Source organism: Mastigoproctus giganteus, chromosome 10, assembly GCF_048544385.1.
Source record: "Mastigoproctus giganteus isolate SK-2022 chromosome 10, ASM4854438v1, whole genome shotgun sequence".
Lineage (NCBI taxonomy): Eukaryota > Metazoa > Arthropoda > Arachnida > Uropygi > Thelyphonidae > Mastigoproctus > Mastigoproctus giganteus.
Window position 1 is genome coordinate 177,616,643 of NC_143584.1, and position 144,179 is coordinate 177,760,821.

Here is a 144,179-nt window from a genome sequence, read left to right on the forward strand (position 1 = left end):
ACACATAAATATCAAAGAAAATATCAGTAGTGACACCACACCTACAAAATAAATCTATCAGTTTATTATATTTCGTTATTCAGCAAATAGACAAAAAGTAATACTAATTATAGGGTATTTTAGCGAAACATTCATTAAATAACATTACTGGCTGAAGATGAATTCAAGGCCAATATTACTACAGGCTATTTCCATTTTATCCTTTTCACTCTTCTTGATTGGTATTCAAAAGTTAAACAACAGTTCCAAAATACAATGCTGTCAGAGTATTTTGCTATTATCCCCTCACGGGGAACAGCGCTATGAGGGGGGTAACATAGGGTTACCCCCTGGTTACCTTTCTGGTTACTTTGCTACCAGGAACCAGCGAACACCAGGAAGGCTGCTTCCCAGTACCCGTCCACGCCACGAGGAGGCAGGCCACAACTATACTAAATGTATTATTACCAGTACCCAAAGGAAGAAGCGCAAGTCGTGTGGATGCAGTAGTCTCCTATAATCACGTACGGTGGCACAAAGAATCCCACATCCACTCGAGATAGTTTAATACCAGTCGATTCCAGCAGTTCCCGTGCCCAGAAAGTCCAAATCTGGGTATGAGCAGGTGAAAATCCCGGTTCTAATAAACTGGAGACCAGCGAATCCTGCCTCCGAAGAGGCTATGAAGAAACCACAAAGCATTTAACTCACCCTCGCGGTTGGAAGAGTGGTTACTGACAATTGAGCCGGAAAAGGTCTGAATTCGATTCTCGTCACTGACACCAGGACTTTTATTAACTTTTTCACAAATTGACTGAGTTAGCCGATCGGGCAAGAGTTACGTGGTTTTTTTTCTATCAGCTGATTGGTAGGCTAAAAAATTCGATTTCAACGAGTTGAAATTATGGATATTTAAATCGCAAAGGAATATTGATCCGCTGTTAGGAGCCAAATGAGATCATTGATTTGACTATTCACGATGTATTCACATAGCAATAAAATTATTATAACATTCGGAGAATACATGAATCATAGCGAATATATCGATTCTCCAACATAAGATTAGCCTAAATAGCTTTGAATTCTCGATAATTGCCGGACATCTTTCACTTGGAGTCAATTTTAATTTAAATGACAGTTACAGGAATGGTGACTGCACGTGAATATGGATTTTCTCTTTTTTTCCCTGTATGCCAAATCACTGGACCACTGATCAAAATCAATGTTGGCTGAGCTCAGTGTACCTATTATGCTGTTGGAAAAGTGCTGCTTGAAGGTCGAGAACTTCTGCAGGTTTGAACAAAGCACTGGAGGGTTTCTGAGAGCTCTACCCGGAATTTTCCAACCGACGAATTCCCAGATGTTGATGAAGTCGTGAACTACGGATCACAGATTGAGTGCCATTGTGAGCTTCCGGGCATATGCCATGTGCTGGGCTGGGGTGTAGCTTAAATTTTTACAGAGCTGTGATCTTGACGTCGTATAGGGAAGGTAAGCCCAATTGTTGGCCCACTTGAGGACCCAGAATTCTAGACCCCAAATCGTCTTTAGGCTGGACAAAGGAGCCGCAGACCAGACTTCAATTCCGTAACCGATTATTGAGCTGAAGTAGTAGAAGAGAAATTTCCTGACTGTTTCTTTATAATGCAATTTACAGAGGTCGAGTTTCATGCCCCAGAAGGCCCGTAGCGCTTTTGAGCGCAGTTGCTGGATTTGATCCTTATAGGTCAGATTTTCGTCCATTATCACCCCTAAGAATTTAACTGAATGAGCGGCAACGAGTAGATGCCCCCCAATTGCGGGCTTCAAAGAGACTGCTGGATTGAGGTTTGCTTGTGCTATCGGTGAGATTATGATGTACTTTGATTTTTCCGGGTTTAGTTTCGGCTCAAAAAAGGCGGCGTATTTACAAAAGGAGGACAGATATTTGTTCAGTATGACAGACTTCGATAGATTCTTTGCCGGGTCTGGTAAGGTAGAGTGTGTTTAGTGTCAAACGGCACCAGGGGTTTCCTCCATCTCCGCGTACTATATATTGTGGGTGTGAAACAGAACACCGTCAATGCCAGAGGTTTAAAAGTGTTTGGATTTTGTACATGTGTAGTGTCGTGTACCGTTGTTCTTCTGGTCATTTAGCCGCTGGGCCCCTAATAGGACCCAACGTTGTCCACACTCCGCCCCGTGGAGGCAGACCAGGTACACTACTATTATAGTTATTTACTCTGGCAGGTCCTGCCACCTAATTTCCTGAGCTTTCAGTGGCTAGGACCTAAAAAAAAAAAAAACCATTATGGATAGGGTCAGCCAAAAGGAGTACTATTTATGCCAATTGATGTTATTAAGTTTTGAGGTGTAGGGCTCAAGCAATTTAACAATGATTCGGACACTAGTAATTGTAAGTTAAAGAGAGGGATGGGGAGACTGAAGGCTGGGGGGAAATGATAGAGATAAGGGGTCCATAAAAAACATGACCCCCGAATCAGTTGAGCAGGCCCATCCCTACTAGAGAGAAAAGAGAGGCGGCGAGGGGGAAACCAGGAGTCACCTCCCCCCGCCAGGGGAGTGGAGGCAAAGGACCACGCAAGGGAGAGTGGCTAGGGAGGCCTAATGGCAGCATCTGAGCTGTGCTGATGGTTGTGCCACTCCTGGGACGAATCAAGAAAGGAGCTGTATGGCACTGTTCCTGCGGGGATTTACGGGTGAGGTAAAGTTCGCTGCCTGGCAAAAATGTCTTGGGCAAACTTGGAAAAGGCGCGGTAGTGTTTCTCGTGTTCCAGAAGATGGTTTTCTTGATCCTGTGAATGGTAATGAATCTCTGTAATGAGAATGCGTCGGAGATCTTCGTAGAGCGGGCAGTGGTAAATAAGGTGGTCCCAGGTTTCCTGAGATCCACAGTTACACAGAGGATTGCCTGTTATACGAAATAAGTCAGTTTTGCACGAAAGAAACCGTGCCCTGTGAGAAGGAAGGTGGTTTGTAGGCTTGGAGAGAACCATGTTGGGCATTTGGGATAAACGTTTTGGACTTCTGGAAGAAATGTTTTGGTTATGGCTCCCTTTGCAGACTCCGTCCACCTAGTCTGCCAGAACTGCGTTATGTCAGCAGGGTTTGGTAGGTAACATACGATATCTTCGGCATACGCCATAAATGCAGATATCTCATTCATTAGCGGTAAAAATATCGTCGAAAAAAGCACTGCCGAGATATCCACCTTGGGGTATGCCGACTTCCACCTGAGAAATCTCTTGGTGAGAAGACTTCTGAGGAGCTTAGCGACATTACCTGTGAAACCGTAGTAGTTCTCCAGGAGGAACATGAGAGAATTAACCTATATGGAGTCAAATGCAGCTTTCAGATTCAGGAAGACAGCATGAAGAACAGAGCCTTGTTCCTAGGCCTGAAGGGTTTTCAAGTTTAGAGCCTGTAGACATGTTATTGGTGATCTTTGTGAGGTGCAAAGTGTGTGTGCTGAGGTCAGAGGATCTGGTTGGCGATAGTTTTGAAAATGCCCTTCTCTAAGCATTTGAGAAGAGGTGAGGAAATAGAAATTGGCCTGTAGTCAGTAGTTGAGTTAGGGTTTTGCACTTTTGGAACTGGGACGACACCCTGTTGTATGATTCTGTTGTACAGCTCCGTCAGCTCCTCGCTGATGAAGTAGGAGGCGATTTTTAGACAAAAAGTGGGAATAGAGTCACTTTCTATCCTTTTTCTTATCGACCAGAGTGTTGATGGCCTTGATTAGCTCTTCTTTGTATAGCGACACTTCAGTGAGGTTAGTTGAGTCGTAATGGGTACTGTTCCAGAAGAAGTCTGCCGTTTCACTGTCTGTTTTGAGGAATCGACTTAGGTGATCACTCCATTCGGTCAGGTCTAACGATTGTGGTGACCCGATTTGATTGATCCACCAGGCTCGCTGTCCACAGACTATTCTCTTCTCCATGAACTTGTCAATTGCCTGCTTCTTGGATTTCTGGAAGGTTCTTCTGGCTAGTGAATAAGCTGAGTATGTTCTCTCTGAAAGTAGTCTTTTTAATTGAGCATGTATTCTTTGTTTTTCTTTAAAATGGTGCATAAGGGTGTTGGACCACCATGGCTTCGAGCGTGGGCAGATGACACATGCTCTTCACATGGCCACTCTTGCAATGAATGAAAGCCATCTCTGAATCCAAAACGCTGCTTTCTCAATATTAATTTCACTAATGGCTTTCCAGGGGTAGAGCCTAAAGAGGTCAACTGACGTTTCAATTTTTAAGTATTTTGATCATAGACAGTTTTTCTGATCTTTTGAATTGAGGGAGACTAAATACAGCATTCTTTTGCCACAAGAATCAGAGATGCTTCAATTGGCCTGTGGCTCGAGGTAAATTTCGAATTAGAGCTGATTAAAGCTTCTACACTATCATAGCCGGAAAGATTCTCTGTAATGTGGCTTATCTACGAGAGGGACGTACAAAGATGCTGTGGATATTGAGATTTCACAGATCCGAAATTAGCCTATCAAGGGGCTTCGATGCAGATGGGAGAAGCAGGTTGAAGTCTTCCTGAATTATCACTCTCTGGTTGCAATTGATTGAGGTTAGGAGCCAGGCAGAGAAGTTAATAATGCATTGATCTGTAATAGGTGGGGATGAGTAGACTGAGCATACTAGCAACTGGATTCCACAGACTAGGTAGTAGCCAAGGGGTTTTACATGGGGGAACAAAGAAGCAAGGGGGCAGCAGGGGCAGTTTGCAGCATGGGCCCGAACTTCCAGAGTTCTCGTACACATTGTATCATGGATTCTCTCTACTGGATTCAGATCTTCGGCTATCTTCTTACTGTGCTGCTTTGTTTAATACTAGCATTAACTGAATGAGGAAGTAGGCTCACGAATCCATTCTCGGTATACAGTAATAATAATAATCCGTTACTATTGAAAATATAACTGAATTCAAGTTTTAACAAGAGATACAGACACTGACAAAAGGATGTAAAAAACAATTAACAATAATGACAGTGCTGTTTATGAAAGTATGATAAGGAAGACAGTATTATGAATATTGTTTCGCTTGAAAAGTCCATCCTTTTATGTCAGTGATGAAAGAACGTGTATCTGTGAAATAATTTCTGTGGCACGTCAGAAAACTGCTCTCTGGAACTGTTTTGATAATCGATTATATGAAACTATTTTGCCATAATTTTGTTATGAATATTTCAATTTCAGCTTCATCGAATCAGTTATTATAAAGCCTTTTCGTATGACCGACGAGTTATTCTCTCTCTCAAGCTATATATACGCTAGAGAGAGAGAGAGACAACCGAGTTAGTCGCTCTCTAGCGTATATATACGTTTGCACATCACGAAACTCTGGTTTTTCCACCTGAGTTTCGTGATGTAAAAGACATATCATTATAAAATTTTAAAAACATGATTACTGACGCTTCATGACCTTTTTGCCTTTGCGCCTAGCGTAAGAAATCAAAAAACTCTAACGCTTTTATGCACCCACTGGCCAATAAATTAGAAACCTTTATTTAATATCTACTAGGGCCACCGTTTTAGCGCGGATTACAGGCAATACACATCGTGGCATAGATTCCATTAGATGTCCGAAGGAGTCTCGCATCGTATTTGACCATTCTTCCATAAGCACAAACAATTGAGTGCACACACTTCTTTATATCATCGCACAACTGCTAGACAACAGTAGCTTGGCCGAACCACAGCGCGTTTTGTTTCCTATAGTTCGCATTTTCTATAAGCCTTTCAAGGTCAATTCCCATATGTGATAACCTCTGAATTGAGTCCAAAGCCCTGGCTGGTATAAACCTATCGACCATCTTCAGTGTGTTGGCTTTCATCCTCAGGGATCTCGAGCCTCTTAACGCAGATGGCGGAATGTGCCACTCACATAGCTGACAGAAGAATGGTGGTGATATCACACCAGCCATCATCTTTATTGTCCTTATGAATCGCTTCCAGGCAATGATGTCTTGTAACCACTGTAGTTTAAGCTGTTCTGCAAGCTGTGTGGTCCTTAAATTATTGGGAAGATGGTGCTTATTGTTAGCTCACTTTAAAAGCCAGAAGCGAATTCAGTAGCATACACTGAGTGATCACTGAATTATGACCACCCCTATGAAAATTGAATGCGACCCGTTCTGAACTGGTGGGGAGTTCGAGAGCCGCCGTTGTTAAAGTGTACCAGGACTGGCTTCAAAATGGTCAAACAACGAACCGACGGCAAATCTGCAAATTTCAGCAAAAGGTTGATGTTAGAGGTACGCGCAGGGTCGGAAGACTCGTACAGTCGAATAGGCGCAACACTGTTGAAGAGTTGACTATCCAATACAACATGGGCCAACCCGGAACAATATCTGGCATGACCATGCGTCGAACGCTTGCACATTGAGCAATACCAGCAGACGACCCCTACGGCATCCTCTCCTAACCAAGGTTCATCGGCATAAAAGACTCACCTGGTGCAAAGAGCATGCAAGTTGGACGTTAGAAGACTGGAAGAAGGTGTGCTGGTCGGATGAGTCACGTTATTTACTCTACACCCTGGATGGTCATGTATGCTTTGGCTTTAACAACATGATCCATCATGCATGGTATCAAACGTGGAGGCCCGTGGAGGCGGTTGTATGGTGCGGAGGATGTTTCACTGGCAGGAACTTGGACCCCTGGTGCATGTGGAACAACGTCGTATCAGTGGTCTCCGCTATTGTCAACTGCTTGCTGACTGTGTACACCCCGCTATGTTACACTTTTTCCGGAATGGCGATGTTGTCTTCCAAGATGAAAATGCGCCGAGCCATCGGGCACTTGATGCGCAGGAATGGATTGTGGAACACAGTTCTGACTTCCAGCATATCGATTGGCCTCCGAACTCCGCCGATATCCATCCCATAGAGCACTTGTGGGACATTATGGAAAGGCATATCACGTGTCTCGATACACCAATCGCCTCCATACCTGCATTGCTGACTGGATTACACAAAGCCTGGTTGGCCATACCTCCAGAACGCTTCTACATCTTGTTGAATCAATGCCACGTCGGATAGCTGCTGTACTAAAGGTAACAGGAGGACCTACGCAGTATTAGTTAGGTGGTCATAATTCAGTGATCACTCAGCGTATATTATCCTAATGTGCGTAGGGGTAGTTGATCCCCACAATTCAGCACCATACAATATGACGGAATACACAGTGGTTCTTATATATCGGGCTATCGTTGGAGTTTGTTTCACGTGTTAGGAGGCTGTTTGGTTGCCCAATATAAATAGTTCATTCTCTTTACAAGCATGTCAATATGCGACTTGAACAAAGTTTAGTGTCAAATATTATTTCCAGATTTCTGTGAGTTTCAACAATTGGGATTATGCCATTTCGCTTTGGTTGTACGAGCTTAAGTGATCTTTTCAGAGCGAACACCATCATTACAGTCTTCTGTGGATTTACAACCAAGCCAAATCTATCTATGTACATGCATAACTTCAGAAGGTTTATGATTTATCTTGTCACATGATACAGTATTGGTCAGGGAGGGTTGTAATCTTAATATCGTCTGCATAAGTGCATACATCATTCCTACCGTTGAAGAACGGAATCATTATGGTGGTAAAGAGGAGTCCGGATAAGACTCCACCATTTGGAACTCCTGCATAGACTGGGAGTTGGGGTACCTGATTGTCCGTGTGCAAATAAATAGAATGACAGGTTAGGAGGGACTGCAGGAACTTCGGCATGTTACCTTTTATCTGGAATGCGTGTTGGAGCAGATGTAGCAGGGTATGTGTGTTCAGACCATCGAAGGCTGCTTTTATATCAGCATATATAATTGCAACTTCATTTCTGACTTGGAAAGTGGTCAGCATCGCAGTTTGAACTGCGATGCTGACCACTTTCTGAGGAGGTTAGTAATTGTTCTTCTATTAGTTATTGCATAATGAATTTGTTGGGGCTAACTGGCCAATATCTGATCCGTAAACTTTGGCAGTAGAGTTTTCTCCAGTATTTTTAAGAATGTAGATGCAGTAGATATAGGCCTATACTGCTGCATGACGTTAGACTTTGTCATTTTTGGCATTGAAAATCCAGCATAATTATTCCAGTTTTCAGTGAAAACTCGGTGCGCAAGGATAGAATTATAAATTGCTTGGAGTAGTTCAATTAGATATGGGCAGGACTTTTTACCATGAAGTGGGCGACCTGATGGACTCTAGATGTCTTAGTGCCCCTGACGGAGCTAATGCTTCGCTAGTGATAATAACAGACTCCAACTCATTATCAGCCAATGGAACCCGCTCGTACTCCATTACTTGGGACTCATGATGTACGTTGCAGAATATGTTGATGTGGTCCATCGAAGCTTCTTTGTCAAATCCCTGATATGCGTCAAGTTTATGCTTACATAGTGGTAGCTTTTCCCTGTCAAGAGAACTGTGAAACGGAACTGCCCTTTCCGATATATCTCACACATTTTCAATTGAAATCAGATTTGGAGATTTAGAGTAAATCTTGGGATCGTAGGAATGTTTCTCAAATCATTCAAATGCAAATTTTGCACAGTAGCTAGTTGCGTTGTCGTCATGAAAGACTCCACTGCAATTTGCGTAAAAATTAATCAATGGATTGATACGACAGAAGGATATTTACTGGAGTTAACACAACCTTCTACCCGTATGAGCGGACCGAATCCGTACCAACCGAACAAACCCCATACCATGATACAACCTATAGCCATTGAGTGCTGGACACGAGACAGTCTGGATGCATGGCTTCATCAGGATCACGCCACACTTTTACACTGCCTTTGGCACAAAAAAACGTAAATCGAGACTCGTCAGACCAGATGGTATTTTTCCGTTTTTCCAAATGGTGGGGGGAAGGGGAAAAAGATTATGTCATCTGACTGGAATGGTTCCTCCATTCTTGGCGTTGGAGATACCACTTCAGTGGAACCTTTTTAATAGTTTTTAATGAAATAGGCAGTGTACTCAGGAGTAGTTTTTTCTTTAAGAAAATTAAACCAATATTCTTCAAAATACAACCAGATATAATGGACATTCACATACACTAACAACACCTTGAAAATCAGGAAGATCACCTGTCCTTCCCATGATCTGATCGACTAAGAAACTCTAAGAAAGCATACATTATTTAGCTGATACCAAGAAACTTGAAGGCAAATTGCTGCTATGGATAAAGGGGTGGTTGAGGGGGAGAAGACAGAGAGTGGTAATCAATGGACACTGCTCATCGTGGACTGATGTTATTAGTGGAGTCCCTCAGGGCTCAGTGTTGGGTCCATTATTGTTTTCTGTATTTATAAATGATATTGATGATGGTATATCGGCCTTAATGTCCAAGTTTGCAGACGATACAAAGGTTGGCAGGGTTGTCAAGGACACTACTGACACTATGCTGCTGCAACAGGATCTGGAAAGGTTGAGCAGATGGGCTGAGAGGTGGCAAATGAAGTTTAACATTGACAAATGTAAAGTACTACACATGGGAAACAGCAACCCCAGAGCAACGTATCAACTCTGTGGTACTACACTGACAGTGGTAGAGAATGAAAGGGACCTGGGGGTGGTTGTGCAGGCAGATATGAAGTTCTCTGAGCAGTGCAGACGGGCTGCAAGAGTAGCTCATGGAGTATTGTCAATGATATACAGGAATTTTTCCAGCAGGGATAAGGAGGTGATTATTCCATTGTATAAGGCAATGGTCAGGCCACACCTAGAGTACTGTATACAGGTCTGGAGGCCTCATTTCAAGAAGGATGTAGAGCTGCTGGAACGAGTACAGAGAAGGGCAACAAGATTAGTGAATGGAACAAAGGGGTGCTCTTACGAAGAACGGCTTAAGTTTTGCAAATTACAGTGTCTGGAGACTAGGCACCAGCGAGGTGATCTGATAGAGGTGTATAAAGCCTTGAATGGTTTAAGCATGCTCAATGCTGATGGGATTCTTCCTCTTGCTCAGAATAATCACCTGAGAGGGCATAAATTCAAATTGAGGAAAGACAGATGTAGGATAGACGTGCGGAAATTTGCCTTTAGCCAGCGGGTGGTTGGTTGGTGGAACAGACTTCCATCCCTTGTGGTGGAGGTTGATAGCCTAAATAAGTTTAAGGCTCAGCTGGACAGGTATTTTGAACGAACAGAGGGGTGAAGTGGAAGTGGGTTTTTTTTTTTTTTTTTTTTTTTTGCTGATGCTGCATAAGCTTGCTTTCTTGCAGCAAATGCCTCTACTAATGCTAATGCTAATGCTAACTTGTAATCGTACCATGTCACCACTTTCATTTTAACCCAAAATAAAGTCGTAATTTTCTTCTTTATTAGATACAGTACTATATTAATTTTGTACACTTTTATTTTCATCAGCCGTTGAAAGAAGATAAACCCCATAACTAATCTTACTGGAAGCTAAGACAGGCGTTCTTAAACTTTGACCTACTAAACTGATAAATGAATTTGTTCAACCCGTCCTCCATTGAATAAAACTACTGATTTAAAGTGGGTTAGAGTTGGTCTAAAATATACTTTCTTTTTCATTTTTCACAGTTCACTACAATGGAAAAAAACTAGACTACACTAATTCTTCTTAAAACTTCCTCTGTTCCTGAATACGAGTAGACTGGCTTCTTTGCAATTAGATTTGGTCTCATCAGCGAATAGCGCTGAGTCAGAATGAAGATGTATGTTTAAGATAATCAACGTCTTATTTTCTGAGCAAGATTTCCAGGATATGAAACTTCGTGTTCCATGTCAGTAAATGCAATTATGTATTTGTTTTTATCTGTAAATAACTCAACAAAAAATAACTGAACCGGATTTCTTTGTTTGCTGTGAAAAAACATATTTGTATTTTTTGTCCTTTTTCGCGAAAATGCAATTCAGTCTTTCAGGATGTTGGCTGAGAAGGCCATTTGTTTCAAGGATTCTTACTTTCACAAAAGGTGACCAATCACCGTACAGGTTTGTACCTCAGGAGTCCAGTCACCTCTACAACTTGTTTTCAGAACGGAACCTCGGAGGCGATCATCCTACGGGACAGCACAGTGGCTTCGCCATTTTTTCCTCGTTTGGAGTGTCTGGGTTCAAATCACGTGGATGACTGGAGGAATTTCAGAAATATACCTCAATCGGGGTTGCAGTTAGACTATCTCAGAAGCAGAAAGTGATGTTGAACTTCTTTTGGGTTGTTCAGTCCACACAAGAAACCTGAACTCTGAACACACTCTTGTACAGACAATACACAATGGCGCAATATGATATATGTTCTAAATCCATGCGTTAAACCCAACTGCAATACGAGCGGATTCGAAACTTTGAAAATCAATCGCAATTTCATTTCGTTAATAGAACTGACAGCAACATCCCATTTTTAGCTCTATTTAACACTGTTGTTGTTGTTTTGGGGGGGGGGGGTTAGGGGCATCAGCCACTTATCGGATATTGCCCGCATATATGTATACACTGAGTGGTCACTGAATTATTACAACCCCTATGAAAACTGAATGAGACCCATTGACCACGTGAGGTACGAGAGTGTAGAATTAGTCGGCCTACGTAGCATAGATAAGGTGTCAGTGGTTCAGTAGGTAGTAAAATTCCGGGCGTGATGGGTAAAAGGAAGGATTTATCGGACTTTCATAAAGGACAGATTGTGGGTGCTCGATGAGCTGGTGCCTCGATTTCCCAAATGGCTGAACTGGTGGGGTTTCGAGAGCCGCCATAGTTAAAGTGTACCAGGACTGGCGTCAAAATGTCAAACAACGATCCGATGGCAAAACTGCAAATGTCAGCGAAAGGTTGATGTTAGAGGTAAGCGCCGGGTCCGACGACTCGTACAGGCGAACAGGCGCAGCACTGTTCAAGAGTTGATTACCCAATACAACATGGGCCAACCCGGAACAATATCTAGCATGACCATGCGTCGCACTCTCACACGTATGGGCTATACCAGCAGACGACCCCTACGGCATCCTCTCCTAACCAAGGTTCATCGGCGTAAAAGACCCGCCTGGTGCAAAGAGCATGCAAGTTGGACGTTAGAAGAATGGAAGAAGGTGTGCTGGTCGGATGAGTCACGTTCTTTACTCCACACCGTGAATGATCATGTAAGGATTTGGCGTCAACAACGTGAGGTTCTTGATCCATCATACATGGTATCAAAAGTGTAGGTTTGTGGAGGTGGCTGTATTGTGTGGGGCATGTTTCACTGGCAGGAACTTGGACCCTTGATACATGTGGAACAATGTATCAGTGATCTCCGCTATCGTCAACTGCTAGCTGACTGTGTACACCCCGCTATGTTACACTTTTACCCGAATGGCGATGGTGTCTTCCAAGATGACAATGCGCCGAGCTATCGGGCACTTGTTGTGCAGAAATCGTTTGAGGAACAGAGTTCTAAATTACAGCATAACGGTTGGCCTCCGAACTCCTTTGATATCAATCTCATAGAGCCCTTGTGGGACATTATAGAAAGGCATATCAGGCGTCTGGATACACCAACCACTTCCATACCTGCATTAGTGACCGCATTACACATAGCTTGGTTGGCCATACCTCCCCAAAGCTTCCGACATCTTGTTGAATCAATGCCCCGCCGCATAGCTGCTGTACTGAGGGCAAAAGGAGGACCTACGAAGTATTAGGTAGGTGGTCATAATTCAGTGATCACTCAGTGTATAATGCCTGTAAATTTCGTGTATTTTGTGGTCGATTCACTGTTTCCTGGATGAAAAACCTAACTATGCCACGTTGTAAAAAATTTCCATAAAAATCCCTCCGGTCATTAACTGTATTCAAACCCGGCCCTTTCCATCCCTAGGACGGTGTTTATACCAACTGTGCTGCCCACGAGGGCAGATAACAATCAATATACCATTCAATTTGCAAACATAATTGGAGTGCACGCTTTTTTTACCTTTTTGAAATTTAATTATTTGATTTTCATTTCTTTTTTTTTTTCCAATTTAAAAAAAAAATTGGAATAAATCGTTAAATCTTCTTAGGAGATCGAAATATAAAATTTCATGAAAATGTATTCATTGGAAATCGAATAATTACATGTGGATGGATGGATAGGCTGACTCTAATAGAGACTTATGTATTTGCGAAAGAACCCGTACATAAAAATTTACACAACCTGCATTCTTCAATCGCTTTAGAAATCCAAATTTTCATCTTCTCCTATTTGAAAAACTGCAATCTTTTATATTAATCAAAAATGGTGGTCTAACTAACAGAAATACATAATCATAAGCTACTAATTGTAAAATACAAAGGCAGACAACAGTCTTGAAGTCCTACGTAATTGGTGATGCAGTTTTATAGGAATATAAAAACATTCCAAACTCAGCCATCAAGACATTGCTTATCATTCGTAAAATATGATCTATAAAAGCCACAGTCTGACATCTCTTTCCTCAATTGCATAATATGACGTTGTGTAGGCGTGTTTGTAACAGCACCATCTACATTTTAGTGTTCATCGAAGCATTTCATTTTACATCTCTTGTATCCAGTTCGTCAACTTATAGCTAGAGGGGTATTCCCCTAATTATGTTGTAACTCGTTTTAAAAAAATGTTACGTTAATGCTTCTACTCTGCTCTTTAAATACCAGCAACAACTTCTATTCGTTCTCTTTTCCGAGAAATCTGAAGGCGAAGTAGGTCTTTTGAGGAGCGAAGTTGTGGGGCTGGTTTTGTACTGCTGTCTAATTGGTTAAAGTTTTAAATCTCAATTTTCCGCATCCACAGGTAAGTCCTTTCGTTCTGTAGAAATAAAATATTCTATAAATTTCCCTGAATTATTCTTTAAGGTCTGTGTTTGAAATTTAAGATTTGTCCATAACTATGCCCTTGTACTAAGCAGATAGTACACTTGCCAGCGTCTGGCTACCTTGACAACATCCTTCTTCCATTCAAGGATACCAGCAAGTTCCTTTATATAATGAAGCAGAAAAAAATATGGCTTTATTCAGTGAACACTTTTGAGAACCCTTCGTCACCGTATCTTAATAGCAAATGCATTTTCTTTACAGCTTCTGCTTCCTCAAGTCCTTTGGCCTTTCCAAGATAAGCAAACATGCATTCGAATCTCATCCTGGGAGTTTTGGACTACACCGTAATTGCTGTTATGTTGACCATCTCAGCTGGAATTGGTATTTTCTTTCGATTCTCCGGAGGGAAACAGAAGACAACAGATGAGTTCCTATTAGCTGGTAAAAAAATGAATGTCATCCCTTTATCTATGTCCTTGATGGTGAGTTTTCTGGCAGGCACATCGATGATAGGTGTTCCAGCAGAAGTGTACAGATTCGGTACCGACTTCATGTACATCGACTTTACATTTTTCATTGGCGTGTTCCTGTCGACTTATTTTATTTTGCCCGTGTTCTACGGGGTTACTGGATGCACCGTCAATCAGGTATGAATTTATTTGCATACAAATGAATGATTAAAATTCCTAACTAAGCAAAATTAAAACAAAAACCCAGGAAGTCCTTAAAAGAAGCCTAACTTCTTTCAAGAGCGTTCCATTGAATGAAATGCAATTTATTGTAAAATGTGCGGCAAATAACAGAATAAATTTCGCTTGTCAGGACCATATTGGAATGACTCCAATATTTGTTCACTTCATACTCTTGGTGAACCTTAGAGAAATAAATGAACCTTAGAGAACAGTGACTTTTATGGTTCATTTAATTCTCACACTCTATTCCTCTTGTATATTAAGGACCTTCCATTGACTTAATGATAGCACCTTGCATTCCACCTTCCGGTTTGAGAAACCTCACCCCGAACAAACAGCTTCAACTAATCAAACTTACACTTCCTTAAATGCTGATCTCCAGAAAATTTTCTAGCGGGGAAATGATAACTTAGTTGATTTCAATCCTTCTAAAACTCAGTCCAGTCTTATATCTCGCAAAAAAGAAAAAAAGGAATCTTGTGCTACTTTGCTTATCTTCGACGACAATCGGATTTCTAGAAACGATAACGAATTTGATAGTATGAATTAGAGTTCTAATGCTCAATACGTTCTACGTTGATATCATATTGAGGTAAACTTCTCTTATTCCTTTACAAATAGAAAAGATAACATATCTCTATTAGGAATTACCCTGACTTCTAATCTCTCTTGATATATTATCTTTTATCATATTTTATCGGATATCATCTTTTAAGGGCACAAAAGGTGATATAGTTGTACACGTTGGCACTAATGATATCAAGAGTAGGAGACCGGCGGAATTACTTAACAGGTACACGTCACTGTTGAAAAAAAAGCCATGAATTAGGGTTGAATTTCAAAGTGTTTGCAATTCTGCCCAGACACGATAGGAAGGAATATATGATGAGAGCCTTGTCGATCAATTCGGCCCTGGAAAGATTGCGCAAGGCTCAAGGGGTAGAATTTTTTTCAGCCTGGTCTGTACTTGTTAACAGGAGAGACTGCTTCTACAGGGATGGGATACACTTAAATAGACGGGATGAAAGAATATTTGCTGATGCTATCGAGGCAGTGTTAGGTGGGTCGGAAAACTGCTAGTTGGGGGGGGATACAAGGACTAATAGATTAACAGTAGCCACTGGCAGAGGTGAAAGTGATTCTTGCACTGCTTCTATTGGAATGAGCCGCAGCCTGGAAAATAAGATGCAGGATATTTCAGAGACTGCTGGGAATCATTGGGGTACAAATAAACACATAGGTTGTGTTAGGGTAGCTAAGAAAAAGAACAGGTGCATGTATACTTGCGTGTACACCAATGCTAGGAGTTTAGTAAATAAATTTGATGAATTTGAGGTATTGCTCAAAACATCAAAGGCAGATATTGTTGGGATTTCAGAGACGTGGTGTCACACAGATATAAGGAATGCAGAACTGGAATTTGGGGAGTACAATGTGTACAGAAGGGATAGACAGGATAGGAAGGGAGGAGGGGTTATGCTATTAGTTAAGAAACACATAAAATCCAAGGAAGTGAAGCCAGTCGACATTGCTGGACAGTGCAGTGTTGAGTCAGTTTGGTGTGACATAAGCATTGGGAGATCAAAATTGAGAGTAGGAGTGTGCTATAGGCTTAATGACTCTAATGAGTATAATAAGAAACTGTACAGGGAAATAGAGTGGGCCAGTAAATCAGAGAGTCTTATAATGGGGGATTTTAATTTCCCAGATGGGTCAACTGTAGATGATCATGCCCAGGTAGCTAACAAACTAAATGAATATTTTGCATCGACACTCACACATAAGGAGTTATTCATCGAGGGGAATGCCATAGATGTATCAAACTCTGGCAGTAAGCTAGAGAATCTTGTAATAACTGAGAGTAAAGTGGAGGAGAAATTGTTGAAGATAAACACAAGAAAGGCACCTGGGGCGGATGGGATCTATCCAGTTATATTAAAGGAGGCAGCAAAGGAAGTAAGCAAACACTTAGCCATAATTAGGAGAGCTTCCTTGAACTAACGGCAGGTACCCATAGACTGGAGATCTGCAAATGTGACCCCAATTCACAAAGGAGGATCAAAGGCTGACACAAGTAATTATAGACCTGTGAGTTTAACTTCTGTTCCAGGAAAATTAATGGAGGCACTGGTTAAAGAAGCACTGCAGGATCATCTAGACAAGACTTCAGTTATAGCTCGGACACAGCACGGTTTTGTTAAGGGAAAGTCTTCCCTGACCAATTTGATTGGATACTATGATGTAGTCACAAAAGAACTGGATGCAGGGAATAACTTTGATAGTGGTTATTTTTTATTTATTTTTATTTTTTTTTTTGGCTGATGCTCCATAAGCTTGCTTTCTTGCATCAAATGCCTCTACTAATGCTAATGCTAATGCTAATTACCCTGACTTCTAATCTCTCTTGGTCTAATCTCTCTAATACCATCAGTCCACGTTGAGCAGTGTCCATTGATTACCACTCTCTGTCTTCTCCCCCTCAACCATCCCTTTATCCATAGCAGCAATTTGCCTCCAATGCCACATGGAAGACTGCTGCACAAATTGGAGCAGTGTGGCACTGGAGGCAAATTGCTGCTATGGATAAAGGGGTGGTTGAGGGGGAGAAGACAGAGAGTGGTAATCAATGGACACTGCTCATCGTGGACTAATGTTATTAGTGGGTCCATCAGGGCTCAGTGTTGGGTCCATTATTGTTTTCTGTATTTATAAATGATATTGATGATGGTATATCAAGCTTAATGTCCAAGTTTGCAGACGATACAAAGGTTGGCAGGGTTGTCAAGGACACTACTGACACTATGCTGCTGCAACAGGATCTGGAAAAGTTGAACAGATGGGCTGAGAGGTGGCAAACGAAGTTTAACATTGACAAATGTACAGTACTACATATGGGAAACAGGAATCCCAGAGCAACATATCAACTCTGTGGTACTACACTGACAGTAGTAGAGAATGAAAGGGACCTGGGGATGGTTGTGCAGGCAGATATGAAGTTCTCTGAGCAGTATAGACGGGCTGCAAGAGTAGCTCATGGTGTGTTGTCAATGATATATAGGAATTTTTCTAGCAGGGATAAGGAGGTGATTATTCCCTTGTATAAGGCAATGGTCAGGCCACACCTAGAGTACTGTATACAGGTCTGGAGGCCTCATTTCAAGAAGGATGTAGAGCCTGGAACGAGTACAGCGAAGGGCAACAAGATCAGTGAATGGAACAAAGGGGTGCTCTTACGAAGAAAGGCTTAAGTTTTGCAAATTACAGTGTCTGGAGACTAGGCACCAGCGAGGTGATCAGATAGAGGTGTATAAAGCCTTGAATGGTTTGAGCATGCTCAATGCTGATGGGATTCTTCCTCTTGCTCAGAATAATCACCTGAGAGCGCATAAATTCAAACTGAGGAAAGACAGATGTAGGATAGACGTGCGGAAATTTGCCTTTAGCCAGCGGGTGGTTGGTTGGTGGAACAGACTTCCATCCCTTGTCGTGGAAGTTGATAGCCTAAATAAGTTTAAGGCTCAGCTGGACAAGTATTTCGAACGAACAGAGGGGTGAAGTGGAAGTGGTTATTTTTTATTTATTTTTATTTACTTTTTTTTTTTTTTTGGCTGATGCTGCATAAGCTTGCTTTCTTGCGTCAAATGCCTCTACTAATGCTAATGCTAATGCTAATTACCCTGACTTCTAATCTCTCTTGGTCTAATTTCTCTTCCTTTCCATCTAAAAAAACTAGGTTTTCTCTTTCGCTCTCGGAGTTACTTTTTTTTTTTTACTCACTCTGTACAAATCTCAGATCCGGCCCTATCATGGAATATCGTTTCCACATCTGGGGCGGTGTTCCCATAACCTCTCCCAAATTTGTAGACTCCATTCAAAAGAGTGTAGTCAGGTTAATTAATGACTCGTCCCTTCACTCTCTCTCACTCACACACAGACAATCAGTTTCTGCTGCATTCCTTTTCTATAGGTTCTTTCATGGTCACTGTTCTGTAATCCCCGCACTCTCTTCAAGGCCAATCAGAGAACACATGCATAAATTAGTCAGCATCCAATTCCAAATTCACAGAAGCAACTTTTTCTCTTTATCATTTATCAGTTTTACTTCTGTTTTCTGCAACAACCTTATTTCAGATGTATTCTGGAAATTACATTCTTCTAAAACTCAAGTCTAATGTCAACAAGTGTCTTCCATCTTCTCAATCTTCAACCCATACACGATTCTAAGTAATGCAGTTGCTAATATCTTCCGTGTTTGCGGTTTTCATTAAAATGTACTGTTGAAAGACTTCAATGCGGTCTACTCTCTTGTTTAACTAATGGTTGGAAACTCTGCTCATTTCAAAACATAGGTATGAACAGAAAGTACAAACATTCGTGATCCAATTTCTGCTTACATATGCACACTCATCTGAATTAGATCAAATAAATTCCTTGACTTCATCTGACCTAATGACAGTTGCAATAATCAATATCAAAGGAAACCCCTACTCCTAGAAGCGTCCATTACAATTTCATTACCACAATGCTCTTATTTTCAATCCAGGCAATATCGTATTATTAATATTTAATTGGCCAGCCTTTGTTTTGATGACCATTTTGAACCGATCTAACACTATAAATCAGCTTCTCCAATATTAAGGGACATAATACGAAACCAAACTTTAACAATTGATTCAGAAGCTCAGTTTTAGAATGTTGTTTATATTTCAATAACTCCTGACCAGTTTGTTTCACAAATTTTTAATTGGGAGAGTACAATGAGAAAACACATGATGATGTATAACTGTACATTATAACTAGCACACTCTTGCACATTTACTTCAAATGAATGCTTAGTAATAAGTAACTGACAAAATAAACATTTGTATATTTGGAAAATCGCTTCTTTTGGTCTGCAATGTTCACATTACAGATATTGCCCAAAAAGAGATACTACTGCATTAAAATCTAAAGTTAGTCACTCATTTGAAATATTATGTGATAATAATCTTATCAAAATTACTTACAGTATTTGGAAAAGCGGTTCGGTTCAACGATCAGGATGCTTTCTTCTTTTGCTTTCTTGGTTCAAATGGTAAGTATCGCAAAAAGGTTATTATCAGTTATAATTAGTGGTTGTGCTGAATTATCTTGCAATGGTACTTTCGTACCAGTTATAATTAACAGTTATGCTAAACTATTTTGGAATAATACCTTGCCGTTAAATGCTTCTAGAAAAATGTAGTGGCTCAACTGTAAAAACAGATTATGAGATTACGGTTCCCTTTAAATGATTGCATCTACCCTTACGTTTATTTTGTCTGTAAATTGCATGTATACTCTGGTCGATTTGCCTGTTTGCTGGACGTAAAAACCCCAGTTTCTGGGGTGGGAAAACCTTAATACCTTGCTATATACGCCTGAGACCGACTAACTCAGTCACTGAGTAAAAAAAGCCACTAAAGTTCTTCGCGTCTTAGACGGGATTCGAACCCGGGTCTTTTCCAGCCGGTGTGGGGTGGACGGTGACGATACCACTCTGCTACCCGCGCACACTGGCTCAACTGTAAGGAAGCTACAGGCATGGATTTCACAAAAGTCAGTGTTTGAAATTGAGAAAAATACTGAGATGAACTGATGACAAAAAGAATGACAGAATAGAGAGAGAAATCTTTCAGAATCAGCCACCTCAATTCCGCTATGCTGTTCCTGGCAGGTTGATGCTCACGAATCTGTTCATCTACGACTTTACTGATCCGTTGACCTTTGAAGATCATGCAGAGGTCCTCATGGGTAGCACAGTTGGTACAATCACCATCCTCTACCAGGTGGAAAAGACCTGAGTTCGAATCCCGTAAATAACGCGAGGATTTTTTATGGGCCTTTTAAACAACATGGCTGAGTAGGTCAGTCTCAGACGAGGGGAGCATTCCGAAAAACTCGGGTTTTTCGTCCAGCAAACTGCACATCGACCACAGGACACACTCAATTTACAGAGATGTTATATGCAGTACAATATTGCCTAAGTTGCTGATGCACCAAAAATTATATAACAACAAACCAACCTCCAGCAGCACGAGTGGTGGACTCAAGACTGTCCTCGTATGGTTCGCGTTACACTTTAACCCTACTATTGATGCAAAAAGAAATGTAAATAAGAAACTTCAGACTATATAATCTTCTTCTGTTGTTCCACAGTTTAGTCTTTGCGTTAGCGACACCCCTTCTATCGAATTTTTCATTTTTTTACAGAAAGAAGTCATTTTCGTGTGGGCAATTAATAGCCAAACTCAGATTTTTCGTCTCTGGCCTAATAGTCCGAGGAAAGCATATTGTACTTCTTATCAAGGAACTTATGACCATATCATGTGACAACTGATATTTGCAAAGAGTACGTTTACGTCAATTGCAAATGTTTTTTATTTATTTTTTTATTTTTAGGCCAATGGTAATCACGCGATGATTTACATTGTAGCCTCTTTGATAATAATCTTACTGCTAATTTATTTCTCCTTTTATACATGCTTTGCTATTCGGAAATTAGTATTTGGTATTAATATTAGTATTTGTATTCGCTATGTGGAGAAAGAAAGCCTAGGGCTTATGCTGCACCAGCCAAAAAGAAAAAAAAAAAGTAAAATAATTAATAAATAATAAAAGTAAAGGAAATAGACAACCTATGCATTTCCCTCTTCGCGTGGGCAACTATCCAGCCGACTTTTGAATTTCCTCAAACTGTCAGCCTCAACCACCCACGTAGGTAATTTATTCCAGTAATTTATAATTCACAGGCTAAAATAAAACTTCCTGCAATCCAGTCTACGCATCTCCCCGTAACTTGAATTTATGGCCCCTAGTTATAGAATCACTTATAACCGTGAACATTTCGTCCCCATTCATTTTACTGATGCCTCTCAGAGCCTTAAACACTTCAATCAAGTCTCCTCTTAGGTGTCTAGATCCCAAGCTGAGCAACCCACATATTCGAAATATTTCCTCATATGAACGTCCTTTTTGATAATCTCACCAAGCGAGTTACCGGTCTTTGGACCCTTTCAAGAAGAACAATGTCTTTCTTTAGAAGCGGTCTCCATACTTGAACACAGTATTCCAAGTATGGTCTAACAATAGCCTTATATAATGGAATTATGACGTCCTTATCTCTACTAGCAATTGCTGGATAAATCATCGATGGGACATCATAGGCCTTCCTTGCAACCAGTCTACAATGCTCGGAGAACTTCACGTCTGACGATATCGTAACTCCAAAGTCCCTTTCTTCCACTACTGACTTTAGTTCAACTCCAACAAGGGTATAAGTTGTTTTGGGGTTGCTGTTCCTCAGGTGTACAACCTTGAATTTTGTTGAATTAAACTATAGCTGCCACTTCTCTGAAGTCTATCTAGGTCACTCTGAAGAAGCTCAACTTGGCGGTGATCTTTAACTACTCTACCGATCTTTACATCTGCAAATTTAGACATCACGCCTTCTGTCCCTACATCGATGTCACTTAAGAAAATCAAAAACAACAGTAGTCCTAATACTAATCCTTAGGGAACCCCACTTCTTATATCAACTCAATCTGAAGAATAACCATTTACCACAATCCTCTGTCTCCTGCCCTTAAGATATCTTGCTATCTATTTGAGGATATCCGTTTATTATCCTTTTTTTTTCTGCTCAAGTAATCTGGCAACTTCTTTATTCATTATTCCGTTAATTTCGGATAAGAAAGGTAATACTGGAGTACCTAAATAATTGCTTAATTCTATATTTTACAGGAACTGTATATAGCTGCAGTGTTATATGCGCCGTCCCTCGCTTTGAGTGCAGTCACCGGAATACCCAACTGGGTATCTGTGGTAGCTGTTGGGATCGTTTGCACCTTTTATTGCTCTGTAGTAAGTAATCATTCTGTCAGCAATATAATGCTAATAATTAAGTCTTAGAATATTCTGCTTTTAAATTAATAAAAATTCTATAATTATTAAAAAAAGGTTACTTAAATATTTTGTTGGGGTGGGGAAGTTTTTGTTTTAAAAAATAAAGAGCAATTTGTCACATTCTAATACTTTAAATCTGAAGATCAGAGAAATTCGTGTTAAATAATTATTTTTTTATATGTCAAAAACAGTTCAAACCATCTTGATTCTTTACCCTTTCTTTTACAGGGAGGAATGAAAGCTGTGATTTGGACCGATGTCTTTCAGGCGTTCATTATGATCGCTACCATCTTTGCCATCATCATAAAGGGTTCAATTGATGTTGGAGGATACAGTAAAGTAATTGAAATGGGATACAAAGGGCAACGTGTAACATTTCCATCGTATGTATCTATTCTAATTCATTATAGAATACATCCTAATGATCTGAACTAATTGAACTTGAAATTAAAGCAGTGGACATCTTTACAAAAGAGAAAAGATAGGAAAGAATGTCAGTTTCTTTTGATTCTTATATTCTGTAGCCAAGAAGTGATGCAATTTTAAATGCTCTTACTCAATGAATAATTCCAGATAAGGTATTATTGACTTTGTGACGCCATAGCCATTTTACAAGGTTAACCATAAAGTTCGTACTCTTTTATACGGCAAGCACTTTTGGGATTACCTAAGCACTTTCGGGATTACCTAAGGGTATTCGAAAGATGTTTCAAGAAGACTCTTCCACTGGCTTGTATTTTACATCATGCAGGCTCCACCAACACACCAATGTTGGTGTAGGTTGTGCCAGTGACATCAGTTATAAATACAAAATAAACTCAAATAAATTCCACCCAACAATAAATAAAAAAAGCTATATTTTCTGCGGCAGTGTCATAGGAACAATATTTCATAGCCATTCTGAAGAATTATAGACATGGAAACAATCGATGAGTGAATAGGTGAATTTTCCTTGTAAAACAAAACACCAGCTTTTTGGGCTTCTTAAACTTGATTGTATCTCGTAATTCAGTTTCTAAATTATCATAGCATTGTGTGTTTATTGTTTGTCCTTTTGAAAGATAATCTACCATTGATACCCTTTTGAATCCCGGAAGATAGATGCCACAAATTTGCCTGCCAATGGGACGCATCACTGATGACTTGGTCTCCTTTGGAGTTGGGAATCAGCATGGTTTCCTTGTTTTGATTGTAGTTTTGAAACTAGCAGAGAAAGAAAATATTGGTAGTGATGAAGTCGTGTTTGCCATGTGTTCATTAACATCCTTCCTCAGTAACTCCTTCATTAAAGCTAAACTCGATGAACGTTTTTTTAAATTTATGCCCGCTTGAACTTCAGTAAAATAAAACACTGTTAATCATGAACTGTAACTTTGCATGCGTTGGATATGAAAATCTTCTGAAATTCTTAATAGACGGAGAAATTAAGGATCATAAACAAAGTTAGAGAAATTTAATGAATTTTATGAGATCAGTATTAATTAAATTAATATTTGTGATTATGGTAAATAACCTACAACATATTTGTACAGATAAAAGGTGCTTTATTTTCAGTACAATGTTTTATGCTATTTTCTACTATAATATTTAATATTATTCTGAATCGGTAATTAATTAACATGAAATCGCTAGTAACAGAATACAATCTTCATATGAACGAATCAAATTTCGTTTCAGATTCACACTAGATTTCACTACCAGGTACAATTTCTGGAACCTTCTCATCTGTGGTCTTATTATGGGTGTATCAATGTTTGGAACCAGCCAGATGCAGGTGCAGCGTATGTTGACAGCAAAATCTCTATCCGATGCTAGAATGTAAGTATAAACTGTGAATGTTAATGAACTCAGCTTGCATGAAATATAAATTTAGTTTTTCATCCCGACAGTTAAACTGACCATAAAATACACGCAACTAATAGACAAAAGCATATTTCGGAGTTTTCCAGTTTTCACAATGGCGAGAATTATTAAATATAAATAATAAATCATACATAAAGTACTGCGCATAAGTCAAACAGTGGCATTAATATTCAACTATATTAATTGGCATAATTTCATATTTTTTACCTTTCAGCGCACTTTTAATAGGTTTATCATTGAACATCCTGTTTCACTTAGCTTGTGGTCTAGTTGGGCTTGTTATGTACGCCAACTTTTATCAATGTGACCCAGTTCAACTTGAAGATAATAACGTATCCTCAGCAGACAAAGTAAGTATCGATTTTTTTGTCATTTTGACAACAGAAATGACCACTGTTAATGTCTAATATTAATTTTGTAGCGAGAAAACTGGTTGTAAAGTTAACCGCTAAATGATGGAATTAGTTCTCGTCTCTGATGGATTTAAATAAGTTATGATTTGGAAAAGATTGAAAAAAATAACTGTTCTGAATTTAGACACCGTACTTATCAGTTATGTCAATGAATATGCATTTCTCTGTTGGTTCTCAACCTTATAACTTATAATCTAGCCTCAGACCTTGAAAAGTATCATTCAGATTTCTGCCTGTATATCCTGTTGCATTTTATAAACATTAAATTCAACGAGCAGCTACACTTCTTTAAACCAAAAAGAAGCTTGAAATATTTTAGCAGTTATGCTATTGTCGTAGTTATTAATATTAGAATTAAATATTCAGGCTACCCAATACCCAAATCCACAATATCAGCTGGAAGTTTATTTCAAGAATTAATAATTCTCTAGCTTTGGCAAAAGAAGTACGAAGCAGGACAAAATTTGTCATCTATTGCAAGGGAATTAGGTCTCGCTGCTTCAACAGTGAATACTATTTTAAGGGACAGTGCTAGTTTAAAAGAACATGTCAAAGGATCAACGCACTTAAGATCAACAGTGATCACAAAGCAGCGTCCAGGTGCTATATCGAAGATGGAACAGCTGTTAATAATATGGATCGAAAATCAGATTCAGAAGCAAGTGCCCCTGAGTCCAATGACTATTCAAGCAAAAGCAACGAGTATTTATAAATATATTAAGGATAAGTACGGTGAACCCCAAGCCAAGTTCGTGGCAAGCAACGGGTGGTTTAATAGGTTCAAGCATCGCGCTGGTTTCCACAACGTTGAAGTATGCGGTCAAGTCGCCAGTGCCGATTCTGCAGCTGCAGAGAAATTCTGTGATGTGTTGGAAAAAATTAATGATGAAGATGGCTATTCGAAGCAGCAAATTTTTAACGTTGACGAGACGTATTGGAAAAAGGGCCGGAACGAACATACATTGCCAAAGAGAAAAATACAATGCCGGTTTTCAAGACATCAAAAGATAGGGCCACCCTCTTACTTGGGGCTAATGCAGCGGGAGATTACAGATTAATACCACTGCTTGTGTACCATTCTGGAAATCCCCGTGCATTAAGGCCGTCAATAAAGCCGCCCTACCCGTGCATTTCCGATCGAACCAGAGAGCATGGATAACAATATCTCTCTTTGAGGGTTGGTTTAAATGCTGCTTCATTCCCGAGATTGAAAATATCGTAAAGACAACTACGTTCCTTTCAAGATTTTGCTTCTATTAGATAATGCTCTTGGACATTCTACGCATCTAGATGATTTTAATTCGATCGTGAGAGTCATATTTCTACCGCCAAACACGACTTCCCTCATCCAACCTATGGATCAGGGTGTTATTTCGAATTTAAAAGCATACTATTCACGCATAACATTTTTCTCAGGCATTGTCTGCAGTAGACGGTGAGAAAAATTTTACGTTAAGAGACTTTTGGAAATCTTACAATATTTGCCACTCCATTATTAATAAGACCTGGGTGTAAATTACTAAAAGTTGTTTAAATGACGCATGGAAGAAAATATGCCCACGGTACGTAAAAGGCTACGGAGGATTTGAAAAAGACGAATCAAATGAAGAGGTTACAGATAAGATTGTAAAGGTTGCAGAACTTCTTCAGTTGGAGGTTGATGCCAAAGACGTGGAGGAGTTAATAGAGGAAGAAGAGAAAGAATTATCTAACGAAGAACTTATTGACTTGCAGGCGCTTGCAGTGAAATAAGAAAATGCTGACGAAGCTCAAGATGAACCAAATGAGCAGCCGAGACGCTTCATCGCCAGAGAGATGGCAATGGTATTCTGTGAAATTGCATCGGCAATGGCGAGGTTTGAGAAGATGGATCCTGACAGTGAACGATTCTTAAAAGTTAACAGAGAGGTGAATGATATGCTTGCTTGCTACAAAGAAACCTACGATGAAAAGAAAAAAGCCACCGTCCAGTCATCCATTAATATGTTCTTTCGTAAGCGATTGAGGACCGACCCCTTCTAAATCTCCACAGCCCTCAACCTCCGCAGCGGCATACTTATCATCTGAAGATGTCGATTCTGGCAAAGATGCTCGAGAGGTAAAACTTACTGACGTTATGCCTGTCTCCTCTCTTTTTTTGTAATTTTATAATTTTGAAATTTTTTTAAATTGCCCGCTTTTGTAATTTTTCTGCGCACGAGATAAAAAATTGAATAAATACAATAAATAATTCCATGTACGTGTTCTTCGAACATTTCTTTTTGATTCAATTAATTCAGTGAGCACAGTTGCGAGTGCTGTACAAGCATGGGGGAAATTCCCCCACTTACGTAGGGTTCTGCGAAACGCAACCCTTACGTAAGTCGAGGAGTTCCTGTACGTACATATTACATATACAGATAGTAATCAAACATGAAAACGTGGTTTGAATTTTTATCACTACGCTAATCTAATAAATTATATAAATTATATAATTTATTATATAAAATTAATTATATAAAATTATAATTATATAAAATAAATTTTATATAATTGTATTTATCTTTACAGCTCATCCCATATTTCCTGATGATTTCCTTTAGTGCATTTCCGGGACTTTGTGGCTTCTGTATTTCAGGAATTTTTAGCGCTTCATTAAGTACAATTTCTTCTGCAGTTAATTCTCTCACTGCTGTGACAATTGAAGATATTATAAAGCCTTTGTGTACATCGAAATGTGTTTGGAAACATTCTGCTTTCATAGCTAAAGTCATGGGTAAATATTTAGTGCAGAGGAGAGCTTCTGATCAGTATAATTTGGTTTAAATAAATTTTGTTGTAATATTAAACGTTCACATTATCTACATAGTTAAGTTTGCGGTTTCCTCTTGAGGATCAATCAAATTAAATCATTTAAAAGGAAAAGTTTTTGTAGTATTAAAAACATAAGACATCAAAATTATATTATTTAATTAATATCTTAAAAGTTAAGTTATAAATCCGTATAATTATTTAACTATTTTATTTTTAAATTTACATAAAGTAGAAAAGAATTCAAATAAAAAATCCCTTTATTTAAAATTTTATTTAAAGATTTTAATGTCAAATTTTAAATAATTTAAAATTTGTCATTTAAATCCTTTTCCTAATAAGTAATTATAATATTGTTTTTTTTTTTTTTTTTTAATCCCAATTAGCAATATTTTACGGAAGTTTATGCATAGCACTGACATTTCTGATTGGTTTGTTTGATGGGGTGGTCCAAGCAGCCCTTACTGTATTCGGAATAATGAGTGGACCGATGTTAGGCGTTTTCATGCTTGGAATGTTTACTGTCAGGACCAATGAAAAGGTAATTTGTTTCGTTTTACCCTTCACAAACAAACAAATAAACCTTTCTGGGATCATACAAGCTCTTATAATATATTTATTAATTTATTTCTCTAAGTTAACTTCTTGTTTCTATATTCACATTTAGGGCGCTACAATTGGACTAGTTCTGGGAGTTATACTTGCTGCTTGGATCGGATTCGGGTCGAGTTCAGCTAACAATTCAGCAGCAGTGCTACCGTTATCTACAGATCTATGCAATAACACTTTAAATGGAACAATGAATGAAATCCTTGCAATCAGTCCCACTGATAATACTACAATGCAAATAGGCGAAGAAATAATTAAGAAAGATGCGTAAGTATATAATTTTTTAAATTATTTCTAAGTGATCAAACCAGTTAATCTAAATACATCATACCAAAAATATTTAGCCCGCTTTTAAATACGATTTCTCGTATATACAACAGTACGTTTTCTGCATGGGACCGAAAGACCACATAATAACCAATCTTGTGGACTACTAGCATCACGTTGACATTGTTCAATATACAAGTAAGCTATCAAAACCTGGAGACTGCTTATATGAATATTGTTTCAAGATTCTTCACATGTAGAAATTAGCCAAAAGAAGCATTGAATAGAGGTGTGGTAAGAAGAGATCTACCAATCATCAATTCGGGAATTAGGCACAATGTGCTAGTAGGCCAGTTTTGCATCACCATCTGCAGCAGGCTGACTAGAAGGATGTATAAGTTCAATAATCAAGAAAGACCAGTACAGGAAATTTTAAAATTATTTATAAATTTGATTAAACCATCTTTTGTTAAGATAAGATTATGAAGTGGCTTCCTTTCTCATGGAGATTTGTTCTATAGTGGGAGGGTCTTTAATTTTTTTAATAAAAATGTATTTTAACATATTTTGCGTTATCTTGATACGATAGTGTTCTCTTTAAACTTTTTTAAATAAAATTATTATATATTTATTTATAGAATAACATACTATGAATATTTTGTTCCTAATTTTGGTTATTTATGTTTCAGCGACGTCTTCCCACTGTACAGGGTGGCATTTCTCTGGGTTTATTTCATCGGCTGGTTTATAACCTTTTCCCTTGGTTATTTAATAAGTATTTTAACAGGTAAACTATAATTAGTATTTAATAGTCCAGTAAATGTATATATTTAGCTTAACAACAGAAAATTTAATTATTTCTATTTTTTAATTATTTACAATTTAGCGTTATATCGTTTTTTACCCTTATAAAAAAAGAAAAGCGTCTTCTTAATTATTATAATGTAAAGTTCTAGACAGTATTTGTACGTTGTAAAATAAAACAGACATATGCATTGTCAAATAAATAAATAACATATTTATTTATTAATATACGCATTCACTGGTAGACATACTCGTATATTTTATTGTTGTCTAGCTGGCGCCATCTACTGGCCGAGTTTAAAAATGCTATTTGTAACGATCACATTCAATTTGTTTTTTTTTTTTTTTTATAAATCTGAAAGATAAAAAATAAATATATATATAAATAAATAAAGTGATTATAAAAGAGATGAATATAAATAAAGGTAAAATTTATTAAATTAAAAATAAGGATATGTTTTTGGGATTTTTAGTCTCTATTACAATTAATAATATTATTAATTGTAATAATATTATTAATTAATAATATAGTTAATAATAAATACCTATTAATTAATAATATAGTTAATAATAAATACTTATTAATTAATTAATATTTATTGATTAATAAATATTAATAATAATGTAATTTTATTAATAATAAAAATAAATAAATATAAACAGCGTTTTGATTAGTTTTTGATTTCCGTTTAGGTCCAAACAAAGAGATTCCTTCAGAACTTTTGAGTCCATTATTACGCAAGTGGTTCCCAACATTGCAAGAGGAACAGGAAATGAAGTAATTGTGCCTAATGTGGTTTATATTTTATTTTTTTTTCCCTATAGAAACTCGATAAAGTACGAAGTAGTAATGTATCACCATAATGCTGCTTAAACCGAAATGGATTGTATGATTGGTGTCAGAATATATATAATATGTAGATATTATGTACAGTTATTTCTGCTATAGATGTATATTTATTTGATTACATAAGTCTCCTAAAAGTGCTGTGTAATATTTAGTTTTTTCAACACTACTTATGAAATACGGTATCGATCACCAAATGTTACAAGACTATTTTATTTTATTTAAATTAAAATAAAATAGAAGCCAATATTCCAATTAAATCCCTTTAAGTGTCACTGGGGCTGCTGACACCCATATTTCTGCTCGTACACTACAGTAGTATAAACGTTATACGCATATAGATTCGATGAAAGTTGCAGCGGTTATGTGAAGCATTTGATGGCACTTCCTTCAACAGAAGAGGTTATGATGGCAGGACATTGCCTCAAGGAGGATATAGGTTGAACTGATTTTTTCGTGATTAATCTTTAAACAGAGCTGTGGAAAATAATTTTCAAATATGGGTTTTGATTTACTATGGATGACATGACAAACTCATCGTTGCTGGAATTGTTGGTAGCGGGGATTTTTATATTGTCAATGTATGTTACACACCAGATAGGACACTACCTGGACCGACCCCTGCCCTTATGATGATTCTGGATGGTTTTGTTCTGTCTTTTTCATCAGGTGGCTTCACAGAACCACAATAGGTTGCCAAGAAATTTGATCAGAGGACCAACACTGTCCAGGACCACAAGACAAGAGGTTCTAAAAGCAGCGAATGCTGCTTTTATAACCTCTTGTCTTATGATCCTAGTTATAATGGGACGCTGAGATGTCATAATATGCTGGGGAAGGATAGGAAACCTACCAGGTTCAATCTACTCTTATGTTTAAAGTGCCAAGTAGCTGACGAAAGCAGTGAGGCGTCTGATATAATGCCTGTGAATTGTGTGCATTCTATGGTAGGTTTGCCTGTTTTCGGAGGAAACATCAGAGTTTCCATGATAAAACTTAAACCCTCGCTCAAGACAACTAACAAAGCCGCGTTGTGAAAAATCCCATAAAATTTCCACTCATCTCGACGGAATTCGAACTAACCTAGACCATGCTCACACGTTATGAAAGGACGGTGATCGTAACCACTGCGATAGCCACGAAGGCTTGAATTTTTACGTGAGATGTTTCAGTGCAGATAAATATTCTCAAAAAACTTCTTAGCAGAGGTTTAAAGAGTAAATTTAGCGATTTCATATACACTGAATAGTCATAGTTAGAGTAACATATGCACATAATATGCACTAAGGAAATATTTAGTTTCAGGATAATTATGACAGCCATCATAGTATCGATGAATATTAAACCAATATGTAAAATAAGAAGTGCATTCAGAGATTTCCACAATTTAATAATTATCTCAATATTTTCTGTTACATTTTTTCACTTTTCTTTTCTACAAGTCAAGACGTTAATTTTTTCTTGTTACAGGTGAATAGAGATGGTTCGTTTTCTACAGCTAAGAAGAGGAGCAACTTAGACGTAACCATAAGTAACAGTGGATTGCGAAGATGCACACTGTATGATAACACGGACTAAGAATGAATTCATCGATTAAAGATGGTTGGAAATGAACCGAGGACAATCAAGAATGATCTCTACCATGCCCAAAAACGAGCAAATGTATCCATGCTGAATGATTATTGAGGGAAAAGTAAAGAAAGTTTTCCTTGGGATATATCATTCCCAAACACATGCAAGTGTCATATTTTGAAGTCATAGTTATTCTATGAAACTGGTCCATATTGAAACTAGTCCATATCTCACGCCATGGATCGTAGTAAAGTTTTAAAAAAGAAGCTACAGGCAGTTTCTTCTGCTGAATAGCTAATGGATCAAATTCAGTTACAAGGCTTCACAAATTAACTGAGATTACCATTAAAAAGAGGCAAGGTATAATTCTTATTTATGGGAAATGACAATGCTCTCCCCTTACCTGGGCGACCTTTTCGGTAGATATTACCATCTCATTTCTATCGAGAACCCCTTCACTGTTGCATCTGTAGCTCAGTTGCGATTTATTTCTGAGATAGTTTCTTTCCAATAAAAGACTGAATGATTTTAAATCAATCGCAAATAAAGCGGTTTCATTTGTGAATGGCCTGTCATTGTATAAATTGAATTGCATCAATGATTTAGTCACTGATTCCCTTACAGAGACACTGAAGACGAAATGAAATGTGTCTAATGGAACCACATTGATTCGTTGCCATCCAAAAAGTGTTATGAGATAGCTTCTGAGGATTCGAAAGGCATTTTAGGATGCATAGACAATCCTCACTGGCCTACCGTAGGCTTAAAGGCACGAGGATCATTATAGGAGAGATATGCAACTCTCCTGAACAAGAAACTATCGTTATTATTAAAAACGTTTTGCAGCAAAATAGACCAAAGCAGTATGATTTTTCATATCATTAACACATTTCGAAAACAAATAACCATCATTTTACAATAAGAGCTTTTCCAGATGCACCAGTTTTACAGCGAGCTAAAGATTCCCCAATATCCCATTCTCCAATATCGTCCAAAAGTGGTATAAAAGACGTGTCGACCAAGTATTAAGATAATACCAAGTAATGCCTTTTTTCATAATCTCCATACGCTTTTTATTTTAAAAAAAAGTTGAAATTTCTAAATGCACTTCGTGCAATGTCAAGATATTTCAAAAGTGGATGAAGACGTAGTTGAAGAAGTTGTACTACACAGTGCCCAAATGTAAAACCTTACCTATGTTACACATAAGCGATCAAATGATAAAATATGCACCTCGCAGGATAAATTCAACTGGATGGAATGGATTCCATCGCATCATGTCTGGTATATATTAGACTACTTTTGTATGAAATTACATTTCCGATATGGTCAAACATAAGAATTTACTTACTGGATACCAGCTTCAAGGACAACGCATAAATTAATTCTCTATGAAATGGAATCTCTCTGACTGCAGAGGTCACTGAAAATTCCTGAAGTTTTTTGGAACACAACCAGTGCATTGACTTAGATAACAAGAGTGTCATCCTAAACTTCTTCCTTCTTTGTCTAGAATAAACAGCAAATTGTCTCTCCACGATGCTGAAATAGTCTTTGCCACTTTGTTTGCTATTCAAAACAAGTAGTGGAACAATCCATGGCTTAATAACATCTTAATAAAAGTATAGATAAGTAAATACTGTAATTTTTGCTTTGAATTCAACTAATGTTGTTCCATTTCAGTTTTTTTGAATTCAAGAAAGTTAAAAGCTGAAATAATGGCTTCCTAATTAGACTACTCCCTGCGATTGACAGTGGTAAATCACTGGTAGTAAGGATGGAATTAGCCTAGCTATGCATTAGCATAACTCGCGCCAAATGATAACTATCGCAGCGTGTAGAAGGCGTAATGGAGTTTCTTCTTCCAGTTGGAACTTATATAAATTGAAAGCCCACAGGAGTAAATTTGTAAATGGAGAGAATCTTGTCATGATTAACCCGACACCTGCATGTTTTAAGAACCATTTTATTGATACCATATTTACTGACGTATCATCCCTACTTTGGAAAACGATGCATGTTGTATTCTTGTCGATAGACTCGAAATCATATTTTGGTAACTGGAAGGCATTAGTTTGGTCTACTCCTTCTTCAACACAATGGTCAATTCAGTTACTGATTTCCGCCGTATTCACTGGCTCGAAATCAACGTTCCGTTTCATCCCAAAGCTATAATGTAAGTACCCAGATACGTAATTTCAGATGAAGGAAACGATGCAAATGTCCGTCCCAGCATTGGATTTCTAAAAAAAACATTTGTGGTCAGACAGCTGGCTTTGTGAAATCTATGGATTTCTTGGGGCTTATAAGATAGTTTCCCATTCTGTTGGATGCAGTTCTTAGAGTTATTCAAACAGCAGGACACATAAAAAAAGCAAAATTTCCAGACATATATAATGGGCAGTAACAAGACCAACTGCAACCCCAGCTCAATTATTTATGATGCTAATTCAGTTACACTGATCGGCAAGGATTTTGAAACCAAAATGGAGGCAGAGAGGTTTTCTGTAATTTCTATATGCTGATTTAAAAATGGAGCAAAATATTGCCGGTTCTATATCTTTAGATATCATCGTGTTACCTTTTAAAATTAGAGTTTTCTAAAAATTCATAAGGACATATGCAATTCAGATTTCATTTTTAAAAGACTAGACTAAACATACTGCCTGCCCTACCATTAATATCCGGTCACCTGCCTTTAGACAAAAAAAGAGCTTTTATTGTGTTATTTAATATTTTGTGCTGAAACCTTTTGCTTTTATGACTGACTTCAATCTTTGCGGCATACTCTCAACCAGATTTTATAAATGGCAGGTGATACGTCCCTCCACTCGGTCTTTAACGCAGCCACCAGTTCGGCCTTGTTCTTTGGACGATCTCGACGTGCACGTACCTGACGATCCAATACATCCCATAGATGCTCGATAGGGCTCAGATCTTTTGGACTGGCCAATCCAACTTTTCCACACCCATGTCCTCAAACCACTCTCTTGCAACCCGAGAAGTGGCATGGCGCGTTGTCTTGTTGATACAGGTATGGGCCTTCTCCGAAGTATTGCCATAATGCTGGAAGTGCATAATTGTCCAGGTTGTCCTGGTATTGCACAGCATTCGTGGTTTTGTCGATGGCGACTAATGCGCCCAAGCCAAAACATGAAAAGCAGTCCCATACCATGACTCTGCCGCCATCAAACTTCATTGTTGGGAGGATACAATCAGGAAGAAACTGTCTCTTGGCATTTGCCACACCCAGGAACGGCCATCAGACTGGTAGACTGCGTTCCTCGACTCGTCTGTCCATAGGACTGTTTTCTACTGCTCTACAGTCCAGGATTCGCGCTCCTTACACCATGTTAATCGGGGGTCCAGCATTTATTGAGGTGATCAATTCTGTTGAACACTTGAGGTAATTCTGTTGAACGTGTCATCTTGCGTGATCACTTTTGAAATTGATCTAGAGCGAAGGTCACTTTTAAATATTTATGTCAATTTAACAGATATCGATAAATTAGGTAAGCTTGGTTTAACTCAGCAATGTAATCTATTCAGAAAGAGTAGGTGAAATTTTATATTGCTGGGAGAAAAAGAAAAGGATGCTAATGTCCAGCACTGGAAATCCGAATAAACACATTTACTGTTAGTCAACTCAATGACTTAGTAAAATCTATGGGTTTCGTTCGGTTTAGATGATAGCTTCCGATTTTCGGATTTCAAAAATTTGGCAAGTACGTATACAGGTGTATGTAAATGGGCATAACTGTGCTGAAAAAGCAGGTAAGACTTGATGCTTCGATATTCATTTATTTTTTCTTGTTAGCCATTGATATCGAATTTCTTGAGACATATTTTGCCTCTTTATATAATTCTATGGTTGCTTCGGATATCGTTCAAAACCTACAGTAGACAACCAAAGATTGTGTAGGTCATTTCCATCAATCCTTATTTCTAGATAGTGGTGCCAGTTAGAAGTGGTGCCAATCTTGACGGAATCAGTGCAATTTTTTCCTTACGGTATCTCCATTTTGGCCTCGTGCTTCACTCAAATCAAATAGTGTCCAATGAAATCTTTTGATCGATATTTTTGTCCTTACGGACTGATTCTCTCTGACGACTTCTCCTCTAACAATTTAGAAAAATTCGCTGCGTAGTCGGACGTATCCGGCTTCCAACTGCATTATGCTGATGTTTGTTCAGGTTTTGGTGTGGCCAGAGCAACATAAAGCTATCGACACATCATGAATAACCACAACCTATAAGTTGGTACAGGGAGTGTTTTGTTGGGAGTTCATAAGCACGTTTAAATCATGTGAGAAGTAAATAAACATCGGTACAGATAACGTTCATCTCATTTTGTTGAGTGCCTACCATTCTATTAGGATAATAAATGTGTACATTTTGCTTTCATCGCATCCAACTATTTGAGAAGTTTAATGGAGAATTCTCCCTCCTTCAAGTCCCTGCAGTTACGAAACCTAAATCGCATCGCACCATATTTGAGAGTATAATACCTCACTGGCAATTCAATGTGCAGGGTGTATTATGTCCCTTTCCTCCCCAAAGTTTCTGGAAGTTAATTGAGTCCGTGTCAAGATGAAATGCTGCTATATTGTGGACATAATGATTCTTCACGATATCAGAATATACGAATGTACGTAATAAATTTCGTATATCCATGGTGTGAAAAAAAGGTCATAAACGTTCTTGTAGTCTAGGCAGGACTCGAACTTTGGACCGTTTAAATACAGTGTGGAAAGCAGCAATTGTATCCACAAGCTAACTGTGAGGGCATTTTACTTCCATTATAGAGATACCTACTAAAGCAAGCATTGCGTGTATTACGCTATTCTTGGCTTTGAATTCACCATAAACTCAGTCTGGTGACAATTTTGTCTCTAATAACGAAAGTATAGCCTTTGGAAGTTATTCGTCGTTTAAGAATCAGAACAAAAAATAATAGGCATCCTTCGAAGATACCAGGCGAGTAAGGAGAATGCAGTTAGAGATTATATATAAAGTGGGTAGGAAATACTAGTGTATCAGTATTTACGAACATAAATCTCAATCAGAGTCAACGGAGTTCGAGAGAGCTATAATTTTCGGTTTTCATATAAATATTTGTCACTGTGTGTGTTACAACGGAGAGTTTGGAACTTTTGAATTGCGCATTGCCCAATACTGTGAAAGGATAAAAAACTGAAGGTGACAATATGATCTAGTATACCACAAATATTGATGGATGGAAGTAGGTGAACTCTGAAGAGAATGATTAAATCATCTCTGAAAATCTAGCTGCAAAAAATGACATTATCAGATATTAGTTCAAGAATACAAAAAGACAGAACAAATCTATCTAAAGAACAGAACAAAAAGAACAATCTAAAGAACAGAACAAAAAGTATGCCATATCGTTTGTGGAAGGTTTTAGCTTATGCGCCATCATGGTTAGCACAGTTGCTAGAACAGCCTTCCTCCCCACACCGGTAGAAATGACCTGAGTTCGAGACCCGTAGATGGGTCTGGAACTCAAGTTTTTCTAAATTTTATGGGTCTTCTTCACAACGTGGTTGAGTTAATCAGTTTCAGGCGAGAGGAACCATGTTTTTTTTCCCCCGAAAACTCAGGTTTCTCGTCCAGTACAGAGGAAATCGCCCATAGAACACAAGCAATTTACAGACATCATACATGGAGCAATATGGCCTTATCGCTGATGCTCCTAAATGCTATATGAGTATGGAGTAAAGTATGACATATGAGTTTCGGAAAAGTTTTAGCTTACGAGCTTCACGTAGCGTCAACTAAGGTAGGCATTGTGTGAAATATGTGAAGACCGTCCTTCGTGGACCTTGGAGTTACTCAACCTAATGATAAACCCTGGCGGTCAAATGTGAGTTCTGAGAATTGGTAGAGTACACTGCACACCGCAGTGTATTGACCAAACATTTAATTTCAAGAAAACTTAATGGTTCGGTCAATGCACTAGTAGGCGCCGGATGGATTCTGATCAGTCCTCTGAAATTTCCTGGTGATTGAAAGCACCACGAAACCTCAGAGGACTGATCGGAATCCGTGTGATAGGACTGCTTGGTCAGTTTGGCTACAGTGCAAGAGGAAGGACTGTACATGATTCCAGATGGCTAATATCTTGAATCAGTGAAAAGCCCTCCGCCAAGGACAGTTATTTTTATTAGGGCGAAATGCGGAACCAGCTTATTCTTTACTTCTGTATTAGTGGTGCATTCGTCTGCACTACTTCTTTTCAAATTAAATCACATTAGGCAAGATGTCTTACATTAGGTAAGACGTCTTGCCTAATGTGATTTAATTTGAAATGATACAGCGGCCCTCGTGGGCAGCACAGTTGGTGGGATTTCCATCCTTCCTACACAGTGTGTGAAAGACCTGGGTTCAAGACCCATCGATGACGGAAGGAATTTCTATGGGATTTCTTCCTGACGTGGCTGAATTAGTCGGTCTAAAGAGAGGGCAGCAAGGTTTTCCCTCTTGGAAACTCAAATTTTTCGTGCAGAAAACAGAAAATCGACCACAGGAGACACGAAATATAAGACAATACACATACACGGAGCAATATGGCCTTAGTCGCTGATGTTCCTAAAACCCTACAACAACAAAAATAACAAAGTGATGTAGCATAGATGAGTCCTCCGACCTTATCCTATCGATATATAAACAAAAATATATTTCAATTTTCAGTGAGGTCATGGATCTTCGGGGAAACAAGCAACAATTGACCATAGTGACGTCTATATCTCTGAGAGTGAACTTTTCTGCATTGTCTTCTTGTCTTTATGGCTAAGTGATCTGAATATACCAATTTTAAAATCCTCTTTTCGCTGTCGCATAATGCACCGCTGGACAATTGCCACCCCGATAGGTTTTAATTCAGAGCAGTCTGAGATTATCCTTCTTCATTCACGTGATGTTTCCATTTCCTCCTATATGCTATTTCGTACACAATTACGTCTATTTTCACTCCTTCCTTGGTGTCTCTTCTTAAGTCCTTGCCATTTAGGCTAAATATCTTTCTAAGTATTCTTATTCTCTTATTTATTGGGCTGATTTATTATTTATGATCAATTTACATGACGCCATCTTTGATTTTTCGCAAACCATTGGTTTTAATCTTGGTGCCCTTGCGAATAGCACAGTGGATATAATCACCGTCCTTCCCATACTGGTCAGTGACACAAGGAATTTTTATTGGCTATTTCCCAACGTGGCAAACAGGAAGGTCGACCAGAATACACGCATTTTACAGACACAGCATATTGACGCCTTATGGCCTTAATTGTTTTGATGTTTAATACAGAAACATACAAGGGAAAACTAGCTCCCTTTTTCCTGCAAATGTTATGCCAAATTATTTCGGGTTCAGTCCAGAATTAACCCTATTAAAAATGAGTTGAAGCAAAACATAATACCAAATTGCCAATATACCTGAACAACACCCATATTTGAATAAAAAAGAAGTAATAATTATTAATTGTAATTACTTTGTTGAATTGGCAGAAAGAAATCTCCAGTGTCCAGAGATTATCCTTCTGAGGAAGGATAATCTCTGGACACTGGACTTAATAGAGCAGAATACGGCGTCAAATTAGGGTTTATAAGTTAACACAGAAATACGATGATTGGTTGATTAAAAAAAAGAAACATTACAAGTTAATTATTGATTAGCAGAGAGCCGCAAGTTTTCTAATGGTCTCTTTCGTATTTCTTTCAGTAATATGAAAAAGGTCCCTCTCCTCGAAGACTCCAAGAAATCCATGACGAATTCTGTCCACGATGTCATAAGTTATCGAGATGAGTAAAACTTGATATACGCTAAAAATCAAGATCTCGTCAATGTACAGTACTTTAAAAAAATTACTTGTAAAGTTATGTCGAATAAAATACAAAAAACCGAATCCAATTTTTTTCGGATTACTGGGCATGACAGGTTACGCAAATCGGAAAACGTTTATTCGAATTAATAGAGCAAAATAACATAAAATTCGATAACTTATCATATGTTGTGAAACCCTCTTCAAGATCCCACCAATGTTTTTTTTTTTTAAACAGAATTGTCTATTAGGAAATCACCAAACTTCAAAGGATCCTGCCAAGCTCTCAGAAGATGGAGTTGTAGGTAGGCTGTAGAATTTAGAATCAACAGAAAAACTAACACAAGCGCATAGCTTTCTCTAATGGATGTCTCAAGACGTCCGTAGGGATCTGCAGGCATGCTGCCTGCAAGGCCTTCCACAATAAAGGTCGGTTACGTGTCAGGAGGCCTCTCTGGAACTTCTATAAGGCTCTCTGGTAGGTTTGTGGATTCAGGAGGACTGGAGGCTGACGGTAGAAAATGTTTTGAAGTGAACTTTGAAATGAAGCCTGACAAAGCCCTTTTGTTTAACTTTAATACTAATGGTTCAAATACAATTAGCCAGCTTGAGTATTTTTAAGCACTACATTTCTTTTAAATAGCTAACTCGTCATGGATTCTGAAATTATTACATGTTGGGCGTTTTCTTCGTTTGCTGTCACATGAGTATGGTACGTTGAACGTATCTGCAGCAATTTAGAGTATATGTGTGTGGTTTTCGGTACATGAATTCAAGGAGAAAAACCAAAAATATTACTTTATTGAAAAAGCAGACAAAAAATATCACAGACTGAAGAAACGCGAAGAAGACTTCGCTGATGTGGCAGTTTTAATGAGAGGAAGTCTCACTGGAGGCTGATAGTAGAAATCTTCATCTCCTAAGAAATCATAATAAAAATTAATTACATTTTTTGCAATTAAAGCAACAAAAGTAAAACACGCAGCTTACATAAACAGTGTACCTACTACACAATTAAATATACAGAATATGTTGTACAATAAATTTAATAAATTCAACAAAAATCAAAATTATGAAACCGCTACAAGTTTTATGAATAATAATTATTAACAAAACTCTCACACATAGTTGATTCTCACTCACTTGATTTCCTCCTTTTTCCTCCTTCGTGTGAAACCATTTCCTCACCACTGGACTTAAGAATTGCGAAGAAATATCTTGATTGCCTCCTTCAAGTAAAAAACAGAGCAGTGATCAATAAAAACGTACTACGGTATTCGAAAAGTATAATCAAATATACACTGCCTTATTAAAATATGCGATGACCGTGGCAATACTCTTTGACATTGGTTCTACAAGGTTTCCATCCCTCTAAGAGGTTTCCATCCCACATATCACACTCTTAGAGGGATGGAAAATGAAACTGATGTTAAAAAAAAAAATAATGGTCCCATGTATGAGCAAACTAACCTTGGTTCATTCAAAGTTATTTCCTCCCGCGTCCACACACTGCATGCAAAGAGCACGAAGTGACTGGAACAACTGGTGGATGACCATGACTGGTTCAATGTTTCCGTCACAGTTCCTTGAACGGTGTAGACGCCATGAAAATAACAGCCTTTCAGTGGTGCCTTGAGTTTCGGAACCAAAAAGAAGTTCTAGTTGGTGCAATAGTACCAGACTTTTTTGCTAGGCAAAATTTCCCGAACAATGAAGGCCCTGTGGCTTGTTGCACTGTCATGCAAGAGGATTCAACTGCCATCTATTCCATACTGAGGCTGCATACGATGAATTATCTGCAAGAAATTCAGGCTTGCTTGCTACCCAAGAGTCAAAATCCATATAGTAGGCAGCAGTAACACTTTGCCCATTGGACACGAACTTTTGTACACAGTTCCCTTGCTACTGTAGAAAGTTATAAGCATCGATTTGATTTTTGAATATTTCTTGGCAAACTTTACTGCGGTGCTCGAGGAACTATCACTATTCCGTTTTATGTTTACTTCTAGTAGATGAACTAGCACTCTTCTCATAACATCCGTCTCGTTTTCCATTTGCTGAACCGTGTATTTGTTTTATACTTAAAAATTATTTCAAAAAATTTATGGCTCGGTGCATGAACCTAAAATTTCAATAAGTTAAAGAAAGTCTATAATATCTACGGGAGATTGTTGTTGTTTGTTTAGTTTTTAGGAGCATTAGCAACTAAGGCCATATTGCTCCGAGATATGCGGTGGTCATTTCCTGACCTTTCCGCATCCTCTGTATTTGGTGGGTGGTGACGGGCTCGAACCCTGGTCTAATCAAGAAGCGTGTGCTACGCACTGCTGCTCCTTCCCACCTGGATACGGAGGCGCCCCTACGGGAGATGAGTTATATAGTGGCACAAACGACTTTCTGAACGAAGAAGAAAGTGTGCATGACGGTCCAGCGGTCCGATGACAGCAAAAACTGATTAAATTATTGAAAATGTGCAGTTGAAATAATAATGATCAGAATCACAGATCAAAATTTGTAGTATAAAGCGTATCTGTCAAACTCTAACCATCATCTTGAAAAGGTCTATGGGAAGATAGCACTAAAAAGACGATCCTTCAGAAAAAAAACATCCGAGAGAGAGAGAGAGAGATCAACTAGCCCTTGAGGCTCTCACAGACATTATCTCAGGTGTGCCAAGGCGTGCTTGTTACCCTGGAGTCTAAAACGTTGATGGAACTGGTATTCGGGTGATACCCAAGTCAAGTGGACCTAATTCCTATGAAGTACAATCGGTCTGTGACAGCCCAATTCTCTGTTTACACCTTCACGATTGTTATTTATTGTTGTTGTTGGGTTTTAGGAGCATTAGAAACTAAGGTCATTTTGCTCCGTGTATATATCTGTAAATTACGTGTGTTCTGTATTCGATTTGCTTGTTTACTAGATGAAAAATATGAGTTTCTGGGAGAAAAAGTGATGCTACCCTCGACTGAGACCAACTAACTCAGCCAAGTTGTGAAAAATGCCCATACAAATTCCTCACATCATCGACAAGATTCGAACTCAGGTCTTTTCCATCTTGTGTTGGGAAGACGCCGATTCTATTAACTGTGCTAACCGTGAGGACCCATATAAAGCGAAGAAATATTTATTCCATTTCTATTCGAAGTTCGTGTCTAATGTTTTGATACAGCAGTGTAATTAGTAGTAGTATTAAAACAGATAAAATGGTTAAATATAATTTCAATTAAATCAATTCAAATTTCCCTCCATTAATAAGCTTCTGGTTTCAGAAATAGAAGCGCATAAAACAACGAAACGCATTGAACTGTATAGCTTCAAGGAATTCTATACGATTATATTAATTTTGCATCAGTTCTTTGAAAGTTACTCGGAGCATTAAAAATACATTGAAAAAGGAAATTACCAGTTATTATACTTCCTAGATAGCCAAGAACAACGGTTACCAACCAGCTGAAAAAATATAACCAGATGAATGCTATCTTGTACAGAGGGAATACGTATCTGAAATAAAAATGAATAAACAGAAAATTAGCCCGAGATTACAAATTTCATGCAGTGTGCATGCAGGCCCATTCTTAAATTACATTTTAAATGTTAAATAAAATTATATTATTTTATTTACTACGAAATAAATTATAAACTATCCTCGAACTAAAACAACTGAATGACGTCATTGACGTCAGAGGAGAATATAACAATATAATGACAGGTGACCAAGCGACCAGAGAAAATTTTCATAAAACAAGATATAACTTTGCGATTTACAAGTACACTACCCTCCCAAAAGTATTTGCGTACCATTAATGAAAGTTACTTACTCTTCTATCGCTTCTGTCAGAGTTTGATTATTCTGGATGTATATAGATGAGGAATTATTCCAGATGGCGCTGGATTCCATTTTCGTGTTGTTGGATAAATCAGACTTGCAATTTTCTGTAGAGAGGGGTAGACCCAAAGGAGGATTCTTTACTGAGGTGATACCAAACCCGATCCAACTGGCGAACGCCACTCCACTCAACAGTCCAATAATCGCACCCTAAAAGCGTATATAAAAATCTAAAAAAATCTAATCCATATTAACTGCACATGGTACTTAAATTCAACGTCTTAATTCTTTAGTATTCAAAATATCTACTTTGTGAACAATTCTCGTTATCTAAAATACAAAAACGATATTAATGAGCTTAATTTTTAACGATTTATTTTTAAAATGTATGTTTTTACCTTTTGATTTCCTCTGACGGTAAGCAAACCAAGAAAGAAAATGCCCACCATGGGCCCGCATATGATCCCGAATACTGTAAGGGTTGCTTCCACGAGACCATTAAACATGGCAACCAGAAACGCCAGGCCGACACACAAACATCCATAAAATAATGCTAAACAGTTGGAAAAAGATCGATCTGCAATGCTATTAAATATAATTTAATGAATAAAACATAACAGCAATTACCTTTGTACGTAAGCCTAACGTTAATAATCTTAGTAAATTGTAATTCTGTGTTTAAATTTCAAATAAGATAAGGAAAGCCGAAGTGAATTGGATCACAGCGCCATTTGGATCAATATAAGTAATTTTTAAAAATAATCCAAAATAAAATAACAATTTTATTGTTCAACGAATGTGATTGTGTTGTCATAAACCCCATGTTTGCCAAGTACATTAAATCAAGTTTTTTTCTCTACTCTGAAGATGCTAATTCTTTTGGAAAGTTTGCAAGAAAACTGAAGCAATTTTTGTTATCGGAGTTCTTGTTATTGGGGTTTTAGGAGCATCGGCAACTAAGGCCATATTGTCCATGTATATTATCTGTGAATTGCGTGCGTGTTCTGAGGTAGATTTTCTGTTTGATGGACGTAAAACCAGAGTTTCTGGGAGAAAAAACCATGCTACCCTCGGCTGAGACCGAATACTTCAGCCACGTTGTGAAAAAGACCGATAAAAATTCCACCCGTCATCGAAGAAATTCGAACTCAGATCTTTTCCAACCGATGTGGGGAGGACGGCGATCCTACCAACTGTGCTACCAACGAGGGCGAATCGCAGTGCAGTTCCAAGTCACAAATATAGAGGCCTGAAGCCAAATCAAACTATTGAAGTGGAATGGGATGTCGCTAGTGTCGTTGTTAGTACGGTTGACGTTTTAGTATGCTGCATTTCATTTAATATCCTAATGTATTCATTGTGTTTTATTTAATTCAGTTGTTGTGCAGAAATTGTCAGTAAGTTTTTCCCTAACTGGATATAAATTTTAATAGATTTTGTAAATTGTTAATATTAGTTTATTACCTTTGTAATATTGTTAGGCCTAACTCAGGAATCGCTGACTGCCTCGTTTAACCCTAGTTAGTTGTTGGCGCATCGGCTTCTGTGGCTATAATACACCTCCCAAGGTTTTTGCAGTACTCTGATCCAAGCCCGAGGAGGGATTTGAGCCGCGACCTTTGGGTTGCCAGGCAGGCACTTTACTCACCTAGCCCAGTCGGCTATTTAAATTAGGGCGCTGATACTGGATGTGAACGGCTGATTTTGGCAATTTCGGCAGAAATTATAATTGTGCCACTTGATATAAATAATATTGCAAGCACTGGTGTAACTTAATACCATTATAATGACCATATGGATGTCATCCCAGGGCAAATAGCACGTGACTTAACAGCACGTAAATCCTATTGGTGGTAACTGTTCTTGTGTAGCACTTCTTAAGTTGATTCACCTACTAACTTGCAGTGGGTATCATCTGCACTCATTTTCTGAGCTCCTTCTGTGAGACTGTCTCGCCACTCGCTCATCCGGAGTGAACTCGCCAATTCGTATCTGCTCAAAATGGAGGGTAAATCGAGGAAATCGGCTGTAAACACAACCCTGCCAGTGACCGACAACCCTAAAATAGCAGAGCAACACGAAGAACATGAGGGATCTCAAACTGAACCCCCCATTAAGAACAAAAAATCAATCGGTACCAAATTTGATCGAAAAACCAGGTCAAAATCTCAAAACAGAGGGACCATGGAACCCCCCCTCTCCCAAACCGAGTACACAGATATGAGACAACCTGACCTCCCCCTTGACCCCAGCATGCCTGAGGGGACAGTTATCCAACAATCGCTACAACTCAAAGTAGCACTGGAGAACGTGCTCAAAGAGCCAACTAACAGAATTACAACACTTCTTAGGGCAGAAATCGTCACCCTATGGAATAAGCTAGAATCGCTGCTTATCCAGACTCACCTGGAAAGCGAAAAGGCAACTGCAAAATTGGAAGCCTACACTGACTGTGGAGTAAAACAAATGCGACAGCGCGACTCCACATATGCCCAGACGCTGAGGAAGTCACCACCGGACTTTATTCCCGAATCTCAGGAACTGAGCTACGAGACAAACAATTCAGGTACCAACCTACGGACTACACTGAAGAAAACGCTATCACCCAGACCTAACTTTGTGGTACTTAAACCCCTTACCAATGAAGGTCGTATGTCCAGTGAGGAGGTCAAGAAGACCATCATGGATTCCTTGACAGATGACTTAAAGAACACTAAAATCAAGTCAATTCGCAAAACGCGAAATACAGGAGTAATTATAGAAACAGCCACAAAAGAGGATGCTGAACTGATTGTTAAGAATCCTAAATTACCATCTCTGGGACTCCTGGCCGAGCCCCCTAGACAAAAGGGCCCTTGCATACTGGTACTAGATGTGGACAAGGATCTCCTTCCAGAGGAATTGCAAAGCGAAATTTTCCACAGAAACTTGAAACAGGAACTCCCAGATGAAGAACCAACTTCTCACATAATCCCTAAATTCCAAACAAAACCCAGAGCTGGGCACACCATTAACTGGGTCTTTGAGCTATCACCCAAGGCCTGGAAGATCCTCTCCCAACAAACAAGAATTTACATCAACTGGGGCAGCCACCGCTTTAGGGAGCATGTAGCCGTCCCCAAATGTTTCAGGTGCTGCCGTTTCGGCCACACCACGCACACGTGCAGGCAAAATCTTCCCACCTGTGGCCACTGTGCCGAAATGGGGCATGAATACGCTACATGTCCCAAAAAGTCTCAACCTCCCACATGTGCCAATTGCAAGGCCCTAAAAGTGCCAGCCAACCATTCGCTCCGTGACAGCAGTTGCCCAGTTTATCTCAAAGCCAGAAGTGCTCAACAATCAAGAATAGAATATGGGGAGTAACAGACCAAACCTAAATACCCACACTGTGAAAATAGCACAACATAACGCTCAGAGGGCCAAGGCTGTTGCTGCACAACTGGTCAAAAAGGCAGATGAAGAGAACTTAGATGTGCTGCTGCTTCAGGAGCCATACACTCATAACAAGGAGGTAAAAGGCTACCCCTTAAGATTTAAAGTGGTCCAGGTTGATGGTGACACACCCTGGGCCGCGATCGTCGTTCGCAATCCCGAACTGACTGTCACCAAAATCACTGATCTGTGTACTAGCTGGGCTGTGTGCGCCCATGTAATTTCACCACTGGGGCAATTCTACTTAGTTTCGATATACTGTCGACCGGGGGAAGATATTCTTCCTGCCACCCGATATCTACAGACCATCCAGCTACAAATGCCAAATGCTAAACTCATTATAGGGGCTGATGTTAACTGCAGGTCCCCAGCCTGGCACAGCCGAACTCAAAATCACAGAGGAAATAGAAATGGCCAACGTCTTGAGGACTACTTGTCTAACAGCAACCTGGTCATTCTAAACAAACCTAACTGCCTGCCAACTTTCTCCAGTACCCTGTGGGAAGCTACAATAGATATCACCTTAGCCTCAAGCTCCATTGCTCAGCACCTTGCTTCCTGGACAGTCCGTGAGGACTGGACCACCTCTGACCACAGGGTACTAACCTTCCAACTACACCGTTCACTAGTCACACAACCAACCAACCGAACTCAACAAAGAAGATATGCCCTGAATAAGGCTGACTGGAACCTTTTTAAGGAGGAATTGACCAGTGCAGCCAGCCGCTTCAATCCTAGCGGCCTCAGCCCAGACCAGCATCAATGTGCAATTACACAGCTCGTCAGTAATGCTGCAAACAAGGCTATCAAAAAGAAAAGATTCACACCTGGTGCTGTCCCCTGGTGGTCACCTGAACTCCAGGCTCTTAGACGCGAAGTCATTTACCGACGAAAACGCTATCAACGTGCAAGAAGAACATGGCCTCCAGAAGAAACAGAGGCTTTACTGCAGCAATATCGAGTGACCAGGAACCAGTATACCACAACAATAAAACAGCGCAAAAGGCGCTCATGGGAAGCCCTGGTAAGCACTGAAGGGAACGCCGATCCCTGGGGGATTGTGTACAAAGTGACCACTAACAAGCTTCCCAGAGGCGAGGTCGTATCAACCACAAAATTACAGAACGGACTGTATACCAGATCGTGGCAAGATACTATCAATAATATTTTAGACGCTACATTTCAGCAGCCTGCTGACCCACACACACCGGAACAGCTACAGCTCTGCATGGAAAATGAAACATATCACACAACTGCAATTGAAGAACCCTTCACCACAACCGAGCTCAACTTAGCTGCATCTAGAATCAGAAACAAGAAGGCTCCGGGCAGAGACATGCTCGATCCAGAAATCGTCCAGAAGGCCATTGAACTTATTCCCACTACAATACTCAACCTGTTAAACCACTGTCTCCACCAAGGATTCTTCCCCACACAATGGAGGACTGCAATCCTTAGACTTATATTGAAGAATGCAACCAAACCACATGATCTGCCACAATCTTACCGGCCCATTGCACTGCTGCCAGTCTTCAGCAAACTTCTCGAAAGGATGATCTCCCATAGAATAGAAGCCCACTACAATGACGCTGGTCTCTCCTCACCTAAGCAGTACGGTTTCCGGAAAGGACGCTCCACGATTGATGCACTGGAAACAATCATTGAAGCTGCTACCAACTGCAACTCCAAATACTTTCTACTAATCTCCTTTGACTTTGCTGGTGCCTTCGATTCCCTCTGGTGGCCCAGCGTCCTGGGCAGACTCCGAAGAGCGCATGTCCCAGAAAACTTATATAGATGCATCAAGACCTATCTCCAGGACCGGCGAGTTGTCGTGTCTGCTCCCCACTGCAGTGTCTCCAGACCAGTCTTCAAGGGATGCCCTCAGGGATCTGTCCTGGGGCCTCTCCTCTGGAATCTGGTGCTGGATGATTTCCTGAACACCAAACTCAACAATGTACAAACCCAGGCCTATGCAGATGACCTGGTCATGCTCTTTTCTGCCAATAACAGAACCCAACTAGAAGCAACTGCCAACCAGGCCATCTCCACCCTTCAAGCTTGGGCAGAGCATAACAACCTAAAGATCTCCCCAGAGAAAACCAATTCGATCCTACTAAAAGGCACCCTTGATTTGAGAAGACCACCCCAAATCAAGGTCAATGGTGTTACAGTAAAACTAAAAACAGAGCTTAAATATCTAGGTTTGATCTTAGACAAAAACCTTTCCTTCACTCCTCATCTAGACCAACTCAGGATTAAGATCAGGAAGTATGCTGCCCAAGTCTCAAGAGTTGCCCGGAAGGACTGGGGCTTAAAGAAGAGAACGCTGTCACTCTTCTATAAGGCAGTTTTCATCCCGGTTATCACCTATGCTTCTGGAGTCTGGTACAAGAAGGCCAATACCGTAGTAAACAGATCGCGCCTAGGAACTATCCAGCGCTCTCTTCTCCTTCTGTCCTCGCGTGCTTGTCGCACTGTCAGCACCCATGCGCTACAGGTCCTCACTGGATCTCTTCCACTGGACCTGGAGATTGTTCGTCATGGGTTGCTCTACCAAATAGCCAAAGGAAGAGCAGTTACTTGTGCAGGTTTCACCACTGACCCAGCAAATAATAGAAACGCTGAAAAGATGAGACTTAATGAACATCTAACAGACACCTGGCAAGAAAGATGGCAGACATCAACTAAAGGCGCTGTCACCAAAAGATTCCTCCCTGATGTCAGGGCCTTCTACCCCCTCACACCTGTCTGGTTTTCACCAGGACTCTATGCTACCTACCTCCTCACTGGACATGGCTCCTTCCAGAAAAAACTACATGACTTCAGAATTTCAGACTCACCCCGCTGCCACTGTGGAGAGGATCAGACGTGGGAGCACCTTGCCCACAGCTGTGAAATCTACGAGGACTTCAGGAGGATCCTAATAACAAAACTACGCTTCAACTACCAAAATCAAGAACACCTCACCCTACAGAATGAAGAAACTTACCGAGCTCTGACTCAATTTGCAATGGACTTATTTACCAGGCAGAAAGCACTACCACCACCTTAGTATCCGAATCAATAGGTCATAACAACCATGACTGCCAATTGTTGCTATTCATCATTGAGCCATGAATGCTAATGCCTTGGACCAACTTGCACAAGACTTGACCAGCAGTGCAATCAAAGACAGGGTCCACACATACTTTGACAAATTCCTCATCATTGATTCCTGGACAAACTTTTCTCGACCAGACGTGACACATCTCATCAAGAAGAGGCCTAGCATCGATCCCTGGACTTGACCATTAATCTTGGACTCCCGGTTTTGACCACCCCCACTGTTCGTTCTGATGGACTACTGGACCAGCCTTCAGTCTGGATGCGACAAAGACTCACCAAATGGAGTCCCAATGACGACACCTGAACTAGACCTTACTGAACATGACCCATCCACCATAGCAGCACTCACACTGCTGGATTTCCAGCAAGTTGTCGGCTGCAACTGACTGGCCGTGCTAGCTGTACCTACCTTGAACTTGCGGGGTATATCTCTCTCTCATTTTTTTTTTTTTTTTTTTTTTTCCGGCTTTCTTCTGTTTCCTGCCATCCGTTCTTTACTCCCCCCCCCCTATTTTTCTCTTACAGAATGATTTTTTTTTTTTTTTATTTATTATTATTATTTTTTATTTTTATTTATTTTTTTTTTTTGTGGGGAGATGGTTTTCGTCCACCCGCCACCCCACTCTTCTCTCTGGTGAGGCGTTGGGCATGCCACACTGTCATCAGGGGCCATCTTCTCTATTGGCCCCTTTCTTCTGTTTCCTACCCTCCAGTCTTTTTGCCTTCCTCCCTTACTTTTCTCTTGCACAACGTTTTTTTTTTTTTTTTTTTTTAGTTTATATATATATATATATTTGTGTGTGGGTGTGTGTGTATATATATTTTTATATACACACACACTCATGCCCCCACAGGTCTAAATCTAAAAGCATCAAAATTACTGCCCGACCTATTTGGCCCTAGAACAAGTTATCAGCGAACAACCCTACGCTCTGTTAAAATTACAACCGTTGCTCAAGAAACAGCGATCATCTCATTCTTAAATCTGGTCCTAGCCACTGAAATCCCAGGAAAGTAGGTGGCAGGACCCGCCAGAGTACTCTAGCTACAGTGGTACACCCGGTCAGCCTCCCCGTGGCATGGTGTGGTAACGTCGGGTCCCACTAGGGGCTCGGCGGCTAATAGACCGGAGGAACAAAGGGCACAACACAATACACAGCACATGACCCCCACACACTTCAAATCTCTGGCCCCGATACAATGTACACCGCGGAGATGGGAGAAATCCAGGAGCCGTTAGACACTAACATACCTTATACCTTATATTGAAGTGGAATTAGTCGGTCTCAGGCGTAGATAGCAAGATTTTTTCCCTAGAAACTGGGGTTTTTCGTCCAGCAAACAGACAAATCGACCATAGAACACACGAAATTAGCAGAAGACACAACACGGCAGATGAATTTAATTATTCGGGTGGCCTAAATATACTAGTTTGTTTTTTTTTTAGTTTTTATTGAAGTGGAACAGTCTGCGCGCACAATGGTATCGTCACCGTCCTCCCCACACCGGGTGGAAAAAGCTCGGGTTCGAATCCCGTCAATGACGCGAGGAACTTTAATGGGCTTTTTTCATTCCGTGGCTGAGTTAGTCAGTCTCAAGCGTAGATGGCAAGGTTTCCCCCCAGAAACTGGGATTTTTTCTTTCAGCAAACAGGCAAATCGACCAGAGAACACACGCAATTTACAGACAAAATAAATATATGGGTAGATGTAATCATTTACGGTTGACCCTAATATCATTTTTTTTTATTGAAGTGGAATCTTGGGGCCACCTGATGTACTATTGTCACCTGTACGTGGACATCCGGACACAACTTGAAATTGTGACTGGCTGTTATACCCAAGATGAAGCACCGGAATTAATTGCAACTCAGGCTAACTATGCGAACTTCTGTAGGTTTGCTAATGCCCTCTTCAAGCGTAGTGCAACTATTACCCAAGAACAGCGCCAAAGACATCCTGACATGTAAACTCTAACAAGATCAGATTGTAACCAATCCTTCGACTGTGACTTACCTAACTTCAACCATAGTGATATCCTCTGATGGACACTTCACCTTGGCCTATACAACCACACCTTGGCAGAAAACACAGTAGACCCTGATGGTAATCCTAGGTAGTATCCACCCTGCTGACCCCCTGCCTGTGGGTAGGATTTTTGTTGCTGATCCCACCGGGGGTGGGATTCCTGGACCTACTGTCCAGCGCTCTACTCTATCATTTTAACTAACAACTCCTTCCTACTTCTATACGGATGCCTCTAAATATCATCTCCATCTTTCTATCACTATATTCCCTCACAGTCCCCCTTCACCATCTTCTTCTTGCTATACATCAACTCTCCTATATTTCCACGGGCTTCCCCAGACTATCGGTTTTGTGGACACCCAGCAGGAGCTAATATATGAATCTGGCGTGCCTCTGCGCAGCTAGAGAGGAGAGACAGGAAGACAATCAAACTCGTGTTTGTCACCACCCTGGTTGCTAAATCGCCTGATGCCGGCCACTCAATCCAACACAACACCGCACCTTCACATATTCCAACACTATACACAAACGGCCGGCCATGGCGCTTACCTCATCACAAGATGACAAAGCGGCGAATGGGGGGAACCCTAGAATCCGCAGAGAAAACCACTAATAATAATAATAACGAAGTGGTGTCCTGGACAAGTAAACCTAGCCCAAAATGATGTAAATACTCCAAACAAATCTCGAGCTAAAAAAATACAATTTTGTTTGAAAATCTGTGATTCGATTCGCCTCGGTCAACCCAACTAACAAATGAATCCTGAATATGGCCTATGTATTAATCAATTTATCATTATAAATTACTTACCCAAGAGTTTGATAATGAAACCTTCATGCTTCCGAATACAGACTGAAGAGAAATTAGGCTTAATGAGATCTTCCATCGTCACTGCAGTTAATGAGTTAACACAAGAGGAAACCGTGCTCAGTGAGGCACTAAAAATTCCAGACACGCACAAACCAGGAAGTCCAGGGAATGATGAGAAGGAATTCATCACAAAATATGGGAAGAGCTGCGGTCCACAAGTATAAATTAACGTAAAATTATTATTTAGAAAACTGCTTAAAAAATTTGATTTTTAAACGTAATATTAAAATTTTGAACGTGATATTAGCAAAATTCAAGAAACTATTTCGATATTCTACAATAAACTATAAATTACCAACAATAAATTTTATAAATCGATATATAATTTTTAGAAGCGTACAGCAATAAAGTGAAGAACAACAGAAAAATTATCTCACTTTATCTGCTGACGTCACTCCAGTTTCAGGAATTCCAAGAGGATCACACTTATAGAAATTGGCGTACAGGACAAGTCCAATTAAACAGCAAAGAGCATGAAAGATAAACGCTAGCAAACATCCAAGAACAATTGCCCTACGAGACACAGAGAGAATGCACTTCCAGTAAAAGAATTTGGTATATTAAACAGCAAAAAATTTTACTTTATTTTAAGATTAACAATTAGAACGTCTAAGACTTAATTTTAGATGATTTTCATCTTAAAATGTTTGATTGTTTTTCTTTAAATTTAAAAAAATAAACAAACAAATTCTTTTTTATTTTCAAATCACAATGAAATTAGATTCTTTCTCTTACCACCTTGCCGAATACGCGGACTTCGTACTCAATAGTCTCTGGATTTGCATCTGATTCACTCCATATATCGATATGCCAAGAATTGTGCCACCCAAAATCGTATTCCAGAAAGTGTATCTGGTAGTGAGGTCGGCTGAAAAACTGCAAAAGCATCGTATCTTAAAAGTTTATTCTTTTATAAAAACACCCACCATTCTTACAGGGTATTTCAATCAAAATTTACAAATCATAAAACAAATTGAAATGAAGAAATGGAAAACACCTAAAATAGTCCTTCAAAGTGACCTACATTTTGTTCAATAGCTTCAACCAAACGAGTCCACGATTCGGTGGCATGTCTTATCGTTGGATGGGGAAAACATGTTGTAAGGACACGTCCTTACATTAATTAATAAAATTTGTTAAATATTATGAGAATTTAACTGTAATACGAATAGTGGTTTTCTGGTAAAAACAACATGAGTTAAGTAGCACTGGAATTCAAAAATACCTTCCAGTCACTCCCCGTTTAGTTGTAGCTTGTTTGTATGGAAGTTCCTTGACGAGTCAGTAAAAGTAATATACCATGACAAATCCCCATTAAGACAGAAGCAGATGCACCATAGTAAGGGCCAAGAGTGTTTAAGCTGGCCCTCTTAAAGATTTCACGGTGAAACGCTATTAGAGGTAGGCGACGTCACCAGGTGTGCGCGCGTGAGGTCACGGGAGGAGCTGTGACGCTTCTCAGTTGACCTGAACTTCCACTTCTCCTTCTGGATTGTTCTCGTATGTTCGAGGTCCACGGAAGTTGGGACACAAAGAGTAAAGAAGACCCGCCCACGGAAGAGGAGAGGAGACAAATGAGAACACAGGAAAAAGGATGTGCAGATCTCCTATTGGCCAGGAAGAAAGTAGAGGGAATTTTGAGAGGGAGATTCTGAAGAAGTTTGGAATTTTCTGGAAAAGTTTTCGTGGCATTCGGAAGAAGTTTTCGGAGGAGGCTGAAGAAGTTCACAGAGCGGTCTGGAGAATGAATTGAAGGAGTTGGAGAACGATACTAAGCAGAGCAGTAGTCTAATTTGGGTGATAGCTGCAGACCTGAGATAGATGGAAGCAGTGATAGAAATTCTGCATATCCCGACAGCCCGTAGGAATGTTCACCTGTAAACATGGAAGCCGTAGTGAGGAAGAAGGAAGAATCACACCCTGAGAATTATATAGGCAAAGCCAGTCGAATGAGTGGTCGAACCATTGACCTACTCGAAAACCCCTCTATCCACGGAAGAAGAAATGATGACCGGTAAAGAGTACGCGACACTGATTGATTCCAGCCGTGCAGTACCCGGTAGGGAAACACCATGATCACCGAGGTCCCCAAATGAGCGCCTCCGCATTCCAGTACCTGAATGACCGGTATGAAAGGAAGCCGAGCAGAGAGGGAAGTTCCAGGCCAAACACGTAAGTGCTAGAGAGTTTACCGAAATAGGTGTACTTAATTTATTAAGGAGAGGACTTTAGGAGAAATATGTATATACATAGTTAAAGAGGGAGATTTAAGTAATGAATATATGTATAAAAGTGTAGTGTATTTACGACGGACATAGCCCATAATTTGAAGTGAAGCTCCTCATATAAATGCTTGCTGGAAGGAGAGGGTATAATAGATAACTGAGAATTGTTTAAAGTTGGGAAAGGTTTTTATAATATGTATAAAATTGAAGGTTGAAATTTCAATTTATTATGAGTTGATTTGTGGAGAGTATTTCTGATTTGAGTAGGGGCTAATTAATAAGTTATATATAAAGGTATAGAGGATTAACTGTTCTGAAGGGTAATGTTAAATTGAATTGATTAATATTTCCTGTTGACCTGATTGCAGAAAGGGTGTCTGATTGAATAAATGCAATTTTCCTACAAATTGAGACACGAACTCTGAAGGTTTTTGTGAGCCAGTTCATTGGCTGGTAGTTGTTGGTTTATTATACAGACTGTTCAGAAGAAGAGTGGGAAGAATCTATGTAAAGTGTATGACACGACCTATTGAAGTCCCTGTAAAGAACATGAAGAGACACCATGACCTAATGAATAATAATGTGTATTAGAGTAGAATATCTGACGATGAACCAATTGAGTTTGAACAAGATATTTACACATATAAAGGTTAATGAATTAACAAGTCACCAGCCAAATATAGTTTGACCAAATACTATTGCTAATTTCTGTATGATATGTTAATAAACATTGTTTTATTTTTCATTCATGTGTTGGAGTCTGTCATTCCGAAACTCAGCCAATCTGGTAGAAAAATACCTAAAATAATTGGGGTCCCCTTTGGGTCTGGTAATCTTCTGAGAACAAACAAGTCAGATGCTAAGTGGGAGGATTGGACTACGGGGATATACATATAAAAAAAGGGGATAAATTACAATGATTAAAATATAAAGAAAATTAGGGCAACCAAGAAAAACAATAATACCCACACCCCCACAATAAAGGCAGAAACCACCCCCACAATGTCCTATACATGAACACCAGGCTGAAAGGAGCTGAGTTCGAATTCCGTCGATTACGTGGGGAATTTTTATGGGCCCTTTCATAACGTGGTGAGTTAGAATGTCTCAGGCGGGGTACCATGGTTTTTCCTCCTGGAAACTGAGGTTTTTCGTCCAGTAAACAGCAAATCGACTACAGAACACGCGCAATTTACAGACATATATATACGGAGAAATATGGCCAATGTCCTTTTTGTTTTTGAATAAAGTTTCTATCTGACCAAGCAATGTAATAATATACTCAATAAATAAGTAACTTCCTAATAATGCATCTTAGAAAATAAATTGGGAAAAAGACACCACAAACTTCTTTATACCATTGTATCTGTTCTATTACGTGTATATGCCTTACCTGGGGATAGTAATACGTTCTCCTTTCTTTGCGAATGCAAAAACATTTGCAATTCCTCCCACATCAACCGATCCTTTGCCCATGACCGCAAACACAGCTATAAACATTAAAATGGCCTGAAACACGTCAGTCCATATAACAGCTTTCATACCACCCTGCAAGAAGACGATACACATCAACAAAGATAAATATTGCTTAATCTTTAAAATATAAGAAAGTAATCGAAGTTTTGGGGGACAAACATAATGGAAACAATCGCTTACCAATGTACAGTAGAAAGTGCACACGAGGCCAACTGCTACTATCGAGACCCAGTTCGGAATCCCTGTAACCGCACTTAGGGCTAAGGACGGTGCGTACAACGCTACTGACATATACAACACCTGAAAAGTTTGACTTTTCATCAATTTTTCTATTTTTTGGATAAAGTTTATAATGCAATGATTTAATCTAGTTTATTAAGTGAATAAATTCAACTTAAAGTTCTTGGGATGGGGTATTTTCTTTAACTCTACATAAGTGGGAAAAATTGTAGAAATATCAGAGTTCTAGAACACATTTTTCTATACAAGACACACCATGGAGAACAAGGAAAATAACACACGCATTCATGCATAAAGAACCATCCGTATACTCCACAAGAATAATAGTGGAACAGTCTTTCTACATGTCATTAAACAAGTTTACTGCCAATATCTCCAACTAAAGAACGAAAAACGCTACAAGCTTCAAGGTTACTTTTTTTCATGCACTGTAGGCGTAGATGTTATCTCCAGCTCGTAGTGGTGAGGAAGTTGTGCTCTTAAGGATATTTAAGAATATTAATTAATTCCCGTTAACTAAAATTACAGTGATCAACTCTCAGTGGTTTAGATTCATTTATAATTCGGCAATAACCTTCCACTCTTCGGAATTCGTTCGGATATTACATCTCAAGAGGACTTGGGCAATCTTAAACGCGTTTCTTGAAAAGGCATCGATAATTTAAAATATAATTTCTCTTTTATCACCCTTTACAACGTCCCCAGGGCAGCCTGTCGTACATTACTCTGACATTTGAGTCAGGACAAGCTCTGATTAAAAACCAGTGAAGTTTCGGATTGAATATACTCGTATACCCTTTGGTTATACTTTTCTTATAACTATAGTTTGTACTAAAACACAAAATCTCTTTTTCTGTAAGGGCATTCACCTCCAGATATCTGTTTTAGAAAATGAAGTAGACGAACTATTTATCGAGTATTTTCCAGAGTATTTACTAAATACGCTTTTCTTCAAAACAAAGAATAATAAATTGTTACAGCTACAAACTGGTAAGAGCAAAATATTCTCAGTCTCACGTATTACCTTCAAACTGCAATGTCATTCCCAACCAGTTGGGGCTATCAAAATGACAACAAAACAATAAAAAATGAGTTGCAAATATAGACGATTCCATCCATGAATATTTCTGTTTCATATCTTACACTTCATTATCGTCAAGTTCCTTTCAAAGGTTTTTATTTTTTACTTGTCGAAAAAGCCAAAAATCAGAAAGAGCCAAATCAGCGCAATATTAATCTTACTGTTGAGAGGGACGACGATGTTTGTGAGTATTCCAACGAAGAAGCCACTATTGGGAGGAGTACACGCGCATGATGTTGGTGGGGCTGCAAACACCCAAATTTCTAAAGCATATAACACGGCAGTGTATGCAGAAGTATACACGTACCGACGAATCACAATCAGATCCCTAACTAAGTAGTTATTGATTGGTAGTCCAGCGCATTGGTAGTCCAGAGCAATTCGAGGTCATATGATAGTAGATGCAGCTCTTAGTACTTTACTGGTCACACAAGTTTTCCCTCGCAATGAAGATAGAACCCCTCATGGCCTCGTTAAGGAAGCTTGTGATCTGCTCGACAATGTTACGGCCGCCAAACAAACAGTTAAGGATGTGCAATTGTCTAATCCATTGTCTCCGATTGGAACTGCTTTGGAGGAGAACAGAACTCACCTACAATCTTCTTCTTCGATAACAATTAAACACTGGTTAGAATATCAGAGAATAATCAACGTTGCACGCACTTTGATAACAGCAGATAGGACCAGCTCGTGGGATTTGCACTTGCAAGCTATGCTGGAGATCCTCCCCATAATTGCAGCAGCCGGACATCATAATTACCTCAAGTCGCTATACCTGTGCTTGCAGAAAATGTCCATTTTGTCTTTTGAAAATCCAACCGTGAACAAAATGTTCCTGGAAGATAAGTTTCTTGTAAGAAGAAGCGACAGATTATGGGCCGGACTCGGATCAGACCTGGTAATAGAACAAGTACTAATGCGTTCCCTGAAAAAGCAGAGGAGGACTGACACGAGACAGTGAATTTACAGAAATCCAGGGCAACGTGGCTGTTTTCTATGCCCCTGTGTTCCACTTATAACTTAGCAATGCAGGAATATACCAGAGTTTTGTTGGAAAGTAGTGAACAACACAAAGAAATGAGGGAAAGCAGACAAATGAGGGACAGTAATGACATTAAGAAAGTACTCGAACGACTAGAATCCATATCCACATTCAATTTTGACTCGGATCTCTGCAACATTATGACAGGGGTAACTGCTGGTTCTGGAGTTAACGTTGATGAATTGCACTCCATAGGTATGGGCATCGTCGTCAAAATGATAGGAAAAGAAGTATTCACATATTCTGCCAAAAGGTCAGACAAAGTGAAAACCATAGGATCTGCTGTTGCCGTTGCGAGCGCTGTCGATGTCGATGTACCAGTAGATCCTGCACTCCTCTTTCAGAGAATGACGACTGTTCCCACTGGCGGTGACATGAATCTTGAAGATGTCATGTATTACGACTTTTTGCGTACCTCCTGCATTATTCGAATCACGAATATGTTGAGGAAAGCCGACAAGACTCAGTTAGCTCATGCATATTGAAATACACTGACAATTTACGCATGGAAGGAGCTGAAGAAATTCAGTGTACAGACCATTATGTATTGGATAGTGGGTCTCTGCTACTTCCATGGAGTAACAATGAAACTTTTGAAAAAATTGCAATCACCTATGCCGATTTCACTCTGAAAACCTATGGAAAAGCTATCATTGTTTTTGATGGCTACGGCGGCTCTCCTACGATCAAGGACACGGCCCACAGAAGACGTCGCACCAAGACAAGTAGAAATTTTAACTTCAGTCCAGGCATAGTTTGTCGGCAAGAAGCAACGCTTCTTGACTAATGAAAACAACAAGCAAGCAATGATTTCCCTTGTAGGTGAGATGTTGAAAAAAGCATGGGTATACTGTTCACAATGCAGATGGAGATGCTGATGTGGACATCGTTCGTGCTGCAGTCTCATCATCAGAAAATGCAAATACAACAGTTATAGGGGAAGACATCGACTTGCTGATTCTGCTTTTGTACCGTGCCAAGACAAGTAGTTTCAAGTTGTACTATCGCAGTGACATAAGACGGGGGCCATTTTACAATCCTGCGTATGATATTCTCAGCATTTAATCATTGTTGGGTAGCGATATCTGCAAGTTGCTCCTGTCTGTGCATGTTTTCACGGGCTATGATACCACATCCAGAATTTTTTCGATTGGGAAGACCTCAGCATTCGACAAACTGATGAAGGTGGCTGAACTCTGTTCAGTTGCAAATATATTTTGTTCTGATTGTTGCCAACACCCAGATATTGAAGCCGCTGGAAGAAAGGCAATGCTTCTGTTGTATGGCTGCTAAACATTGGAATCCACAAACGCACTGCGTCATCGAATGTCAGTTGAAAAGGTAGCTTCAGCTACATCATTTGTTACACCCGAGCGTTTGCCACCTACCGATTCGTCCACAAATTACCACAGCTTTCGCACATACTTTCAAATAAGACTCTGGAAGTCTACAGAAGAGAGGATCAATTCAGAAGAGTGGGGTTGGTATGTAAAGAATAATTCCTACTACCCTATACTCTGCGACATGCCACCAGCTCCGGATTATCTACTCAATATGATCCGCTGCAAATGTGGTACTTCACGATGTGGATGCAAGCGTAAAGGATTGTCCTGTTCAACTGCTTGTGGCGAGTGCCAAATCAGTGGTTGCGGTAACAACCACCCCACTGCCAATAATGAATATGATGACACTGATGAAGACGTTTAAGTTTGTCTTTGACTAAGTTGACTTCTGTAATGAACAGAACATGAAACAGATTTTGAAATAATCGGTTTCTTGATTTTAAATTCTGTAAAATACTTTTAATATCAAAATTTCATAACAAAAAATGTTGTGTGGTATATTTTTGAAAGTTATTTTTATTTGAAACATTTTTAACTGTAAATAAAAGCATTATTTCTCTCTACAAAGCGTAAATTAGTTTCTTTTTGCATTTATTAGGACACAGCCAATCAGCCATTTTGAAATCCATTTTTAGGGGTGTTCCCGGGGTCCGATTTTGTCGGATTTTGGATATGTTATTCAGCAATGATTCCTCAGTTGGAAACTGTTTATAAAGCTTCTGAAGCAATTTTTCCCAGGTCTAAATGCAAATTGCCTGGACTATCTCTCTCTCTCTCTCTCTCTCTCTCTCTCTCTCTCTCTCTCTCTCTCTCTCTTGCACAAATGGAATAATGACTGCAGTAAATAATGTCCAGAGTGGACTCCACCTAGGAAACCTCTTGCAGGGATCTTTCTCGAGATTATATCTTGATCCGTTCTAAGAAAAAGAGTTCTATCAGAAACAGGGTTGTAATAAACTTAAATATGTCACCTTTTATGTGGAGGTGATTTTCTAGGAGGTGAACAAACGAGCGGATGCTAATCGAGTCGAATGCCGGTTCCAGGTGGACGTACATGACGGCAAGCTCTACTTTAGCTTCTAGTGCTCTGAGAATGGTGCTGGTTATGTATGCAAAATTGGCGACTATAGATCTTCCGGGAATGGCAAAGTGAATTTGTGGGGGTTTGTAAGATATGATTTAATTGGTGATGGTTAAGAATAATGTCTTCTTCATGAGTTTCAACTGGCTGGAAGAGCGAGAGATTGAAATTGCAGACGATTTCTGGCAGTTGAACATTGCCCGGACTCTGGCGAAGGCAATCTGATCTTGTACAGTGCTTGACTCTTTCCATCTCTTATGCAGATTCTGTTTGTCTTGAAAGCTGATGTTCATTGAGGCTGTCCACCAAGCTTTCGAACGGGAAGTGTTGCGGGCAGTCTTTGTCACACCATAACTTGCGATGGTTCGAATCCATCTGGTCATGACGTCTACAGTTAGCTCGAGATCGCAATTATTGGGAGCCTTTTCATGGGACAGCTGCTGAAATGAAAAGCGAATATCCTGTCCATCTCATTGTTTTTATTCACTAAAAACAGTGATCTTATTGGCTGGAGGTAGGATTTCATGAAGAAAGGTAGCTAGGTAAATTTTGAGTTCTGAGCTGGAAGCTCAGACCTCAAATGGAAACTTTTTTTTTGTCTTAAAACGCGTTATTAATTTTATTATTTTTTGAACAACAGTTATACTTTTTACATAATATTTTTAATATATACTCACCATCTGGAAAAGAAATGCCACGGACGATAAAATCCTGAGCTGTTTTCCAAATCTTCTTTCCAGATACTGGAAATAATAATGTAAAATAATATTGTGACAACTTATAAAACAACCAGAAGAAAACAAGAAAAAGACAAAGTTCTTCGAAGAGAAGATGATAAGAATAAACAAATGCATCCGAACGTATATTACGTAAATAATGTACAGGTCAGAACACATGTTATGTCATGTACAGACTTGTTGATCTATCTATTCTACGTCCAAATAAGCACAGATTTTTTAGAAACTAATAAAACTTTAAAAACATTTATTTAAAAGTCATTACAACAATTTTTACATTGTGGATAGTTGCCTTATCGTCTTCAAAGACTCCATCGCAATTTGAATAAAAATGAAGCATTGTAGAGTGAAATAAGTCGATACGAAGAAAATGGTATGAGCAGTCCCATCCGCTCACACCTTTAGGATCTTACCAGTAACTGCAACTTCTTCCAGTTTACATAGCAGCCTTCCATGATGGGAAGGTGTCGAAAGCTTTACTAAAGTCTTCGTATATAACCTCAAAACTTTTACTTGCATCCAACCCTTTAATTATTACATCATAGTAATTTACTAGATTGCTCAGGGATCCCTTGAACCCATGCTTAGATCTACTCAAGGTACCATTCTTGTCGAGATGTTGCTGAATCGCATCGTGGATGATCGTGCATAATTTAAATATTATTAGCATGGATTCGAATAGATGTTTCCATAGTCAAGATCTCTTCGAATCCATGCTAATAATACTTCCATGATTATAAATTAATACTATTTCAATTATTTTAATAAATAATAAAATATGAAAGATATTGGTGGTCTGAGTAAAATTTATTTAACTGAAAGGTGGGCTGTAGTGTTAAAAATAAAAAGGATCAACGAAGTCTAACCAACCTTTTGATTGTCGTGTTTTCAAGCAATATGAACATACAATATTCATCCATTTATAACCAGAAGAAGAGACAAAATTACAGATTTTTCGTTCGTAATCAAATAAACTTATTTTTGTATAGTATGTTTGGATAGTCTTAGTTTAGGAAAAATTGCAGGTTTTGTAATAATGAGGGCTGCTAAAAATATCAAATTTTTTTTGGTATATCTTTTAGGTAACTAAAAGATATACCAAATTCTGGACCAGGGATTATAAATAATGCCTTGATCCAGTTGTTGCATAAATTAGTGGTATCGTCAAGTATGGTCTTCACCTTCAGCGTTCAAGCAGAACGATTAAGGTGAAGACAACTTGACTGAAAACTTTTGATTGCAAGCCAAGCACTTCTACTGGCCTCATAATCCCATGGACGTTAGACTACTACTTTAAATCATCTTGACTTGGAAAATTTTCCAATCACCAGTGGATTCAGTTTTGCTCTACCATCTGCTATACAAGAACAGAATATTGATCCTTTCTTTACTTAATTTGTCAGTTGCAAGACTCTCTTGGAACGGATAATGATTCGTTTGGGAATAATTTAAACTCGTTAATTAAGACTGTATAAAGCTTGATTGTTCACACTAAATAACATAATTTATTTCTCGTGAAACAAAAACGACCTTTGTAACATATAGTAACCGAATTTTGTAATAAACGAATATATTATGTATACAATACTATTCTTTAGCAGGAGGAATGACATGTGCTTTGTATAAACAAGACATTTGTATAAACCGAGTTTGTGGTAACGAGACTATGAATAAACTTTCCATTGGGAAATTTATCAGGTTTTTGAAATATCATTGTTTCTTTTAAGTTTGATTCACGATGCAATTCAGTTTTTGTAAACTTAAACTTAGACCAAGAGATTGGCAAACAAAATATCGTTCTGTTTTCCTTGACACAGAAATGATTAAGAAATGCTGATGTAAAATCATTTACTAAAGTTCTTCCGGTCCTTGAAATTAAATAAATAAACAGCTAAGTTCAAAGTCTAAACCTTCCAAGTAGACAGCTCTATTCCCATCAACTCCTATCTGACCTCATCGATATACCAGCGTCAATAGTCCGTCCATATTTTATGTCAGCCTATAGATCTGAACTCTCAGATTGGATATATACAGGCAACTCTAGAATAACAAAATAAATCGTGAAATAACGAGGATGTCCAACGCCTCCTTTACTAGTGTGTATTGGACACATTCTAGAGTTCCACAAATAGTACATCCCACGTGTCAACTAAAAAGAACCGGAGTTCCATCACATATTTTCTAAACAGATCGAATAATGTGTATGAAATAACATTAAGATGATAAATGTGCACGTGTATGTGTACTTTATGGACAGAGTACAGTAGGAAGTATAGATAATCTAAAATTCATAATCCATAGATAATGATAATCATAATATTTTGTCAACTATGTGAACCATGAAGCCAACAAAAAGCAAGTAATCATTGTAATTTGTTTTGTATATTGCCTTTGTAATCATTAATATGCATGTGAGTATCTATTGCACAATGCTTTACCAAAATGTTAAGAGTTCCTACCTGATTGACAGTAATGCTGCTAAATCCGAAGAAAACTGGTATTATGATCCACGCAGAGATGATCGCACCGCATGTAGCACCCACGTTGATCAGCACAAAGTCTGTGCCAAATCTGTATATCTCTGCTGGGGCTCCAATTATGGTGGTAGCTGCTAGGATGCTGGCCATTAAAGAAAAGGCTGCAGGACCCACGTTCATAGTCCTACCTGCTAGCAGAAACTCTTCAGTTGTCTTCTGCCTTCCACCGGAAAACCGAAAGTAGATGCCAATAGAAGCGGAAATGATCAGCATCGCTCCAATTATAACATAATCAGCAACACCTAAAGCTGGAGATTCCATTTTTGGTTTTTCACTAAATTCGCAAATAAATGAGAATATAAAACAGTGTCCATTAATAATTTCCGCGCTTCAAAAAAGTATTTGAAATAATAATTACAATGGTATACATTTTTTTTTATACTGTTTTGGCTTTTTAATGCGAATAGATGAACTCGTGATTTTTTAGGCACCGACTACAAACTCTAATTCACTTTTCTCCATCACGTCAATTTTTTGGTTGAGCAAACTGACAAACCAATCGATCAATACACTTCATTACAGACATGATATGGCAATAACGCCTCGTGGTCTTTGCTGCCTTGGATTTGAACTGACCTCCACCAATTCCTATATCGCGTTTTTAAAGTATCTTAGTCCTTTCAACATGGATTCGGTTTTGGTGACCAAAAAGTAGTCCGGGGAAGATAAAATCAAAAAAATAAAAGGAGAGTGGGTTAGCTCAACTACGCTTTTCCAAAAAAGAAAAGCTTCTTTCTAATCAGCGTAAAAATGGCTAACAGTTGACGTGCAACAGGGACAACACGAAAACTGTGATTTTTGGTAACCCATCAGGTAGAGAATAAAACAATGTTCATAGTTTTCAATCTCCAAAAATCATCTACACCAGTGTTACCATTTGCAATTTAATGTCATAAAATCTAAAATAAATAAATCGTAAATTTATTTGAAAAATTGAAAAGCAAAAACAAATCAAATCAAATTAAATCAAAAAATCTAAAATCAAAGACATTTGAAAGGAAATCGAATCAGAAAAAATCAGTTGACAATTAAATTTATTGAACTAATAAATTAATAAATAAATCAACGAATCGCGAATAACTCAATCAGTGATAAATTAAATAAATTGTAATTAATAAACAAATAAATAAATTGTAATGAATGAAACAATCCAAGCAGGTAAATAAATTAATCATGGATTGATAATCGATAAATTACTTATTTACCATATTTAAAAATCGTTAAATTATTTATTTATAATTTTGAAAATTGTTTAAATGTTCAATAATAAGCAGTAAATGGGACAATGTCTAAAAAACATTAATAATAAATTGCACGCCTTCACATTGCGACAATAATCATGAACAACCGAGCATCGAAGCCCTGACCACATGATCAAACAGCGTTACTTCTCTACTTGTACACTTTCTAGCTATGATTTTAATTAAAATAAAGACAAAAAACTAGAAATTTGAGTTTCGTACTCTTTAAAATCTTAGTATTGCCAGAAAATAAATGAAATTAAATTAACTTTATTTTTAAACAACTGTACCAAACATACTCACCACGTATCGAAGAACAGTTATACACTGAAGAACAGAGCGCCTTACAAGAAGCTAGATGCTTCACGAATAACGACTGTAATGACAGGCGCGCTGATAAAAATACGATACAGCAAAGTAAACTACAAAAAGATTAACACAAAGTGGAACAAGTAAAGAAAAAAAAAATAAAATAATAGAAAGGAAAGGTCATGAAGCGTCAAAACATGATGCATTTATTAGGTCTTACTTTTCACGTAACACTGATAATATTTTGAGCAAAGATTAATAATTATATTCGATACCAGATGGCGCTAATCGAAAATAAATACTAATTTACTATAAGTTATGTCATAAACAAGTCTTTACAATTACAATATTGTGTTATGTAATGCGTTTCTATGACAACATGCCTTAATGAAAAAATTAACTCTAAAAATTATTAAATAAATATGAGTTTAACATATAAACAGTTGCCAATCAAAAGAAATCTTTGAATTTGAATACTAAAAAAATGAAACGACATAATTACATAAATTAAAAATGCGTGAATAATTTCAAAAAACCGAATTTAAATTTTTTTCAGAGCTTAATCTGAATCTGTAACAGCAAAGGATAGACGATTAAACGAACAAGCAAACATACAGCAATAGAAGTGAAGAGAAAATAGGCATTAGTAGGTAGTTATATAACGCATTGGGCTATCACACATCGTATTCGAGAGGAAGCTTCATGACGTAATTTATTGGATCATTCACAGGAAGAAGGCTATAGAATATTATGATCTTAATACTCTCATCCCTCTTGCCGAGCGAACTCATCAGCATGTAGTTCGTTTCTTCGATTGCTTTATGCTATCTCTATGATTAGGGGGTAAAGAAATCAATGGTAAGAGGTGATTTTTTTATTATTAATTAATAATATTAATTTTATTTTCATCTAGATTTTAAATATTTTTTTCTTTTAATGTTGTTGTAGTAGACTTATCATTTACTCCTACGAGTGTAATGTTCAAAGTCTGAAAATGAATACGAATTACAAAGCCCAGTACATACAGTATATGAAATTATATATTATATTGGATTGTTCGAGTTTCCAATTCTTAGATGGGATTAGTACATTATTTCGCTACGAGATGGCGCAGTGCTAAGAGATTAAAAACCATTGATGTAAACTTAAAATACGTGTTCGCAGTTTTAAAAAAAAAAAGTATAAATAGAATTTTATAATTAAAATTGTATTCTAAAAGAAGTGATACAAAACTTTTAGTCACTAAAAATATTGTTGTATATCGAGAACACCAAACACCATTAATCCTGTGATATCATAGTCGTTATTGAAAAATTATTTAAATCTAATTAGATAATTAGATTCAAATTTAATTATTTAAATCTAGTTTAAATAAATAATTATAAATTATTTAAATCTCATACAAAGATCAAAGTAATCGTTAAGTGTGCTTTGTCCCGATAGTGTTAGTGCCTATTTAGCCTGAATTAGTTTGTAACATATATTATAAATGTGAAATGAACGAATTAATTACTCAAAATTGTTGTTAATTAGTCGGAAAAATTCTATTTAAAGAAACCATTTATCACAAATGGGGTGACTGGGGCACATTTGTGTCTAATATTTCTCGGGGGTATTTTCTAGGCCATTTTGTCCCAAATAAGGGGCAATTTCAAATCCCACGGGTCATTTTAGAAAGAGGATAATAAAGTCTTTGTAGTAATTATTATTTTTATTATTATTTTTTTTTTTTCGTAGAGTCCTATAAAACAGTATTGGAAATCCACCTTTTTAGTTTTTGCCCATTTTATTAAGTGAAATTCAGCAGAGTAAATATATTTTATGTTAGATAAGACCACTGATAATTAGATCTCTGGTTCCTAAAGAACACTAGAAGAAAGATCAGATGATTTAAGCAGCAAAGAACACTGGAAACATTAGAAATATTTAATAACTATTTTAAGTAATCAGGTACAGTGAAGAAATTTGATATTTTTGCTTTAACTAGATGAACTTTAAATATCTATTTTAGAATCTGCATGTTCAACCTTTTGATGCTCGATTTTGATAATACGATTATTAAGAAGGGGAACCAAAGAAAAGAACGCTTTTCTTAGGGGTAGGAAGATGCTCCCAGTTAAGGGATTTAATTTCTGAATAAAAAATTTAAAAATAACAACTAAAAATTGAAAACAATTTCAATTTCAGAAAGGATTTCATTTTCAGGAATACACACTCAGTACCTTATAGTTCAAAGCGTATGAACCAGGGCTCCCACTCCTGGGTTTTTCCACCCAGATCTGGGTTTTTTGATTGTCATCTGGGTTGATAGGTTTTTTTCATAAAAATATCTCATTATCTGGGTTTTTTCGGTAATTTTTAATTTGAAGTCAAAATTTATTTTTATTTCTTGTAAATACAATAAAATTTAATACATTTAATAACAGTTTACAATTTTCTTAATTTTATATTCTAACAATACTGATCATAATTTGTAATATCTCAAGTGCTTGTACAAAATACTACAAATGTAAAAGGATTTCAAAGTTTTCGCAGGGTACTACACTATGAAATTACACTTACATGTTCATACATGTAAGCATACATGTTCGTGTTACTAACATGTATGCGCAGCCTATTGAGCAGGCAGAAGGCAGTCTTCACTGCACAGTCTTTTGCGATCGTTCGTGGTATTATTGCATTATTTGGTGTGATTTTTACATTTATGCGTGTACTACATACAGTGATATAATAAATTTAAATTGTAGTGACTACAGTATTTCTATTTTATGTTAATGGATTAGTGATTTATTTTTATTTTATAGAACATTTTAAATAAGATAACTGCTAATTAGCCATACCCACAAATTGCCCACAATGTCTGAAACTTGTTCCCCACGGATAAAGATGAATAAACGGTGGTATACTCAAAATTTTAGAAATGAATGGTTAGAAGATCCGGAATTAAAGGATTGGTTGAAAGAAGACAGTAATGAAAAAGGTGCATCTTACTGTATTTGTTGTGACATGAAATTAAAGAATGCCTACTATATAGATCGATGTTACTAGCACATAAAAATACAGTTAAACATAAAAAAAGTACAAATATTGCTAAGACAAGTTCAACGTTAGACACGTTCTTCACAAAACGTAAACCTATGGAGAATGAAGAAGTAGCAAAGGCAGAGTTAACAATTGCTGCACTCATTTCTGAGCATAATATTCCATTTGCGCAATGTGTTCACCTTATAGAAGCATGTAAGAAAGCATTTCATGATAGCAATATTGTAAAACAAGTTCAGATGAAGGCTCTTATCTTATACAAGATGGCATAGCCTATCATGAAAAAATATACATTTCTAACATATGCAGAAACAAAAAGTTTTCAATGATAATAGATGAAAGTACAGATTTATCTTTATCGCAAGTTCTAGCTGTTGTTGTTGTTGTTAGATATTTTGCTATTCAAAAACTTGATGTTGTAGATGTGTTACTTGACACTGTTTGTGTCGAAAATGGTACTTCAGAAGGGCTTTATCAAGATGTAAAAGATCTTTTCATAGAAAAAAACATTCAAATAAGTAATCTCGTTGGCTTTGAAAGTGATAATTGTGCCACTATGATGGGTTCTAAGAGTGGGTTCCAGTCATTGCTAAAAAAGGATGTACCATCAGTATTTATAATGGGATGTGTTTGCCATTCTTTTGCATTATGTGCTAGTCATTCAGTCAAGGTACTACCCATCATATCTAGAAATATTTATAAAAGATATCTCTTGTTATTTTTCCCATAGTAGCAAAAGATTAAACGAGTTCAAAATGATTCAAGATGTTGTAGATACTGCTAAGCATAAAATCCCCAAATTAGCACAAACACGTTGGTTATCCTGTGGCAATGTAATAAAAATTATTATTGAACATTGGGATGCGTTAGTTCTTTATTTTCAGTCTCAATCAAAAATTGACAAAATCGATGGTGCAGGAAATATTTACAATACTATGATCACCAAAGGAACTAAGCATATGTTTTTGTTTTTAGGATATGTACTGGAGAAAATAAACTGCCTGAATATTGAATTTCAATCTGAGCATTTCAGATTGCACTTACTTCATTCAATAGTTTCAATTGAGTATAAAAATATTCTTAGTTTTTTCATAAAAGAAGAAGTCATTACTTCGTGCAAGCTGGTTGGAATTGATCCAAGCAATGCAATAAATCGTAAGCCTCTGAATAAAATATATTTGGGAGGCCATTGTATGGCCTTATTAAATTCAACACCACTTGGTGACAGTGAAAGCAGGTTTAAAAATGATGGTTTAAAATTTCTTGTTGAACTTTGTATGGAAATCAGAAAAAGATTTCCTCTAAATGATGATGGAATTATCGCCAGTCTCAATGTTCTTGACCCAGCAGTGATACATGATCGTGCCAATTCGCCATCCTCAATTTTCCATTTAGCAATGCAGTTCCCTCACCTTGTTTCTGAAGACAAACTAGATCTTCTAGATGATGAATGGAGATCATTTCTTTTAAATCAAGATTTAGATTTCTCTTACAAAACCATCCCTGAGTTTTGGTATCTGTTACGTAATGTAAAAGATGGCTTTAATAATTCTAAATATGAGATTTTATCTAACTTTATGACCAGTCTAGCTATTTTACCTCACTCTTCGGCAAGCGTAGAAAGAATCTTCTCCCAAGTAAACCATATAAAAACAAAAGCCACAAACTCCCTTAAACCAGAAACTGTGAAAAATTGACTAATGGCAAAACAGGCGATAAATAGATCTAATCAAAATTGCTATACATGGAAACCTAATTCAGAATTGGTAAAAGAAGTCGTACAAGGAACATGTCATAAAAGATACGAAGAACGTTTGAAAAAAATGAAAGAACTTCAAAAAATAAATGTGGAGGGAACTGAATGGGATGAAAATTCTGATTACAATTAAATAAAAGATATTTTTGCATGGTAAGTTTTATCTTATTTGTGTTGCTATACTATATGATGAAAACTAGGTTTTTTTTGGGTTTATTTAAGTTGCAATCTAAGTTTTTTTAAAATTTGTGAGTGGGAGCCCTGGTATGAACTATAAGGTACTGAGTGTGTTTTAAGAATGGAAGAAAAAGATTGCCTTCGCATATGAGGGCAATTAAAAGTGGTATAAGTCGAGTTTTTTTAATACTGAACTTGAATCACGTACCTTATAATGTAATCTTTCTTTCATCATACGAAAACGGTTTTATTTCTGAAGATATCCACTAGCTGAGAGCAGAAAATCGAGGTACATTTAAGTAACACTGGCGCAAATCAAATAGCAAGATAACAGTGCTCATAGATAGTTTATTGCAGTGGCTAGTTCGGCATGTCTATATAATAATTTGCTTATATCCCTCCGTCTCTCTGTCTGGAACGCGCTTTAAACTTGAATAACTCAAATACTAAACAATATTTTGACCTGATTCCTTTTACAATAGGTTTTATTTAGCAGTAAAACTGAGAGAGAAAAATTCTAATAAATTTTCTGGCCGATTTTTAAAGTTATGAAAATTGATTTAGCTGCCAGAAAAACTAACTTGCAGTGAACTTTGAAGAGAAGCCAATTCCTTAGCTTTTGTCATTACAATCAACAAATCTCGGGGTCAGACTTTTAATGCAGTTCGCGGTCTTGCTTATGGACAACTTTTCACAGCAGTTTCCAGGTCCAGATAATTTTGTGCAATAATTGTAATTTTTTTAAAGGACGATACATTCATACGTGTAAAAATTATCAAACTGCATTTTTACTCGACTCCGGCCCACTGACACCTTAGCTAGGAAAGTTATTATATTAGCATTACCCGTATTTCTGTCTGTAAATTGCGTGGTTCTCTGGTCGATTTTCCTGTTTTGCTGGGCAAAAAAAAAAAAAAACAACCCTGTTTCTGGGGTTAAAAACATTGTTATCTACCCTTGAGATCGACTAATTCAGGCACGGAGTGAAAAAAGCCCATTAAAACTGCATCGTGCCGTCGACCGGATTCGAACCCTGGCCTTTTTCCAGCCGGTGTGGGTACGACACTACTGTGCTACTCGCGCAGACCACCTTAGACAGCAGCCAACGGAGCCTTAGGAAAGGTTTTTGTAATTAATTTGATATTAATCTTTTCTTCTTCTCTGCAACAGTTTGGCGAAATATTCCCAACGGGTATTCTAGTTGCGGTCTGTAAATTTGAATCTGGATGTTCAACCTTTTGATGCCGCCGACGATCTGCCCCTTAACTTTTGATAACTATTATCACATTCGGATCACCCGGAAAGTTAATTCATATACCCGTGTGTATTGTGTCCGTAAATTACGTGTGTTCTATAGTTGATTTGCCTACTTTGTTAGACGAAAAACCACAATTTCAGGGTGGGTGGTAACCTTGCTATCTACGCCTGAGCCCGACTAACTCAGCCACGGAAGGAAAACAGCCCATAAAAGTTTCTCGCGTCATCAATGGGATTCAAATTTGGCCCTTTCGACCAGTATGGGGAGGACGATGACGATACCACTGTGCTACCGCGCAGACAATAGATTTTGATAAGATAAACTGTACATTTCATTAAAAAATGAAATGAATAATGAAACATGGCGACAGCTAGAAAAACGCTTCCATATGGAAGCGTCTTTCCAGCTATCGCCACGCCTAGATTCTTTTAGAAATTGAAACAGCGTATATCGTGATTCATTACTCCAGAAAAACTCATTCCTCTTTCTTCAATTTTTCGCCAGTGTGACCATCAGCCAGAATTAAGTTTTGTGATAATGCATTTGAGCCCGATACCTGGATCATTAAGTGGTCTGTAGGAATATTCAGAGCCCATGAAATCCGTCAAACACTAAGGTGTACAATGGGGCAAGCAACTTCGTATCCACATTCGACCTCGCTAATCTTCCGCAGACGCATTTTGCAATTCAATTTTCATTCGTCATTGAAATGCCCACCACATCGTTTACCATTGTCGATATTTTACATAACACCTGACTGTCCTACAATGCCTCAAAATTCCGATAACACGGCCTACATTGTAAAACTTGATCATTAAAATGTTGATTCAGTGGTAAGTTAGCCTGCGGTAGCGGTCAATGACAACAGTTACGCCCACTTCAAGAACTGAGAGAAAGAGAGAAGGAAAACAGTTAAGATATTTCGAAATGCCACTCCAAGAGTTACTGCACACTCTTGAGGAAATGAAGAAAGCAATTTCTGTAGAATTTTACCAATTCGTGAGAGACAGCAGTGCAAAAATATTGTACACGCAATCCATTTCGCGAAACTTTCCTTCGATTCTATGAAGCAGAATGAATTACGCAGTTTCATCTTAAAATCTTATTTGTATTGTGGCATTTAAAATAAGTGGATTAATATCATATTTCCATGGACGTCCGGGTTGAGAATAAAGGCCAGTTCATTCCTCAGCATTTTGATTTCGATGTTTATCCAGAAACTCTTCTTGATATTAGGCTTATGTGTCTTGCCATCCCTTGAAGAAATGAGGCTTATTTTGATCACTTTTTTTAAAATTGTATTAATAATTGTTTAATTAATTATCATTTAATAATTTTTATCTTTTAACTAATTTTTAAATTAGATAATTAAATAAAGTAAATATTTCAAATTGTTCTAGTTGGTAATTAATATAATTATGATAAAATAAAATAGCTAAAGCCTGTCCAAGTTTCAAAGAAAAGATGTTGCTTTTCGTTATAATTTAAAATTATAATAGTACAATGGAATTTATACTTTAAAATTAGTGAATAAAATATACAAAATATACTCAAAACAAATACGTGAATCATATTAGATTACAAATTAAAAATGTATACACTAAAGGAAACCGATAGAAATTATGATAATCATAAGAACGTTGTACTTGAACAAAACTCTCTGGAAGTACAGGTTTTTGTGAACGGTAAATGAACTCAGTTGAGCCTGTTGATACAGGATACTATAAACATTTAAAACCAGTACATTCAACAGATAGCAGTCGCAGAGAGAGGACAGTCCTCTTTATTTATGTGGATAACTAATGATATTAAGCACACATGAACTGGAGATTTGTTGGATTGATATAGGAAACTGCTGAAAAAAGCCACAAAGTTAGAATCTGCACTTCTGTCACACCATAGGAGAGATGATATACTGAAAGCCTTGTGGATTAACCCAAGATTTCGGGTATTCTGCAAAGCACTGTTGAGAAATTGAAACTTATCGGCGAGGGGTGACACTTGTAGGTTGAAGAAACCTAATTTCAGCAGTGACTGTAGGCAGTGGAAGAGCGAGGCTCATTTTAGTGGCTCAGCGAAAGGAATTAACATCAGGTGTCTGGTAGATATAATTTTAATTTAAAATTTATTTAAATTTTATTCACTAGGATTAAGTTTCGGTATACAGTTTAATTCCTATAATGTTTTGTTAATTAATTTAAATTCTGTAATTCATTGTAAATTTCAAATTTTTAATCTTTCTTAATTTCAGATATTCCCTAAATAATGATTGTTAGCAGACCACTTGCAGTACAAAGGTTTAAATGGTTAGAGATTGAGAGAGAGCCACTGATGCGCTGAATGTAGGAAATACAGTGCTCGACAAAATTAATAGAACACGTACAAAATGTAGTGTAACTCGTGCAGCTTGCGATGATGCGGGACAAAATTTGGTATCGTGGTGTGCCATAAAATAACGAAGAAATGAGGACACAGCGAGAAACTTTGGACAGGTATAAATGACATTTAGAGGGGTTGCATTTCGAAAATATGGTCACATGACATCAGTACGGCGTATGATCCCCTCTAACGGCTAAACAGCCTGACAGCGGTGAACCATGCTCGATATCAGCATCGTTTATAAGATTATGTGACAAAAAATCCCATTCTTCCACCAGGTAGACCTTAGCTCACCACGTGACCGAGGAGTTGGCGATCGGCGTGCAATGCGACGCCCAAGGGCGTCCCACACATGTTCGACTGGATTTAAGTCTGGCGATCGCACTGGCCACGGCTGTTGTTGGATATCTTCAGTTTTAAGATATTTCTCCACCACTTGAGCTCCGTGTGCAGTGGCGTTTTGTGCACGAAAAGAAAATTTCGGCCAACTGCACAGCTAAAAAGTCGCACATAGGGTTCGAGGATCTGTTCTTGGTACCTCTGCGCAGTTATGGTACCCCAATCGAAAACATGAAGAGGGGTGAAGCCGCTGATCATTATTCCGCCCCAGACAAGGGCGTCGCCTCCAACGTCAGTGTTCCTTTCTCTGATGTTTGAGAGACGGTACCCCATTCCTCATTGTCTCCATGAAATAACGTCTAGAACCTGCTTATATGCTAAAACGGGATTCATCAGAGAACAGAACTGTAACCCATTTGTCAGGGCTCCACGTCACATGCATGGCACCAGTTTGGACAAGCTCTGTCGTGGTTTAGCGTTAATGGGATTCTATTTCAATTCCATTTAAAGTACCTTTGACAGGCACTTCCCAGACAGAAGTCCATCCGTGGATATCTCAAAACTTTGTTAGGCCAAACGAGAAGTCTTCGCTATTAAAATAAAATAAATAATTAAATGAAAAATTATCTCAATTAAATCTTAATCAAGACCAGAGGATAAGACCATTGGTTCTGATATGAAAAGATTCAGCCTTGAAATTATTTCTCCACTCATCCCAATGAATCAGGTTTCCATTCCTGGGAGTCAGAGCTCTACTACCTAGTTCTTAATAATATCCTCCACTTGAAAACATTATGAACGAAATTATTAAAATATGTAACACATTTTTTATCAACAAACATCAACCACAAAGTTTCGCGATCCAAACTTCCAAGTGAAAACTCTAACTGTAATCTTAAATCAGCATACTGAGGAAAATCAAGCATCAAATACCAATACCAGTCCATGACCAGTTAGGAAATAGGAAAGCTGCATACATAGCAAACTGAAGCCACGGTCTTTTCTTTACATCAATAAAATATACCCTAGGAAAAAAGATATAGGTTTGCCTCCCCTTAATACTTTCTTCCCATCTTTGTTGCCATAAAGCATATAATTCAGTTAATATCCTTTTCTTCTCTATCTTTAATTCATTTCTTGTGTACAATCGACTTGTATCAGGACAAGATGTTATTCCTAATACAGTAACAGATATATTTTTCTTCGTTAAATACATCACACCGGAAAGGAAAATTAACAAATCCACCTGCAAGCACCTGTAGCGCTTCTGTTGACACTGTCCTAAAATATCTGGTTGTACCCAGAAGAACCAATCTCTGCACTTGATTAAATGATTTTAAATAATACTCTTATCTACTCTATGCAGCCAAGTTCCAGAGCAATCATATAGAAAACTTATTGATCTTCCCTTTATATGCCAGTCAACCTTTATAATTCATCTCAGTTTAGCATACAATGATCTTATTTTATTTTTAAGAAACTTAATATGTTCAGTAAAACAACATGTGCCTTTCTGGTACAGACCCAAGTACCTAACAACCTTAACATAACCGTGGGAGAGTCCCTGTGTTCTAACTACTGGATTCCTATTCATATTCAGCGGTCCTCAAACTTGACATATTTCAAGCTTATACATCCTACTTCAGTCTATTACATTTTCTAACATGTCACTGGTACGCAATTCTATTTCAGACCTTGAATTTCCATAGACCAAAACAGTCAGATCACCAGCATAGGCTTGGGATAATGGGATACAAGCCACTGGCTTCCTTTCGTAGAGTCCACTTGAATTGAGCCCTTTTAACACAGTGCGATTGGAAATGTTTTCACCTGTGGTCACAGCAACCTCTAAAGACATTTGAGGACAGGACATCGTAGGTTTTCGCTTTGCTTTAGAGACAAATAGCGGTCTGTTTTAGTTGACGCAGCCCTCTAGTAACCTTGGTCAGCTCTTCGTGTAATGGTTCCTGTGTCCTGAAACTTCTTCCATAGTGCCGAAACAACTATGCCACTATGCCACTGTGCCGAAATGGCACTGCTTGACACATTAAGACAACGTGTCACCTCCACAGTGTGTGGCTCTGAAAGGTGGTAGATCGATATCTATTGGATCCTTGGAACTTTCACGTCAGGATGCCTATTTTATCAAAAAATTCGCCTTCGACAACACTGTTCACCATACAATATTCATGAAAAACATTTTGTTTTATTAATTTTGCCCAGCAATGTAATTTTGACATTGTTTATTTGGATTTAGCAGAGTATCTGGCTTAGGGGGCTTAGAGGAGAACAGGCATTCAGTGTGTTATCAGATACTCAGTCTAAAACACTGAGGGATCCAATATCTTTCTATTTCAGAAGATTTAGGAAAAGTCCGGTTGCCCTGCCTCCCTAAAATCCACTCATGCACACTTTCTCGATGGTAAGCCCTGTTACAATTAACGTGTAGAGTCTCTTTATGACGTCTCTTCAAGACGCCTGGTCAGCTTGAAGAGGAAAAGATCAAACCCTCCAGCACATGATAGCACAACGAAAGAAATGGCCCTCAGTGCCCAGCGGCTTTCACTCCCCCTCTAACGTAAGATCGCTCATCGGTGAAAATAGGATATTAGAGCTGGAAAAGGAATTATAACATGTAAATTGGAACATCATCGGTTTGGCTGAAAAAACAAGAAGAAATGAAACACTTATAAGTTTATCAAGTGAAAATCTGCTGTACACCAATGAAAACGATGAAAGGAGCGAAGGTGGAGTTGGCTTTCTGGTCCATAAAGATAAAAAAACAACATTTTGGATTTCAAAAGTACATCACAAAGGGTGTCAAGAATAATACTCAGGATTTCTAAGAGGTATAAGCTAAAGGTTATAATGATTTATTCACCAAAATCGAGCCATGATGATGAAGAGGTTGAAGAAATGTACACCGAAATTGTGTCTTCCAGATGAGCAGAAAACCCACTACACTATTATTATGGGGGACTTCAAAGCTAAGGTTGGAAAAAGACAAAACAGTGCAGAAAATATAACTGTGGGAAATTTTGGAAGTGGTGAAAGAAATGAAAGAGGTGAAAGACTTGTGGAATTTGCAGAATCTTGAAGATCGTCAGTAATGAACACTTTTTACAAGAAAAGGGTGAACAGAAAGTGGACATGGAAGAGTCCAAATGGATTAATAACTAATGAAATCAACTTCATCCTCACTAACAGAAGATATATTGTGAATGATGTTACAGTCCTGAACAAGGTAAATGTTGGAAGTGATCACAGAATAGTAAGATGCACACTTGATATAGATATAAGAAAAGAAAGGAAAAAACTGACTCGAGTAAATAATACAAAGGTCTTTGCGATAACAGAAGATGAGAAAAGGCAGTATGTACTGGAAATTAAGAACAGGTTTGAGCTTCTGCAGACTGTTCAGGACCAAGATATCGACGAGGAATACTACAACTTTGTGAAAGTGATAATGCCCAAGAAACCTATAGGTAAAAAGCAATCCAAAGAGTTAAAAATTAGTCAAAAAACACTTGTCATGATGAATCGAAGACGACAAATGAAGAGCAAGATAAACACTGACAAGGAGAAAATTGAGTATGCTGAGTTATGCAAAGCCATTAGAAAGAGACTCAGAGAGGATATAAGAAGATTTAACACAAGAAAAGTAAAACAAGAATTAAGGGAAAACAAACGGCTTAAATCAGCAGCCATGAGCAGTAATACAGAAAGACAAATGATACTGAAACTGAAGAACAGCGATGGTGTACTTATAAGTATCAGAAAAGGCATAATTCAAATAGCAGAAGAGTACTTTAGAGAATTATACATGGAGCGAGGGAATGATGCCAGCAGTGGGGAAGATGGATCGCAAATTAGTAACACATACAACATACCCGATATCGTTCCTGATGAGGTAGAACATGCGATGAAGAAAATGAAGATTCAGAAAGCCCTGGGAGAAGATGAAGTTACTGTAGAGTTGTTAAAATGGGAGGAAGAGACATGACACAAAAACTGACAAGACTCTTCACAAAATGCATTAGAAACGGTATGACGCCTAAGGAGTAGAATAATGCAATCATAGTTTTGCTGCATAAGAAAGGAGATAAGTCAGAGATTGGAAATTACAGACCAATTATCTTGTTATCCCACATCTACACGTTGTTCACAAGGGTCATTACTAACAGATTAGAAAGAATACTTGATGAGAATCAACCGAAAGAGCAAGCTGGCTTTAGGACAGGATTCTCAACTATGGATCACCTTCACGTAATATCACAGCTAATGAATATAAAACACCATCATGCATTTGTGGATTATGAAAAGGCATTTGACTTCATACAGCAGAAGACAATGTTTCGGGAACTGCAAAGACAAGGCATAGATACTCCATATATGAAGAAGATTTTGAAGAAAATATATGCGAGTGCTACCTCCTTTATTAGACTAGACAAAGACAGTAGGAAATTTAAAATCGAGAAAGGAGTTCGACAAGGAGACAGAATATCTCCGAAGCTGTTTACTGCTGCCCTTGAGGAAGCTTTCAGAAGATTAGAATGTTCACAGAAAAGAGTCAATGTGAATGGAAAGTACCTAAACCATTTACGATTTGCAGATGACATTGTGGTCATAAGCCACGATCCCAAAGAATTAGAGGAAAATCTTAATCAGTTATGGAGCGTTAGTAAGAATTTTGGACTAAAGATGACATAAATATGGCTAAAACAAAAATAATGATGAACAATTATGCCACAGAAAGGGATATAATCATCGAAGGAGCAGTAATTGAAAAGGTGAATTCATATACTTATCCGGGAAAAGTTATCATCTGTAATAATGATAAATTGCTGGAAGTCAAGAAAAGAATAAATTTTGGATGGATAGCATTCAGGAAATATAGTCACGTACTGAAGAGCAATATCCCAGTTTGTCTGAAACGTAAAATAATGAACCAATGTATACTACTCATCGTGACTTATGGAAGTAAAACTTGGGCACTCACCAAAAGAATGGAAAAGAAGCTAAGAATTACACAGCGAAGAACAGAATGAATTTTATTAGGAATCAGACTGTTTGACAAGAAGAGAAACACGTGGATTAGAAATCTTTATTGCAATAATAATAATAATAGTAATACAATGGATACATTGCAATAAGCCCTTCACGGCCACAAGGCCAGGGGTTAACAGTGATATTACAATATGTAAGAAAGGAAATTAATAAATGAAATATAAAATACATATATGAATGAATCAAAAGTAAATAAAGCTCAACATTGAAAGTATAACACAATCATAAACATCACAATGTACAAAGAATATACAGGTGGAAAACTACAAGGTTGGTTGGTAGGCCATCTTCATGTCGCATTGCTGGATTGCGGCGTTAAGGCGAGCTTCAAGGAGCAGAATCAGGGACGGGGAAGTACAATTTAAGGATGCGGCGTCTATACTCCTTATCACTAGAAAACTTATTAAGGTCAGCATCCAAAGACTGGGCACATGGAAGTAGCTGATATGGCAGAAACCTATCGGATAGGTGGAGACGGCTGAGATGTGGGCATAGAGTTGGAGTCGCTCTGAGGGAAGGCTGAGGGACTCTCCAAGAGCACAGGTCCCAGAATGATGGTGCCGATATCATTCCAGAGGCAGAAAACTCAAGTAAAGGACATTCTTATCAAAATTAAAGAACTAAAATGGTCTTGGGCAGGACACAGCTCGAAGACATGATGACAGATGGATTAAGAAAACAACAGAATGGTACCCAAGAGGAGTTAGAAGAAAACCTGGAAGACAACGACGGAGATGGACAGATGAAATTCACGAGTTTGTGGGTAGTAAATGGATGGCCATTGCATAAAACAAAAGGAATTAGAAAGTTGCTGGAGAGGCCTTCATCCTGCAGTGGATCGAAAATGGCTGCTGCTGATGATGATGATGATTTGACTCAGCCCCACACGAGAGGGTACTGTATAAGGTAAAACATGTTGGCAATCACAGGGAAGATCTTTAGATGGATCCGAACATCAATGAAGGGCAGGAAGTAGAAGGTTGTGATTAATGGCTACTCTTTTGATTGGGCTAATGTAAGAAGTGGAGTCCCTTAAGGTTTATTACTCAAGATTTTCAGACGATGTCAATATCGGGAAAGTAGTAAATGTTTAGCGCCAACTTACATAAGCTTTAGGGATTGTCAGATAAGTGGTAGCTATATTTTAATGAAGCAAAATTCAAGTCCTTCCCTAAGGAAACAGCATCCCCAAAATAGTATACACTTGGTTACGCTCAATTAAAACAGTTATATAAAGAAAGGAATATGACGATTACAATACTGGAGGAAACGTTGTTCTCCGAGCGGTTTAGACAGGCGGCAAGGAAGGCCATGGTATCTTCTCGATGATTTATCAAACATTTGCTTGTAGAAATAGGGAAGTCGTAATCCCACTTTATAAGACATTTGTGAGCCCACATTTGGAATATTGTGTTCAACCGAAGAGTTGAACCTCCTTAATATCCGTAAAAGTTTTAAATAAAACAACTTTCAGTGCCTAACAGTGCGGATTTTAATGATTTAATTTCATATAATTTGTGCGTACTTATAATTACATATAATTTGTGCGTATATAATTCGTCCTTTGGGATTTTTGCAGTGTGACTGAAACCCAGTATCTGCCATATGAGACAGACTTTTTTTGATAATTTTGTGCGAATAATCCAGAGTAGTACAAGATGGCCGACTTCCAACAGATATTGTTTGCAAGCCATCGGAGACAGACGTACCTAGATTTTAAATATTAATATCGACATTAATATGTCACTATAATGAAATATAAGGGATTCAGAGATGTTCAAAAATGAACCAGATTGATAGGGGTCGTTGTTGTTTTGTTGGCAAAAGGTTCCGTGTTGCATATCCTCACTGCGCATGCCTAGGAAAGCATAAAAGTAGAGGACGTCACAAAGCAAAATAAAAGAGCTCGTGCAACTCAGGTTTTATGATTATAATGTAAAGGTTACTTTATCTGTAAAACTGAAAGGATGGAATTTTTCAAACCATAATTCTGAGTACCAATTAATGTTCTGCTTGAAGAAGTTTCTTCTCGCAGTAAAAGAACAATTCTTTGCGTATTTCGACACAGTTTTTGTTAACTGTGTCGAAACACGCAGACGTGGTTAACAAAACCAAAAATGCGCAGCGCGTTTCATGTTGCACGAGGTACATAAGTTTGCCACTGTGTACACGGAAACATCCACTAGCTATTGGTGCCGCAAGGCCTTTGACAATTCATAAATAGAGAAGTTATGCGATAGTTTTTCAGCTGTTTTTTTTCTTTTTTTTTTTTTCCTATACTGTATTATTAACATTTATATACACACTAATGATGTAGTGGTAGGCTTCCAAAGCACGCGCCTGCGTTGAACAGGTTCCAGCGCTCTTCTGATAGTTACACCGAGAGATATCCTTCACAATTATTAATGTCCGGTGTTCATAAAGGTAAGAGAAATCATCTTGTTCACTTTATTTCGTCTTATCTTTTCCTGTCTGCGTGTAGGTAAAACTCTGTGACCTAAATTATGTTTCAAATTTAAGTTACAACAGTTTCTCAGTTTTTTATTTGAACAAATACGATAGCTTTTACAGTTATATTTTTAATTTAAGTTGTAAGAGGTGTTATTTTTGTTATCCGTAAATATACGTTCATACTAACATCAACATTGGCGTTTCTATCTATCGCTTATACTCCAGACTTAAAATATTTCTTTAGCATCACACAGAATAACTAAAATCAAAAGATAAAGCCACGAAGAAACCATATTCGCACATTTATGCAAGAATACATAAGGAAGCACGCGGATTGATTATAAATTTTCTGAATTATTTCCTGCAGACCTCTACCGTTTGAATAAGGAACTAATGAATAAATCGCGAGATAATTTTTTTTCGGAAATATAGTCATACTTATTACAGAAAATATTATATTTATAATTGTCTGTTTGTGAATCTACGTTTTCGATAAGTATCACTGATGACACAATTTCATTTGGCTTTGATTATTTTTGAGTTTTAAATAACAATAACATAAATTCATAAGCAGGAAAAACTACTTATTTCGAAACCTCCAGCATTCCACGAATATGTAAAAGACGCTGGTATCCTTGATGATAGATATTTATGATAAATATCTATCATCAAGAATGTTAGTCTTTAAACTCCATTCTGGCTTGTTCATAATACTGTATCATTTTAATTTGTTTATTAAATGAGGGTTGTTCGAAAAGTAGTGGAAACGTGGTAAAAAAAAAAAAGGTTATTTATAGGGTTACATTCCTTCAAACTAATCTTCGACCTCATGTAGAATTCAATCCCAAACATATAGGAGTCGTCTGATGCCATCAGCAGTCTTAAGTTCTTGAGGACTAGAGAGGAGGTTATTGTTGTTGCTTTCTTTGCTTAAAGCATCTAAAGTTATGGTGTCAGTGTATTATGTCTATAAATTTCGTGTATTCCCTTATCGGTTTTCCTGCTTTTAAAAATCATGAATGAAATAAAAACACTTGTAACCACTTGAACTCAAGGAATGATAACTGGACTCGTAAATTCAAATGTATACACTGGTATAGTGTATAGAAATGTATACACAGTTCTGCCAACGTAATGAATATTTCTCATAGGCTGGTTGTCTTTTTTTGAACAGTTAAAATATACACCGAATTAATTTTTACAAAAATTTATTCATGCACCATCTAGATGGTGCATGAATGCATCCATAAAGGCCAGGTGGGTGCGCTTCCTGGACAGAGAAGACCTGTAGGACACAGCTTATGAGCATAGTATACACCGTGCCAACAAAGTCGCTGATGAGGAAATAGAAGGCATTAACTTTATTCAAGTTTACTTAATCGAAGTGATGGCCGAAACATAGATTGGTGCTATCTAGTGTCATTCTCAATAACTACCACCCATCGCCGAACATAAAAGAGTCTATCTGCATAGTCAAATGAAGATGTCGAATATACGCATTGAACATAATGCATCGAGTGTGGCGCAGGATAAAGTCACCCTTCTTCAGCCAGTTCGATTAGAAAAGTCGGAACAGTCTCCAGAGGAAGACAGTGGGCCAAGGAGCGCTGTCTCCCTTACGGCTACCACAGGGGAAGGGCAAGACCATCTATCCAACCAACTGGAAGGTCTAAGGAAGAAAATGCCAACCATGCAGTGGAGCAGCCAAATGAATACGTTCATCAGGCGACTACACTACGAAGTACCCAAGCTAGAGACCGATATAACAACGTACAGGATGAAACTACACACCTAGTGGTCAGGCCCGTTCCCAACTATTTAGGTCACAGAACAGTCAATAGCAGACTATAGATGGAGCATCATCATGAAGAACTTGATAGATCCTGCAATTTCGGAAAAAATCAAGCAAAATGTGAGCGACCAACTACAAATAATATGGATGCAACCGAAGCAGAGCAACGAGTAAAAGTACAACCCAGGGTAGCCGAAGTGGAAATAGACGAGGTCCCGATATCCATAATAGAAGAATAGTGGAAGAAGGCCCTAGCACAGTTCCAGGTAATAGACCGCATAAAGACTCACATCGTACCGAAGCACAGACCCAACAGAATCCTGTGGCAAATCACAGACCATCTCAATCAGTGAATAATACTAGATTATCTCAACTACAACAGAAAACAAAACACCCCACGGCGATCCACATGACCTCCATCATTGATGTTCGCCATCCAAGACCAAGTAATCAATACCAGGAAATAAATCGCCAATGACCCCAGAGTGGCAGATGATACATGTCGATGATGCTACCTAGTCCCAAAAACAAACCAGCCGATCACCACAGGATGCATGGCGATCATCCAGACGGAGTGCATTTACAGATACGATCAGGTGACCAAGATAATACATCAGCAGCTGGTACAAAAATACCATTTAATCAAAGAAAGTGTATTGTATTACAAACGTAAACCTGAAGCCGTACTAGAAGCTTCTACTCACAAACTATATCAGGACCGTGCCATAATAAAGTACAAGCCGATTGGGCACAACAGATCAAACACAATCCTCATCAATTAGAAGCAATAGGCTACCTACCTGATCAAAATAGCGGTCCCCAACACCAACAACCTCCAGAAGACCAACGAGGATGCACACAGACCTAAGACAGGAAGTCAAAGATATGTGGCATATGGAACAAGTAATGACCATCTGATCATCTCATCAACCACCCGCATGGCGTCAAAGAGCTTCCATAAGAACTTAGCAGCAATAGGCCTCCCAGAGAACACTTACATGGTACTCCAGGAAGCGCAATCCTGAACACCTCTAGGACGATCACAGAGTGACTCAACCCACAGTAATAACAATAATAATAACCAACCACTACATGGACTTAGTACCAGTACCCTACGCGGGTTAAAAAAATCCCATAAGGAGAAGAAATCTCAATAATCATAATAACAATCATTATTCTGTCTATCACAACACGGCGCTTCATTTTTCGCTTCCTTGGAGCAGAAATATTTTTAAACCATTCCTTTTAATTGAAGTTTATGCGACCGATATCTTTTTAGTATTCCGAAAGAAGGGTTTTTAAATATTTAAAAGTACAGACTGAAATGCTTTTAGCTTTCTGTTTTGTATATACAATAAACATTAAATATACACCGAGTGGAAACTTTATTAGGTACATCAAAGCTTCTTATAAAACAGGTGGGTGTATCGAGATTGTTTCAATGATATCTGAGAAGTAGGATCAAAGGAAAGAGAGAGAAAGCGGGAGAGAAAAGCTGTTGATAGTAATAATTCTATATAATTATCACCAGAGGGAGCTGGTGTTAAATTGATGACAGTTTACAACCCAAATGTTGATACTATATATCGTGACACCTCCCACACTCGGCTCGGCAATTTTCCACACACTGCTAGCCAACCCAAAAACTGTAGATGCATCCAGCCAGCCTTCTGCGATAATTGGTAAGGAAAGAGTATTTGTCTTTCCAGAGAATGAATGTTTTCTCTTTAGATACAACACGCGTGAAGGATTTCGCTTTTAGCTTCACTTTACTTGAGGTAAGATATTTTTTAACTTTGAACTAAGTAAAACAATCTCTATTTCAAATAAGAATGGAATTAAGGTTAATGCAAAATGTTCTCCTATATTTCATTTTAATACAAGTATATGCAGTTGACTTCTTACTGCACCTAAAATTCGATCCGAGTTCAATAGGAATAGAAAAACTCCCGTGTCTACATCAACTGTAAAACTTCATCTGAGGACTTTGTAAGATGTAGTTCTTACAAATTAAAATAGAAATATTTGTTTTGCTAAAAATAAATCCAGGAAGGGCGATGGAAAGTGAGAATTGACAGTAATCCCCAAGTATTAAGTTAAAGATAGTAAATATTAAGATTGGATATTTAGTTTTAATGTAAATAAGATTAATGAAGAAACACTGGATTTAGGGATGGACAGTTTTAGACGTGTGAATTAAAATAGCAGCTAAAGGTAAGCAAGTAATTTAAATAGTACAAGAGAACAAACAGAGACAGACAGGATTAGGTAGAGGGTGCCATTTGAGAACAGACGTGAAAGGGTTGGTGAGGGCAAGAACAATAGGACTGTAAAACAGGATTTACTAAGAGTCTCTTTTGATTTAAGCCACCGTTAGAAAGTAAACAGGAAATTAGTGGACCTCCAGTGTTCGCGTCAAAAGAAAACGACGTCAGGGTGACTGGATTTTGGATAAGTTGGCCATATAAGAAACTTCTAGAGAAAGGTTGGTTTGTGCGCTAGGGAGACAGCTGGGGTGAGTTGTTTTAGCAAATAGGAAGGAATGAAAAATTAAGCAGTATTGGGATTGGTTGAAATCCTTGGGGGAGGCGTTCCAAACTTGAGGGAAAGAGTAAAGTTCGGGGGGAGTAATTTGAGAAAGTGTCCACTCTGTATCTGACTTCTCTGTGGTCAAAAGGGTTGAAGTAGAAGTAGATTTTTTGGTGGTCTGAGTTGACATCTCGTGGTAGCAGGATGAAAAAGAAAAAGCAGAAAAAACGTGCAAGAAAGAAAGCCTGGTCCGGCATCAGAAGGCAGTGTGCCCAAAAAATGGGAGAAAGCCTGTCTGCCACGAAGGAAGCCTGAACGCAAGGAAATTGGAAGTACCGGCCATTCCGGAACGTAAGTCTGTTCCTGTTTTTTCCTTGAATCCTGAACTCAAGGACTTATAATCTAGCTGTGTAAGGAATTGAGTGATAGTCCTTTAAAAAAAAAGAACATTACTGTTGTATTAGGCAAGTTAGTTGCTAGGGTTGAGATAGTTTGTTATGAATGTAAATGATTATGATATCATTAAATTAGGCCAAGTTCCAACACAAGATAACATCCAGCTGAGGTGTAAAGAGAAAGAAATTTTATTAATAGAGAAACCTCTTGAGTAAAGAGGGATGGCTAAGATGATAACTAGGTAGTAATTAAGGTAGAATGAGTGATTTGTAGTGAATATTTTTGATGTAAGAGGATACCAGTTGTAATAAATTTCATGGGTTAAAAGCTAAGAGATTTATTATGAAATTAAGAGATATTGGAATGAGTTTATTGATTTCAGTGATAAAAATTGGTAATGGAAGAGAATGATTGAGTAATCATCGAGGATTCGTATTAAGTAAGATACAACTGATGTTAATAATTTGTAACTTGAGAATAGTTGATGAGAGAGAGATAGTGTAGTGTACTGTAGTATGGTTCAAATATATAGAAATTGTATGCATGGATATATGTAGTTTGTTTCTTTTATGTTAATGCTGTATATAATGTTCATTAATGGTTTGTAAATTTATTGAAAAAATGTGTCTTTAATGTTTTGCTAACACCCGCTTTACACCCTAGAATCTAGAATTTTCTGTGAATTTCAGTTAGATTTGCGTTTGTGGGATGGGATTGCGACTTCAGTAGGGCGGAGGTCTAAGAAAAAGGGAAGCAAAAACAACCCCCCACAATTCTGTGAATTGCAGTTAATAAAATAAATCAAACAAAATAGAACCCACCCACAACTTCATGGTCGTGTAGCGGTCCGAAAACCCTTATTAAAACCGGATAATCGAAAGAAACGGTTGGCTTGGACCAAGAGCCATCAACATTGGACAACTGAACAGTGGATAATGGTACTATGGACTTATGTGGGACGATCAACTGAATTACAAATGTTACCACATCGTTTAGTACGTACATTCGAGCACTGTGGCGGTTCCATCCTGATCTGGGTTGTTTTTTCTGAAGTGGATGACTTCTCCAAAATTGAAGGAATTTTAAAAAAGAAAGCATAAAACGTTTTTAAATATAATGCAATATCCACTGGACTTCGACTTTGTGGAAGAAATTTTATATTATAACAAGACAATGACCAGAAGCACAGCTCTAAACTGTGCAGGGACTTTCTAACGACTAAACAACAGGAGGGGTATTGAGCATTAGGCCACCCTAATTGTCTGGTTTAAACCCCATAGAGCTTTTATGGGATCTAGACCGTGAAGTCAGTGAAGTCTTCCCATCTTCCCAAATTTTATGGGAAAACCTTGCAGGTCTCTTGGAATAATGTGAATCAAGACACTGGTATAAAATTAATCACCAGATTTCAATGTCTATGTAAAGCAATGATAAAATCTTGTGGAGGATATTTTGTACATTAAATCTTACATTGCCATAGCTAATTTCAAAAAATAATAAAATAATAACTAAAATTGCTGTCATACGTTGTGATTCCAAACTTTTAGGAGGGCGTATACATTCTATAAATAGATGGAATATATTTGGAAACAGTCAGAACTAAAGGTCGTAATATGAAATGTAGTGGGGAACAAATGCTTATATAAATAACAGCGCACCTTGTAAAATGTTTAATTCAAAAGTGTAATTATTTAAATTCTTGTCACCATTTCTTCTTAAACAGTTAATTTCTGTTCTAGCAGAAACGACTCGGACTTAGTGGAATTGATAAGGTGGAGCCATGGAACAGACCCTCACTCTTGGAGTTGTGGACTACGTGGTCATTGGCGTTGTGTTGGTTATTTCGACAGGAATTGGAGTCTTTTTCCGGTTCTCTGGAGGCAGGCAGAAGACAACAGAGGAATTTCTTTTAGCCGAGAAGAACATGGCCGTGATACCTATAGCCTTTTCCCTCATGGCGAGTTTCTTGTCATCGAATTCCATGCTAGGATCCCCATCAGAAGTGTACAAATACGGAACTGACATCGCAGCTCTTAATATTGGCAAGATCATTGGGGTGACGCTTTCCGCTTACATCATTCTTCCTGTATTTTATAACTTGCGTGGATATAGCGTGAACGAGGTGAGTTGTCCTTTGTACGACAGGAAACATTGAATATTTTTATTATGCTGCTTTATTTTCAGTTTGGTTCCTTTTAAAGACATGTTCTACTCGTACCTTCCGGAAGTATTGAGTATGAACTGCCATTGGTTCTTATAAGTGGTACCTCATAGGATAGGATGCAACGAGAAAATCACAGAAATGCAGGAAACAAATGTGCAATGAATGGATTGCACAAGTAAACAAGTGATTGATTGTTCTATCAAATAATCGTATTTATAATTGTAAATACACCATGTATTTTTTCAAAGAAATTAATAGGATATTGGCCTGCCTTTGGTACGAAGATTTTCCACTAGTTTCTGTTAGAAAGCTGGTGGTATTATCTTTCAACTCTCTTCTAAAGCTAACGAAGTGGACTGCTTAGATATTGCCCCAAATTCCGAGTTCCATCTCAAAGGTGTTAAAATTGGTTTGAGAACTGTGCAATTCTTGTGGTGGTTGATGATGTATGTTATGCCCCAAAGACTAAGGTTCTGAGGATTCAGCGTGTTGTATAGCATTTATTTTCTGTCGGTTTATCTGCTTTCTGGATGAAAAACTTCGTAGTTTTTTCGGTGTGCCTTGAAAATGCTTACAACCACATTATCACCTACAATTTCCTGTAATTGAAGGGGTGTGCGAAGACTTTTGCTAAGATAGCGAACGTCGTATACTTCTATCAGTAACTTCTAAGGTCATTCTCGGTCCGATGAAGAACTGAGTCTGTGATTCGAAACGTGCGTGAATAAAGGTGTGTAATTAGTTTAATTTCTATTATTACAAACGGGTTTTGAAATATAAATCTAAGCTGACAAAAGTTGTTTAGTGGTTGTATGTGATTTTCATCTCTTAGAAGCTGTTCTGAAAATATTAAATGAACTTCCAAGTTTCAAAAAAATATATAATTTTGACTATAACTAGTTTTAAACATCCTATTCAGATATCCCGAATGAATGAGGTAAAAGAAGCTTTATTTTTATATTTTTATTAACGTATAAGATTTGCTAATGTTTATATCTGTTAAGTATCTTGTAAATAGTTTTTAAATTCGAGTAAAATGTTTTTTCCCTAATAAAAGCAACCATAGATGGTGTTTAGTCCAAAGTGTAGATTAAAAATATGGAATAGTTAATTGGTATAAATTAGTGCCTCTTTGAGCTGTCCAAAAAATAAAATAGAAACTTAGAGCCAAGTAAGGAGAATAAGGATGGTGTAGTAGTACTGGGTGTTGATGACCACAACTACTTTGTCTGAAATCAGAACTTTATGAACTTTGTCTGAAATCACATAACTGCAAATATGGCTATTATAAATAGATTTATCAAATTTGCGCAGTATTAAAGAAATAAACGGCGCCTATATTTTTGAGGAAAAAAATCCAGTGGATAAAAAGAAGCAAAGAAATTACTAACCTTGTATTTATTTATTAGACTGCAGAAAGATGAACAAAAAATGTATAGGAGTACTTACACTTTGGAGGCCTGCGTCAGAACCACGCATAATGTTCCGGTGCTCATACACTATTTTTTGTAATAACTTTCACATTCTCTTACCTGAATATCCACAAAAATCCTTAATTTATTCTTAACAAAGCGCAGCTTCTGAACGTGCCAAACTACAAAAACGTTTGGAAATCTGATCTCTTTGCATACTGCTGTTTGATTGAAAATGGCTGACATTGCTGAAAAACAGCATCATTTTCTTGTTCTTTACCCAAAAGATTCCATATTCTCATTGCACGAAACCAGGAACAAGCACGTAGTTGGTGCTATTTATAATATTTATAAGTGATCCGAAGAAACTCCATACCTCTTTATAATTAAGATTAATTCTGAAAACTTGAACTATAACTTGTAGTAAGTTTTTATCATATTTCGTATTGGCAGAGTTAGTTTTGATAAATCTTCTTCATTTATTGTTTACTACGCAACGAATCAATTGCCGACACATTATAACAACCCGCTAAATCGAATCCCGATTTTCCGAAATCCCGGGACTTTGGAATTTAGAAAAGAAGTATATTAACAAACCTACCTTAGACCTTCATTAATTCTGCCTGCCTGGGAGGATTTATTGTACTAAGAAATTAATAAATTAACTAAAATGGTCCTGGGAAGGATGGACTTCGACAGGTTGTGAAGGGCTTCAGTTTGATGAGTAAATCTTGGTTACCATGAGGTCCAGAACACTTCGTTCGGTTGCGAAAGCGTTTTGTTCCTCTCATCTTGAAGGTTCTAGGTTCTGAGGGCCCTCCCCGAAAGAAATTAATAGAATTAAGTGTAATCTCAATGAATTTTTGAAATGGATATCAGACACTAGATGGGATTATAGGAGAATGTAAGTGGCATGCAGTATATACCATTAAATATTATTTTATGGAATAAATTTGTGATATTATAACTTAAAATGTGGTAATAAAGAGATTTCAGTGAACCTAATCTCAATACTCTTTCCAGTACCTCCATCAACGGTTTGGGACAGTCGTCAGACTACTTGCATCAGTTACCTTTCTCATTCAAATGGTAAGTCAAAGTTTAATGTTACTGGTGTAGTCTTTGGGAATACATTCGGTAAAGAAAATTAATTTAACTGTAGGCTGAGGTCTCTCAATCGCACTTTGAATTACCGCTGTTAGGCAGATAAACAATAGATCTTTAGACATAGCTAAGTACATAAAGTTATTAGTCATACTGGATCTGAAGTCATATTTTTACCCTTTTGGGATTATTCTCCTGCTCAAACAGGCAAACAGAACATCGAAGGTTACCTCATTGTGGGTGGCATTAGTCTCCTGGGCTCAAGTTCTACTCAGTGCAACCCAACTTGGTTATCTTCCTGACATCAGAAGATGAATTCAGCGAGTTAGACTTTAATGCCATCTGGCGCTGCTAATCTGAAAGTTCAGATTTGTTAGATTAGGCGTTTATGCTCCCAGAAGAGATCGCTTTCGCTCGCCCTAATTTGAAACGTCAAAAATGTAGGACGAATTTTTCGTACATGTCTCATTATATCAAAGATAAACAGCAAAACATGTAGTAAGATGACAAACAGTGCTCATCGGGTCATATTTACTTATCCTACTCCAATTCACTTTAATCCTCTGTTGCCTCACTGAGATCTACACTTAAAATGATAACTCCATTTGTACAACTTGTGGTACGAAGTTGCTAGAATGTTGTTAGAATATTCGGAGACTATTATTCCTTGCGTGTTTAACGTTTATTGGCTTTAAGAAACAGGTCTTAACACCATAGAGTCCGCTGAAACGATGCTTACCTGTACATGATTTATGAACACGATTTCAGTTAGATTTGCAAAGGGTAAGTTTACAAATTCGGCTATACCTTAACTCTTTTCGCCAGTGTCAAAAATACACAATTCTCGGTTTCCTCTGTCTGGTTTCTGAGATCAGAGTGGCATATGTGCACCATTACTTGATTATACGCTGTTAAAGTGATATTTATATCATTCTTTTAATTTTACATTTCAATAAGGTGTTTCATCAGTTCTTTTAGACTAGTGAACTTAAACTTTTGCACTTAACATACTTATTCCCAGATATCGTAACATTTTCATTAAAAAAAAAAAACTATCCTGAAAGTTTCAAATAACATGTACACTCAGGAGCCAAAATATAATGACTACCCCTGTCTCCACGAGCGGACGCATCCCACAGCACCTAGGAGAGACGTCACCGATTAGCACAGCATGTATAGTGACGGCACGGTTGTGACTGCCAGTTGGTCAGTACGAAGTTCGTGAAATGTGGAAATGGAACGATCTGACCTGACGGAGTTTGAATGGGGAATGTTTTGCGGCGCTAGAAAGGTGGTGGGCCTGCATCTGAGTGTGAAATAGTTGGAAGCATAGTATAACGAGAGTGGGAGTAATCTACAGGCCAGGTCATTGTCCAGATTACGATGAGAGCCTCTACATGCAAATGGAATGGGCAACTAAGCCTCAATGTCTTATTGTGAATGATTTTAATTTGCCTCTAATTCATTAAAGCAAATGGGAGGAAAACTCCACATGGAGGACAATTTTTAAATCAACTAGACGATTGTTATTTGTATCAACTTGTCAGGGAAAGTACCAGGGAAAAGAATACTCTAGACCTCATCATCACCCATGAACCAGATGACATAATAGGGCTGACAGTAGAGGAACCAGTAGCAGGAAGTGATCACGGAGTTCTACGGTGAAGAGAGAGAGAGGTCGCAGTAGTAAAAGACAAAGGAATGGGTTATAACTTCAGGAAAGGAAATTACGACGATTTAAGGTGCTACATGGCCTCTATTAAATGGGTAGATATCTCACAGAGAGCGAATACAATTGAATTATGGTATACCTTTAAAACATTAATCACAGAAGCCTTGAATGCGTATATACCATTTAAAATTACTCCACGAGGAGGATTCCAAGTTGGATGAAAAACTAAGTTGCCAGATTATTTGAGCAGAAAAAGACGGCATGGAAAGGTTACAGAGCAATAAAAAGTACTGAAGCCTATAACAGCTACAAATGGATCTGTAATAGAGCCACAGAAAAGGTTAAGCTGGCAAAGGCAGATTATGAGAAATCGCTGGCAAAGAGAGCAAAGAGTGGTAAGATGGAATTCCTCACATATATAAATGCAAGAAGAGAAGGACAAACCAGATCGGACCCTTATGTAATGGACGTGGGAGAGTATTAGATACCCCCAGCTGAAGTTCCGGATGAACTCAACAGTTACCTTGCATCGATATTTATAGAAGAAAAGCCTTTTGTGTCAATGGGAAATTGTGGGAGTGAAGTTGAAAAATATGTAATTAATGATGCTGAAATTTCACACGTTTATTTAATAAAAAAAACTTTCGAGCCTACAGGCCAGTAAGGCTCCTGGGGTTGATAGCATTTACCCTATAATCTTAAGGTAGGCGGCAAGTGAGTCATTGAACTATTGAGGCTAATTATGCGAGCATCACTGAACTCGGGAATGATTCCGTTGTATTGGAAAAGTGCCAATGTATCTCCCATACATGAGCGCGAATTGGGAAATTACCAGGTGGTTAGTCTAACTTCAGTAGTAGGGAAAATTATGGAGGCAATGATCAAGGGTGGAATTCAGTATCATTTAGATAGAAATGGAATTCTGAAGGATTCTCAGCATGGTTTTAATCTAATCTAGTTAGCTATTTTGACAGGGTCACTCAAGAGTTGGACTTTGGAAATTATTTCGACGTTGTTTATTTGGATTTCAGTGAAGCATTTGACTCAGTCCCACATGAGCGATTCCAAGCTGGAACAAGTTGGAATCACAAGGAAAATCCTTAGATGGATAGCTGGATAGCTTCAGAGAAGGAGACAGAGGGTTGTGATAAATGGTTATTACTCAGGTTGGGTTGATGTAAGAAGTGGGGTTTCCCAAGGATCAGTATTAGGACCACTGTTGTTTTTAATTTTCATAAACGACATTGATGAAGGGATAGAGGGCGTGATGTCTAAATTTGCAGATGATGTAAAGGTTGGTAGAGTAGTTAATGATCGCCGCCAAGCAGAGCTTCTTCAGAATGACCTAGATAGATTTCATGAATGGTCAGAAAAATGGCAGCTGTGTTTTAATCGAGCAAAGTGTAAGGTATTGCACCTGGGGAACAGTAACCCCAAGATAACTTATACACTTGGTGGAGTTGAACTAAAGCCAATAGTGGAGGAAAGGGACTTGGGTGTTACTATACGGTCAGATATGAAGTTCTCTGAGAATAGAAATATGTTGAAAAGAAAGCCCATGGTGTCCTATCGATAATTTATCGAACATTTGCTAGTAGAGATAAGGACCTCATAATCCCATTGTATAAGGCTACTGTTAGACCACACTTGGAATACTGTGTTCAAGTATGGAGACCGCAACTAAAGAAAGACATTGTGCTTCTTGAAAGGCTCCAAAGATGGGTAACTCGCCTAGTGAGATCGGCAAAAGGGCGTCCATATGAGGAAAGACTTCGAATATGTGGGTTGCAAAGCTTGGAAACTACACACCTTAGAGGAGACTTGGTTGAGGTGGGTAAACTCTGAGAGGCAAAAACAAAATGAATAAGGACTAAATTTTCACGGTTATAAATGATTCTAGAACAAGTAGTAATAATTTCAAGTTATGGGGGAGATGCTTAGACTGGATTGCAGGAAGTTTTATTTTAGACAGCTAGTTAAAAATTACTGGAATAAGTTACATACATGGGTGGTAGAGGCTGACAGTCTGGGGAAATTCAAAGGTCAGCTGGATAATTAACTATGGGAGGAGGGAAATGCATAGGTTGTCCATTTCCTTTTCTCATATTAATTTTTAATACATATTTTTAAATTTTCTTCTTATTATTCTACTTTATGTATTTTTTGTTATTTTATTTTATTATTATTATTTTTTTTTTATGTTCATTTATTTATTATTATTTTTATTATTTTTTGAATGGTGCAGCATAAGCCATAGGCTTCCTTGCACTGTGAGGCCATTACTAATACTAAGAGATATACACAACGATCCAACGTGCCGGGACGAGAAGACCACAATTGGTTGACAGTTGAGGGTGAACTTTGGCTGGCCTGTACGGGACAAAAGAAGGTCCAGACCAGTCAAGATGATAACATCCAGCACCACAAGGAGATGCTTAGATGATAATAACTTTTCTCCTTCCAGATGTTAGAAATCATGATATTTAAGGGTAAGCAACCCACCATAAATAGGAATGGTACCGCACATCCTATGCCTACCCTAATCAATTAAGGCTTCCGCTCCCACAGCTAGAGACCAACCTCTACATATTCTCTCATTGACCTTCAAAGGTGTTCTTAACGTAATGAGACTATGTCAGTTATTCTTCTCTAGCTTAACCATATTGGGTCTTCTTTAATTGCAGAAATATACGTCTTCTTCGAAAAACCCCCAAAGAAAAGGATTGAAACGCTAAAAATGTTTCCTTTGTTGCAAGAAGGCATTCGTCACATCCTGCCATCAACAACTGAAGATGAGGCACAATCCACTAATTCTTCTTTCAGGTCTTGATACTCGTGGCTACTAAACAAGACATGTTTCCTAACTTGGACGTAGTTATTCTTGCCAACATACCGACAGATGGCAATGGACTCTTTCAACAAGACAAAGTCCATTTGGCACCAGACCCGCATTGTGTAGGAATATCTTAATAGATGTTACTTTAGCCGAAATCTGTTTAAAAATAATATCTTTTTTATTTTGCTTTTTCAGTTGACCGTGGTTCTACCTCACGTGACTGCTAAACACGATGATGCTCTTATATTCGCTATGTTCTAAACACTTTGGAAAGTAAATAAATAATTTTTATTTATTTATTTACTTTCATTTAGATAATATTTATTTTATGTACATGTTGTATTTCAGATCTTGTACATGTCTGTGGTTTTGTACGGACCAGCCATCTCTTTGAGTGCCGTTACAGGGATATCAACTTGGATATCGATAGTGTCAGTTGGACTTGTGTGTACCTTCTATTGCACATTAGTAAGTTAAACCCAGAAGATTTTAAAAATTTTAAATCTATACGGAATTCACTTGAACTTTTCTGAAATCACTTTAACTTTAGTAAATACTTAAGTAGTGAATATTTCTTTCTCGCTGGGATGTAGGGAGGAATGAAGGCTGTGATTTGGACCGATGTATTCCAGGCTATCTTGATGTTCATAGCAAATTTTGCGATTTTGATAAAAGGATCGATGGATGTCGGTGGCATTGAAAAAGTCATTGAAATTTCCAAAACTGGTGGCCGCCTAACCTTCCCACGGTAGGCATTTTATCACTTCTATTCTTTTAAAGATATATACTGTATATAATTTATTGTTGGATTTATTTTGTTATTGGTATCGGTTTCTTTTATTTGTTTTATCATCAGCAAGAGAGCATCACAAGAGTCACTGAAGAAGTGGTACAGGAAGTACCAATAAATGTCTGAGAACAATCTACGATTCTTTAAGAAATTAAAGGTAAATTACACTCATGCAGGTTGAAGTGCTCATTATTTCACCAATCTCCAGTTATTGATATACCTGAGCACCATGCCTCTAAAATAATATTTAAGATCAATAAACTTATTTTATGATGAAATTTTGCCCAGTATGGTCTTATGAGGCAATTTTAAAGATAAAGGGCCTGTTAACTGACAGTTGTCTTTATTGAGCCACTGAGAACTTTAGTAGCTAATGTAAAAGGAAATTAAATTCTTCAGGTGATTTATGAGCAGAAATTTTTCTGAGGGGATTGTTGGACCACTTTGCTAAAACAGAAATATTACTTCAGACAAATCACTGCTATAAAATTTTTATTATTCTCAATCGGATGTGATTCATTCCGTGTGAGCATTTCTTCTGAAATGCTCTGAGCTTTTTTCAGAATCTCTTCTTACGAGTTTCCTGTCACACCCCTTGGAAACGCAATTTTTAAGGATTATTCCATCAGTGTCCCAGAAAAAAGCTTCGTTCTTGCAAGCTACTCATTAATTCACCAATTTTCAGTTCTTGATATTTCCACATCCATAACTGTCAGAATAAGCTTCAGATATTGATGACTGAAGACCGCCATTTTAAGTATTACAAACATACTACGCTGTTTGGGTCGCTAAAATTGATGTGCGATGATTCTGCCATCTTTTGACAACTTCTAAACTTACTTCCTACGACTTTTAATTTTTTAATTGATATAAATACTGTATATGGAAATAATTATGTAATGAGAAATAATTATTTAATAGGATTTTTTCTTTTTGAAAGGAAAATTGTATTTGCTTTGCAGATTTACATCTGACTTGACTACTCGTTATACTTTCTGGAATGTTTTGACCACTGGCATTATCATGGGTATATGTACCTACGGTACTAGTCAAGTACAAGTGCAGCGCCTACTGACGGCAAATTCCTTAACAAAAGCTAAACAGTAAGCTATTAGTCAATATGGTATTTATGTTTATTTAAGAGTTTTTAAAAATAAATTACATAAAAAATTTAAAAATAAAAAAAATATTAAAAACAAAATATAATAATATAAATTAAATATATTAATTAAATATATTAAATATTAAATATATTAAATATAAAAATATTAAATAGTAAATATTAATTAAATAAATTAAATATAAATTTTAAAATTTTATATCTTAAATTTTAATTTTTAAGTTTTTATCCTTTTATAAGCGTTTTAATTAATTTTAAAGTTTAATAAAGGATAACAGCAAGCACAAAAAATAAAAGAAATATTAAGAATTTTAAATATAATAATTAAGAATCGTTAATTAAAAGAAATTATTATTAATTAAACGCATACAAAATACTAAAATTCATTGCCTTCCAAATGAAAAACTTTGGTTTTAAAGGTAATACAAAGAATTTAGCAAATTAAGTGAATAAATGAACTTCTGGAAGCTGACCTCTCACTTCACCAGTAAGATCTTAGAATGACTTAATAGGAAATCTTAGATATTTTCGAAATTCATATCTATATCAAAACTGTTTGTGTCTCACCCAGGGCTATTTTCATAGGAATGCCAATGGGGATTGTGTTCCATCTTATCTGCTGTTTAATAGGATTGATTATTTATGCAACTTTCCGAGGGTGCGACCCCGTACAGTCAACCAGTATAGTTACATCTGCTGACCAGGTAAGAGAATCGCATTCATGTTAACTGCCGTTGACCCAACGTTCTAAATATAAACATCAAGTAAGGTTGCGTTGCACCGTAACGTCTGAAGGTGATACCTGACGTCCTTGAAATTAAATTAGCTATGACCCTTACAAAAAATTAATGCTTCTAAAAAATACCCTTCGGCAAACTATAAATAAAAAGTTGTTTAATTAAAATCAATTTATAATTCTCAATCAATCAGCATAGTTATATCTGCTGAACAGGTAACTTTAACTCTAGCTGCCTTCTTACTGAGGTTCTAAAGATAAACATCAAGTAACATTGCACCATAACGTCTGAAGGTGATACCTCACGTCCTTGAAATTAAATCAGTTACGACCCTTATAAAAAAAGAATGCTTCTAGGAAAATATCCTTCATGAAGGACATTTTGTCAACCCAAAATGGCGTCACACAGAAAAAAGACTTTATATTGTTTAATTCTAAAATGTTAACATTTGAGAGACAAAGAGCGCTGGGATTTAATGGATTTTTTTAAATCCAGAATGTACAGAAATTGTCCATGATCCACTGAAGGTCTGAGCTATCCATTATCACCAAATTATTTCTGAAAAAAAAGAAAACTTGGGTTGGACAATACTTTTCCCACAAGCGTTTCGATGAAGCAATTGAACCGTAAATAATTAACATCTTTTTGAACTTCAATGAACATCTTAAAACATGGTGTAATAGCGTATTTATTTGAAATAGCAAGAAAATAAAAGTAAAGTAAAGTAATTTTATCTTTTAACTTATCTGAGTAAGTTAAAATTTAGAATAACCATAAAAGTTACCATTAAAGTAACTTTTAGATAGACACCTAATTAAAATAATATATTGCCAAAAGTAACCGGATAATATTGGCTAATTTCAAATAAACTTTTGTTGGTACTACAAAATTAGAGTCCTTGTTGTACCGCTGCGAAACAATTTTTGATGAAAGAAAGATACTATTTTGGTCCATTCCTCCTTCAACACATTGTTAATTGAAGGTGTGTTGACCTAACCTGAAGACTTTCCCGTTCATCACTAAGGTATTCATGGGATTAAGGCCGGAACTCTGGGTAGGCAAATGAAGCTTTTACACTCCCATGATTTAAAACCAGGTCACCATGGGCTGTGCAGCATGATATGATACATTTTCATACTGAAACAGAAAAGGGACACTCCCATTCTGCTACCACAATGCTGGAAGAGCGTAAATGTCCACAGTGTACCTCGTGTGATTCAGTATTCCAGTAACAGCCATCGTTGATGCAAGTCCAAACCACGACAAACAACCGCAGACGGTGACAACGCCTCCAACACCAGAGTATGTCATCATACTCCACAGTTAGCTCAACAAACCCTAGTAAATAACTTTCTCGGGCATCCGCCAGATCTAAAAACTTCCATTAAATCGGCAAACCATGTACGGTGCTTTGTCTCCAAAATCCCTACGTTTCCAGCGACCAATTACATTAAGTTGTGCACCAAGGAATTCGATATTGTGCGTTGCCTACTTGATGTTTGCATATATGGTTATAGTTAATTTTCCCCCGTAATCCTAGGAAAGTCTGAATATTTTTGGCAATGTTTTTTAATGTAGTTAAAGATCTACGCATGATCAATCTGATTTTTCCATTGCTTGCAGCTGTTTCCTTATTTCATCATGATCTCATTCAACTCCGTTGTTGGACTCCCTGGTTTATGCATTTCTGGCATATTTAGTGCATCACTGAGCACCGTGTCTTCAGTCGTTAACTCTCTAACAGCGGTTACCATGGAAGACTTCATTCGCCCTCACTTTCCGAAGAAGATAACGGATCACACTGCAGTCCTTGCAAAAATATTAGGTAAACATCAACAGTAATATTTTCTGGACCTATGAACCGATTATTGAACAAATTATTGTCGAAACAAATAGCGCTCTTGGATATAATAATCCCAAAATGCAGCTGCTAAGGTATGATATAACATTTACACCCATGAGTCGCCTTAATTGTGATATAGCGTGTATTGAAACCAATTATGAAGTTATTTACCTTTCAGGAATCTCGATTCCAAAAAAGACCATGACATTTCTTTTTTAAGGGCGCTTGTTTTGCTTGGAAGTACATAACTCTAATTACCTCAAAGGATAATTAACAAAATAAGTACAGTCATTAGCGAAATATACTACTTTGTGTAGAAGTTTCTCCATGTTTCTGTCATATGATTATTGGCTTATTTTAATAATTATTTCCTAACCTATTTTTCACTTTTCTTAATGTTGTTGTTTTTGTAATGAATATCGATGGTGTTTGGCATTTATCAACTGATATGCTGTTTTTTATGTTCAAGCTTTCTTATTTGGGTGTCTGTGCATTGGACTGTCTTTCTTGGTAGCAACTTTAAGGGGTATTGTGGAAGCGACCCTCCTGTTTTTCGGCATCTTGAGTGGGCCTGTAATGGCAATATTCACCCTTGGAATGTTCACAGTCAGGACCAATGGAAAGGTAATGAAATTTTATATATATTAGTGAAAATTTCAATATTATATAAAGTGCGTATCGTGTGAAGGTACATGGTTGTTACTTAACTTCTTTACACCACTGTATATGCAGTAGTTTGCATAATATATTGTGGAAAATAATGAAATCACTAAAATTACCATATGCTTTATTTATGATAGGGTGCTGCTTTTGGCCTGATTATTGGAGTTGCATTGAATACCTGGATTGGATTTGGGTCTAGAACAATCCCTAATCAAACATCCCCTTTACCTCTGTCTATTGAAATGTGTGCAAATCAAACCTTGGTAAACAGTACAGAATCTATTTCGTCAACTCCCATATGGACTGGACTTCCTGATATCACTACTACATCATCAACTCCGAGTCCTGTCGAGAAGTGAGTACTTGGGAAGAAATCTGTTAGCTTTCCGAGATCAGAATTCATTTCAGTCAAATATGTGTCCGTTAGGTATTTTCTTATTTAAAAAAAAAAGAATTTGTTGATTGGTTACAAAATTAGGAGGCCGAGGTCAGATCTGACTCCACTTGTAAGTATAGATTATAAATTCTGTGAGGCAAACGAAACATGTGTTATTATTTTCTTAAGTAGCCTGAAACGTATTTACAATTTCTTTAGACTGTTAAATTGTCCCTTTTACAATTTGTTTGATGAAGAATTGATTCCGGTCCAGTAACTCATTTTGAAGCAGACCGCAGGTATTGTAGAAATGGGCGAAAAATATAAGAAACTCGGTGATTCAGATCTCGAAAATCTTCCTACTAGTGTCTATGAAGATGCTGAATTACCTACTGATAGTGAAGATGACTACTTCAATGCCCTCCAGGTTATGACAGTTGCTAAAATCACCATCCTTCCCACACCCCGTAGAAAAGATCTCAGTTCGAATACCGTCGATAACACGCGGAAATTTTATGGGTCTTTTTCAAAACTTGGCTGAGTTAATTGGTCTTAGGCAAGGATTGAATTTTCTCTTCTCCTGGAAACTTGACCACGGAACACAAAACTTACAAACTTAATAAATACGGTGAAACATGTCCTAACACGTCTTCAATAAAACTTTCATCTCCATTGTCACTAAGATCGGTTGGTTGGTTGGTTGTTGTAGGGTTTTAGGAATATCAACAACTTAAAACATATTCCACCGTATATAGCATATATATGAGTTGCGTGCGTTCTGTGGCCGATTTGCTGTTTGCTGGAAGAAAAACCAAACTTTCCGAGAGAAAAAACCATGCTACCCTCGCCGGAGACCGACTAACTTATCTAAGTTGGGAAAAAAGACCCATAAAATTTCCTTGCGTCATTAACAGGATTCGAACTCAGATCCTTTCCACCCCATGTGGGGAGAATGCTGATTATTCCAACTGTGCTAAGACATTGAAATCGGGAAACCCAAAAGGAGTTGAATAATGTCGAAGTTGCTTTTCTTTGCCTTCGCGAATACCTGTTGTGGTCCAATAAGGGTACCACTTCTTTCGAGATTGTCCTGTATGGCTCCCACTGTACAGCTGGCGCATGTGCTCATCTGATTTCTTGTCACTGTTTCCTCGTGGTTCTAATAATCTTTCAACTGTAAAAGTCGTTGCAAAATATTCAACTCATCTGCCACTTCCGTTCGGCTCTTAAATAAGCTAGTATTCACAACAATTAAATTGTTCATCACCTATCTCTGGATGGCACCACGTCCCCTACTATGATTGACTCAATCAAAAGCTCAAATTCATTTAATTCGTTTATAATACTCCTGAAATTACAAAGTAAAATTAATTTTTACTTTATTTTATTTATTTTTACAACCCTGTATATCCACTGTTCATTTTGACAATTTGATAAATGACTAATAATATTTATTTATATGTAGGTATGAATTTCCATTGTATAAATTGTCATTCATGTGGTTATACTCTCTCGGATGGATTACGACTACAGTATTAGGATACTTAGCCAGCATCATAACAGGTACGTTTCCTTGTAACTTCGGACAGTATCGAACATTCCTGTTTAGAATGATCAATTAATATACTATTGACAGTGTTTGTTTTAATATTTGGGTTCTTCTCTCACTGCAGAACCCACAATTTCTGGTGAATATTTCACCAGATGCAGTGAATGCATCCTTCTTCAAGGATGACCTTGAAGAAGCTTTCAATTTCTACTAAACTTAAAATCATATGTGACAGTTATCCCCATCCTTTTGTAAATCATTCCCCATTAACTTAACCTCACAGAACTGGGTAAGGCAGGTTTGTTTGATGTGACCTCAAGTATATTGCTGCTAATTCTCGTCTCGTGTCATTTCATGCATTACTAAAACGGTTATTAGCAAAATTCTGAGTTGTGCAGTGAGAGTATCACCTTGGATTAACCTTAGGGTGTAAGTAGTCCCAGGATTATGAGCATCAGCCAAAAAACGTACTGATCCAGCTGACCTTTGAATTGTCCTAGTCATTAACTACCCATGATGGTAATTATTCCATTTGTTAACAACTTGCTGACTAAAAGAAAGCCCCCAACGATTCAGTAAGAAGTTTTTCTATCTATGCATGCGTAATGTACGGTGTCCAGTTACAGTATTTTATGAAAATTTCACCTTCATTCTTTTGATATTCCCTCTTACAGTGGACAGCAAAAGAATGAATTCTATTCGTAACTAGGTATCTTGGAGGAGATCTAACTGATGTGTATAAGCTCCTCAAAGGTTATTTGGTAACCACCCACCCTGAAGTCATCCTAGGATCCATCTAAGAATCTTATCCCTGATATGTTCAAGATTATACAATAACCTGTTGTACACTACTAAGTAAAATGTTTGCTAAATTCTAAATAAACAATGTCGAAATTATTTCCAAAATCCATCTCATGAACACCCGAGCGAAACCAGATTATTTAAATATTATTTGTCTTTAAAACACCACGCTTTACTTCAGAATACCTTATCAATCTATACGCCCCTGTATTGCCTTTTTAATCTAGGGCATATAGTAGATAGAGATGACTACTTATATCTTTGATTTAGCTGCCAATTCCATTTTTAATCATCTTTATTAAAAATGGGGGAAAAAGTTCCATTGTATACGCATTGCAGTATTTCATTTTTAACTCCATAATGCCGCTCGTATAGCATATGATCGATGCAGTTGAAGGATTTTGTTGATGGCCACAAAGCTCCTCAGGGAACTATGCAACTGGAAGAAGATTCACGATGAGTTAGTCGGTGTCAGGCGAGGATGGCATGGTTTTTTCTCCCGGAAACTTGGATTTTTCACTCATCAAACAGGCAAATCCACCACAGAACACACACGCAGTTTACAGACATATACAGTGACGCAATATGGTCTAAATCATTCATGTCCCTAGAATCCTACAACAATAACAACAACTCTCCAGATATAAATTGCTTTCTTTCGTTTTGGTTTTTCAGGTCCGAATAAATCCGTCGATCCTAAACTGCTTAGTCCCCTCGTTCGAAACTGGTTTACGCCCAACTCAACTGAACCCAATAAGGTAGGTCGAACAATCAATATTTGAAATTTTGCTATCGAAAAAAATTTTAGATTGAAACCTACTTTTGATTGGCAATTAGAAACCAAGAACGTTTGAAAAACTTTATTTTTATTTTTATTTGCAGAACCAGATGGAGATATTTGCTGTTAAAAACCTTGGATTTACTTACACACCGGAGAAAGCAGCCGCATCTGGAAATACATAAGTCGGAATAATAGACGAAACATGATGGATATTCACCCATTGTATATAAATAATTGTCAACGCAATATCCTTATTAAAAGACCTTTAAAGTCCTTTTGCTGCTGTACTATGATTAGATGATATTTATTTATATTCATGAGACATCATCTCCAACTGGAATTTTCTATTCCAGACCCTGTTGTCAAGAACGACTTTAAAAGTACGTATACAGGAATCTTTCACTCAAGTGATAGATGAAAATTCCTTTAAAAGGGCTGAGTAACCCAAATGCTGGTAGCATCTTTACTGTTTCTTGGATTGACGTACACAAAGGTCATAAATTTAAATTGAAAAAGAATGGTTATAGGATAGATGCAGTAATTTTCTTTCAATTAGACAGTAACCTGTTTTTCACTGATAATAATTCTTCCGGTTAAGAACAGTAGTTTAGTTACCCAGATTAAGAAACTACTGGGCCCTCAAGGAAGACTTTAAAAGGAAATCCTTTGGAAATACCTTCCTGTGACCCTTAAAAATAGAGCAGACTTTATGATCTAAGTACACCTATTGTAACCTCCTTTTCGACAGCAAAGAAAGGTCTTTGCCGCTGTTAGTTTTGTACTTCAGTATGGTCACCTGGACATCATCTGGCGTGGCCTAATTTCTCCTTTCATAAAAATGAAGGTAAAACTCAAAATATACAGTCAAATCTTATATACTATCGAAGAATTAAAGGTGATTGAAAATGACTTAGGAACAAACAGAAAATGTATATTAAAGAAAACAATGTAAAATTCTACTTTTTCTTGGTTTTTCAGACAATAGGTGGTCTTAAGTTTTAACTCGGACATTTAATTTAAAAGTTGTTTGATGACCATAAATATTTGCATTTTACAAAATACAATAATTCAACCCCTAGCATTTTGCTGTCCAGGAGTGAGGTGCGTGGACGTTTCCATCAAGTCCTGAAAGCTTTCTTGAAGAAGTCATAACGGCTGAGTTTACCCGATATGAGCTAGGATCCTATAGATATACAGCTGTCCCAGAAGAAGGGAGAGGAAACGAAACCAGTCAGGAGTTTCATTGTTAAGACGGCTGTCCTTTGTTCAATAATTCACAGGAGCCTCGGATCGTTTTGGTGTTAAGATTATATTTGTTATGTTTAAGTTGTCAGATGCAGTGCAATATAATACTGTCTGGTAACTGCTTTGATGAAAGGGGTTAATATAAGCGAGGATGTCGCAAATAAAATAGAATCACCCTTGTCGTGAGAGCTAAGCTAAGAACCAATTTTGAACAAGGGTCTTCTGACGCAGTGTCTAATGGTGTTATGAGAGAGACTCCTTTACAATGTAGTTTGTTTAAATACGAGTTATTATTAGATTTTCTATTGAGAAGTTTCGGAAATCTTAATTATCTTAAGAAGTCTTTTGGTGTAAACAAATCTTATTAACACTAGACATTAACTCGTATGTCATATCTGAATTGAGCAAAGAGGAGCAAAGAAATCTGTGCAGAATTACTGATATAGAAACACTGAAATAAAATTAAAAGCAAGGTAATACACTTCCATCATTTCTACTACCCAGGTAGAAATGATGGAAGTGCATTGCCCATGCATAAACAACCTTTTTCAAGTTTCTAAATGATTTAGAGAACAGGAAAACATTTTTACTAGACTGCAAGATGTATTCGTTTTATAATGCAATTCTCTCATTCTTATAGTTGTCTTTTTCTAACCCTCGTGAAAAAAAAAAACAAATTCCATGTGAATCACACCGTGTTTGACGAAAACTATGATCAGCATCGTCTTGTTCCTAGAGTTCTAAGTTCTGTTTTGGGCCTTGGTGATGATTTTGAAGTCCACTGCATGCTCTGGCGCTTTGACCCTAGATCATACTGAAACAACCAACACTCATTCGTGGAGTTCGGCGGCACAAACTTTGCAAAGACCTTCCTTTTCCTTAAATCTTCGCGCAGAAGTTGAAGAATCGTCTCCTTATTCATATCCAATGCATCAGCCATCATTCTGAGCGTCACGCAACGATCTCTTGTCACAATTTCCCACGAACTTTTGCAACTCTATCATCATTTCGTAAGGCTGACGAATGCCCATTCCTTAGGTCATCGCGAACATCCTCACGTCCGTCTTTGAACCGCTTATACCATTCAAATACACTGGTATGACTTAAAAGTTTTATCAACATAAACAGTTTATAATATTTCATGGCTTTGTGTTGCAGATTTTCCCAGTTTAAAGCAAAATTTGATATTCGTTCATTCTTCCATTGCAGAATCGTGACATGGAGCGTTAACGCTTCTAACCAAACTGGTTGTTACGTGCAACCTGTCACCCTACTGGCCAAATCTCTGTACCATCATCTGTTGAAGGAATTAGGAATTAATTCCTGACTTAAAATATACTATTGAACGAATTTGAAGAGCTCTTTCCACCCCGTCCCACAGGAACTCACTGGATTGAGATCTGATGCCTGTGGAGGCCACTACAATAGGCTGTATTTGCTCTCATTATCCTGTTAGAAGAATCCATCTGCGTAGTGCGTGTGTATATTGTTATGTATTTCGAAACACAGAGCATCCATAAGTAAGGATGCTCAATCTTTGCAATTTTATTATTTTTTTAACTCCAGCCTTCAGCATATTACATCTGTAATATTATATTCTATGGTTGGTTTGCTTTTTTTTTATGAATGAAAGGGTGTAATACTCTCAGAGACTGATTAAGTCGGCTGCGTTGCGAAAATAACCCAATAAATTCCGTCCGTCTTGAAGGAATTCGAATAAATGTCAGGTTCCCGGTGATATGGGTGGGTTCCACGCACGAGACGTCCTTGAAAGTATTTGGCCACGACATGAAACCGAGCAAGCTCGGTGAATGAACCGGAATTTTCATAAATTACAGAATAAACACAACAAATCTTGTGGCAAGATTCGTTTTATATTACGATGTTACAGTTTATTTACGTACAGCCTTTGAATGATCTTTATTATGCACTAAAAGGAGGACAGGAACTTAGTATTAATATCAGTAACAGTGATGTGCCAGGAGCTTATAGAAGGAGATACACAAAAGAGCACACAGGATCTTAATTAAATTGTTGGTACACTTAGAAAATCTAATATAGTGAAGAGATAAGTTGTAATGTATGCTGATGGCTGTAAAATGTTCTTGAAAGCGGATCCTACAGGAGATGTTCACATTTAATTGAATACAAATTGAAATTATAATGTCAGAAAGCCAGGAAACTATATCAACATTGAAGTCTTACCCATCTTGTTATCAACAGTTTGAAAAAATATACAGAAGAACTCATTTCGTCTTCTGTTGCGCTCAAGAAAGCATTCCCTGAGAGTGGAAAACAAAATTCAGTGGTGTCAAAACTTGTCCTACGCTGATGGCCTTGGGTCGGAGTGGTCCATCAGAAATTTGTGCATGAAACAGCACGCATAGGCGTTGATCTTCCAGAATGTCAATTCCTGCACTTTTGACGTTATCCAGGACGACAAAGCCAGGCCAAAGGGCAAGGAACCAGCTGAATCTTTAAGGATGTCCGGTCAATCATTGTGGATACTTGGAAGCCTTCGTAGTATCTTGCTTCTGTAGAGGGAGTACTGCACGAACGTATGAAAATCACAATCGAGAGACTGGATCGGAGGATTCATTTGAGTCGGGATAAATCTGCTTGAGAGAGAATTTGTTGTTGAAACTTAGACCTGAATGAGCGTATGTATTGTGTTTGCAAACTGCGTGTGTTCTGTGGTCAATTTGCCTGTTTAAAGGACCAAAAACCCGAGTTGTCGGGCGAAAAACAGCCTTCACTTGAGACCCACTAACTCAGCAACGTTGTGGAAAAGGCACATAAAAATTCCTCGCATCATCGACGGGATTCGAATTCATGTCTTTTCCATCCAGTGTGGAGTTGGCGATTCTACCAGGGTGAGAATGATGCGTGGTAAAAACATTCTGATTCAAAGAGATCATTGGGAAATCCTCCAGAAGCACACATCCCTCGATCTTCTTGTTGCCAGTTTTGTCTCATAATAACAACACTGAAGGCCTTAGACAGTGTCTACATCGATACTTGAGTTAACTCCGCCACTGAAAGAGCACCCACAATAGTGTCTTTCTTTAGGTCGCTGATGTCAATTGTCTATTCAAGGTTCCAGCCTCAACATTACAGCTTTTTTACAACGTGACCAAGCACATCACGGACTACTTCTGTCCGAATGAGTGCCGATATCAGAATGATTGATCCTCTAATAAACTGGAAGGGCAGTGTATAAACATAAAGATTTCCATAAAATCAATATCACAATGACATCACTGCGCAAACGATCAAATTTAGAATACAAGTCATGCAAAGTTCTTTCGCTTTTTGTGGTTTAATGATTCCCATACGCCAGTTACATACCGTGAACTCAATGCTAGTGATGAAGCAATAGTGAAGAGTGCTAATCCACAGGAGTGACCTGCTGATTACATTAAAAGGTATTTATCGACATTTTCGTGCAGAAGAATACTAACAGGCTTAGGTCGACTACCTCGTGGTACCACCCACCCCAACATCTACTGCAAATACGCGTGAGTGGAGGGAGAATTGTTATTTATAAAGATGCTGACATAGCAATGAGTAAAAACAATAATAACAGGTTACTCCCTTTTGTCTGATCACTTTAATTAAACAGTTGGATTGCTGTCTGTCTTATTTCATGGTCTACTCCTACTCCTGTCTCTGACACCGATATACAGGGTGTTTCAATTAAAAAGTCACCGGTGTTTATCTCGCTTATTTTTAAGTTTTGGCTATGTGCCTTCTGGACCTTTTATGTCATAAAAGGTCCAGAACTCTTCAGTACTCGCGTTTAGTTCGTAGAACTGGCTTGTGATGAGGGCACTTTGCCTCATTCTAGAACTGTTTCTTTTATTATTATCATTCATACAAACATTTTCAAACCATCTCCCCTGGCGGCGATTCTTAGAACTAATTTTCCTATTGGTTTAATTATCTACTGCCGCCCCCGAAGAACGCACCTGTCAAATTTAATTGCATTTCCTGCATTAGATCGCGCTCCAGACCACTAAAAATAGGGACACTCTTAATTGTGGCCACCCGGTATTTTCCTCGTGGCCTCACTGTGGCAAAATACAATCAGCACCGCCACTGCCCACAGGCAAAGTGTGAGACCTCAGCTGTCCAAAATGGCTACTGCGAGAACTTCCTGCTTTTCGCTCGTCAGTCCGGTCTTTGGACCGCTTTCACGAAACGCGGGCAAATAAACAAATAAATCGTCCGTTAATAATCAGACCCAACGCGTTAAGGTCGGAGGAATTCACTATATAGATAGAGTGCATGTACATCACCGTAATTAGCAGTCACGCGGCTTGGACAGCGCGGTTATCGAAAAGCGTAGAACAATGGCGACCTTTCTGAAGCTTTTACGAGAAAGGAGAGAAATTTAGGAAAGCCGAAAAGCCATATAAATAAATATAATCCGGTAATATTCAAGTTTTGGCTCTACGCATGGTGTAGCTGTAATATCCCTGTCCACTGAGACACTTTTGAGGATAAGGAAGAGTTTTTTTTTCGGGTATTTTAGACGAATTTTATAACGTAGGTGAAGATTTGGTTCAGTAGAACAACTTTAACGAACAGCTGCCCATTTTCTGGCAACTTTGACACATTTAATTCTTTTTGTTCTCTTTCGCAACATAAGCTATCCATCTCTTCCAATACAGGTTCATTCGTTTCAACATAATACGTAGTCACGTGCGTACGTAATCGCTGGAGGAGCCTAGCGGTCTTCCTGTACGTAGAAAACAGGATATTTTTCCCAGAAGGAACGCTTCTTTAAGCACGTGACACGCTTTATTTTTATTTTTATTTTTTTTTTGGTTTGTTTGTTTGTTTGTTATTTTTTTTTTCTTTTTCCCCTCTCTGGTAGCTGTTGCTCATTTATACTTTGCTTCATTCTGATAGGTACCTTTGCGCATGCGTCCTGGTGGTACGTAAAGCCGTGTACCATTGGAACTACCAATAGAAATGTCAAGGTGAATGGCCGTGTGCGTATACTTATTTACTTTAGTGAATATTGTGTTCAGAATAGCAGCGAGTTAGGACAATAACGGATTGTGCAGCTATTGTCATAAACAAGACTCGATGGTAAGTTCCATCTATTGTTTAATTTAAGAAATACATGATTGTTGATATTTGAAAAGCTTTCGAATCATGCCATGACAAAATACACGTGGCATACCTTTCTTTTTTATTAGTTTAGTGATAGTATTTATCGTGAGAACTTGGCGCATGCGTTTAGATCGCGTTTCCGCAAATATCTGAGCATTTCTTTTTTTATTTAGGGTACATTAACTGAGTTGATTTTAAAATTTGATATTAAGAATGGTGGTAATTTTATTCGCACACCTTTTTCTAAAGTGATCCCTCGTTAAGATAAAAGGAATAACATCGCGTGTCATTTGACCACGTGGTTGATTGTTCGATGTATAATCGTAATAATGAAGGACAGGGGCCCAGACCCTTATCGATCGCGAAGCAAGGATTTTTAAAATCTCTTCTCGTTCCACCAGTTCATCGCGATCGTTGAGTATTCCTTCAATAACTGCTCGTTCTTATTATGAACACTTAAAATTATTTTTCCTAATCCTTGACACCATTTCAATCTTACTGCAAAATTTGCTAGCTCATCTTCTGTTACCCTCATCTTGTCGAGTTCCAGATCTCGAAGCTGATATTGTAAAATATACTCAAAGAACGACATTGAAAATACACCGAATCTGATGACACAAAAGAAACTTATGCAAAGAATGTGGGAAGTTTAAAGACACCAAAAAGGTTGGCCTCATTATAACGGACGAAATTCCATGGAAATCGTGTGACAGCTATAATTATTATGGCTCATAGTTATCATTAAGTCCAATAAGACTTTGAGAAGTCAGAGATTAAGGAATGTAAACATATTTATGTCTTTCCGGTTGTGTGATATTTTTCGTGGAAAGAAAAGTGGCTCATTTCCGGTTACCAACACTCTTTTAATCTACAGCTATTAACGAGCAATGTTGTAATTTTCTGTATAAAAATATATCTGCCCAATTACTTCGATGAATTACGTAACTGACTTTTTTCTCTTCGTTTTTTTCATCTTTCGTGTGAAATATTCCAAATTTGAAGATTTCTGTTGGAGAATTTTACTGAAAATGGTACGTACCGATCGAGTTCCATAATGCGATTAACTGAAACAACGCTATAAAAATTTGCCGATTGAATTACTAATAGAATAAGCATTTCTCAATTTTTATCATCACCATAATGATAGCTGCGTGATGACATCATTGCTGATAACGTGTCCATGACGTGTCATTGTTTACCAACATACGATCGGAATCCTCTGAGGCAATGGTGCGGAAAGGGAGCAGCGAAAGGATTTGTGTGCCAGTACAGTTGAAAACAAAATGTCCATCAACTTCTTGAACCTCCCCCTAACACAAACGGCCCCTTCCCCATCTTACGAAATACTGCAATTCATGTCGCGTTGCTTATTGTCACCGTTAATTTTCCATATCAAGAAGTTTCGTTTAAAATTGACTGTTTTAATGTACACTACTCCCTTACCATTAATGTCCGGACATCTGCATATCTACAAATAACCTTCATTTACGGGAAAACGAAGACTTCGACTTGCATGACGGTCTTCATGATGACCTTAGAAGTAGAATGACTTCTCGTATTGGTTATTAAACTTGCATAAGCATTTGTGGATGGGAGGATTTAAGATCTTACATGCCGGTTCATATTCTTGTATGCTTATAAGAATTCTGAAAGATTTCTTTCCGGTATACAGCATCTTCGCAGAGCTTTTCTGCGTCTATCTGCAGGAAGCAATCATGTCCCGAGAAGAATTTTCAAACTGCCAAGATTGTTGACTGTTGTGCGAAATGATGGACTTGTTCTACCACTTCGGTGGAGTAGAGAATGGCGCTTGAAACAGTGATGGGTTGACCAGCTATTCTATAAAGCCATCTCAAGATCTAATATTCAATTCCAAGGCGATATCAGAGTGGAGAACCAAATTTGAGGGACATACTGTTTGTTGGATGAAAAACCCGGTTTCCCGGAGAGAAAACAATGCTACCCTTGCCTGAGACCAATTTGTTCCTGGGAGGTCTTTTCTGCTAGCTGTGCATATGACTGTGATCTACCAACTGTGCTACCCATGATGGCACAAGTTCTTGTCTAGTAGCCAATAAAGCAGCACGTTTTCATCTTCATATGAGCGAAGTTCTAAGCAAAATGAGTTGTCGTCTCACTTCAGAGTACCCCTTTTTGCCACACTGAATCCGCTCACATAGATCGAGATACCATTCTTTCTCTGTTTATGAGTTCTGGTCATTTAGCTGACTTTTATACATTAACACGAAGCCCAATACCGTCTGAATAGTTCTAAACTTCTCGAATTTTACTGTTTTCCAGATGGAAAATCTTCGACTGATTCATGGTATTGGAATGTAATTGAGAAGTTCACATCGTCAACATACGTTATAAACTTACCGTTCCAAGCAAAACACGTCTCCAGGAAAGATGGAAACAGGGTGACCGAAAGAACTCCTCTGTCTTCAGGAATGCCATTATCTACATTTGTTGGTAATGGATAGTTTCGTTTGATTTTGGTTTTGGTTTTTCATGGCGCACGAGCGACTAAAGTCGTAATGCGTCGAGTCCAGTTGATAATGGATATATGTTGCATATATGTCTACATTGGATATACTGTATGTTGTTAGGTTTTAGAAGCATCGGCGAGTCATACCATATTGCGCTGTATATATATTACATCTGTTGATTGTGCTCAGTGGTCAATCTTCTATTTTCTATAAGAAAAAACCCGAGTTTCCGGGAGAAGAAACCATTCTACCCTCGCCTGAGACCGACTAACTAAGTTATTTTCTGAAAAAGGCCCGAAGTTCCTCGCATCATTGTTAAAATTCCTCTCATCATTGACGGGATTCGAACTCAGGTGGTTTCCACCCGGTGTGGAGAAAACGGTAATTATACCAACGGTGCTACCCACGAGAACAAAATAACATCCATCTGGATCCTCCACGCCGGAGGATCCAGATGGATGTTATTCTTTAGTTTTAGAATACGTCTAAAACATCAAAATACAAGAGGTCGGGTGTGGAAGGTCAACATCTATGAAAAACAAGCCCAAAAACCAAGAAGAAAGCTATTCTAGCGGCAGCGCATCTGATGGAAATCCATCCATTCAATTCATATAAGCCATTCCATCGAAACTAACCGTCTATATGTAAAGGAGTGGACTGAATTTGGAAGAGAAGGATCATTGATTATTTTTTTTTTAATACAGACAAGGATCATTAAAGTTAATTTGGTGAAACCTTCTTCCTATATGGGTACACAGTTCCATAGTAGATCAGATTCTGGATTTAGATCAAAATTAAATAAAACATTGAATCAGATGAAAATTAACGTGAAGAGTAGAGAACAAGTTCTAAGGACACGAGACTATGGGTGTTTACAAAGACCAAGTCAATAAATATTTGAAAAAAAATATCTTCGAAAGTAAGAACCTGAAAGCAACTTTCTACACTTTTTTTGTCAAGGCAACGTGAAGGCGCTGTAACATTTCCCTTGTATTTTTGTCTTAATTTTCCTGTTATTCTGTCCCGAGAACCTCCTTTACCTGAAGTCATACAACCTATTTAAACCTCAATTTTCTATAGCTCGCAGACTGTCCTATTTATTGAATAGACATAAGTTGTAAAATCAGAAAAGGAGGCTGGCAGTTCATACCTAGAAGTTGTCCTTTATATGTTTTTATGACATACATCTGTCGAAGCTTTTTGAATCAGTTTCATTTATGTTTGTGAAAAAAATCGACATTTTGTATTACTTTCCTTTCGTTTTTATTTGGGGTTACTATGTGTCAATTAAACCACTGTTCATAAGGTGGAAAGCCAGGAGAGACTATTCTGGAAATTTAAATTCTTTTCAAGGCTCTACTTATAGTTTGTATTACAGAAAAGAGTATCAAATTTTGTGCGAAGTTTAGGAAAATCCGAAAGTGAGACAGTTAATGAAGGAATTTTTAAGGAAAGGGATTTCGAGGAGCGCAAAGGGTAAGATGTCCATGACGTTTCACGACTCAATCTTCCAGTCAAAACCAATATTAAAACAAAATAAAGAAACATCAATGTTAAAAACCGTTTGAAGTGATGAAACATTAAGTCGTACCTGCGGGTTTTAATGGTATGAGGTTCAAAGATTGACATGACGATGATCAAACAGTGGGCGTAGGTCAACATCTCGAAATAAGCACAGAGTTCCAAAAGTTCGGGAAATTGTGGCAAGAGATCGGCGTTTGACCCTCAGAATGATGGCTGAAGAGTTGGATATGAATAAGGAGACGATTCGTCAAACTCTGCGTGAAGATTTAGGGAAAAGGAAGGTCGGAGCAAAATTTGTGCCGCACAGCCTCACGGATGAGCAGAAGCAACGAAGAGTGTCATCATGCGAAGACTTCATCCAGAATTGTCAAGACAATCCTAATTTCCTCGACTCCATTGTCACCGTAGATGAATGTTGAGTGTTTCAATATGACCCAGAGATGAAGCGTCAGAGCATGGGGTGATGCTCCAAATCATCATTAAGGCGCAAAAAGTTTTATTTACAGAAGTACAGGAACAAGCAGGGTTTAGTTCACTACGGATTTAATTGCTTGGCAATCCCTAGTGATTTAATTGCTTAACTGCCTAGCATTTGATTGCTGCCAAGGGGTGGATGTAACTTTTCTTTACTTAATTAAATAAATAACTATTGACGAGCATTTCCGGGTGAGGCCACGATTTCGAGTTAAAGGCTACTAGTTCTGATTGCATAAGCAATGTCTCTGCCCATTCTACACTTGTTGTAAATATATTTCTGACGAAACATGGCATTGAATAGATCAACTTTCCAATCTTCTCTCCCGATTTAGCACCAGTGGACTTCTTCCTCTTTCCTAAGGTGAAAACTTCCTTAAAAGGAAAGAGATTTCAGGATGTTGAGGGCATAAAGAAAAACGTAACCGGCGAAGTCAACATCATCTCTTTAAACGCTTTCGCTGACTCTTTTCAGAAACTTTCAGAAAGATATAATAATCATGTGGTGATTACTTTGAATAAAAATGAAACCATTTTAGAGCTCCTTCATTTTGTGTTCTTTTTATCGCACCCGTACGAGAACTTTATTGCCACACCTGGTATATGTTTCTGCTGAGCAAAACAAGTTTTAATAAAAATAGTAACCAGTCATGAAATATGGTGTTTCCGGTGCAACCTGGAAAACAAAGCGTCAGCCAACATTGGAAAACTTCAACTTTGCCGAGACTCATGAAAGCGCTCATATCAAGGTCACCGTATAGACAACGTTTAATTTTTCTCTGACATCAATGACATTCTTGATATATAAATAATCCTACAAGGTCAAACGGTCAATCAGTCTTATTATATTTAAATTCTGATGCGCCTTAAAGAATTCATTTGACAGACTTTAGTCCTAATGACGTAGTTGTTTCCTGCGATCAGATTCATGCTCAAAGGACGAAGATTTGCATCATTGATTTCATTCAAAGGGATGTGACGGTTGCCTTGCAGTCAACATGATGACAGAACCGTTGGAATAAGTGGATATTCCAATGGACTCCAGTTTAACTTTGAACGGGTCATCACTCATTTGGATATAAATTCAGGTACGTTTATTAAACTTTTTCCTCACATTATTAGGGTGAACTTCAGAGTTCCTCCTAATCCTGTGACTAATCTTAAATACTTTCTGCTGGTCTATACCGTTTTATTTGTATATTAATCTCTTAGAATATTAAATTTAACTTTGAACCCATATATATAATATTCTTTCTCTTCCTTCATAGAACCACGTTCAGGATGGCCACTGAAGTCCTTGGAGAGTTGGATTATTGTGTCATTGGCTTCACCTATTTGATATCGGCTTCTATTGGTTTATATTTCTGGAAAAGAGGCAACAAACAGAAAACTGCAGATGAATTTATGTTAGGTGGGAAAGAGATGCCCATTATGCCCGTGGCCTTCTCGCTGATGGCAGGTTTCACGTCGGCCATCGTTGTTATTGGAATTCCAGCGGAAATTTATGTGTTTGGCACACACCAAGTGTTTATGAACATTGGGGGAGTCCTCGGAGCAATTCTGACCTGTTACTTCATATTACCTGTAATTTTTGATCTTCAAGGATGCAGTATTTATGAGGTGAGCGCTTTGGACATCGACTTCCGGTCTTCTTTATTTCATCTAGCTCTATTTCAACTTTGTTTTGTAATTGCGTGCATTTATTTAAATTTATTTATTAATATCGGTTGTTTATTATCCACAGTACCTGGAAAAACGGTTTGGAAAAGTCACACGGACCGTGGCTTCGACGGCATTTCTGATTCAGATTGTAAGTGGTTATAATTGTGTTGTTAATTACTGATCTTATGTCTCACATTGACGTATAACATAAATCTGATTTTGTAATAAAATTAATGACATTTTATTTAAATTTTAAATGTATTTATTGGGACAGAATCGTATAAGATACTTTAAAGTTTTCTTATTGTCTGAGAAGATTTTAAGACAGTTTTCTTTGCATTTCTCATTACTAACTGTACCAGCATTTTTCAGAGGATTTATCAATCACCATTGATTTCACACAGATTGAAGAATCCAAGTTTTTCCATTTCATTAAGTGATATTAATTTTCCTGTTATGAAAAACGCTTAACTTATAGTCAGCAGCCACCCATAGAACCTGCTTGTGTAGGGCAAAGCCTGTCTCTTGGGTACACGACCTAATTCATAAAAAGTAGGATAAGAACCGATTAACTATATGTTAATGAAATTCAGTGCTAGACAGAATTATGATTCTTCCGAAAACAAACTTGTTGTCCCCACTTGCACATTTAATAAACATGACTATTTACAAGAATTATTCAACAGCAAAACCCTTTGAATATATTTCTTTTGTAGGATAGCACAGTTACTTTCATTTTCTTCGTTTTCAACAAACACGACAAAGTTTAAAAGTATTATTAATTATCGTTGTGTGACTCGAATATCGTTCTACAAATAATCAGGACAGCTAACTTATTCTGGGTCACTACCAAATAATTAAGCAGATTGAACCTCTAGCAATGTTCTACAAGTTTTCTTTTAATTTGATCAAAAATATGAAACAATGTTAGCATTTTCATTCAAGTACTTCAAAGAAGACCACTTTGGAATTCATTTCATATTAATTATTTCGTTAATTAATTTTGAAATCTCCAAGGTGACGCTGGAACATTTAGCTGCAGGGACCTCATTTTACCACTTCAATAGTTTGACTACCAAACAGGTTGCATCATAATCATGAAATCCCTAACCTGTTATGCCAAACCGGAAGTGGACTCTCTCATCGACTTGTCCTGGTTAGAAAAAAGTTTAAATTCACTAAGGAAACCAAGCCATCTTGTATAATCTTTTTTTTTTTAATAAGGGATTAAAATTACAACTACATCTTGGAATTATTAAGTATTCTTGGTTAGTTGGTTTTGCTGGAGCAGAACCTGAAAAGGCTAACTGGCTATATTAAAGAACTCAACGATTTATCATCCGTGTGGGTCATTTACTGGAAATCTTTGTCTATCGTTGTAAGTGATGTGAAAACAATCTATAAATTACATTCCATCATTTTCAAATATTCAGGCCCTGGATTCATCAACAATATAGAAGTTGATGATTCGCTGGCCGGAACTTTTGATTATCAAAAAGCTCATTCATGTAATCCGTATTCATTTATTAATACACATCCTTAAACCTAACTCCAATCTCTCTTATTTCATTTTTAGATACTTTCCTTGGGTGTGACCCTTTATGCTCCTTCGCTGGCTCTAAGTGCGGCTACTGGATTGCCAAACTGGATTTCCGTGGCTACGGTCGGAGGGGTGTGCACGTTCTATTGTACAACTGTAAGTACCATTACGACCAAGAAGCTTCGCATTAACAACAACAAAAATCATGTAAAGTATACAACAGTGTATTTATTTGTATTATTAGGTCTGAAAAGTGACCTCAATCTTCCAACCATACGAAGGACATGTGTAACATTTATTTTGAAATTTCCTAGAACTCTAACAGAGCTTGATCTCCACATTTCCATCTGAGCTAAGGACGTTATGTACAAGCGTATAATTTCGATATTCACGAACTGCGTTTCTACTGATTTTAACAACAATAAGCTTAAATCACAATAGTCTACCCTTCAATAAAATATATAATGTCCAAAATATTTAATTTATAACTTTAAGGAAAATTCGGTAAATATTGATATTCAAATGCACATTGAAAATCCGAATTTAGCATAAATCAATAAATAAATCAAATATAAACTCTAATTAAAATTAATAAATCTTATTCACAATATGAATATTATATTATTAATTATATTATTTGATTTTAACTGAAAAACATATTAACTAAATTAATTATTTTATAAATTTAATTAATAAATCTTGTTAAGAATATGAATATATCATTTTATTACAATATATTATTCATTATATCATTTAAAATAATGAATAAATTTACTTATTAGTTAAATTAATAATATATTAATTTAACTAATAAGTTAAATTAATATATTATTAATTTAACTTATAACCTTGTTTAGAGTATGAATAAATAACATTTTTACGATGTTCTATATGTTGTATATTATTATATATATTATAAAGTTATATATAAAGGTCATAAAGGTTATATAAATGTCATAAATGTTATTTAAAGGCCATAAAGGTTATATAAAGGTCATAAAGGTTATATAAAGGTCATAAATGTTATATAAAGGTCATAAAGGTTATAAATGTATAAAAATATATGGAAATTTTCGATTCATTTAATGGTTTAATTATTACTATTATTTTTTTAAGGGTGGTATCAAAGCTGTTATATGGACTGATGTATTCCAAGCAGTCCTTATGTTTGTGTCTGTTTTCGTGATTATTGTGAAAGGCACTGTGGATGTTGGAGGAATCAAAAATGTCTTCAGAATATCTTATGAAGGCGACAGACTTCAATATCCCGGGTAAGAATAAAGTAATAAGATATTGTGTATTCTAGTGCGCTGTTATATCAATCTCTACCTACTATTCAGGCTATGAATGCGAAGATTTGATCAGCATACGACGGGAAGTGCATGTACAATAACCCTCAGTAGGTTTTTCAAAATTTCCTGCATGTATGCTCCTTCCGTGCCAAGCTAAAATGGTGTTTACAGTTTAATAGGCCAGTTTTCACTGCTTTCAATTGGTGTCTCAATAATTTTCCTAATTATTTCGAAATCAAACAAATGCGATAATTATTGAAGAATACTCTGTTTTAAAGGTTGGAAAGAAAGAAAGAGATCTAATTTTATTACGGATGCCTAGTATAAGCACATAAGGTACAGAATTGTTGAAGAAACACCAAAAATTATCAACAGCAACTAGTACGAGTAGGGATAAGAAAATTTAAGGAGTTTTTCCAAAGAAATATAATTGTCGAATACCATGTTAGCAGAGGACAATATAACAGTTAAACCGGTAGTCTCAGATAACTTAGAAAAATGGTTCGGCGAATCCTAAAGACAATTCACGCACCATCCCGATGACATTCCTACAAAACTTGTACAGAAATATCTTCGGATTTGTAATTTGTATTTGCAGTGTTCTGTCCCATAATGCAAGGCATTCACCTACCTGGTCTGAGTCAAAATGTTATAGTATTGGTCTGTCATTCCCAATTGTTCGATCTAAGTTCCTTAGAACACGTTGGGGACAAGCTGATCAGATTAATGGTTTCGAAATGATGCAAGAGTTTGTGGATTTCTCCATTACTTTGGAATTCGCTGAAGTAAGTGATGGGGCAATAATTTCACCTTTTTTTGGAACTCGCTGGATATGAGGCAGTGTACTTTTTCTTCTCCATTGGTATTTTTTTCATCTTCAGAAAGAAAAAATAGAAATGGAATAAGAGAGTGCGAAAGACTTGCTTTTGAGAAAAAGTGGAGAAATGCCATCAGGACCTTGAGACTTCTTGCATCAAGACTGTTGAGGATTTTTGTAATGTCCTTGCGTTGGTGGACCACGAAAGGAATTGAGTATAATGTGCTTGGTATGGTAGTAGGAGGTGATTTATTTATTAACATCATTCAGGGGATGAGATCAGTACTGACAACTTCGAATGTTGCGTTAGCGATTCCATTGAAGGAGATATGGCTGTTTGCATTGCAGATTAGCTGGTTTTTGTCGTGAAGTGGTTGAAAGTGTTCCACGAAAGATAACATAAGTTTTAAAGGGTGAAGTATGTTCTTTATAAATATATTCAAAAGAATGGGATTTTTAAATAACCATTTTCTTTAATGTAGTTGTCTCTCTTAACAGAAAATGCAATTTACTGCTTTTTTTTTTTCCAGATGGTCCTTCAGTTTTACAGAAAGGTACAACATCTGGAATGTACTTTTTGCTGGGACTACTCTTAGTCTTGCCACATACGGGGCGAGTCAAGTGCAAATCCAACGTCTTCTGACAGTAAATGATCTTAAGAAGTCGAGAACGTAAGTGTGATATTGCAGAACGTGCTAATATTGAACCTCTTCAAATTCCAAGTGCTACTTAGACTAATACTGTCTGACAGATAATTATGTTAATTGATTCATTAATTCTTTTATAAGCGGATGCACTTTTTGAGAAAAATGAATCTGCTAGATCTATCAGCTGGCAGTTCAGCTAGATCTATCAGCTCAAAATGGACAAGATCTTTTGGTCCTGTAGTTCTCATAAGTGCAAAGCGCTCATGGAACACTACATCAGACAGTACTTACAAAGTATCTATTTGTAATCAAAAGCGTATACATGTTAACTCAATTGCTCCCACAGTTTTTCCATTTTGGATGGCTGCGAATCTCTACTCCCAAAGTTCGTTCCAACTCATCCACAGGTTCTCAACCGGACGGAGATCTGGTGGTGAGGAAGGCCACTGCAGTCAACTAAATTCACTCTCATGTTCCTGTAACCAGTTCTGTACAATTCTGGCTTTGATATATGCCACCTTAACCTGTTGAAGGAACTCATTCGCGGATGGATATACTGCAGCCATGAAGGGATCATCTGATCGGAAATAACTTTCAGATAACGTGTGACATTACTTCCACTATGGCACACATACAGGGTTCATACATATCTGCCCACCCGCTTTATATTGCGTGATTCTCTTACTGAATGAGACTGCATTTCATGAAAACGTTAGTTGTGGATTTCTCCATTACTTTGGAATTAGCTGAATTAAGCGCAATGGGGCAATAATTATCACATTTTTTTGAAACTCGCTGGATATGAAGCAGTGTATTTTTCCTTCTCCATTGGTATTTTTTTCTTTCTGAGAAAGAAAATTAGAAATGGAATAAGAGAGTGCGAAAGACTTGCTTTTGAGAAAAAATGGAGACATGGCATCAGGACCTCGAGACTTCTTGCATCAAGACTGTTGAGAATTTTTATAATGTCCTTGCGTTATTGTGATTTCGAAAATGCACTGGATGGAAGTGGCTATCCAGTGCATTTTAGAAATCCCGTTACTAGAAAACTATAAATAAATTAATTAAACTTTATAAAATGTAAATATATTAATGTCGAAATCCATAAAAACTAGTTAAACAAATAAAAAGAGCCCCAAACGTATTTTACTCCTAAGATGGATAAATTTAAAAAAATTTCATAATTTTCAAAGATAAATTTAAAGTGAGATCGAGATCTCAAGTTCAGTACATGAAAACTAACGAATATGAATACATCACTCCCAAAAAAGTTTCGTCCTACATGTACAAGCACAGAAAAAGATGATCCAGACAGAGAAATTGCTGCTTCATCCTCCAACATTTGCAGTTGATCCAGCTTCTAACTGCATCCATCATGATGGAATCGCAACTTTCATTAAAGACGAGGCTCTGATCACTTGGTGGATGACAATTAAAATCAGTGCTCCTAGATGAAACTATTCTACTAGCATAATTGAGATTTAAGAGAGAAGACGATTTATTCCTCTTTGGTGGAATTCATTACAAGTTCAAATTGCGAAAAGCCAACAGGTGAGTAAACCTTTGACAGACAGCATGATTGACAGAGGAACTGTCATGTGATGGACCGATGATGGGTAAGTATTTTGAGGTTCTCTGCATAGCTAATACATATGACCGTTTTGCATGACTAGAATAAGTAATATGTGGCCCATTTTTATTGTAATTTGGAATTCTACTCTTATTTAACCAATAATTATCATATAATACTTCTAGAGCTGTTTTTATTGGGATGCCGATGGCTGTGCTCTACCACTTGGCAAATTGTCTTATCGGCCTCATCATATTTGCATATTTCAGCCAGTGCGATCCTGTTGCTTTCAAGGGTAACATAATCACTTCTTACGATCAGGTGAGAAACATTTTTAGTATTTAAACATTTTAGTATTATTTCAAGTTACCAAATAAAAGCACTGTCCACGATATTGTATTGTAACTGCTATATCATTCGATATTAATAATTTTTTTCTTTCAAAAGTATTAACATTAAAATACCGAATAATTTATAGTTACAAAAAAATGGTAGAACAATATAATTACTGCGCGTGAAGTGTCCTGTTTGAGGCATTCAACTTTCCAAGTTGAAATCAAAATGCGATTATAACAACAAGGGAAGGACTTGTAGTGTTTATTGAAAAAGAAAATAAAAAACAGAACAAAAAACAAAACTTGGCAAACAAGTCAGCACATTGAATGCTGTTGCTAAAGGTTAACATCACACGATCTCCTCGGAGGAGAGAACGAAAATTAGATGAAATGTCAGGACTTTGACATCAACTACATGGTGGTGGTGTCACAGTCTCTCCTACATTACCAAGTGGTGCTTAAACTCCTACACCATGCGTCAGTAAAAGTCGAATGGCGAAATTTCAATCTTACACCTCATCTTCAGTAAATAAGAGTCCGAAAAATTGGCTATACGCGACCTATCAATGGCCATCTGTGGACCAACAAGAATCTGTTTGGATCGCAAATTCGCCTCAGGTGATTGTAATATCCTCCGGGCTTTTGAGCTTTCATTCTCCCGGACTATCTTCTAATGACTTCTCAATGACAATGAAATCTAACATCCATAAGCTAAAAAAACCAAAAGACTGGTTATTTCAAGCCCAACAGTACTGAACATTGAGAAATGTATGTTAACTGTTTCATTATATCCATGGCATTCCTTAACGAACTGTGAACTTGACCTTGCAGTTTACGTACTAACGTGCTGAATAAACTTTATCACTGTCGCAGCTACGTCGAAGACCGATAACCATTCGCGACAAGAACAAATACTTTGTGGGCAAACAACCTAACACCCCTATTCAAACACAAACACAACGTACGTGAAGTATGGAAGGTAGAAAATGACCCAGCGGATCGGATAAACTTCTCAAAAGCAACAGCGATATTCAACAGAGAAAAGTCGAGGACATCAAGCGCTATCTCGAGGTCGCATTTAAGAAGGAAATCTCCTTCAGCCCATCCCAAAAATGCAACAGACAACATTGCAACATTCAAAGAGAAAACTACTACATTCCCCTTCCTTTCCCACCTTTTCCAGATCAACAAGATGTACTAACGAATAAACAAAACGTCTCAATCACAAAGGAACAAATAACTGAGGCCAGAAAAAAAGTATACTACCGTCTGTAGAGGATCCTATACCATCTAATCCTCTGCTGATCATTTACAACAAAATTATCCAACAAAATTATTTTCACCAGAATGGAATACATAGAGCGTTTAGCCAATACAAACTACCAGGCAGCACCCACTGAACTTTAGACTTCACACCAGTGGCAAAAGCATCGAACTTCTTAAAGCATCTTGAGAAAATAATACTATCAGTCTATACTGAACATCTACTTCTATCTCAATCACTACTGATCCACTGCTCATTGGCGCATCATAGCCTAAGCATCCTCTGATTCAGTCAACCTCAAGGCACAGTTCCAGTTACTAGAAATTTACTACAAAAAATTAATTTCCTACTTTTTTTGTAGTAAATACTGGCGTGCAGCGTTTAAGGAATTGGTGGTGGACATTCGAGAAGTTGAAGCTATCATCAGGAAAACTATGGATACGATTTACACTCAGTGGAAGAAAGTCATTATTATACAAGAGAGAAAGAGTGAAAAAAAAAGAACTGAACCGTGGAGGACTCCGGTATTAGTGTAGAAGTTATAAGAAAGAGAACCGTCTACCTTAACCAGCAGATAGCTCATTGGAGGACCCCAATTTCAGCAACTAAAGGAACTGCGTCCCGCTCTAGGTCATAGCAAGATGCGAATAGGAAAACAACCCAAGATTCTTCCCATACCATTTGTTGACAGAAGCTCAAGAACAAGCTGAGCCCAGAAATGCAGATAAAAGTGTCGAGATTAAGTTGATTAAGTTGAATTTGAAGCATAAATACTGGCAATGTTATATTCAATTATTTGAATATAATAATATGCGAATTATGTCCAATAATAATTCTATAACCAAAACAGCATACAATAAGGATTATATAAATATTATTGATTGAGTTCTTGGTTGCTTCGTTCGCTTTTATTTGAAAATATATTTCAGTTGTGTGCGTTTACAATAAACCAATCATTTTTATTCCCATAATATTGCCATAATCGTATACAATACTGTTATTATTTTTCTTGCAGCTCGTTCCATATTTTATTGTCAAAACTCTCTCCACAATTCCTGGACTTCCAGGCCTCTGCATCTCTGGCATTCTCAGTGCTGCTCTTAGCACCATATCTTCGGTCATCAACTCCTTGACAGCAGTGACAATGGAAGACTTTATTAATCCATATTGCCATGGTCGTCGCTTGTCACATAAAAAGGCTTCCATATTTGCAAAGCTATTAAGTTAGTATCAACGCCTATTATGTGATCTATGCTCTAATTTAGATCTTTATGGCTAGTCGGATTACTTTCTAAATAATCTCCGTCATAAAAATCTGAATATAATTCTATAAACTGTCTGGTTTCTTTTGCCTTCTACTATATAAAATTAAACCATATTACATATAATAATTTTAAAAATAGAGGAACTGTTTATAGAATTATATATGATTTATTTAAGTGTTAATCGGTTTAACTTGCAAATTTTAAAGTACCTCTTTAGGGATTTAACTTAGAATAATTTATGTTTTACTGTCCACAATTTGAAATATTTCATTTGGCTTGTTTAATTTTAAACAGATTTATAAAGAAGCGATTTATATTTTTTTTTCTCTAATATAATCAGTTCTCAGAGCTTGGTTGTTGTAGTAGGGTGTTTAGGAGCATCAGCAACTAAGGCCTTGATCCGTGTATGTTGTCTGTAAATTGCGTATGTTTTGAAGTCGATTTTCTGTTTACTGGATGAAAAACCCTAGTTTTCGGGAAGAAAAAACCATAATACTCTCGCCTGAGACCGAATAACTCAGCCAATTTGTGAAAAGGCCCATAAAAATTCCTCATGTCACCAACGGGATTCGAACTCAGGTCATTTCCACCCGATGTGGGGGTGGACGATGATTCTACCAACTGTACTGACCACGACGTCTTTTGTGTAAGAATATTGGGAATCAGTTTACAGTGAAAGTTAGAGATTGGAGTATCGAATATAATTCTCTTAAGAGGTTATGATTTTGAATAAATCCAAACGAGAATTCTTTTAACATTTTCTGAAGAAGAATTACAAATTCGAATTACATAATTTAAGTAACAAATATTGTAGTTCAGTAAACATTTGGCAATAGAACTCCCGAAGCTTCAATGTAGTTCTATACGGAAATAAATATTGATCAATTTAAGGAAGAGGAATTTGAAAGGGAAACACTATCTGGCGAATCATGAAGCAGTAAGATTTCGAAAGTTGGGCAAAGTATGCCAGAATCGTTCGGTTTGATGAAGAAAGTTGCAATTTCAGTTTTAAGTCTCTTGTCATCGACTTATTTTTTAAATACCCTTTCCTTGCTGAAACAAACAAATATAATTTGTTTAAAATATATGGAATATTTTCGTTAAAAATATTCTAACGTACTAAATATTTCAAAACGTTTCATAGAATTCCGGTAATCCTGACAATTGGGACCGATGATATTTCAGATAATCGATTCTAAAATAGAGTAGCTTACAGTCATTATGTTTTTATATCATATAAATACCTAATACCGTTTATCCGAATACCATTTATCCGAAAAAAATGGAGTAATTGTTATTCGGATACCTGGTATCGTACTGTGTTATTTGTAGACAATTTTGTGATGAAGTTTTTATGTTGCCAAAAATAGGCACATTTACTTGTATATTCAGTTGTATGTACACTCAAATAAAATATTTATTTACGGTGTTTATGGGATACAAAAACATTATCTCCTGTTCTTACATGCTCACTTCAATATCATCAGCTTTCTTGTATGGGTGTACGTGTATGTTGATGACATTAGTGGTTGCCAAATTTGAGGGTCTCATTCAAGCCTGCTTCACTTTTGTCAGTATCCTTTCTGGACCTATATTGGGTCTCTTTATGTTAGGACTTCTCACTGTCCGAACCAACAGAAAAGTAAGTAATTTATTTTTAGCCCTGCTCATTTAATACATTGTATATGTTCGTTCACTATTCTCCAAAGGATCAGTGAGTGGAACTAACCATTAATTACTACAATAAAGCATCCTAACCAATCATTAATATTAGTTTATAACAGTGTATTAAACCACCTATCTTATATGAATTTACCAATCTTACTGTCCTTCTCTGTGACCTTCAAATAATGTTTGGAATTTTTCTCATTTTGCCCACTGGAAAATAAGCAGCGATTTGAATAAATCTCTGCTTATTTTCCATCTATCATTAATCTTAAGTTCTTAAACATTCAGATTCCGGTAGAGTATTTTAAAACTAGACTTCTTCCAATTACTTCTGAGAGAGTTTTAAATGTTCTTGCACTCCTTTTTTAAAGGGGTAAGCGAGGGTTCTCTGAATATTTTGTATGCAATACTGTACATTACATATTCACGCCAAATTTATGCATCTTCTCTTAGGGAGCTGTATCCGGGACGTTAATTGGAATAGGCTTGATATCCTGGATTGCATTTGGATCGAATTCGGCTCATGTGCCGATCACAAGGCTTTCAGTTTCTGTACAAGGATGTCCATCTGTGGCCAATGATACGTTACTGTCTTACAGAGTTATATCTAATAAACTGGCTGACCCACCGATGGTGAACCAGACACAAACCACTGAAGCAAATTCACCCCATGCCATCTTAGACACCAGGACACAGTATGTATTGTATTACCGTAATTCTATAATTGTATTTTGATTATTCAGTTGTCTTTTATAGCAAATTTCTAGAACTATTTTATCAGGTTGAGTTGTTAAGAGTTTTCGTTAAGATAAAGTCCAGGAGATGTCAATTGTAGTGTTTGTAAATCTGTGGACATTCTGCGATGGGTTTGTCTATTTTCTGAGATTTTTCTCCCTTATTCCTAAGAGAAAAACCAAGAAAAATCAACTAAAAATATTACACATAAAACTGTAAAGTATTGAGAGAAATTAACAGTGAAGCAACTTTCAAATTTAATTTAAAGTTTAAAATTTAAAATTTTGATTTCTGCTCTTTAATTTCATATTTGGTAAGAGAACCAACCTTAAACTCAACCATGATAACATTGATTTTCACCAGCTTACAGTACTTTGGCCCTGCTGGAAAACTTTTCTGTAACTTAAGGAAGAAGCATGTTTGCTGATGTCAAACTCACACTATGATATAATCGGGTGGATCGATAATCAAACCCTGTGAGGATTAAAAGCTTTTAAATTTATTTAGATGATTAACTTTTATCCTACATGCTAAATTAATTATAAATGATACATTTCAAATTAATTTCTTATTTCGCAGTGATATCTTTCCACTTTATCGGATATCCTTCATGTGGTATTCAACGCTAGGCTGCTTTCTGACCATGGTGATTGGTTACTTCATCAGCATTCTAACAGGTAAGATGAACACGTAGCTATGCCTTTAGCTTCGTTTACCACTTTCAATAGAAATGATTTTAGGTAGAAAGCATGAAGAAATGCGCAATTAGTCCGTTTGGTGGTGGTGGTGGGGAGGAGTTTTATAAAAATGGGTGAAATCCTGGAGGTATTTCAGAATGAAATCCGGCAGGCCTCCAACCTATTCCCTAGATATGACACCATGAGACGTTTCACTTTTCTCAAAATTAAAACAGGAAATTAAAGGAAAACGATTTGAGTCTTTCAAGACGTCAAACACGACAAACCACCTAAAAGCATCCACAAAAGAACACTTCAAAAAATGTTTTTGTCAGTGGCAGATGCAATGGAACGAGTGCTTGGTTGCAGAAGGAATAGGTTATGTTGAATAATATTAATGTGAATACATTTATCAGTGAATGCAATATTTTTTAAGCATACACTGAACTTCGTGATCAAACCTTTCACTTTAAATAGTTTATGTACTAGGTTTGCACTGATTGATTTCTCTAGCAACATAGAGTGAACGTTGTTTGGTCTAAAGATGAAACAGCGTCCCGTTCTTTGGTTGAGGATGGAATTTTGAAGAATTTTAATAGATTTCATCCAATTGAGATATGGCAGAAAGACAGCAATATGAAATATTTTGTTGAACATGTCTAAAAGGATGTTTAGACTGTATCTGTGCTAAAGATCTTGAGAACAAATAATGAAGCCCATGAAACACAACGGTAGCTTGGCTTGGGAGTTTGTTGATTACTCTTTGAAGAGTTATCTTTCGAGATAACCACGAGAGGATAAGAGTTACTTTGAGCAAAACCTGCAACTAGAAGGTAATGGATACAAGGGCCGACATTAAAGATAAACTTTGCCCAGATGTTCAAAATATCCTCAGATATCTCCGTGTTACTTTTTGGTAATTCTTGATAAGAGAGGCTCGTTCGCCAGAGATTTAACAGATTTAATGTGAATCTGTTTTTTTTTTTATCTGATAAATGATGCTGTTTCGCCTATAAGATCTCAAGTTTTCCGTATTTTTGTTTTTTAATCCACTTTCAGTACGATGGTTGTCTCTCGTCAAAGACAGATTTCAACTCCCGGAAATCATGATCAAATGAAAACCTGAATTTCTTAAAAGGTGGTGAGAATCCTGAGATATTATGAAAGACAAAATCAAAGGGTCACGGTGTCTAAGGTCAGTAGTTGTGTCCTCACAGTTCAAGCCTCTATATTCTGGAGTTTAAGTTCATTTCCAGCTTCTTAATTCCTAGGGAGTAGCATATTAAAGTCTCCCAAGGAGCGTAGAAGAGGAATATTTGATGAGGAAGACTAATCACTGAATATGTATGTCCTTGGAGTAGTAGTAGTAATTAAACGACACGAATATAAATCCTTAAAACGTGTGTAATGTTTTTACGAAATACTCTGAACGCTTTGAAAGATGATCTAAAGAATTTGATATTTCATCTATAGCTTTATTTTATGCGGATTGCTACCTGTGCTCTCTCCAGCAGGAAAATCGACAAAATCTCTGAATTCTCTCGCTTCTAGACACTTTAGGCTAGAAATCAGATGAGACAAGAAATCAGATAAGATAATGGTTTGAAGAGTCCCGTTGGCAACATGTGATTTGAAAAGAGGACTTTTCTTTTAATTTTCATTTTCCTGACTCAACTTTGCACTGTACCACCTTGCGAATATCGCTATATTAATACCCAAAAACGTTGAGAAGTCTGTATCAACTGTGACTTTCTCAATTTCTAGTAATTTAAGTTCTCTGGACGAACAGGGTATTACAGGCACAGCCACGAAGAATGCTCTGTGGAGTCAGAAGCTGTTTCTTTAGCTGAGGTGAAGAGATTTTAACCCTGAGAACATACCTAAGCAGTGAGCATTTGACCTCGAGAGGAGTTTTCACCAACCTAGTTAACAAATTGTTCCTTTGGAAAATGACTAGGCAACTATCTAGCGTTACAAGTGGTCAAGGAAAGCGGTATACACGTCTTTATGAGGACTTATTATTACATGGTTTCATGTCAATCTTTTTGTTTAAATTTTACTAAAATAAAAGTAAAGTAAAATTGTGAGTGAAAGACGAGGTTTTTATTTTCATTAACTGAATGCGCATTTGTTTCCTTTCAGGTGGAAATCAGCATGTTGACCCAATGCTTTTGAGTCCTCTCGTCAGACCATGGTTTTTCTCAAAAGAACAGCAAAAATTAGAGACAACGGTAAGTTAAGTTTCTTGAAGAAAACAGAATTTTTCATTTTGCTACTCTTTAATTGTTGGGTATGTCAAGCTCTCCGAGTAAAAATTAATCAACTCAACATGCAGAACTCAAGAGAGACCTGAATGCAATTAAACCACCATCGGACATCGTGGAAGGCACCTGAAGGTTGTTTATTGAGATTGGCGGTTGTCTCGCAATGTAGTTCATGTTCTGGGAATGACAGGATATGGTAGGGATCGACAGTGTTTGAAATACTGCTTGTAATGTTTTTTTATTCGCATTGCAAATAAACTGGAACTGAGAACAGTCTTGCGGAACTCCTTCTGCTTGTATATATTTTAGAAAGAATCTGTCAGTAGCATTGAAGGAAGTTTTGAATAAAAGCAATATCAATCAGTCTGAGTGATTTTAATGTCCCAAAGGCCTTTGACCCGAATCGCTCACTAAATTCACTGGCTAAGCATTTCTCCAGCATTTGGCTTAGTAATGCCCTAACTCTTTCCTACCCGGAACTCCTTCTACCTTGATTTAGTTTTACCCATGAATTTCTAAGAGTGATAATTTCATCCGATCAGATCACTTCCCTATTGTCATTGATTTATTTTCTTTTATTTCTGAACCTTCCTCTAGCTGATATTTTTTTTTAGCTTTAGGCACGCTACTGGACTTTGTTAAATCGGTTTCTGGGCAATGTTCATTGAATTCCCATCCAAAATGAAAAATTGATTGATCGTTATATTGATTATCTGTACTTAATCATCCATTTTGCAATTTCTGAGTTCGTTCCTATCAAATTCTCTACCACCAATCGTAGAAATGTACCTCACTGGATGTCGAACAAGGTTGTGAATTTAATTCGTCGCAAAAGTTACCTCCACCAAAGATATTTAAAACTCAAAACCTACTTTAGCTACTTTCCTTCTCTTCTCTTAGACGTCATGTTAAGAAAGTTACGAAATCTCAATATTCTCATTAACTTCACTCAGTTGGAGCTGAACTTTCTCGAAATTTCAATTCCAGACCGTTATGGTGCTATCTCAAACAGCTATCGAGACCTTCCAGAATTCCTGTGTTAAATAATGATTCGAATAGCTCAATAAACTGTCCTCGTTAGAAAAGTTCTCATTACTGATGATGTCCAGTCAACCATTTTTCGGCTTAACGATTTCACTACTCCTGGTCCTGATATCCTCCCTGCTTTTTTCTTCAAGAAAGAGTAGTTCTTCTCTAGCTCCAAATCTCTTTAAGGGAAATCGGTCAATAGACCGATTTCCCTTAACAGCTACTTGATGAACTTCAATTCTGTCTTGATGACCTCTCACTCTGGCTCAATTAAAAATAACTTCTTCCTTAACCCATTAAAATGTAAATTATGTCACTTTCGCTCGAATCCTGCAGTTAGATCCTCCGTCTTTACTGATTATTATATTGGAAACTCTTTAATTGCAAATACTGATACATTTAAGGATTTAGGTGTATTATTTTTTCTATGGTTTTACTCAAGTAGCTGTTAAGGGAAATCGGCCTATAGTTATGAGTAACAGAATAATCTTTTCCATGCTACCTTGCTTCTTTTTTCGCTTTGTTCACTCTTCGTTCCACCAGTGGATTGATATGTCTCGGTCTTCTTATTTGAGACTGCGCAATGGCAGTTGTTGCAGCTGTTCCTATTTGAGTTGTATTGTGCTTAGGGACTGAATCGATATGGCAGGCTCGATGAAATGATCATCAAAAGAGATCTGGTTGGTATATTTTTTCCCAATTTGATTTGATAAATTTCCATTTTGCTCAGATTTCTGTTGTTATGGGGTGGGAGATTTGAATTCTACATATTACTGGACAGTGATCGCTCTTGAGGGCATTGCCAATTGCTGTTCACTCAATACTTGGGAAGGGGAACGGAGAACAGATTGAGAGATCTATTGCGGATTGCTATCTATGATCTCTCCACCAGGAAAATCAACAAAAGCTCTGAATTCTCTGGCTTATAGAAACTTTAAGCTAGAAAAAAGATGAGATAATGGTTTCAAGGGTCCTGTTGGTTCTCTAGGTAAATGGATGTAATTGGGTGAGCAAGTATTCAATAGTGCTAAATTGTCTATGCAGTAGCATTTCAATGTCCTCGATCGTCTGAGACGAGTGAGTCCCATTGTGGATGAAGAACTCCAATCCCTTAAAGTCTCCCAATAAACAGGAAAGAGATGGAATTTCAAAACAATATCTTCCAGTTCCTGAATCGTACATGGATGATTGGCTGGAATGTAGATCAAAACAAGCGTCAAGGCAATACCAATTACTATACGCGTCGCAGTGGCTTCTAATGAGGTTTGAAGAAAAACGCGTTTACAAAGGAAGCTTGAATCCAACAGTATGACTACCTCTGCATGAGCACTATTTGTAACAGACCTGTCTTGCTGAAAGAAAGTATAATTTTTAACTGGGGGATATTCTTCAGGTATTAAATATGTCTATTGTAAGTAGATGCCCACAGGATAATAATAGATCAGCTCGTCGTAGATGTAGTCAATGCTGCTACGAAAGTCTGTACAGTTCCATTGCATGATGTGGTATAGTATTTGGTTCTAGTATAGATGTTTCTGTCCGATTTTTAAGCCCAGAGTTTTTATCACGATCCAGCTTCATTTTCTCCTTTCTTGGAAAGATTGGTTGGGCATCCAGTGTCCATGACATCTTCATGAAGATCTAGGACCGGTTCATCTGAGTCAGCATTGTTATCGATATCCATGTTCATTGATATATTATTGCTTCCCTTCTTAGCTGGGGCAGACGTTTTAAGTTTTATGGTTGGTGTGTAAAATCCAGTTGACAGAGCTAATAATACTCCAGCTACAGTTTCACCAGTTGATGAAACTGTAACTGGAGTATTATTAGCTCTGTCTATTATTTTCTGTTCCTTAGAGGACTGTTCTGAGGATGATGCAAGCACAGGTCGAACCCAGTCTGAAAAGGATATAGATGGGGAACTGAGACTTCAGCTTGTGTTGCCGTTTACTGATATTTTTGGGTTGCTGCCGTTTACTGATATGTTTGGGTCTGTGGCTTATTGCATAATTTGCTTTTTGTCTTTTGGCAGGTAATTCGCGCTGAACCCTACACTTTGAATTTTTTTTTGTCTAGGTTCCAGAGTTCACAAAATTTAGAGTTGACCGGATGTTGGCATTTGTAGTTTGGATAGTATAGAGTGTTATTACTGACACTTATAGCAACTGATCGGAGATGTAGCGTGTGAGATTATACTCACCATCTTTCCTTATTTTGATTCGTTTGGCTGGTATAACATTATGGCCTTTCAGTTCCTGAACTAGTTCATCTTCTGTGACATTCATCAAGTCCCATTCTGCAATTACCCCTTTGGAGATATTTAAAGTTGCATATGTGGTAACCTGTACAGCTATTCAACCAAATATTGATATTTTTAGCAGAGTCTCAGAATGTTTACGACTCCAGTTTAGATCAAAATATCACCAGATCTGAGTCTTCTCACCATTTCAGGTGAACCTGCAGCAATAAGCATTTCTATATAAGAAATGGGGACAGAGAACTCATAGGTTCATCTGAGAGCGAATGTAAGATAAAGGACGATGGGCATTCCTGTTGCTGTGTGTCTGTTCGCAGTTTCTTTATGTGATATGTCATAATTAGTTTCATTGAATAGAACATGATAAGCGCCTAGAGTGCTCAATTGGAGGATAGTTTTCGTATTCTATGGTTCGCTCCATTTTTTCCATGAGGGTTAACTTTCCCTCCTAAGTATTCCACTCCTGACCGATTGGTGACTTCACTCATTGATGCTATGGGATGAGTCCATTAATGGACACAGAGGCAGTCATAATGTTTGAATTGCATCGATATTATAGGATTTTGGTGAAAAAAATAAAAAGGAAAACGCTATGAAATTTTCTTAACAAAACAGGCAATTATTTAAATACTGTGATCGTATTTCGCTTGTAATTGATATGCGCAATGTTTAAACTTTAAAATATTATTTTCATTAACAAATTGCCGACTTACAATCCAACAATAGTTACTATTTAACATATAGTCCGACAATTATTCCTATTGAACTTACAATCCAACAATAGTTCCCATTTAACATACTGCCCAACAATGATTCCTATTTAACATACAGTCTAACAATGATTCCTTTTGAACTTACAGTCCAACAATGGTTCCTATTTAACGTGTCCAACAATGATTCCTATTGGATTCAATTTACAATCCAACAATGGTTCCCATTTAACATACGTTCTAACAGCGATTACCATTTCTGTACTTCAATAATGATTCCTGTTTAGCTTATAGTCCAAAAATCAAATTATAATTACAATTTGATATATTGGACAATAACAAAATTTATCAAATGACAATGCACTCCTTTATGTTCCATGTTTATAATCAATATTAAAAAAATTCTATAACTAATGAAAGCAATAATTACATTAAAATATGAGGTGTTCACAAACTTCTCTTATCAAACTAAAACGTTATTGTGTGAATGGTAAATGATACTACCTGAAACCACTTCCAGGTGATAGAGGATATCTTGAAGCTTACATTCACCAAACGAAAAAATGCTTGGGATCCAGTAGATGGCAGCAAAATCGTAACGCTGTAACCATGAAGAATTTAGCAACAAAATTCCATACTCTTGTTTAATTCGTCGATCTAAAGCTTCTGTACAGGATGAAACTTGTATGGGTTATCCTCAGACGGCGATGTAGCACGTTAAACACTGTTGAACTTGACACGTTAAGCTCACGACTGGCACATGGTATAGATTTCTCTGGGCTTCGCATAAAACTCCTCAAATCAGCTCCATTGTGTCTCACTGACTGTTCAGAAGTTCTATAAAGGTATAAAAGACCTGTTCACCTTGAAAATATCCACTACAACCTGAAAGTGCTTTCATGTTTGTATCATGTAGCCCATGTGTATTACCAACTTAGCATTGTAGTATTTCCTGTATTATATAAGCTAAAGAACGTATATTTAAGGTCAGTATTTTGCTCCACTTTGTACATGGAATATTTTAATCTTCCAGGCACAGAATAAATCAATTAGTCATAAAGACATGAAGGAAGCAAATGGAGGATGGAGAATTCCGAGGAGAAGTACTGTCTATGTTCTGGAAGATGATCGAAGAAACCATAAATTCTCGCTAGGATGTAAACAGAAAAAAATTAACGAAATATCATTTTAACTCGCATTATAATATATCCATTAGAGAATTGTATCATATCGAGTGTACCATAATGTCATAACAAGTCACTGTATATTTAACAGACAGCATGTGCTGATTGATGTCCAACTTGCGAAATACCTGAGTTCATCGCTGTCCAAAGGCATCTATTTATACAAGAGTCATCGAGTTTTCTTTTGTTTCTCTTTAAAAGAAAAAAAAGTCCTAGAGATATAACGGAGAATAAAGTAATCTCCAAAAAGTTCATTGTTTCTTTAAATTTCAATTTAGTAAATAAGTTTGACCACTAGATGACATCATCCAATGGGGGAAAACTCAGAAGCTAAATTTGGTCTCTCGTGTTAATATTGGAATAAAAACTGCGCAAAAGCGGGTCTTAACCTCGTTTGGTGATGACAAAACCGAACGCACTCAATACTAAAACATCGCAGTCACGTGACGTATCAAACTATGCGTGGAACCCTGTGACGTATAAAAACTAAAAGTACTGTTCTGTTTCTACAAAAGACTTACTGCATAACACGGAAGACTCCAGCGATTTATTTGATGATTCTTACAACGAATATGCTTCGCTTGAACCGAGTCCGTACGGCGACAGTCACACGTGATTACGCTTACGAAACATTTAAGATTCTGTACACATTTGTTACTATTCTCACTGTCCGTCAAACATTGTTCTGATTCTTCGACGAATGTTCATGGACGGCATTGCAGTCCTTAATGGCATCCGCTCCATCCTTTTTCTTGTTCACGTCAGCCATCTATCAAGGAAAAACAACCGAATGGCAACTTCAACTTGATAAACACTTAACAAAACTTGGAAAGTTAACAAGTTAGTAGTTCAGTTAGCAATATAACAACTCAGTTAGCTACTTAACGATTAACAATTTAACGACGTTTTACTTTTTGCTCATTAACAAATTAACAATGTTTTAACTTTTGCATGTTACCAAGTTAGCAAACTGAAAGTAAAGTTAGCAACTTTAATTGGCAAGTTAACAAGTCATCAACATTAACTTACAAGTTAACAACTTTTATTAGAAGTCAACAAATTAATTACTTTAACTTGCAAGTCAATTTTAAACTACAAGTTAAAAATTAGCGACTTTAACTTAGAAGTTAACAAATAACTTTAACTTTCAAGTTAACAAGCTAATAGCTTAGTTAACAGGTTAAGAGGTTCACGTATTAATAGCTTAGTTACTGCGTTAACATCTAAGCTGTTAACGTTAACACATTAGCAGCTTAGAAGTTAGCAAATTAACAAGTTAGTAACTTAGTTAACAAATTTAACAAGTTAGCAATTTCAACTTTAGAAGTTAACAAATTAGGAACTTAGCTAACAGATTTAGCAAGTTAAAAAGTTAGGAACTTATCAAATTTAACAAGTTAACAACTTAGGAACGTAGTTAGAAAATTTAACAAGTTAGCATCTTCAGCTTGAGAAGTTAGAAAGTTAGGGACGTAGTTAACAAGTTAGGAACGTAGTTAACAAATTTAACAACTTCCACTTAAGAAGTTAATAAGCTAGGAACGTAGTTAACAAATTTAACAAGTTAGGAACTTAGTTAACAAATTTAACAAGTTAATAGCTTGGAAATTAAGTTTTGAAGTTTAACTTAGAAGTCAAGCTATCAACTTCAAATTGCAAGTTAACAACTTAACTTTAAGGTACAAGTTAACAACTTTAAACTGTAAGGTAAATTATCAACTTTAACTTGCACATTAACAAATTAACAACTTTACCTTGCTGGCTAAGGTTAACTTGCTGGCAAGTTTACTTTAAAGTTCGCAAACGACCAGTTTGTTAACAAATGTGGTTAATAATTTCGTAAAATTGCTATCCAAGAAATACAAAGAAAGTGGACGAAATCAATGGTTAATCATTTCATATTTAATATTCCTTAACTAGCTTCAAGTAAAATACGAGAACAGCTAAAGTTTTCAACGTACTCACCTGAATAGTGGATATTGTGCAAGATTCTTTGGACTTCTCTGACAGTCTGTGCAACTTCCTCAAAACAGGACTAATGAGATCGGCTTTAACCTCTTTCGTATCACCTGAAGAAGCAAAAGTAATGATGTGACAAACAAAGAAATAAATAAACAGGAGTATTTTATCATCTGAGACTAGACAGCTGCTAAGTCAATGACCGATATGTGTACTCCATCACCCCATCTGATAAGATGATGTAATTTAATTCAACGATTTCCTCATTTCAACAATCTCTGCGAAAATTACGATGGCGAAATATGCGTGATTTCTTTATGATCAGACTACGATTTAGTTCATTAATATTGGATGTAAAAGTTTTGGGAGATGAAGGGTGGAATTTGTTCTAAATGGTTTCAATCCCTGTGGAGAAACTGCAACATTGTCTCAGGTACAGACTAGTAATGCCGCATAGGAAAAGTATCCTTTGTTTATCCTCAAATATCTAACACCAGTTCCTTAAATGTAGACTTCGACGTAACTCACTATCTGGTGCTAAAGAAATGTAATAATTTGTTTATCTACCACAACTAATTGCCACTTACCTAGAACGAAACTGGACAGGTATCCAAACAAGGTAGTGACCACGAAGCCAAACACTGGAAACCAGGAGTATCCAACTCTGTACAGTGGGAAAATGTACCTAAGAGGTAAAAATGACAGTACACTTCATGTGATGGATAATTGAATAAAATAATGAATTGATATCAATAAGAAATAAATTATGTGCATGTCATATTCTTCTAGCTAATACGAAGATATCAATTAGATATACGAGAAAGAAAGGGAAATAGTTAATGAAATATGTGCTTGGAAGATGGCACTACTGCGTTACTATAATGTTTACTTTGCTTTTGGGACACTTAGTCGATCTTTACCCGTCATTTGGCTGTCCATAAAGATCATACGAAGATGTAGATGAATCTCAAAATGAGCAAAACTGAAGACTACATGTTCTAACAGTTGCAACCAATAAGATGTAATTCAACTCACCTGTCCTGTTCTCCTTTGGTTTCTAACGCTGCAGCCATAGTTGAAGATGGAAAGACTCCGAGTGTAATGTTCGCGTAATCAAATGTCGAGTTAGTAGGAGCTGGACATCCCTCAATTGACTGTGGTCTGGGAGGGAAGAAGGCTTTCGCTACGGTCGATCCAAATCCAATAAACGCAGTGAATGCAACGCCCAAGACTAGACCAAAGATCCCGGACTGAAATATATGAATCGCTCAATCACTTTACTAATAATAAGAGATTTTATTACTCAGAAATGGTTCGTTATATTTCCAAAGACAGCCCTACCTTTTCGTTTGTCCTTGTGGTCAGCATTCCTAGAGTAAACAACCCTAAAACAGGTCCAGCCACCATTCCGAATAGTACACCCGAAGCCTCTAGAACACCAGCGAAATTTTCAACTACGATTGTCAGTAGAATACAAAGCAATCCATAGAACAGCGCTATGATTAAAACAAAATACGTACAAGGAGTTGAACAGATACAATATTAAGGCAGATATGAGATTTGAGCAGTCCTGTTGAACTAGTCCTTACCTATTATTTTGGAAATGAAAGCAGATTTTCCATCAGACAAGTGTTGACAAGCAGGTATTCGTCGTACAATATCCTCCATGGTAACAGCTGTGAGGGAATTTACCGCGGATGAAATGGTACTCAAAGCACCACTGAAAATACCAGCAACGCACAATCCAGCTAAACCAGGAGTAGGACCAAATGTCTTCATGATGTAATAAGGGAGGATCTGAAATAGATCCCAAAAAAGCGAATGTTGAACCAATGTTGGAATTACAAAGAGTAATGCCTAGCGCTCTTAAAATTTATTTATTATTAAAAATAAATGGGAAAAGGAGTCCTACCTGATCTCTTGATTGAACTCTAGTTATGTTGGAGCGCAACATTGGATCGCAGTCGTGTACGTTGGCATAGACCACAATTCCTATCATACAGTTAAACAGATTCAACGTGCAGATGAGCGGAATGCTCCAATAGAGGGCGCTGTAAGTTTAATATAAATGAATGGCGCACAATGTCTCCAAACAATGACATTTTTATTATACGCGTTTCATTTTTGAACATTTGAATTATACTTTTCGAATTTAGATATTTTCTCTTATGAAATGGGCCATAATAACGCCCTTACCTTTATAAAAAATTGGGTCGGAGTGTACTTAACGTGTACCGAGTCTACCTACAAAGATCAGTGTTTAATTACAACCAAAGATTGGCTGATACGTTATTAAATATTGTACCATTAAAAAGTTCTTTGAAACATCCTAGTTTCTGGTTGCTTTTGATAATATAACGCATATCAGCTCTGCGCAACGAATATACTTACGTCCTGGATGTCTTCAAGGACTTTACTGTCATCAGTCTCTGAACTTGAGCTTGATTTGATCCAAATGTGCTAAGACTGAATATCAGCCCTCCGAAGAAACAGTTCCAGAAATTGTACCTCAGTGTAAAATCGGGATCCATGCTATAAAAGTAAACGGATAATGTATCTTAACGATAAAACATTCTGCTTATTAGAAATGGGACCTTGATTAACAAATTTGTTATTTTTACTTAAATACTTTTATTTCAGTAATAATTTCATTATTAAAAAGATATACAAAAAAGACAATCAGTGACAGTGGTCATCACCAAAAAATTCCATCTGGACTGTGCACTTCAACGAAAAGTTCAACCCTTTGCAAGATTATGAAAGGTAAAAGATCCCAATGGACAGCGTGTCTTTTCAATATGGGGTGAAAAGAACTCCAAGGTCTTTGGAAAAAAAAACATCATACATCACTTTAATGATGGTCATGGAGAAGTTATTATTTAGAGCCAAAGAATCTAAAAGATTTAGAGCTGCTTTCAAAGATTAAAAATTAATAAAATTACTGTATACCCTAAAAGTTCTAACCATGCACATCCCATGAAAGCAACATGACCTTCTTAAACATCACTGATTGTTTAGTGTATTATATTCGTGAGAAAATCTCTTAGAAATCGTAATTGAGTTGCAATAAAAGAATCTATTCTGCCAAAAAAAATTTCGAAAAAGAGAAAAATCCAGCTTTTCATTAACCAATGATCCAGCAGTCGCCACTGGATCAGAGTTAGTAATATGAAAGGCAGAAAGATAAACGAAGAGACAAGTTTAAAGATGCAATCAAATACATAAATAAATAAAGTCTCGGTTGATTTATATAATGGTAAAAATCACTCCACACGTCGATGATTGCTTATGACCTTTTAAACGGTTAGGAAATGGCGCTAACGGATTTTTTTAATTTTATATTTTTCCTTTCCGGTGGCTTCACAGCACTCGTCAAAAACAATCTATTCAGCATAGCTGTCATCACATTCTCCATTTTATGGCGTTATCTATGATAATATGATGCGTTCCATTTCCTTATTTTGAAATATGCAATGCCAAAGGAAGCACAAGGCTGAAGTTTGACCTTAGCTTCTCCATTTGATGGTCGCGTTATCAGGCGATTTCGAATTCAGGTTTCTTATTAGCGAGATCGTAGGTTGATTGCAGACTTCACCCAACGTCTCGTGTTCATTCCAAGATTTCACTACTGGTAATCGTAATTCAAAATAAGGGTTATTCTACACAAAATATAAATCAACCAGTATTCTCCAAGAACTCAATAAGCCAATATTTCTTAGATAAAATTAGAATAAGTGGATTAGAATAAAGAGATGGGATCCCCTCTCCTTCCAACAGCAACAACTCCACTCTCTGATGCCAAAATCTTTCCTCCAACTAATTTCGCCCACCTGAAAACTTTCTTTTGATGTCTATTCCATGAAGGTAACAGAAGACAGTATTCTACCAAAACATAATATAAAATTTTCATATATATAAATGTCACAGTACATACTTGAAAAACTCAATTCGCTCCCCCATGTCGGCTATCCTCAATACTCTTCCGATTCCACCAACGTCCATGGTTCCCTTGATTACGACGGCAAATATCCCAGTGTACATCAGCAAGGATTGCAGAACATCGGTCCACAGAACAGCTTTCATCCCTCCCTAAGTAAAAAAAAAGCGCGTGCATGTACCTTTCGGACAATTGAAATAACTCGGTAGAATGGAACCAAAAGAAAACCGAAGGAATTCAACTTACCAAAGTGCAATAGAATGTGCACACCGCACCGATTGACAAAATTGAAGTCCACCTCCATAATCCAGTCACTGCGCTTAGAGCTAAAGCTGGAGCATACAGCACAACTGCCATGTACATAATCTACGAAGAGATTTTAAAAAAATCAGGGGATATTTCTGGTGTTGTTTCCAGTTTTCTTTTTAAATTCATAAGCATTTTAATAGACTCTCTCTGAATTTTTAAAGTAAACTCACCATCTGTATCATAAAAAATACAGAAGTGACGTTCCTGGTACCCCTTCCAAATCTTCGCTCGAGATACTGAAATTTAAAAAAAATAATAATAAATTTTAATCTAAGTATGCAACAAGTATGACACTGTTTTTAATTTGTTTTATTTTATTTATTGCAAGGCATCATTTTTTAGATAGAAATGGCATTCTGAAGGACACACAATATGTTTTTTGTTAATAAATCATGTTTGACTAACTGATAAGCTATTTTGACATAGTTACTCGTGAGCTGGATGTGGAGAACAATTTAAACATAAATCATTTGGATTTTAGGAAGACATTTGACTCAGTCCCTCATGAGAGGCTACTGTATAAGCTGGAACATGTTGAAACTAAGGGAAAGATTCTAAGATGGGTTGAAGGGTAGCTGTGTGTGTCCATTGATCAAAATCCTCTGTATTCTGTCCCACAGATAGAATACAAAGGATTGTGATCAATGGATATCTTCAGTTTGGTGTCAAATCCGGAATCCCTCAAGGATCATTTCTAGGACCGCTGTTGCTGATTATCATTAAGAACAAAGGACAAAGGGAGTAATGTCAAAATTTGCAGACGACGTAGTTTGGGAAAGTCGATAATGATCAGTGCTAAGCAGTGCTCCTCCAGAGTGATTTGAACAGGCTTCAAGAATGGTCAGAAAAATGGCAGCTTGGAGAATAGCAACCCCAAAATGAATTATACACTTGTTGGCATTCCATTTAAGATACCATATATCCAATGATTCCCGAAGCCTAAGCTTATCCATGGCTTGGATCATATCGTTTTCTTAATATCAGAATTTCAGAGTTTAAAAACGGTTAGTTAAATAAAAATTTTAACATATATCTTAGTCAAATAAGTTTCCACCCCTTCTGCGAGGAGACTGGCTTCTGCTATCTAGTAATATGTTTCCCCCTTCTAAACACAGCACTTACCTAGTCATTAAAATACTTAAACAGTATCTTCTCCGTGAACAATACCCAGAGAGCCTCTTTTAAATCCACACCAGTAGACAT

General features: G+C 37.3%; 5 protein-coding genes across 8 annotated transcripts in view; 3 read left to right on the forward strand and 2 right to left on the reverse strand.

The window, feature by feature from the left end:
- The first annotated feature begins 13,637 nt into the window (after positions 1–13,637).
- On the forward strand, positions 13,638–39,398 carry LOC150079568 (putative sodium-dependent multivitamin transporter). Of its 2 annotated transcripts, none has more exons than XM_090382534.1 (13): positions 13,638–13,742; positions 14,027–14,412; positions 19,466–19,531; positions 22,219–22,338; positions 22,609–22,763; positions 24,058–24,198; positions 24,458–24,593; positions 27,207–27,411; positions 27,833–27,987; positions 28,114–28,322; positions 29,012–29,109; positions 29,820–29,904; positions 39,287–39,398. In XM_090382534.1, exons 2-13 carry the CDS (start codon positions 14,071–14,073, stop codon positions 39,372–39,374), a joined length of 1,800 nt encoding a protein of 599 aa, XP_090238660.1. In that variant the 5' UTR covers positions 13,638–13,742; positions 14,027–14,070; the 3' UTR covers positions 39,375–39,398. The 2 variants fall into 2 exon arrangements, with proteins under 2 accessions (XP_090238660.1, XP_090238661.1); XM_090382535.1 differs by lacking the exon at positions 39,287–39,398 and adding an exon at positions 31,444–31,628.
- An 851-nt stretch (positions 39,399–40,249) lies between these two features.
- Positions 40,250–64,679, reverse strand: LOC150079569 (putative sodium-dependent multivitamin transporter). The gene is made up of 12 exons (XM_090383121.1): positions 64,341–64,679; positions 61,822–61,887; positions 56,538–56,657; positions 56,275–56,429; positions 53,392–53,532; positions 53,034–53,169; positions 52,597–52,801; positions 43,614–43,768; positions 43,208–43,425; positions 42,793–42,890; positions 40,530–40,615; positions 40,250–40,305 (listed from the first exon to the last, which is right to left on the reverse strand). Exons 1-12 carry the CDS (start codon positions 64,677–64,679, stop codon positions 40,273–40,275), a joined length of 1,752 nt encoding a protein of 583 aa, XP_090239247.1. The 3' UTR covers positions 40,250–40,272.
- A 2,058-nt stretch (positions 64,680–66,737) lies between these two features.
- LOC150079570 (putative sodium-dependent multivitamin transporter) lies at positions 66,738–105,243 on the forward strand. Of its 3 annotated transcripts, none has more exons than XM_090384049.1 (13): positions 66,738–66,826; positions 88,897–89,276; positions 91,754–91,819; positions 96,691–96,810; positions 96,936–97,090; positions 98,095–98,235; positions 98,824–98,956; positions 100,613–100,814; positions 101,302–101,456; positions 101,633–101,850; positions 103,337–103,434; positions 104,897–104,979; positions 105,104–105,243. In XM_090384049.1, exons 2-13 carry the CDS (start codon positions 88,935–88,937, stop codon positions 105,182–105,184), a joined length of 1,794 nt encoding a protein of 597 aa, XP_090240175.1. In that variant the 5' UTR covers positions 66,738–66,826; positions 88,897–88,934; the 3' UTR covers positions 105,185–105,243. The 3 variants fall into 3 exon arrangements, with proteins under 3 accessions (XP_090240175.1, XP_090240177.1, XP_090240176.1); XM_090384050.1 differs by lacking the exon at positions 66,738–66,826 and adding an exon at positions 85,950–86,007; XM_090384051.1 differs by lacking the exon at positions 88,897–89,276 and having other exon boundaries at positions 66,745–66,826.
- An 11,893-nt stretch (positions 105,244–117,136) lies between these two features.
- On the forward strand, positions 117,137–134,121 carry LOC150079571 (putative sodium-dependent multivitamin transporter). Its single transcript, XM_090383122.1, has 9 exons — positions 117,137–117,475; positions 117,600–117,665; positions 119,094–119,213; positions 120,174–120,328; positions 121,697–121,837; positions 123,569–123,704; positions 125,998–126,205; positions 131,470–131,558; positions 134,014–134,121. The coding sequence occupies exons 1-9, from the start codon at positions 117,137–117,139 to the stop codon at positions 134,119–134,121; spliced, it is 1,362 nt and encodes a 453-aa protein (XP_090239248.1).
- Positions 134,122–137,303: 3,182 nt separating this feature from the next.
- The window catches only part of LOC150079572 (putative sodium-dependent multivitamin transporter), a 13,508-nt gene continuing 6,632 nt past the window's right edge, over positions 137,304–144,179 (reverse strand). Inside the window, exons 2-12 of the mRNA XM_090382219.1 lie at positions 143,147–143,212; positions 142,914–143,033; positions 142,665–142,819; positions 141,122–141,262; positions 140,643–140,781; positions 140,320–140,527; positions 140,072–140,226; positions 139,766–139,980; positions 139,318–139,415; positions 138,737–138,840; positions 137,304–137,540 (exon numbers count right to left, since the gene is read on the reverse strand). Coding sequence (XP_090238345.1) covers positions 137,445–137,540; positions 138,737–138,840; positions 139,318–139,415; positions 139,766–139,980; positions 140,072–140,226; positions 140,320–140,527; positions 140,643–140,781; positions 141,122–141,262; positions 142,665–142,819; positions 142,914–143,033; positions 143,147–143,212 — 1,497 coding nt within the window. The 3' untranslated portion in view covers positions 137,304–137,444. The remainder of the gene's footprint in view (positions 137,541–138,736; positions 138,841–139,317; positions 139,416–139,765; positions 139,981–140,071; positions 140,227–140,319; positions 140,528–140,642; positions 140,782–141,121; positions 141,263–142,664; positions 142,820–142,913; positions 143,034–143,146; positions 143,213–144,179) is intronic.

Bases quoted from the DNA above. Each gene is read 5' to 3' on its own strand.
- LOC150079568 (XM_090382534.1), top strand. From the start codon at position 14,071: ATGCATTCGAATCTCATCCTGGGAGTTTTGGACTACACCGTAATTGCT. The intron at 24,199-24,457 runs GTAAGTATAAAC...TTTACCTTTCAG, and splicing joins TCTCTATCCGATGCTAGAAT to CGCACTTTTAATAGGTTTAT. The intron at 27,988-28,113 runs GTAATTTGTTTC...ATTCACATTTAG, and splicing joins CTGTCAGGACCAATGAAAAG to GGCGCTACAATTGGACTAGT.
- LOC150079569 (XM_090383121.1), bottom strand. From the start codon at position 64,679: ATGGAATCTCCAGCTTTAGGTGTTGCTGATTATGTTATAATTGGAGCG. The intron at 56,658-61,821 runs GTGAGTATATAT...CAAACTTTTCAG, and splicing joins TGGCATTTCTTTTCCAGATG to GTGTTGTATATGTCAGTAGC. The intron at 43,769-52,596 runs GTAAGTAATTTA...CCAACTGTTTAG, and splicing joins TTTCATTATCAAACTCTTGG to CATTATTTTATGGATGTTTG.
- LOC150079570 (XM_090384049.1), top strand. From the start codon at position 88,935: ATGGAACAGACCCTCACTCTTGGAGTTGTGGACTACGTGGTCATTGGC. The intron at 91,820-96,690 runs GTAAGTCAAAGT...GTTGTATTTCAG, and splicing joins TTACCTTTCTCATTCAAATG to ATCTTGTACATGTCTGTGGT. The intron at 101,851-103,336 runs GTGAGTACTTGG...ATTTATATGTAG, and splicing joins ACTCCGAGTCCTGTCGAGAA to GTATGAATTTCCATTGTATA.
- LOC150079571 (XM_090383122.1), top strand. From the start codon at position 117,137: ATGGCCACTGAAGTCCTTGGAGAGTTGGATTATTGTGTCATTGGCTTC. The intron at 121,838-123,568 runs GTAAGTGTGATA...TAATACTTCTAG, and splicing joins GATCTTAAGAAGTCGAGAAC to AGCTGTTTTTATTGGGATGC. The intron at 131,559-134,013 runs GTAAGTTAAGTT...GATATTCTTCAG, and splicing joins AGCAAAAATTAGAGACAACG to GTATTAAATATGTCTATTGT.